The 144,179-nt window shown below is 38.6% G+C and overlaps 4 protein-coding genes and 1 long non-coding RNA gene across 8 annotated transcripts in view; 4 read left to right on the top strand and 1 right to left on the bottom strand.

Annotated features, from left to right (window-relative positions):
• The first annotated feature begins 11,187 nt into the window (after positions 1-11,187).
• On the top strand, positions 11,188-20,238 carry ZNF770 (zinc finger protein 770). Of its 3 annotated transcripts, XM_075754079.1 has the most exons (3): positions 11,189-11,279; positions 11,828-12,955; positions 16,255-20,238. In XM_075754079.1, exon 3 carries the CDS (start codon positions 16,397-16,399, stop codon positions 18,557-18,559), a length of 2,163 nt encoding a protein of 720 aa, XP_075610194.1. In that variant the 5' UTR covers positions 11,189-11,279; positions 11,828-12,955; positions 16,255-16,396; the 3' UTR covers positions 18,560-20,238. The 3 variants fall into 3 exon arrangements, with proteins under 3 accessions (XP_075610193.1, XP_075610194.1, XP_075610192.1); XM_075754078.1 differs by lacking the exon at positions 11,828-12,955 and having other exon boundaries at positions 11,188-11,279; XM_075754077.1 differs by lacking the exon at positions 11,828-12,955 and having other exon boundaries at positions 11,189-11,299.
• An 11,925-nt stretch (positions 20,239-32,163) lies between these two features.
• Positions 32,164-90,742, top strand: AQR (aquarius intron-binding spliceosomal factor). Its single transcript, XM_075754081.1, has 35 exons — positions 32,164-32,371; positions 33,239-33,295; positions 34,491-34,531; positions 35,522-35,557; positions 37,438-37,558; positions 38,861-39,001; positions 40,458-40,526; positions 41,029-41,129; positions 41,809-41,885; positions 43,147-43,211; positions 44,612-44,728; positions 45,692-45,805; positions 46,623-46,726; positions 48,660-48,762; positions 49,872-49,992; positions 53,011-53,152; positions 53,930-54,108; positions 55,984-56,151; positions 56,587-56,756; positions 62,603-62,844; positions 64,492-64,635; positions 65,180-65,249; positions 67,844-67,954; positions 69,553-69,662; positions 72,243-72,378; positions 74,083-74,292; positions 75,134-75,271; positions 76,157-76,228; positions 79,948-80,135; positions 81,723-81,894; positions 84,500-84,670; positions 84,844-84,929; positions 85,730-85,904; positions 87,045-87,158; positions 90,214-90,742. The coding sequence occupies exons 1-35, from the start codon at positions 32,288-32,290 to the stop codon at positions 90,460-90,462; spliced, it is 4,398 nt and encodes a 1,465-aa protein (XP_075610196.1). The 5' UTR covers positions 32,164-32,287; the 3' UTR covers positions 90,463-90,742.
• Positions 90,743-97,635: 6,893 nt separating this feature from the next.
• Positions 97,636-111,440, bottom strand: LOC142602034 (uncharacterized). 2 transcript variants are annotated; one of them, XR_012835665.1, is made up of 4 exons: positions 111,223-111,440; positions 107,584-107,646; positions 98,259-98,404; positions 97,636-97,807 (listed from the first exon to the last, which is right to left on the bottom strand). It is a non-coding gene; the product is annotated as an uncharacterized LOC142602034 (long non-coding RNA). The 2 variants fall into 2 exon arrangements; XR_012835664.1 differs by lacking the exon at positions 111,223-111,440 and having other exon boundaries at positions 98,259-98,454; positions 107,584-107,862.
• Positions 111,441-115,232: 3,792 nt separating this feature from the next.
• On the top strand, positions 115,233-120,676 carry ACTC1 (actin alpha cardiac muscle 1). The gene is made up of 7 exons (XM_075754076.1): positions 115,233-115,331; positions 115,976-116,124; positions 117,223-117,547; positions 118,201-118,362; positions 118,472-118,663; positions 119,809-119,990; positions 120,348-120,676. The coding sequence occupies exons 2-7, from the start codon at positions 115,996-115,998 to the stop codon at positions 120,489-120,491; spliced, it is 1,134 nt and encodes a 377-aa protein (XP_075610191.1). The 5' UTR covers positions 115,233-115,331; positions 115,976-115,995; the 3' UTR covers positions 120,492-120,676.
• Positions 120,677-139,915: 19,239 nt separating this feature from the next.
• Positions 139,916-144,179, top strand: part of GJD2 (gap junction protein delta 2) — a 4,330-nt gene continuing 66 nt past the window's right edge. Inside the window, exons 1-2 of the mRNA XM_075753068.1 lie at positions 139,916-140,123; positions 140,781-144,179. The exon at positions 140,781-144,179 is cut by the window's right edge and continues 66 nt beyond it. Coding sequence (XP_075609183.1) covers positions 140,053-140,123; positions 140,781-141,624 — 915 coding nt within the window. The 5' untranslated portion in view covers positions 139,916-140,052 and the 3' untranslated portion in view covers positions 141,625-144,179. The remainder of the gene's footprint in view (positions 140,124-140,780) is intronic.

Raw genomic sequence — 144,179 nt, 5'->3', positions numbered from 1 at the left:
TTTACATCCTTTCTTGTGGGGCATTAAATAAAGTCTGAGAAAACTCCTAAGGGATTCCTGGCATTTATAGGTTACTTTTATGAAAAGAAGGATTGATATTCATATTAAAAACACTAAAAATTGAACAGGGTGATGTGGCAAGCACGTGGACAGCTGTGACATGTCTAAAAAGTGAGTGACATGTTCACCAACTGTTTTCCTGGCTTCAATTATACCAGAGATATGAAAAGTGCCTTTAATTTCAAACTAATCTTTCATGTTCTCTATTGGAATATTAACCCCAAGTGGTTTCCTGAGTTCCCCATACTTGTCACTATATCTTCATTTGTAACTGAAGTACTTCTGCCAGAGGTTTTCAAAATTCTTAGGTCACTGTTTTCATCATACCTTTTAGTAGCTATATGTTGAAAGTGAGTTTGTATAGAGACTTGATATGTTTGTGCTGCTTTAAACTAACTGAAATCCAGTCTCGAGAAGACCGTATTTTAGGTACAGGGGAAGTTTGACTTCTTCATTACTAAAGGATCTGCCCTAAAGTTCAAACACACAATGAAAATGGACAGACAGTTTGATCTTCCTCACTTTCCTCCCACTTGAATTTCTGATCAAAACTGATAAACTGAACTAACATTTCTTTTAATTCTTTTTTCCATGGACAAGGTGGGTTAGCTAATTTATCCTATGGAGAAGGCTGGAAATATGGCCCAAAAAATTAGAAAAATAAGGTTTATGGATGGCTCCCCCTGAAAATGGAGGGAGAAAATGCAAAAATAAAGAGAATAAAATTAAGAAAAATGAGGTCTTCGATTTTGATCTTCCTCATCTCTCCCTATTTTCACATAACACACTGTCCTAGAAACCACGGTATCCTGGAACACCCATCTGCACTCTGGTCAGTCTCTATAGATAAGGGTTCACCTTACAGACAGAAATTCCAGATGCTTTACCTGAATCTTCCTCATTAACCATAAGGCAGCAGATTTGTCACTAAGACAACAAGCACATTCATCATCTACTTCATAGACAGAAACAAAATCACAGTATGTCTGGGCACAGCGCAAGACATGGCCCACTGACAAGTCTTGGCTTATATGCTTTCCATTTTGAGATGAGGAAGAGCTTTAATATATTTTAGATGTAAAATTTTCAAGCCAGTATTGTTGATGAATTCCCTGACAACTGATTTTTGATTGCAGCGTGTATGTTGAGCACATATTCAGACAATACAAGATTGCTGATGTATACTTTGAACTATTCGCATACACTGGCATCTAAATTTTCGTTGTTTTTTAAATGTTAATATATCGTCTCAATGACATTAAATCACCTCCCTGGTTTCTTAGATCTGACTCTATGCAGTGCACACCTGACGCAAGTCTGACCACTTCCAGAGTCAGCCTCTCTGCCACTTCACATTAGGTGTGATTATTTGTACCTGTGTAAACATGGCACAACATTTTGTGGGACTACAGTGCTTTAATTTGTACGGACAACAGCCGCTACGTGCATTTAGAACTGGGTAGATTTCAGGAAATCTCTGATTCTACAGTAAAGTAGGTTATCTCTGAGCTGCTTTTTTTTTTTAACCAGTAAAACAGCGACACTCAGCAGCCTCATGCCTCAGGCACACGTCACGTACTTACACAGGGGTTTAAATTCCAGTTTCACCAAATTCAGAGCAGAGATCTGAACTGGGATTCTCCACATCCCCTGTGAATGCCTTAGCTAGTTGTTTGTTCGGGAAGGGGGGCAGTCTCACCTTCCAGTTTCAGTCAGGAAAATACATACTTAACATGAGATAACTTCACCAAAAAAGGTTGCATTAAAACTGATAGGTGGCAGTTCTTGATCAGTTCCATTTATGTGAGCTTCGCATTAATTTTGGTGACATTATAATATGTAAGAAAATGAAGAATAAAGACCTTATATTACTAATTAAATTTATACAATAGTATTTCCTGATAGTATCATTATAATTTCATAATCCTTAGCATGCAAACTAATGCAGTACTTAACCTCTCCCTTTTTAAAAGGAATTTATGATTACATATCTGGGAATATGTAGCAATATATGAAGTTTCTTTTTAATTATTTTTTTCTTTTCAGTATGTAACTGGAATCTTCTTGGAGATAACGATACCTGAAAAGTTCCATCAGGCAAGTATGGAAGGAGATACAGAGGAAAAAAAAGATAGGTGGTTGTAAACAAAGGACCACTGGGCAGCCTTCGATCTAGGTACTAAAAATCTTTATTACTATGTTCCAATGTATGGAAATGCAGGTCAAATTATATTTTAATTATGCATAATTTAATTATTCCTTAGACAGCAATCTTGGGTAGCCAGACTAGGTCAGAAGCACATTTTTATGGTTGTGACATAAACCCTGGAAGTGCTAACACAACCTTAGTGCTTCAAGTGCAAAGGGTATAATCAAATTTAAAAACAATCGTATCTCATCCATTAAGGACAGCGTAACAAGTGGGCTGTACAACAAGGAAGTAGATGGCAACAACATGCAAGTAAAATAAATCAGGATTATCTGATGTTTGTTGTGTGTGTTTGGTAAGTTTTAAGAATAAAATACATTACACAGTTTTCAGTGTTGTATTTTTTTTATAAATGCTGCTGACAATGATGCTGAAGTAGTCCAGCAAGTTGTAATGCAGTACACATTTTCTTTGCACATCTCAGTTCTAGAAGTGAACCTAGCAAGAAGCTGCAACACCCAGACTGAAGAGAACAACATTTCATTCTTTGAGACAGTTCAGAAATGTGTCCTCTGCTTCACTTGCACGCGTCAAAGTAGTATCTTAACTTTTCAGTTTCAGCTTTTCTAGGGTTACATCCACATTTGAAAATCACCATTTTGTTTTTTCTTAGGATTAGACAATTTGCAACACCAGCTCCCACCCCACTATGCCATATATACATAGCTAAACATCTTTCCTTTGCGTTGTTGTGATTACACTGCACTACAGTCTTTTAAAAAAGGTGCTGAACACCGTGGTCATGCATTATACTGCTCTGCTGTGTACTGCATGTATCGCAGGATATATCACGTCATGCACTGTTGGATCCCTATCAGAAAGTCATACAGTTTCAGACTAGGATTGAAATTAAATAGATCCTGTAACTTCTCTTGGTTTATTCCATCTTTTTTTTTTCCCCCCAAACAGTTCCATTTTCAAAATACTGGTAGGTGGCATGGAGAAAACACTGCAGACCTGTTATTCTTTACTGTGCTTAATATACATAGGCTCCTGAAAAAAACATCCAAAGTTCTGCTATGACATTAAAACAAAGATTCTGAAGATACAAACGAAAACATGGCTCAGCAAACATTGAGCGGGACTGAGAGGAATCCTATGGTCCATTTAGACAAAAATACAGGATGGTGCAGGACCACGGTGAAAAGCAGTAAAGCTGTTATGAATTGGCCACCTCTGAATATTGCTGATTAGCAGGTAACTATGGCAATGTGTTCTCAGTTAATCATTCACTCATCTTGAAATGAAGATGTTTGTGACTACTGAGTGAATGCCTTTTCTCTAACTCATAAACCTGGGTAAAACATAAGAGGTTCTGTTGGTTTGTGGTCATCAGGCTCCCAAAATGTACTAAGGCAAGTAATGGGATATGTGGAACCGTCTTCCTTCTGCTCCAGTTGTCAGCATTCTATAACAGAAAGGAAATCTGCTCTATAGCTGGTGTTTTGGTTTCTGACCTTTCTATATTGGTCTTCTGTATTGGTCTCTGCCAGGTGACTCTTAAGTGCTGGGATTGTCTACTTCTTCATCTAGTCATTGGGTGAAGTTTCACCTTCAGCTTTTGACATACTGAAACAAGAGTTTGGATAGAAAGTTACTAAACTTAGACCACAGAGCCCAGGAAGTTTTTTCAGAATATGATTTGCTTTCTGACTAAGGGATAAAGCAAAAGAAGTTAAAAAGTAAGGAATGCATCAGAATTTCTGTGTAAAACCCATACATACCTGTACACCAGTGATCACACTACTGGGCAGAAGCAGTCTCAGTGTCAGTTTTGAAGCCAAACATGTCACTTATCCATACTGTTCAACTACTGGAAAGCTTTCAGGGCTAGCTCTGCGCAAGCCACTCAGTACTACTAGCAGCAAAGCTGCTTCTTATAGCTGACTCGAGGATGTATTTTATGTGAAGACAGGTCCTGGAACTTCATGCCTAAGCCTGGCAGCTTGCTTATGGCATCGATCTGCGCAGTGATGTCAGATGATTGATGTCAATCAAACAAGGTAGTTTGGACTTTGTCCTAGAAAAGCCCCAACATCCCCACTGGGGTGAGGTTTGACAGGGTTTGCGAACAGATGAAATTCAGATTGCCAAAGAAGGAAATGTGACTGCTTCCAGATTTTAAGAGGATCTTGGATCACACGGAGCTCTTAGGATTGACCAGACATCCAAGCTATATCCCTTTACTTAAAGGGCTTCAAGAATACTTACACCACAAAGAGAAAGCTGACAACTTCAATAACATATGGTAAAAGGTAGACAGTCTGTGGAAGGGAGGGATGGGACCCTAAAGAATCAGCATTTTCTAGCTCTCAAATGGAAAGGGTAGTAGACAGCTGCAGGCCAGTACTTACGTGGAAAGTAGTTATGCTCTCATGAAAATTCTGGAGTAGCAGAGGACACAGAAGTAAATGTATAGGCTGACATGAGTACCCATAATATTATGATAACTGGAGGACTTGGAGGGTGTGTAAAATTTATGAATTTTCTTTCTAACTATGTTTATTACTTACGTTAAGCAAAAGGGTGATTTTTTTTTAAAGTTAAAGCAATATGACTTTGACTGACATTAAGCACATTATTAAATTTCAACATCTCACTTGATTTATCAGAAATACTTAAGCTACTTGTAACGCTCTGTCAGACTCTTAGTTCCTGATTTTCAGAGTAGCTTTATGATGAAGATTCTTGCACCTGCAGAGAGCTCCACTAAATTTTAGAGGACTCTACACATGTGCAGGGGTCTGGCTGTGGGCAGGTGCTTGCAAGAATGAGTCTAGATTGTTACTCAACTCGGGATCTTAAAATTTAAAACACTTTACTATTATTTACCCAGGATAGATAATTATACCATCTGCATCCCACTGCATTTACATGTAGTGATGTGCCCATATTTTCTAAATTACAAGATCAAATCTAAATGAAAACATTTATATTACAAATCAAGATAATTTGATTTGTCAAGATTCTCTGTGGTGTAGAAAGAACTAATTGTATTGATGGATGGGAGGTTTTGTGCAAGTCAATACAGGAGCACTGGAGTTTAAGAATGGAAAGGATTTCTTGGCTCATGAAATCCAATTTCCTGCTGTCACAGGTGGTCACGTGTTTCGTATACTGCTCCCATTATACTTCTGGAAAAATAAACATACAGCTTTCCTAACTGACCCACATCAAGCTTTACAAGTTTTGCTGCTACTTCAGATTTTCAATCCCCCTTTCCTTTCATCTGTCTTGTGATCCATATTGAAAACTGAGGCAAAATATTCAAATACATTTTGAACCATACATAATTTATCCTCCATTGCTCCTTCATCTTCAGTGCACAGGGATCTCACTTACTGTTCTCTTAAGTTTACGTGGCTGAAGAACCTTCTGCTATACATTTTTTTAAGACTAATAACATTTGGCTTTTGGCAATTCTTATTTCACCACTATATTTCCCATCACTGAGGTTTAGCTTTCCTTGCTGACCGCTCTTTGATGTAATTAATTAATTCTTCTAATTTCTTGAAGTTCATCCTTCCTTTTGAAATCATGAAACCTAAAGATCAACTTCTATTAATCCTCTGGTTAATCTAAATGTCATCTATATGTGATCACTTAAAGGTTGGTTTATGACCAACTGTTCTTTAGTGCACTTACTACTTGCCAAAATCAAATGTAAACCAATTCTAAAATAGAATCTGCTGTAATTGATTCAGTAATCATTCAGTATTGTCTACTACATCCAGGAATAACTGGCTCCAAATATTATTATTGACACTTGTTTCCCAGGGAGTGGTACAGAAACTGGTCTGTCCATCAGTAATTTTGACTATTGTATTCCCAGCTCATTTATTTCTCCTTAACTCAAGCTGTGGTCCCACAGAACTATAAGCCAGTTTAATTGCTAGCTCCTTTGGTCTTTCAAGCCTCCATCTGCTTAAACTGTAGATTCTTTTCTTCTCCCTTGTACAAGTTCCAGAGCTCTTCAAACCTTTAACAAAACCACTCCAGAAAAACAAATTACGAATAAAAGGCTCTGCCCTGAAAAAATTATAAAAGTTAGTTACTGCCAATGCAGGAAAAGTCAAGTCCTTTGTACACTTAGATCAAGATTCTCAGTGAAACCATAGGCTTAAGCAGTTATAATATAATATAGCTGGATTCAGTGTCTTCCTCTTAAAGAGCAATATTAGTGGGTAGGTTGATGCTTCTTTGAGTACATAGGCCTCAGAAACCAACTACCTCTGAAGATAAGAACCTGCACACTTCATGACTAGAAAGCAGTTTTAAAAATGAAGTATTGCGACAAGTCTCTTACATGGTAAGCATGTTAACAATATCCATAGAATCACAGAAGGGCTGAGGGTGGAAGGCACCTCCGGAGATAATCTAGTCCGAGCCCCTATGCAAAGCAGGGTCAGCTAAAGCAGATGGCTCAGGGACGACGGGTTCAGCCAAGTCCTGAATATCTCCAAGGATGGAGACTCCACAACCTGTCTGGACAACTTCTTCCAGTGTTTTACCATTGTCAAAGTAAAAAAGGGTTTTTTCTCATGTTTAGATGAAATTTCCTATATTTCATTCTGTGCCTCTTGCCTCTTGTCCTTTCAGCGGCCACCACCAGGACAAATCTGGCTCCAACTTCTTTACTCCCTCCCATTATGTATTTATACACATTGATAAGATCACCACTAAGTCTTCTCTTCCTGAGGCTAAACAGTCCCAGCTCTCTCAGCCTCTCCTCATATAACATGCTCCTTAATCATCTTAGTGGCTCTTTGCTGGACTCATTCCAGTATGTCCATCTCTGCTTTTGTACCGTGAAGCCCAGTACTGGACACAGTACTGAGGAGATATTTTTCTCCAGCTCTGTTTTTGTTTATGTTCATTTTACTGCTTCCATGAAAGGAATTAATTTCCATTTTACTTAGAGTCATTTTCAGCCTCACTCCCGCATACATACATATACCTTGGCATGATATTGCAGAGTTTAATGTTTCAGTGTTGTAAGGAATGCTTTATCATTCAGAGGCCACCTAGGCTAGCAAATGGCATCGAATGTGCAAAGTCAGAAACAAAAGCTTACAGATTATACACAGCATGTGCAATTTTATATTGTATTTGAATTTTTCACTTCTGGATCATCAGAAATTCCATTTAAATTGAAACAAATGAATCTACAGGAAGGAGGCAAAGAGAAGGGGAACTTTCTATGGAGCATGTCAATCTGTAGATTAATTAATACATTGATTCCATTTGAGACCCTGCATGTACCTGTCTTCCCACTGAGATACCCACTGTGCAATCAGTGGTAATTTAAAAATCAATTGCTCTTCTGTAGTAATTAAATTTGTCCATTTAAACAGATATAATTGATAGAGCCTGCAACTAATTTCAAAGCAGGGATTCTTAAGGGATTCTAGACATGAAGGGCTGTGAGCCAGCAATTTGTGGGGTTTTTACTCAACAAATGAACATCTAAATAAATTGTTTTGTGTATTGGTTTTAAAATATGCTATACCAGATAGGAAATTTATCTTGAAATATGCTGTGCTAGACAAAGCAAAATATATTGCTAGACAAAGCCAAAAAGTTAATGGAAATGATTGTAGTTAGGCAGAACTATATCTTAAAGGTATTGAAATATAATTATTCTTACATTTCACAGAACTAAATGTGTTGCCTATAAAATTTCATCATATTCTCCCTTTTTTGATATGATGATCTACCTTTTTATAAGTCTGGTTGAATAAAGTTTATCTTTCTTCAAAATGTCATTAAAAGTTGCTCTTTTTTTGAGCATACAGAAAGAATTTATGGATCTGTTGCCACCGATAGTGCTTAACCAAATAAAATATGATGCTTGCATGTGTAGCATACATGTTTTTGAGATTCATTAAACAACTATCTCCTCTCTAGGCAATTCATTGTTATGCACCAGAGGGCTTTAAGATGGACTATTTAGGAAAAAAAAGGCAGAAAACAGAACAAGAGAAAAAGGGATAAACCTAGGACTAGCACAAAATGCATATTCACAGTTTTAAAAGTCTTTGCAATTTACTTCAGCCCTGAGGTGGCATTAATTGACACATTAGCAAGTTATATACTGTGTTATGTGCTTATTTAGCCTAGAATTCAATAAAAATAACACCAGGGAAATCGCTGTAACACATTGCATACACAGCACGTGTTTAAAGTACGGAACACCTCACAAAAGCAGACATTATAACAACATTATAACATGTTGCAGTTAACTCATAGACTGCCTCTGCAACTCCTGTAATTGAATTGCCAACTGTCGGTTTGCAGAAGCATCTTTACAATATTTCAAGGCAATATCTTGTAAATTCTAAAAATTAAAGATAATCAAAATTTATTTGAACAAGGTCTGGTCTTCCATATCACTATACTATAGCATATCCCCACAAAAAAGAGCAATCTCTCCTTTTTGGGTACCATTAACACTAAGATGCTAATACCTACTCCAAACAGTGTGCCTTCTATAAGAAGTGGAGTACTATGCATTTAGAATAGTAGGGTAAAAGAGTTACATAGCTTATGTTGTTGTAGCAAGTGGGAAATAAAGTTTTCTTTCACAAATGAAGGGGCAATTCAGCATTTCAGGATGTCAAAATTCAGTTCTAGCCAGTGAAACTATAGCATTGTCCATTTTTTCTTTAAGGAAAGTTTAGGAATTCTTTCATTGTTTATATTTTCTTCTTTCTTTGAAAAAAAAAATAATTAAAAAAAAGAATCTTACATGTGACACTTTGGCTATCACTACAGCCAGATCTGTTCAACCTCTCGAGTGTGAAGTCAGATAACAATCATGCACATAGTTTCAGTATGCCCCTCATTTATCTATTAAATATAACCTAATCTAGATAAATAAAACAGGGATAACAAGTATACCAAAACATGCACATTCTGCACATTCTCAGTATGTAGAGAATTGTTACAGAAATGTTAAGATTAGTACACATGGAGAATGAATAGCAATATCTGGGTGTGGAAGCATCAGAAGGAAAAACCATCTGGAGAACAGTTACAAGACTGGTATGTATTCATAGCTCCCAGATTAGCAGGTCATCAAGATCCCAGCACGAATCTACCTACAGCTTAGCAGGACACTCAGATGAGGAGGCAAAGGGCAGTGAGTAAATCCCAATGACCTGCCAAAGTGGGACAGGATGGTGAAAATAATCATGGTCAGGTTACAAAAAGGTATATCCAAAACCAAGATGTGGGAATAAGTTTAGATTTAAAATAAAAACATTTTCCACTCCTAGGAGGTCTTGCATTGTTGCTACAATGTTGCAACTTTATTTCCTACAAATGGTGCAGATTTTATTCTCTAGCATCATAAAAGCAAATAATCAATTCCCTGTGTTTGCAGGGTTTTCTACAAAAACATATTGATTGAATGCACCTGTTTTGTTATAATTGGCCTATAAGATTGAATTTAGTATTTTTCGATTACGCTCTCTGCTAACTCCCAGAACTATACCAGCAGATCCTCAGCTGGTATACATTGCTACAGCTTCTTTAAAACTCAAGAGAGCTACAGCAACCTACACCAGCTGTGGATCTGCTACATGAATTCGTTACTGGGCACAAGCTAAACTCGGCTGCTTGCATTCTTGCTTCAGACCAGACCAGAAATTCCATGAAGAACAGACAGCTAAGACCGGAGATACTTTAAAACGAAAGAGATGTTTTAAAAAGACATATAATTAAATGATTAATTAATTTTCTGAATAGCTTTATGAGGCTTGCCTGTGGCCATACAGTGCTTCCAAGCTTTCAGCCATAGGCTGTCCAATCCCCATTTTAACTACAAGACTTGGCCGTCTTTCAATGAGCTTAATAAATGACTGTATGCTATCGAAATGAAGATCAACACTACTGAAACTGATTCATTGAGCATTTATGCTTAACTGCAAATAAATTTTGTCCTGTAGTGTTAAAATTTGGCTTATAATTAGGTCAGATATTATTTAGATGAGACTGATTTGATTTCTAACACTGCTAAGCTAGGAGGTAGCAATTGTTCTATAGAGAGTTGTTTCTACATATCAAAAGATATCTGGAAGATACATCTCAAAGACAGTTCTGCAGACATACTGGGGCCTGCAAAATTATCTTATGCTTAGGCTTGTAGATGCTGCCAACTTCTCTTTCATTAACGTATACAAAATCCCTGGGTAAACAAGTTTGGTTTTTTTTTAATATAGCAACAGGGTATGTATCTGTATTCATCAACAGTGAGGGAGAGGCAGTTGGGTGTATCTTCTGTCCAAAGATAAAATTATGATTATCAAATTCTGTTTCGTTACTGTTTAATCAGCTGGCATCATACTGCAATGGCTTGTACTGTGTAAGCTGCACATCTGTGAAATACGACCGATTCCCAGGTAATTCGTTCTTTTCAAAAAGAGAGACATAAATTTTTAGTCTGATTCTGTCTTTCTCTTTTACCTTGCAATTAAGCAGGGTTCAGCCCCATGAGCGAGGAGCATAGGACTGGGCAAGGTGCAACCTAAGTGACGACTAGGGACCTACAGCCTGTAGGTCCCTAAAACAAAACAAAACCAAACAAAATATCCCGCCAAGAAGCCTGGGTGAAAGCTTTTCTCTGCATTACTGTTACTGACAAAATGCGGGCAGATCTTTGGTAACTATTTTGTGAGCAGCGGGGATTTAGATCGTGCACGTTGGAAAAGAAAGCTGAAACTTCATCTTGTAAGCTAATTGTGTTCCTCACTGCCACCGAATAATTCACTGCGACTAATAATGCACAGACGGGACTTTATGGGCCCGAACAGGAATAAAACCGGCGGGCACGTCCCCCCCGCCCTCGGCCCGGCCCCAGCCCCGGCCCGGCCCCAGCCCGGCGGCGGAAGGCGGGGCCGGATTGCGCGGGGGGAACGGAAAGCTCCGGCCCGGGTTTCCCGGCGTCCCGGTGCCATCCGGGGGGAAGCGTTTAGGCGGCAGCAACGCGGGAGGGCTGAGGATGGTGGAGGTGCGGTAGCTGCTTTTCAGGTTGCTCCCCTCTCCGCTCCTGGCTTCCGCTTGCCGCGGGCCGCCCTTCCTCTCGGCCGGCGGTCAGCGCCGCTGCGGGCTCCGCCGCAGCACCGGGGCGCTGGGCCGGCCCTGTCACGGCGCTACCGGCCGCCAGTGCAGCGCGTCGGGGCAGAGCCCCCGGGCGTCGCCGGTCGCGGGTGCCGGTGCCGGGCTATGCAGTGCCGCCCCGTCGGCGGGCGGGGGTGGCACTGGGCACCGAGAGAGCCGCGGCGGGAGCAGGCGGCCGCTGGCCGGGCCGGCGTGGCCCCAGCGCGGAGCCCGGTTTCCGCTGCGGGAATGGCGGCTGCGTGCCGGTCCGCGGTCTGCTTTCTGTAAGGGCCGCCTCAGTCGTCGATTTTAAGTTTTTAACTGGATCTAAGTCCAGCTGGGGGAAGAGGGGGTGTGAGGTGTCAGTCCAGGGGGTGTCGGGGCCCTTCAGCAGAATTTAGGTTTGATCTTAAACCAGCCCCGCTTCACCGTCATATATCTTTTTGGTTTTTGCTTCAGAAAATGTTTTGAAAAATACATGGAAAACGGGGGAATGAGATGTGTTAGCTTTGAGGAGCCGTGGTGCTTGATGCTGTCTTCTGTGTAACTACAGGCGAAGGTTACTTTTCTGGTGAAATTTGTTCCCCCATGGCAGCAATCTAATCTTTCCCCTGGAGAAAGCTGGGGAGGAAATCCCGCGTGCGGTGCGTTCGTCTCGGTGTTCAGATTCCTCTCTGTTGCGTGCTGTGTGTTTCCAAAGTCAGCAGCTAGATTTTCACTTGTCTGCTTTGTAGTTAACATTACAAGAGGCATCTTATGGTTCTTCACACCTTTACTGTAATTAATTTTCTTGTAATTGTGTCTGGACAGTTATAAACGTTAGCTTATCTCAAGGGTCTGATGTGCTAATAGTAATGATGTGGAAGAATCCTTCAGTGGCAAATTTGGAAATATATTGAATTTCATTTCTTGAGTGGTTCCTTTTGGATTATGTTAATGAGTCAAAGGAAAGCAAGCCAGAATATTTATCTTGTATAGAGTCAACTATATGGGCATGGGAATTTGAGAGATGTTTGTAAAACTTTCTTTGGAGACCTCTGGTGTCAGAGGCAGAGCAATCTCCCCACACAACTTCTTTGTATGCTTGTTAGGAAAAACTTTGCAACTGGAAGGACAATAACATACTTGAATCCTCTCTGCTGTAATTTGAATCCATTTCCAGTCACAACTATAAATTATTTGAGGAACAGTTTATTCCCGTTTTCTTTAAAACTGGCTCTTATGTTTGGTTTTGTTTTGGAGTTTTGTTCTTTTTAATCAGGTCTCCTCTAGTTTAACTTAAACATTCCCAGTTACCTTAATCTTTTCCTGTATATTATGCATTTAAGCTCTGATCATTCTTGATCTTCTTCTCTGGGCTGATTCCAATTACTTCATATATTTGACTCAATTTGAAGGGCAGTATTCAAAACTGGACAGAGTACTGCAGCTGAATTGCAAACAGTAGCGAGTAGTATGGACGACTTACATGCTGTCAAAGCATTACTTCTGTTTACACATCCTGGTATGGATGGCATGCTTGCTGCTGGCATATTCACATTATGTTCCAGCATAAGCTCCAGGTCTTTTCTGCACAACTATAACCTAGTAAGTTGATTATTCAACCCTTCCAGTTCGTTATTCCTGCTGAAGTAGAAAATCTTTCATTTCTTCTTATTAAAGTTCCCTTCCCGTTTTGGTGGGGTTTTTTGTTTGTGTGGGTTTTGTTTGTTTGTTTTTCAAAAAATACTTCTCTCATTAGTAACAACTGGATTAGAATTCAGAATTTTCTTCCATCATATTTTAATTTTGTTGCAGCTTGCTGTCATCTGTAATATTAATAAATATAATCTTTACTTAATCATTAAATAATAATAGACTAAGGAGAGTCCTCTGTGGACCTTGAATGGCCTACATTACTTCTTGACTCTATTTTTATGCATGACCTTGCAGCCAAGATGAAAAGTAATGTCAATTTAATATAAAATTGGACCTATGCCACAAACTAAATCCTTATCACATAGGGAAGTGCATTTTCTGATTCTAATTTGGACAGACCTGTGTATTTCCAAGACTGGCAGGAGACAAAATTCCAAGCTTGTCTTTTGTTCTTTGATCTTTAGCAGCAGCATGTTTATTCCTTAGATGTGCAAGGCACAGAGCACCCTGAAATAGATGTGCAGAAGTCTGTCTGTAGTAAATAGGATTTGAAAATATATTTGGGCCACACAGTAATGCCCATCTTGGCTCCTTTCTCCTTCCCTTGCATCCCCTAAATTTACCTCATCTGAACTTTTAGTCTTTGACAGGGCAAGACGACCACAGCAAGAAGCTATGCTCTGCTTTTGACACCTTGTACTACAGAGCATTTTCTTCATTCACTAGATAGCATCTTTAAAAAATTTATAAGGTAAATACAAAATCCCTTGTGTAATACGCCACAGCTGTCTCTTACTTCGGACTTTTTTTCTTTGCCTGTCATTATAGTGTTTGAGCACTTTCCTGATGTGTAAATTAGGTCTGTATGACAGTATGTTAACTAAAACTCATCAGTCTTTACAGTTTTTTCTCAGGAGATTTTCCTTCCCTTCTAATGGAGGCTGCCATGAGCTGTATAGAAACTTCCAGCATCGCAGAGAAGCTTTTTGCCTTTTCTCAGCCTACCTGTCTCTAGCTTCATGGTAGCACAAACTAGAAAGCATTTGGTGTCACACACTTACTCTCTCTAAACTCCCTGCCTTCGCATCATGTGACGACAACTGAGAGGAAAAAGGGGTCTCCTAAGAGTGTTGTGTTTTCTTGCTTCTTCAAAAGAAGACTGAAACTGAGTAGCTGTTAAAATTCTACAGGAAAAGAGAACAGGAAAGGAAAAGTTGACTTTCTCAACTGCTTCATAGCATTGATAAGTGCTAACCTGAACGATTTCAGTGAGATTAGGTAACTCCTCAGTGTAGTGACAACTGCATCTAAGGTGTACATCCAAACATTATTTAATAAGGCCCACAATTATATAGGAACATATCAATTAGAGGTGAAACAATCCTACCAGATGACCAGGTTTCTTTCCATGAAGCTTAAGAAAAATCTTGATTCACCAAGATATTTTCAGTCTTTTGTGCCTATGTCTTGAGTCTCGTAACTTGCTTTAAATTGCAGTAGGCTTTTATTCTTTGTGATGACTTTGAATGGACTTTTCAGATATTTCTGAATTTTTAAAAACTAGGGACATTAACTCTCTGTGAGGAGATGGGGCTTTTGGAGGCACCAAATAAATTCATTTTTATTCTGCTGGTATGTAGAAAGAATATAGAGCTTGTGAGTTGTAGTATCAAAATACCACAAATTAGAGTTAGAAATGTATTGTGTATCTCAGTTATTACAAGTCCTAACTATTATGCTGTTGCTTTAAAATTTGGTCCCTCCATCCCTTTTTTATAAGGACATTTAGGTAATACCGTAGAGGTATTTTTATTCTGTTTTTCTTACTAGTCCTGTGGACTGGAATACTCAATCTGTCTTAGATGCTGCAATTTAGGAAGGATGTGACCAATTGAAATTAGTCCAGAGAGGATTAAAAAGACCAATAAAGACCAATCAATACTTTTTTTTTTTTTGTGATCCTAAAAGCAATACTTAGAAAAAACAGAATTTGCCTAGTTAAAAAAAAATAAAAGAGAAAGGAGACTTTGAATACATAAAGTTGAGACAGAGAATGCTTTTTAGTTATTCTCCAGATTCACAGGAGAAAGGACAATGAAAATAGCTTTGTAGTAAAGAAAGGCTCAGCTGAATGCAAGGAAAAGCTTTGTGAGAGGGTGACGCGTTGGAGCTGGCGCCCTGCTGAGGTTAAGGAACTTCCTTCAGCGGAAGTTGAGGCCACTTTGGAGGCTGTCTAGATATGAGTTGGCTTTCAGAATTGGCTTGAACTAAATGGTTGCTTGAGGTCCTTTCTAGCTGTTCCTATGAATATTTTAATAACTTTTCATGCACTCAGGTACTCGCAAAGTTACTGTTTCTTGTTTGCAAGTCATTACACCTTAGCTGAGATGCGGTAGCTTGCCCAAGTGTGTTTTGTCTGTTGAAAATTTAAGGAAAATTGAATCTATTTCATGATTTTGGTTTAGACTAAAATACTCATTATGATGTATTATTATAATGACCTCTATGATGACTTCAGAGTATGCGCATGGTTAGGTATCACAGCTCTGATATTCTAGCTCTGCGATGAGATAGTGAACATAGCCTGTGTTCATCCTTGTTTTGGGCATTATCCTCATTCTGGTCATAGTTTATGGTTAGTGCTCTTGCTGACCGGTTCTGGTGTTTGCCATTCTGAGATAAAGCAAAAATGGTTACATTACTCTTTCTTCTGGATATAGTTGATAAGATGCAGAAATGTGAATAGTAACTTTGTACTTAGTTTCAATGTATTGTTAATTTTTATTTCTCACTAATACTGCATTCATTGAATTTTTATTTCTGATGCCCAAGAACCCCTAGTTCTTCTCTCTTTTTCTCACATTCATAAATATTATATCTGGGAGTTAGAAGTACTGCTGTAGGGGAGAAATTTATTACAGTATGTTTTGTGGATTTTTTTTAAGACTATACTTTATTTGTATATAACCTAAATATCATAATGTAGCTGAACTTTATATTAGTTTGAAGTAACATGCAGGACTAAACGGATGACTTAAACTTGTTTGTTTTTTCTGGAAAGTAGTCTAATTTTTCTGTATCATGTAACATAACGAATGATTACTCTGCTATGAGGGAAGCATTTTAAGCTAAGTTAAATCAGGAGTATTCCAATCTAGGTGCTTTTGGTCTCTTATGTAGAAAATGAGACAAATGTAGGCAATTATGTATTAATATAGGCTAAAATAATTCTCTCCCTCTTATTTTAGGGACCTGTGGGATTTAAGAATATCTCTCCTAAGAAAATTTGCTGCTTCTACAGCCTTCCATCTTAGTGTGCAATTGATGATTTCACTTGAAATACCTATCTGAAGAAACTAACAGTAAGCAAAGTGTAATTGCTTTTTAAAAATGTTAAAAGTTCAGCAGTGTGTAACAGCTGACAGGATACCCAAGAAAAAGCCATATACTTGTGACATTTGCTATAAACAGTTTGAAACTCCATCAAAATTAGCTAGGCATTATCTGATACATACAGGTCAAAAGCCATTTGAATGTCATGTATGCCATAAAACATTTAGGCAGCTAGTCCACCTGGAGAGGCATCAGTTAACCCATAATCTGCCTTTTAAGTGTATTGTTTGTCATAGAAACTTCAAAAACTTAATCACTTTCTTAAAGCATCAGCAGCTTCATAATGAAAATTATCAGAATGATACCAAGCAGGCAGAAAACTCTGTGGATTTTGAGCAAGACAGGGTCACTTATGGCATATTTCGATGTTCTGTGTGCTGGAAATCTTTTTCTACTGAAGAGAGGTGGATGCTGCATCAGTGCCTGAAGGCAAATCATCTACGTGGTGCCAGAAGGAGAAAGAAAACTCATGTTTGTGAATCATGTAACAAGACATTTCCATCAAGATCTAAGCTAGAAAGACACTTCCTTATTCACACTGGCCAGAAACCTTTTAAGTGTTCTTCATGCAGTAAATCTTTCAGACAGTCAACGCACTTGAAAATCCATCAGCTCACACACACAGAAGAAAGGCCTTTTCAGTGCTGCTTTTGTCAGAAGGGGTTTAAAATACAGAGCAAACTCATGAAGCACAAACAGCTCCATGCCAGAAATAAGACTTTCCACAATATTTTATACAAAGCAAAGACTCTTAAATATCCCAGAACACAGCACCTGTTGGAAGGAAGGAAGGATGGTTTTGAGAATGCTGACGCTTACGAGTCACGGGAGAATGAGTCACACGATGTTCACTCGATTTATATTGTACCCTTTCAGTGCCCAGCATGTGAGCAGTGTTTTGAAACGGAGCAGGTTCTAAATTTGCACAAATGTTGTTGTCTGAGAGATGGAAAAAGTTCAAATTATGGTACAACGGCATGCAGCCATGCTGTCAGCATGAAAAATAAGATCCTGATGAAGCTGAAGCGTACTGGAGGAAAGGCAACAGATTTTTCTCTGTCTGACAGAAGAAAAAAAAAATCAGGTCACTTTAAAAGTCCTGACCTGGTTGCAGCTAGAGATCAGCATTCTGATCAGCATGCTTCCGCTAAACCTTTCAAGGATTGCCGTAGCAAGCACAGGGCACGTAGTAATCGGATGAAAAGAACGTTTGCTGTGCCGTTACCTTGGCAAGAGCACCTGCAAACTCACAACTCTGGAATTAATTTAAAAGGTATGCTTACTGGTGAAAGCACGTTAAACTTCGATGATTCACTGCATAATAAAGATGATGCTTTTTATGGTTCATCGGATGATTTCTTTGATAATCCAGAAGTACTTCACTGTGCTTTTTCAGCTTCTGCTAAAAATATACGTAACAGACACAAAGTGTGTAAATGTGACAGATGTGAAAAAATCTTTCCGTCTTCATCCAAACTTCAAAGACACTATCTTATACACACGGGACAGAAGCCCTTTGGCTGTAATGTTTGTGGGAAGACATTTAGACAGTCAGCTCACTTAAAAAGACATCAGCTCACCCATACTGAAAAGAGACCCTATAAAAGCTCCGTTTGCCAGGTAGAATTTGAAAACTTGAACAAACTTTTCAATCATCAGGGAGATCACATTGAATTTAAGTCTTCTCAGCCTGTGGGTTATTCAGGTTATTCTCAAACACCTTCACAGGCATCTGGCTTTCAAGAATTGGAGCTGATTCAGTCAAACCAAGCAGCTGAAATCAAAGTTGAAGTTGACTCAGGGGACTTTGTTCTCAACACCAGCAGTAGAAACGCACAGCCATATTTGTGTAGTAAATTGCTGGAACCGGAGCAGAGCTGTTACAGCTATTGGCATGATTTTTCTGAAGGTACTGAAAAAAGCAAAGTTAACAGATTGTATCAATGCAGTATCTGCTTTAAAACTTTTAAATCACCTTCTAAGCTTGAAAGACATTACCTAATGCATGCTGGACAGAAACCATTTGAATGTTTAGTTTGTGGTAAAAACTTCAGACAGGCCCCGCATTTGAAAAGACATCACCTTATTCACTTTAAAGAGAGCCTAAAGCTGAGTTCCGCTGAGCAACAACCAGAGAATATATTGGTTTTATCAAAATGATAATGCCCTATGAAATTATACATAAACATTTTTGGTTGAGTAATTATTAAAAGGCTTATGTTAGACTAAACAATTGAATGAAGGGGATGATCTTTTTCTATTATGGAGATGACCTGCTGAAGAGTTAATTTACTGTCTTCAAAACTGTCTAATTGATATAATTTGTGATGAATATGAGAAGGTATTAAAAACTCATGCAGGAAGAAAGTCACTCTGCATTTCTTTTCCTAAATTAATTTATAAATACACATTCTTACTGTATTAATGGTGTTGCAACAATCCGCAGTGCTCTATGAATCAGAAGAGTTTTACCTTTTCCCGTATAGTGTTTTATAACATTATGCTGTCCAGTGGTAACTATCAGATAAAGATGAAAAGGTAATTTCCAGAATACAGAAAAACCAGTCCTTTTACTTTCTTCTTGCTTCCTATATGATGCAGACAAAGGACACTTGCTATATTTATTTCATACCTAAAAGAAATAATGGTTATTTTTAGGTAAAAGATGCAAAAAAGAAGAAAGTAGAAAAAGGGGGAAAATGTAATGAGAAAAATGTTGATGTGGCATTATGGAATAGTTAATAGAAAAAATTTAACTGCTTTGTAATGTGCTTGGCGATCTATGGATGAGGAATTAGATCCCTTCCATTTTTATGATAAAAGTAGACAATACTAAAATAGTGGGATTTATAATCAATTAATCCATTTCTTCACTTCATTATCTCCTCTTCTATGTATATCCCTTGCCTTTTCTAGCTTTTTTGGCCAATTCATACAATAGTGAACTATTTTTCTGCAAGAAAAGAGGACAAGGAATTTTCATTAACATTACAAACAGGCTTACTATCTGTTCCAGTCTCCTTTCCTGCTAGCATACATATTGCACCAGTAAAAGAAGCGTTCTCTAAGATGCGATAGTAACTCAGACGAGCAGTTTTGTCGGGAAGTCATGTTCTCATTACATTAAATATAAGAGATTGAAAATTACTTTTGGCTCAAATTAAGTAATTCTGATTTTGCATTAATAGGATCTGTAGTTCTACTTTCTGGTAAGTAGAGAGCTTTGCCTATTGTGCCTGTGGGGTTTGGCAAAAAGTGTAAGTGTGGTGGAGCTTTATGAACAAGAATGAAGTTTGTTTTGTTTTGGTTTTTTTCCTTCTGAAAAACTACCTTTTAGGGTATTTTTCTTTGTTATGCAACTTCTGAATATTTGAAACCTGAAGTTTTTAATCCTATTTCTAAATTAACATATCTGTAAGATACAGGGCATTCTTTTCACTATTTAAATAGATTCATATTTATTTAAGTAAAATGGTTTTGATTTTTTTTTTATTTTTGAAGTGATTTATCTAGGTTTTGCTGTGGCATGAGCTTTGTAGTATTTAGTATAAATGAAGAGTGAAGGGAGTTATTATTTTATTTTCATATATGTTATTCTTTCCCATTTTCAGAGAGAATAAAACCAGGAAAGATACTCAGAAACAGTCTGTAGTTACTATGATTTTTGTATGATGGATGAATTCAGTATGTTAATAATGACTATAGTTATATATTGAGATTTTTTTCTTCCTATGTGAATTGTTTCATATTGAAAGACAAAATACTGTATAAAATGTTTTGAAAGTGTATTGTAGAGCTCTTTTAAAATACTTGTAATAAACTATTTTATCTATATTGTACTTTTATTGTATACTTCATGTGCAAACCAGAGTTTTGAAACAATATAACGTTCAATATGCAGAAAAGTTTTAAGACTATGTATCAAAGTAACCAAGCATGTTACAACAATGGGGTTTGTTTCAAATATTTTTTGTTGTAGAAATAAAATAGAAATATGTTTAACAAGATCTTTCTTAAGGAGTCACAGTCATTTTAAAAAATGCTATGTTGGAGAGTAATGTTTAGAGAACATTAAACTTGCTATGTTTTGAAAATACCAATTTGAGTAAAAAGAGGGGAAGGTGATACAGAAAGCTACTTTTCAGGGGTGAGTAGACATGTGGGAACTGTTACTGTCTGATTAATTTGGAAACTAATGTAATCTTTGGGCTCCATGGGATTTCAGAAGGGCAGTAAGGGCCACTTTGTTTATCTGGCTCTCTACCCTTTTATGAAAAGTTTTGTGTCAGTATAAATTCACGATGTTAGGGGGATTATAGCATAAATTAGCTAGAAAGGGGAAAAGCAGTTTCTAAGAGTCAGATTAAAAAAAAAAAATCTAAGGTTGAACTCCTATCTCTTTTGAAGTTAACAGTCAAATTCTCCAAGCACCTTTGAGAATTTGAGCTAGAATGGTTTTCCCCGTTGTTAACAGTAACACTTTGTGGTGTTCATTAGTATGTTAGTCATTTTCCGTAACGCTTCAAGGCAAGTTCAAGCCATCAATCTTTGATGTATCTTTGGTGGCAGAGACATTGCCTGTGGTTTTGTTAGAATGAGCTGATAAGTTTAAGAGTAATAATCTCATAGTACTGAAGTAGTGGATTTTTTTTAAGACTGTAGCAGAACCAAAGTATATTGTAAACAGGAAAAGAATGGGTCCTCCTGTGTTAATACTAAGCTCCCCCCCCCAAAGAGAAGTTCTCAAACTGTGTGGATTCAGCTTTGAGGTTGTTCTATGTGAAATAAAAGAAAGGTCAAAACAAGTAGAAAAAGGTAAAAGGGACTTTTTAAAAGACAAATAAGTATGCAATAAATTGACTGGAACTGCAGTACTACCTGATCACATAGTCCATTTTCTATCTAGGAAATGTGGCTATGGATAACTTTAAAATGTTGATGATTTTGATTGCTGTGCTATCCTTGCAATGTTTGCAGAAAGTCAAAACTTGCAATATATGTATAAGTATTCCTATATATGTCTAGGGAAAAATTCAAAAAGGAAAAAAAGCCATCATAAGCCACAGAAAAACTGTTTAATCACTTTTGTAGCTGCTTCTCGCTGAGTGTTTGGTTTCTCAAACTTTTCTGTGATCTGCTCTCACTGCTATACCCAGAGCCAACAAGAAGAGTTAGTGAGGCAAATGGGAGATAGACACAAAAGAAAGTTAATTGAAGTTAATGAGACCTTAGGCTTCAAATTGAGATGCTGGATCTAATGTTTAGTTTTCCTGGCTGCCTTCTAGTATAGATGTAAAACTCTGAAAGTCATAATCTCGCAACAAGAGCTCACTCGAGTAACACTTAGATAAGTACAGTTGGATGACTCTTAAATCAATAAAGACTATGGATTTGGTCCTTCTAATGGCCTCTTCTAATAATGTTGAAAATGCCTAGATCTCCTAAATATAACGGGGTCACGGTTCATATTCCTCGCACAAGGTTTTGTGGATTCTTGAAGTGCAAGTTTTAACTTAATAGCCTAGTTTTATGGTCTGATGGCTATGGATGAAATGTGTCTAGAGGCAGTTATCATAAGGAAAATTGAAATTACAGAAGTGACTTTCTATGCTCTCATATACCTTATTTTCTCCAGGTTGAGCAAATTAATTGTACTTCTTCATAGAATGACTAGTTCTGTCAAGCAGCTTTTAAACAGCATCTTTTTTAGCATCTGTTAAAAAAGTGAATCTTCAGAGTCCATGAAAGCGAAGGAGAAATCAGCCTTATGCCAACAAAATCACTCACAAGTAGAACTGATCATTTCTTTGTTCAGAAACTGCCATTCTAACATGAAAGTGTCATTATGTCTGTCCTGAGTAATCACAAGTCCTTGAATGTTGTTTTACTTGTGTACTCTGCCATTCCAGTTCCAGTCTGCTTCCTGGATATGCTAATGCATAGCTTGATTCTGCTACACTCCTGACAGTTTGGATACGTGGCTAAAACTTTTCCTCTTCACTGGAATCCCTCCAGTGCCCCTGGTCCTAATTTGTATGGATCTGTGAAACCCCATCTGTGACTGACAGAGAGTCATGGAGCTGGTTGTTGCACGCGTGCTGCCGTGACATGCAAAATGGTGCTGAGGATGACAGAAGCTGCTCGGCTCTGATGTAGACCGTGGCCTGTCATTCTCCACTGAAAGTTGTCTGGATATGTAGGGTAATAAGAGCATATGGAAACAGTGGCCATCCAGCTCTGCCTACGGCTGCTTCAGTAGATGTGGCACTGGAACGTGCCTTGCTGACATCGTGAAGAAGGGGGATAGAGAGAATTATGTGGCAACTGCTATATAAGAAGTAAAGTTCTGTTCCTAAGCTGAAGAGACCAACTACACACGCTGTCTCCCATTTGTACTGCTAATGCACTGCACTCAATTTCTAGTGACATCAAGGAAAACACTGTCTTCCTGGTATGCAAATGTGCATTATTTTATTTGTGCATTTTTAAAAGAGTATAAATTTTAATGCTTAGTGTGTGTTTGCAAAAGTAGTTTGCTGAGCTACAGAAACTCAAACGATTTCCTCAATTTTCTACTTTATTTTGATTCTAAGAGGACACAAAGTACAGCTGAGCAGAGAGATTCCTGTTAGTGACAATGCAGTCCTACTAAACTAAGAAATCTGCTAAGCTATCTAGACACCTCAAGTGTCTCAGTCAATTTGAGGATAATTTTTAAGATCAAAACGTTAACGATTTTTCCATGACATTGAGAGCAACTTTGGATTAGTATCTTGGCAACCTTGTTTGCCATAGTGTGATCTATTTTGTATTTGATGCTCTGGGTCTTCTAATAGCAGGCACTTGGGTAGTGAGAATACTTTTGTAAGAATTCCCTCAGGCATCAAATAACATGTCTGATGCTAGTGCAATTAGCAGAGGAAAAAAGTCCATTTGCCAATAAGCTAAAATGATTTGTTGTGTAATATTTTAGTTTATATCACAGTAGGAGGCTTTTTTCAGTAAAAGAAATTATTGAAAGTTAATAAATTCTTTTTCAGTATTACACTAGTGTGAATTTTGCTGTTTTCAGTAGGTATGCTGTTTTATTGCCATATTATCCTCTCTTAAAATCCTTCCATGCTAATGAAAATGGCTCCCAAAGTTTAGAAAATAGGGAGAAAGGCAAGGATGAAAGCTTTAGGAGACTGGAGCTAGCTCTCAGCATCTTATAGTTGTTCTCTCTTAAGTTTTGTGTTTCATATTAGATATCCTTCTGTTGTGTTTGCAATCTGTATTTTTTTCTGCCTTGTGAGAAAGGATATGGGATTGAGAATCTACTTTTACAATTATTCTGCAAATAGACTCAACTTTCCATAGCATTTCAAGCTAGCACTAGCAGAAAGGAAATTCTTTGGCTTAGCATCTCATTTCAGTGATGAAGCCCGCATGTTCTTCCATCAAACAGATTTATTTCACATTATTTTTTTTTTCCTCATAGAAATTTTATCACAAGAGCTTCTCACAGGATTTCTAGCAAATATTTCTAGAGCTTTACTGGCCATTGGTCTCTTACGTTCTCACCACTCTTCTGCTCCAGTCGGTAGGGCCCTAGCTAAAAGTCTCTGAAGAGAATTCAAATAGCCCAGAGTCTGCTCTAACTTGAGCTGTTACCCAAATGTGTGCCCATCAACAGAAAGCTAAGAATGACGTAAATGCCCGTACTTCCCCACCTCCTTCACTAGAGGCACTGCTTGCTATTCTGGGATATAATAGCAGCTGGGTTGATGAATTAACCATATTTTTCTCTAGTCATGAGCTTAGAATTTCCATTGAAGTTACTGTAAGTTTTGCACAAAAATCAAGGGCAGTACATTGGCCAGAACGTGTGCTAAATAAATATTTATACACAAATCAGAATGCTACTGACGGCTTCTTTACACTTTAAAATTCTAAATATTTTAAGAAGCATCTGTTACTAAACTGAGGCATCATTTTTGAAAGTACCCATATTTACTGAGTGGAAGTACACATATTTACTGAGTACCCATATTTAATGAGATGAACACAGTGACAAACTCTTGGACTAGAAGAATGCACATAAATAAAATACTAAAAGCAATGTGATGTGATTGAATTAAAATTATAATGAACAGACTGAATGTTTAGTTTATGTGAATATTAACTACTATGAAGGATAAACTATAACGAACAGAATAACCCTTATCATTGTGCTTAAACTTTTTGCATGTTGAAACATTCCTCTGATATTTTTTGAGAAGCTTTTCCAAATTTTATTTACCTGAAAGCTGGTTAAATCAATGCTGCTTCTATCATTTCAACAGGTAAGACACACAGGAGGTTTCTGGTCATCTTTGAATAGTGTACAAATTATTCCATTTCCATACCATTCATCCCGTATCCCTTTCAAAAACTTATTTCATATACCGTTGCAAGTTTCAAAATACTGCATATTCATAGTCACTTTGGTCAGAAGAAAAGCTGTATGTGGAAGTTTGTACATACACATGATGAGAATGGAAATTCTCATGTTTGGAGAGAAATTCTCATGTTTCAGAGCTTTTCAGAGGGATGCCTCTTAAAAAACCCTTTTGTTCCTGTGTAAAAGTCAACCAGTTAGGGATAAAAGCTGATTTTAAAGAGATGCAGTCTCCTAAGCTTTACAGTCTTGCTTCATAGAAAGCCTACTCAACAACATATGGCTTAACATCACTGGGGCTGTGATTCATCTGCCTTAAGTTAAAGTATCCAGTTAGGTACTTCCCCAAAGCGAAGCTTATGCATGTAGTAAAATAGAATTTTATCAGACCAGAGAACAAATTCCCATATAGCAGTGAGATGCACCTCAGATATCTATTCCTCCATCCTGGTAAATGCAGTTCTATCAAAAATCACCTGGACCACTTCGATATTTTTAAGTCTTGAAGTTGGACACAGGGAAAGCACATTCAGCCATCTCCCTCTAGGACTTGGGTGTCTTTGACTTTCTGCATACAGATGAACTTGCTGTCAGAACAATCACAGCTCACTTTTGCCTTCCCTTTGCCTCTGAGTTATGAACCACATGGTCCAAGAAACAGTAAAGGTACTCAACATACACAGAAAAGAGTAAAAACTACTGTCATAAGCAGAAATACAGCCACATTCAGTGACTTTGGAAAGAACACGAGGCCCCTGTGTCTCCACTAAGAAGTAGTGCGGTCTCAACAGCCTTGATCATGCCCTGGAGCTTCAGGCCTAGCTTGAACTTGTACTGGTGGACCAGCAGGAAAACAATCCCTGTGTGGGAGAGTATGGAGCAGTGTGACAATACTGCCAGTGAGCTGCTTTTCTCTTTCATCAGAGCAGTCTTGGCTGCCAGTATGCCCTCAGCTATGAGGGAACAAAATCCCCATCAAGGTAAGAAGGTTTTGATATCTTCAATTCTGTCTTAGGGAATCTCTGTTGCCTCTGCTCCCCTGGTGATCGGGAGTTCGAGTGATTGCAGAGTTGTGATAGTAGCCATTGCATCGTTCCAGATCAAAGAGCTGGGAGAAATTACTGCCGTTCTACTGCCGTGACCAGGCTGCAGCACAAGGGGAATCATCTGTCCCTAACACAATGTTTGCTTGGAGAAGGAGACAGCTGTTGCCTGTTAATAATTTTGAAGGAACCTGATGACTAGGATGGGTAAGGTAATGACATTTTGCAACCTGAGAGCAGTGCTGGTCTTTGTTGCCTGCTCTGGAACAAAGTTTTCCCACCAGAGTATACATAGGTGCAACGTTATCCACACTGAGGCTGCATCTCTCAGTGCAGGGTTTATGTCTAAGAAGCTGAAAGATAAAAGATTCAAAAGATAAATCTCTCTATTTGTGTGAAATAAGTGAAACAACTTTTATATTAGAAGTACCTACCTGCTGAATCTAGTTTCACTGGTCATGTCTCACTGAAGATCCTAAAACAATAACAAAGCTTAAAATCAATTACTATTAGAAATCCTTATAGATTAATTCTTCAGAGTTGTCATTGCTAGAAACTAATAATTTCTGTGATTATAAAAACTAATCATTTCTGTGATTCTAGATAGAACTTAAAAAAAACCTAAAAGGTAGACAGGACAGAACATAGAATCAGCCCCTGCTAATTATCACTAGATGCTTCCTGACCCACTGATACTGTATTTGGGAGAGTATCATTGAGATAAAAGCAATGGTCAGCTTATTTATGACCTTGGCTTGTATAGTTTACAAGGAAGAGCAGAAAAGCATATTTTTCCTGGCTACGATAATATAGAAGGGCAAGCATCCAAAACAAGAAGAGCTAATTAAGCAAGAAAGCAGCATTGAATATAAATTGACCAGGACTGTATGCAGCCTAGAAATGAATAATAGTCTTGAAAACTGCATCTACTCAAATGTGTGACTTTTTAAATAATACATGTCTTCATGAATGAATTAACAGATTTTTGAAGAGAAAGAATATTTGATTTTCTTGACGTGTTAAGTCAATGAGTACAGAAAGATGGAGAACTTCACAGAAGGCTGCGGGGACAATGGGGTGCAGGGTTTTATTTTTTCCCTGACTACAAAGCAGTTTGGGGTGAAAAGTGACAGACGTGCCTCCACTCTGGGGGAAACTGCATGTAGCATTCAAGAGACCAGTCCTAATAGACAGCTGCGAGCTGGGGTGAGAGTCGCAGATGAGGACATAGGTACAACACTGGGTGTCATTATGCCTGGTCTCACCACAACTCCTCTTTAAAGGTTCGGCTGTTCTTGAGGCTTGAAAGCGATGTATTTTGCCAATGCACTAATTTATGCTTTTACTATTCATTTGTAGTCCTATTGTCACAGCACTCTGTAACTAAACAATAGCCCTTATCAAGAAATATTTACAGCATTATTTATAGGGAGAAAATCTTTATCACTTTATTTGATATTGCCACTGAGAGATGTAATCATAATATCTAACATTAGGCAGCTAATATTCATTTGCAGTATCAGAAGCTCCTTCAGAAAAAGAGTCAGAGCACTTAAATCCATTCTGATTTGCCCTCTGCTAGGACCTCCATCACCACATTGACTGCAGGGAGGTTTAACACAACTAACATCCTCATTGGGACACCCAAATGCCAAAAGTTTAGTAACAATGGATTCCTCCTAGAGTTTTCATAGTTTTAACGTCATATGGAAATTTGCGAGTTTTCACACATGACTGATGATCTATCATAAAACACAGGTCAGAAGGTTTATGTCAGCTTTGCAAACCTGTTCTAGAAAATTTACCAGCCCAAGTCCAAAATCTGTTTGCATACCTACTTTTAGGCATGGTAATAGTTCTGAAAAAATGTCACCTTGTGAGTGATACTTGAGCATGTGATTAGAAATCCAAGGTCATCAATTACTGTCACCTCTGATCCCAAGAAATTCTCCTAGGTGTCCCATGCTGTCTTAAACACAAGTAAAACTTTTGGCTCCCATCTGAAAGCCAATTTTAGAAGACTTCTTATTTTCAGCCTATATTTATAGGCAATGAACTGTGCTGGTTTTGGCTGGGATAGAGTTAATTTTCTTCATAGTAGCTAGTTTGGGGCTGTGTTTTGGATTTGTGCTGAAAACAGTTGTGTTGGTTTTGCATGGCAAGGTTTTGGTAGCGGGGGGGGGCTACAGGGGTGGCTTCTGTGAGAAGCTGCTAGAAGCTTCCCCTGTGTCTGATAGAGCCAATGCCAGCCGGCTCCAAGACGGACCCACCGCTGGCCAAGGCCAAGCCAATCAGCGCCTCTGTGATAACATATTTAAGAAAGACAAAAACAGTTAGGGAGAGCTTTTGCAGCCAGAGAGAGGAGTGAGAAGATGTAAGAACATCTGCAGACACCAAGGTCAGTGCAGAAGGAGGGGCAGGAGGTGCTCCAGGCGCCGGAGCAGAGATTCCCCTGCAGCCCCTGGTGAAGACCATGGTGAAGCAGGCTGTCCCCCTGCAGCCCATGGAGGGAGGATGAGGGGGTGTAGAGATTCCACCTGCAGCCCATGGAGGACCCCACGCCGGAGCAGGTGGAGACACCTGAAGGAGGCTGTGACCCCGTCGGAAGCCCGCGCTGGAGCAAGCTCCTGGCAGGACCTGTGGATCCGTGGAGAGAGGAGCCCACGCCAGAGCAGGTTTGCTGACGGGACTTGTGACCCCGTGGGGGACCCACGCTGGAGCAGTTTGCTCCTGAAGGTCTGCACCCCGTGGGAGAGACCTACGTTGGAGAAGGCCGTGAAGGACTGTCTCCCGTGAGAGGGACCCCACGCTGGAGTGGGGGAACAATGAGTCCTCCCCCTGAGGATGAAGAAGCGGCAGAAACAACGTGGGATGAACTGACCGTAACCCCCACTCCCCGTCCCCCTGTGCCGCTGGGGGGGGCGGAGGTTGAAGCCGGGAGTGAAGTTGAGCTCAGGAAGATGGGAGGGGTGGGGGGAGGTGTTTTTAAGATTTGGCTTTATTTCTCATTCCTCTACTCTGTTTTGCTTAGTAATAAAGAAGATGAATTCCCTCTCTAAGTTAGGTCTGTTTTGCTCGTGATGATAATTAGAGAATGATCTTTCCCCGTCCTTACCTCGACCCATAAGTTTTTTTTCGTTGTACTTTTTCTCCCCTGTCTAATGAAAGAGGGGAGTGATAGAGCGGCTCTGGTGGGCACCTGGCCCTCAGCCAGGGTCAACCCACCAGAGTCTTTTTTGGCGCCCAACGTGGGGCACGAGAAAATCGAGATAAGGATAGTAATTGGAAGAGGTAACGGGCAAAACATTGACTGAACGTAACTTGAGAGTGATATAGTGGTGAAGGGACTAGAGGTAGATTTTGTGTGTAGATTGTCCACTCTTGTTTGGTGTTGTGATAGTGTTGTTTTGATGTTGGTGTGGGGAATTCTTTTTTCTTTTCCTTTTTTGATGTGATTAGTGTTTGTGAAGTTTTGTGTTGAAGGTATATTTTAATGATAATTCTTAAATATGTGATTCACAGAGGCGAGGTGCCCACCAGAGCCGCTCTATCATTCGCCTCCTCAGCAAGGCAGGGAGGGGAGAAAGGAAGATGGAGAAAAAACAATCCCAAACTCGTGGGTCGAGATAAAGGCAGTTTAATGTAGCTAAAGCAAAAAGCCGCACGCGGAAGCAAAGCAAAAAGCAAAGATTATTCTCTACTTCCCATCAGCAGGCGATGTCCGGCCACTTCCTGGGAAGTAGGGCTTCAGTAAGCGTGCCCCTTACTCCGGAAGACAAACATTGTAAAAAAAAAAAACAACGAATGCCCCCGCCCTGTTCCTCCCCCTATTCTCAGTTTCTTACTGCTGAGCATGACGTCATATGGTATGGAATATCCCTTTGGTCAGTTTGGGTCAGCTGTCCTAGCTGTGTCCCCTCCCAAGATCTTGCCCACCCCCAGCCTGCTGCTGGGGAAAAAGAAATGTTGGAAAGCCTTGATGTGTGCTGGCACTGCTCAGTAGTAGCCAAAACACTGGTGTGTTATCAACAGTTTGCTAGCTACCAAAACGCAGCACAGCACTATGAGGGCTGCTGTGGGGAGAATTAACTCCATCTCAGCCAGACCCAATACAACAGTGTTGATAACACAGGGATGTTTCTGTGACTGCTGAGCAGTGCTTACACAGAGCCAAGGCCTTTGCTGCTCCTCACACCACCCCACCAGTGAGTAGGCTGGGGGTGCACGAGGACTTGAGAGGGGATGCAGCTGGGACAGCTGACCCGAACTGACCAAAGGGGTATTCCATACCATATGATGTCATGCTTGGTATGTAAAGCTGGGGGAAGAAGAAGGAAGTGGAACATGTTCAGAGTGATGTCATTTGTCTTCCCAAGTAACCGCTGTGTGTATTGGAGCCCTGCTTTCCACCAGATGGCTGAACACCTGCCTGCCCACGGGAAGTGGTGAATGGTTGGTTTGCTTTGCCTGCACGTGCAGCTTTTGCTTTACTTATTAAACTGCCTTTATCTCAGCTCATGAGTTTTCTCATTTTGACCCTTGCGATCGTCTCCCCATCCTGCTGGGGTGGGGTGGGGAGTGAGTGAGTGGCTGCACGATCCTTAGCTGCTGACTGGGGCAAAACCACAACATGAACTGGTATTCGTTTGTCCTTTTTCATTGCTGATTTGTAGCTTCAAGAGTTCCTTCCCTTCCTCCCACTTATCCACCTAGTCTACTCATGGGTAGTAAAAGTACTCTCTTCCTTTTTTGCCAAACTGACAAGCTGTTACATTTCTACTTGTTCTGATAGATGCAAATATAAGCTAGCTATATTGATTTCTGAGGTAGTCAACTACAGAACAAGCTAACTGTGGAAGACAATACTGCCTACAGTGTCCTCCCAAACTTACCAGCTAAGGTGCAGAAACATGCTACCATGGCTCACCCAGCCAGCTCAGGTAAATTTTACTCATATTTTCTATGCCTGCCCATGGATGCAAGTGCTAGCAGTTGTACCAAGTGATGGAGAAAGGGCAAATATAACTATCCCTTTTGGTGTCTGCATAGATTTCGAAAAGGCTAAGCCAATCATAAAGGTGTAACTTCTAGGTGAATTAAATTGAAGCATTCTAATTTTCTGGGTTTTATCACAAATTAAATGTCAAACGGGGTACATTGGTTTCAGTGTATTTTAATTGGTTTGTGTTTGCATATTTTCATCAAATAAGGATCTCTCTAAAGGCTCCAATCCCAAGAAAAGACAGTGCTCAATCCTTGTTATTTATAGAATTTGTTATCAGTACTTTTTGCAACTTTTTGATTTGACTAGTCTCTATACAGAAAGCTTAGATTTTCTGGATCTTTTAAAGCAAAGGCATGCAGTAGGCATATTTATCTGAATGTAGCCATTGTCTGATCCCATTCAAGGTACTGTCATTACTTTTTCCATTCCCATTGTACATTCTAATTCAACTTCAAAAAGAATATTTAGTTTAACCTCTGCTTGAAGAAATGAAATGGAGATCACCTTGATATCAAAACAAAGGAGGTCACATTCAAACAGACTTCAATGGTATCTGCCTGGAAGTTTAAAGTACTCAAGTGGCAGGTGCTGGATAATGAGCAGGGAAACAAAGCACTGTAACCTCTCTGGGGACTCTGTTAATTTCCTCCTTAATTAATCTGTTTACCAAATAGAAGTTAATTGCCAACCATTCTAAATCATTACCAAACTGCTGACTTCTGTGAGTGTAATTTTTCTCTCTTACCTTTGCCTTTTCTCCACATATTATAGGGACGTGCACCAGAGCAAGCACGCAGCTCTGCCCAGATCTCAGTGGCATTTCTTTGCTGTTAATAAGAGTGGGTCTTTTCCACATCAGATGGACAGAAACCTTTACTCTACAGGATAAATAAATAACAAAACAGGAGTCACCCCAAGTGTATTTACAGAGCGCAAAGCAACCAGGTGTGTTAACCGCCTCCCTCTTCTTTTATCACAGTCTTTCGGCTTTTACAGACTCCTGACCAGCTCGTTGAGGTGTTTCCTTGCAAAGGGCGGGAGCGCTGCTGGGGACGGCCGGGCCTAGCAGGCGGCCCGCCAGCGAGGCCGGCGCCGGCACAGGCCTTGACAGCGACCGCCAGAATGCGGCCCGGGCGCCGCTCAGGGCCCGGGGACAGGGGCAGCGCCTCCGCTCCGCGCTCGCCGGCTGCAGTGTCAGGGAGGGCGCGGCGGGTGGCGCAGCCGCCTCTCCTCCCCTCCCCGCGGCCGCTCTAGCGCCGCTCGCCTCGGAAGCGCTCCCCTCTTCGCTGCTCCATGCGCGGAGGTTACTTCCGCTCGGCCTCCGCACCGGCAGCGGTGCGTTGGGCCTGGCCCGGGCTGAGAGCGGCGGGGGGACAGCGGCACTGCCCGGTGTGTGCCAGGCGGCTTGGGCCCGCTTCACCATGGCGGCGCCAGCGTCCTCGGCCCCGCCGAAGAAGATCGTGGCGCCCACCGTGTCGCAGATTAACGCGGAGTACGTGACCCAGGTAGGGCTGGCGAGGAAGCGGCCCGCGGGGGTCTCCGGGCCGGCGGGGAGCGGCCGGAGCCAGGTGCTGGAAGGGCCGTTCCGGCAGCGACGGCGCCTCGGTGTTTCAGTAGTCTCTGCGGTGCGTGGGTGTTAGGGGGAGGGTCTGCTTTGTCCTGAGTGAGGAGAGATACGAACGGGTATACGGCCCCAGCGTCTCCAGGGTAGAGAGGTTTACAAGAGCAGCGCTGCAAAATAAATCAGGTTTGTTATAATACGTGAAAAGTTGCTGACACTTTAATGGGGCTGAGCATTTCAAGTGGTTTTATGCGAGTGATCATTTTCCTGTGTTGGAAATGCTGCTTTCCTTCCTCTTGTACAGTATAAAGAAGTTTGAATAAAGTTGGTTGGGATGCTCTTGTCACCAGAACTCACGAGTGTTGGTGCAGTGATGGCTACAACAAATAGCCTTAAAATATTAGTCCCTCCTATGCAGCCTGTGGTTCTTTGTGAAATTCCTCAATGAGAGTATAGTCATTTGCAGCCTGGGGTTTGCAGTCCCAGAAAGGTCATGGCATTTTTTTTTTTTTGCTAAAAATAGCTTAAGAAAAATAAATAATTGTTTATTGTATAGCAGTCTATGCATCTGAAGTTTTTTATGGAGAATCACACCTCTGTTGGAAAAGGTTTAGGCATAAAACCTTAAATAGTTGAAAAGCATTGTTAGTGGAAAACATGATTTTGTTGTCTTTAGTTACCATAAGCTGAAATTAAGAAAGATATTAGTGAAATAGTTTGGGGATGAGATGCATTATAGAATTACTGTATCACTACAACTGACGATGTATATATTTAACTTATTTAAAAAAATTATTTTTTCCTCATACAGTTAGCAAATAAATACTGGGCTCCACACGTGAAGAAAAAATTGTCTTTTGATTCAAAGGTAAATACTTCTACTGGAATTGTTTTGGAGTGTAAAGAATTAGTATCAAACTTTTTCTGATGTGCCAACCTCCAGTGGTGCTTATTATATATAGGAGTATAGGAAACTGCTTGGATACTCAACAGTTCCTTAACATACTGTAACTATAAATTGTTTGTCATGTATTTGTTGTTTATAACTGTAGGCACTGTTATGAAGGTGTGCTATACCAGTGCAGTTCTTCTGTGTGTTATTTGTTCAGTGTGTTTTGGCCAAGAACTTATGAGAGTAAAAGATTTTTGACCATCTCCTTTGAGGTTAAAAGATGTTTGAGGAGGGGCTACTCTTAGAAATCAAAGAAGGGTGAAAGATACAGGTATTACTGAGCTGTATACTTCTTTCTAAAAGCTTCTTCAGAGAGTTTTGCTCAGACAGCCTGAGTGCTGTTCTGGTGGACATGTGTGTTTTGAATGTTTAAAATTTGGCCTGATGTGTTTTGTTTTGTGCTGGTTTTCTGTGGTGCGGGATTCTTAAATGTTAGATTTCTTTCCCTTGTGGGCATTTGACTAAATCTCCCTTTCTAGTCTCAGTTTAATCACTGTCTTTGTAATATTCGTGATAGTATTTGTCTGTGATTGTTAGAACTAGGATGTACAGAAGAAGGTAAGTTGCATCTCTGAGTTACGTGATGTCAAAGTGTGCCTATTGCAACAGATAGTGCAGATTCTTTCATTCCTGCTGGAAAAACTAGATAAAAGTGTCTGGATTTGGTTAAATGTCAGTTAAAAAAACCAATGACAGCAGATGACTGAGTTGATGCAGACTTGACTCTTGAAGACTCTTCTTTAAATTTAACAGTAAGCCAAAGATTAAAAATGAAAAGGTTTGCGTATCTGTTTGACTTTTATAGAAGAGTCTTGGTGAGATGTAAGTTATTCCTTCAGAATAACTTGAATGAAGGTCCATTCAGTTCTCTATCATTGTATGCTTTCCCCTAAGTTGACTCACTTTCTTTGTGAGAATGTAGGTCTATGAAGGTTTTGGACTCTTCAGAGCTGAGACATAACTGTTACAACATTTTTGATCAAATAGTAGTAAGCAGAGAGTAACTAATTCAGAGTAACTTTGAGTGCATAAGATATCTTAATGCATTTTAATCACTTTATGAAATACATGAAATTCTTAACCTTTTTTTTGGAAATATTCTTTCTCACAGGTTATTGAAGATGTATATACAAAAGAAATTGTCAAGTCAAAGTAAGTACACTAGGCACTTTCACTTACAGACAAGCATTCCAACACTATCTGTATTGAAATGGTTTGTAATGTTTCATAGAATATTTTAAAATGCATTAACATGTAGAAAGCAGATGAAAACAACTCAAGCGCATTTGAGTCATGTAATCGTTATGGTATTTGAAAGTCTGAATGTGGAAAAAGAAAGTTCATGAGGTCATATTCCTTAAATGTGATGGTTGAACATAATGTTTGGTTCCTTGATCTGGTGGTCTGTTGTGTTTTATGTTGGTTTTGTTGTGATGGTTGTAGAAGGCTGGTCCCTTCTTTTGTCAGCAAGGTATGGAAAGAAAAAAAAAGTGTGCTGCCTCTAGCTTTTTGCTCTTTCCCTGGTTATTGTTACCAGGTTTATAAAGGGCGAGTCTCATTTCAGTGAATTGTAATGTTAGATGGAGGAGACAATTCAAGATAAACTGCATTCTACAACTCTGTGTACAGGAAAGAGTTGTAACCATAGCTGTTGGGAGCTCTTCAGGGGAAGTTTGAGCACTGGAGAGAATTCTCTTTGTAGTTTTTTTTATGAGAGTAATGTAAGAATTGCCGTACAGGATCAGAGCAAGCTTCCATTTCCAGTCACTAAGAAGAGATACCATTACCAACTGATTATATAGTTGTAGTTTTCCAGAAGATGCTCTCAGTTTCTAGCAGTTTGTCTTCAAGGCTGTTAGAAGCTGTGTCTTCGTATTTAAAAGATCTAGGTGGATTTTTTTAATGTGAATGTGATTGCTTAATGAACCTGCATGAACACTGGCTTCCACAATGTACAGCAGTTGCTTCTGCATTCAAGTGGTTGCTCTTGCATGGAAATGGAGGGGCAGAAATAATTCCTAGATGTTGGTACAGGTTTTGTTATATAACAAAATAAGGGAAAATACAACCATTTTCTGTGCAGCTAAGATGTTTATGGGAGGCTTTCTTTCCTGTGTTAATTGATTACTTTTTCCTTTTTAGGTTTGCTATTAGAAAGATAATGCTTCTTGAATTCAGGTAAGCTAATTGGAGTGAAATTTTAAGCTATTTTTTCATAGGAACCCGTAAAGATGAGAAGCAAATGCAGGGCAATAAGTGAGTTTGAAGGTAGTGTACTCATTTGTTCCTACTTATTAAAGCCTTGAATTGTGTAAGTAGGAAAATTAAGTGAGGAGAGCTCAATTTGAGGAGGAAATAATTTCATCAGCATGAATAATGTATCAGAGTATCTTGTTTTATGACTTGGAATTTCTACTGCAAGTGAAGCACCAAAGAAGAGAGTGTGGATGAAAGAGGTGAAAAACCTGGGTCTGTTATTTGGAATGTGTCACTAAGCCTTAAATCATAACTCACTGAAGTCAGAGAAAGTTTTTGAATTAAGTCATTACTGTGAGGGTAAAAATGAATTGTGTTGCAGCAGTATCACGAACGTCTTCTTCACTTGAAAAGAAATGGAGATCTGTTTAGAAAATTTTTACAGCTACTTCAGACTTTCTTGGAAGAGCTTATAAAGCATGTCTAAAATGATGTCAAATAAATATTTGCAGCATTTACATATTTAGAAACACAATATTTAGTGTTCTATTTGGTTCTGTTTTATCTTTCCAATCTTATGAGCAGGCAGAATGAGATGGTTTTTGGTTGAGAGAGATTCTTTCTTTGAAAAGGCTGAAATATGTGAGTAGTACCACTAACTAGAAAAGCAGGACAAATTTCCCTCTGTTCTGTCCTTCTTTATTAGAAAAGGTGGAAGAGAAAACACAAGCTACGGTTTGGGGTTTGACACTAACAAATGGCATGCTGGTAGCATGACTTCTGGAATTTGTATGCCAGCAATACAATGGAGTCAGAGGTTTTTAGCCTTTCTGTGAACAATCTTAGTGTTACCAGTCTGTAATGTAACTTTAGTACTTTCTGGTCTATAGCCCCATCTACTGCCATTTGTTCTGTAAGTCATTTTTTCTCTTTTCTTTCCCCCCACCTCCCCATCCATCTGTCACATTCTCCTGTCTTCACGCATATGAGTTTTTTCATGTCCTTCATTCTTGCTCACGTACATTTATCCTCGCTTGGGGGCATAATAGTATTTTTACTAAAACATATTGAAGTTTATTGGAATTCCTGGGTGAAATGAAGTATGGAGTTCTGTGGATTTGGTGGGGGTTTTCCCCCTTCCATTGGTAGATCCAAGCTCTTGGGAAGCTGCATGTATTTCATTTTGTATATGCCTGCGAAGTTATCTCAGCTCCATCTGAAGCTACGCATTCTGGCTGAGCTCCCAGGAAGCAGAATTCCCTGTCTGACCATTACCGAGCCTTTTGCTCCTGGTTACATAGAACTTCTCACTGCCTTTGTTCCCCCACTGTCTCTGGTACTTGTCTAATGTGAAATTATTGAAGTAGCTTACTGTAAGACATCAGAAAAGTAAGCTGTGGAAAAAAGTAAAAAGGCTTGTGGGGGGCCAAATGAACATTAGAGCTGACTTCAAGAGCTATACAGTAGTTGTCCTTCACATCTTATGCTAGGAAATGCAGCATGTGACATTCTTTAGATGAGTGAAGGTTTTTTCTTTTTTCTTTTTTCCCTCTTCTTGGAAAATCAACATGAATTCATATTCTGACTTTGTATTGAGCCGTGGCTATTTGTTACATTTGGAAACCCTCTGGTGAATGTGTCTTCCTGATAAGAAACTCATCTGTCTCTTGTAGCAGTTACTGAGTCTAACAAGTTTTGCTGCAGTGACCTAGATGAGAGGTAACTTCAGGAACTATTCACAAACTATAAAGATGGCTTTAAGGAGAAGGAGGAAGAAACCCCTGTGGATAACTGCTCTTTCAAATGAGTGACAGATTATGTGGGTGGCAGCAACTAATGAAATACTCTTTGTCTCTTCACAGCCAGTACCTTGAAAATTACCTATGGATGAATTATTCTCCAGAGGTGTCCAGTAAGGCATATTTAATGTCAATCTGCTGTATGGTGAATGAGAAGTTCAGAGAGAACGTCCCTGCGTGGGAGGTAACCAATTTCAGTTACAGCTAGAATTGACTTTGATCTATAAGTTGCAGCTTCTGTGGTGTGCTCGCTTACACTGACAGAAGGTAGCAAAGCTTGTAGTGTTAAAAGTAAATGGTACCTCAGCTGGAATGTCTCCTGGTGTTTTAAAGTGTGTGTTCTTTTCGGAGAAAGCAATGGACAGATGAAAAATCACCTGATTCCTTCTGGTGCACGAGTCCTTTGTTCTGCTGTGTGATGCCTTTATATCATCATCAGCATTTGCTTTTTTGGCATTTGACAAGTCAGGCATTTGCAGAGAGCCTCGTGCTCTGATATTGAAAGAAAAAAGGGATTTTTTATATCTACAGATATAAGAAGGCACCACTGGAAGTCTAACATTTTATCCAGTAGTGTCTTGCTTAAAACCTGTGAATATGGTTTTGTAGCTTTCCTACATGAAATTTTACACTCAAAAAATCTTATTCTGCTTCTATGTGTACTCATTTTTGTAGTAATAGGTTCAGAAATAATACAGTGTTTCTATGAACAGTCCAGTTCTCATAGGCCATCTCAACAACGTAAGCCTGGTTAGGAATTGTATGCAAGCATTATTTCAGAAGCATGCTTACTCGGATAATAGTGCCATTACTTCAATGCTGGCAAAGAAAAAGGATTAATAACTTGTGCATACGATGTCTGTGCCTTTTTTGTTCTGGCATAGGTAATAGAAGCAAAATGACAGGTGCATCTTGCTTTCCAAGCAGCTTAGTTAAATCTATTATTTGGTACGTGGCTGCCCTTGTAAAGAAGTTGTTTTATCTCCGTGATTATTGGGGTTATCTTTTTCTGGCTGAGATAGCTGAATGGGAGTTCCACAACTGTAGTCAATCTCTGGTGGTTTTTACCTACTCACTTTTTGCAGATCACTAAACAGCTGCCATAGTTTTCACCAAAATCTACCAATTCTCTTCTTACTTAACATCATTTTACAGTAATTGTGTGCAATCACCAGTTGAGCATCCCACAGCACAATCCGCTCCACTTGTGCTTCTTGTTCAGTTTGTCCTGCGCATCACCCGTGTTAGACCACGCAGAAGGCAGTAGTTCCATTAGAGCTCTCCCATAGTGTGAAGATCCCTGGTCAGGAGGATATTAGTCTGTTTTGTTTGTGCTGCCTTGTCAGAATAAATGAAAAAGAGAAAATCTAATCCTTCCTTTCATAGATTTAAGTGGATTTAGAGAACTTAAGCTATGTTACGTGAATGAAGATTGAAATGATTTGTATCAACCTGACTCAAAATCAACTTCCTCTTCTATTCCTAGACATTCAAAAAAAAGCCAGAACACTTTCCCTTCTTTTTCAAATGCATATTGGAAGCATCGCTGGTTGAAAATGACACTGAATACTCTCTGCATGAACAGACTGTCCTGCTGCTTTTCCTTGATCACTGCTTCAATAGTTTGGTATGTTAAAAGTAACTAATACTTCCAGTGTGTTTATGCTTTTCTGTGTTAAGAGTTATTTTGAGCAATTTTTTCTCATGAGACAGATGAAGCAAAATTCCCATTTAAGGAAGAAGACAGTACAGAGGGCTTTTACCCCTCTTTTTGATTCTTGCTTTATCTTTCTCTCATCATGTTTGTTTTTTTCTGATACAAGGTTATAAAAGAGACTCGAAATTGGAGGATTGGCACTTACTGCAATTTAAATGCATATATTCAAACTTATATTTAAAATGGTGATTAAAAATATGTGTTTATATTTGAAAAGGTGCTTTACACTTAAAAGCAGATTAGTTAGTACTGTGCGCTTTTTTTTTTTTTAGTTTAACTGGGCAATTGCACAAAATTAGTTCCATTAACTACTGAGAAAGACAGTAATTTCTTTACTTTTGAAATCAGGTTTAGATAATGTTTCTATCTGCACTTCTCTTGAGCTAGTTTTAAAAAAGCATTGAACCAAGTTTTGTTCTCAATCTATAGTAAAAACACAGTTATAGATCCTAATTAGCAAGTGTGGAGGGTAACTTACAATTATCTGTTACATAAAACAGTACTGTTACCTCTCTTGCTACTTGGCTTTTTCTTTACTTATATGGCACACAGGATGTATCCGTAAAAATCAGGGTCTGCACAATTAAAGAACAAAATTGTCTCACAGACAAAACAATTCAGAAAGTGTACGATTTGATTTTTGGAATTAGGAATGATTATGGGAGCCAGTAATTATTCTTAACCTTATGTGTATGGTTTATTGAGGTATTATTTCTCTATAGTGGCCGTGGTACAACGGGTCTTCATTTTAAAGGAGGGTTTTGATAGTGACTGTATGGAATCCTGCTTGCAGGGCATGTTTCTTGCATAACGTGATATATCTCCATAACGTGATACGGAAGCCAGTAAAAAAGTGCTTGTAAAAGCATACTGCTATTAGAAGCTGCAGTACTTTGTGAAATGCAGAACAGGATAGTCACTGTAGTGTTTTAAGTAAGGAGCATTGAAGTGTGACATTTCAGATTGCTGAGAACGGAGTATTTGTCTGTGAAGACATATTTAAGATAATGGAAGTATTTCAGTAGTTTAGGAAAGAAAGAAAACTTTGTGGATCCAGATGACAGGCAGAGTTGGAGAGAGAATACTTGAAACAACAGTTGAATTTACATTTACTTACACGGATGGGGCCTCTGCTGAAGTATTAAGAACTGACAGAATCCCTGAAAAGTACCTAAAACATGAAAGTCGTCACCAGTTTTAAGTGTTACTGGGTAGGCTATTGTACAGTTTCCTGTTAGAAAATTGTGAAATCTAATACAACAACTACTTATTTTTGTCAGATGGTACATTGATGTATTTTGTAAGACAAGCACATCAGAAAACAAGAATTTTAAAGAAACATTTTCTATCTGTAACTTTCTAACAGGAGGTGGATTTGATCAGAAGTCAGGTGCAGCAGCTCATTTCCTTACCAATGTGGATGGCTCTACAACCTGTAAGCATAACACTGTAAAGTGGCAAACCAATCCTCTAGGCATTATCCAGGTCCTATAAAGTGAATGTTTATGGAATGCTGTTATGGAAGTCTAATATTAAAATCTGCCTGCAGTGCTATGACATTATATTTGTGTGCTTGATAAAATTTTCTTTATTTGTTTGTTGCAAATTTCCATGTAATCATCGATTATGTAATTTTTCATAAAACTAAGCTTTGTTGCTTGTAGCTTCTTCAAGCTATAATTTATAGACAAGGCCATGAGATCACAGGGACTGGGGAATGGAGTTGACATCTAGCCATGGCTAGACTCTCTCTGCTATTGCAGGGGGAGAGTATTACATTCTTGTTTTACAGTGATACTTACTGAGATTAGTCTGAGATGGCTGTTTATTTCAATTTGTTATATATTTTTTCCTTTTTTAATAAGAAGACTGGATTGTATTTTATCTGTCTTGAAAACAAGGATTCTTGGTGACTGAACAACACTTTGACGTTTCAGAAACGGCTGGAACAAGAGCTGAAAAAAACACCAAAACTAAGAAAATTCTGGAATCTAATTAAGAAAAATGATGAGAAAATGGATGAGGAGACAAGAATGCGGTATGTTAAAGAAACCTTTTTTCCTGTTAAATCCAAAGCCCTTAATGCATTCATTGTGTTTCAGCTAAAATAAATTGTTTCAATAAAAGATGTGTTTTTTAAGAATGTGAAGGTGGCAGATAAGGATTGATCATATGTGATCTCCTGGAAACTGTTTTGTTTTCCAGTAGTCTTTATTTAAAATACTGTTATTGAACTCTAATATTTTATTTGGTCAGTGAATTTGTGATAACAAATCTTAGAGCTATAGGATGGAAGCCATAAGAGAATATTCGTGTAGTTACTTGTATTTTTCCATGACCTTTAGCAAATGTGTAGCTCCTAAGCAAATAGCTTATGCAAGTATTTGAATAAATTTGTGCGTACCCCACCAAAGTTACATGTTCCAGTACTTTTGTGTTGCAATGTGGTAGGTTGTAGGTGGTGACATACTTCTCTTTGACTCAGTAGAAGCATGGGTTGTTCTTCAGTTCTGTGCCTAAAAATGTAGACTCTGCTAATCTGTCTGCCTGTGTGCAGAGAGAAGAGTTACCATCTAAACAGTTTAGGTGTGTTTCAAAGCAACCTGCTACCATTATATAAATTTTAAAGCAGCTAACTTTGTATTAGTGAAAGATATGATGTACTTCTAGTCTGCATTTAAGGAATGTTAATGCTTTTGTTGTATGTCTGATTTTAGAGCATATCGGGAGAGAAGATTTCTTTCACAGCTAATTCAGAAATTCATTTCTGTGCTAAAATCAATACCCGTCTCAGGTAACGGTGGTTCTTCTGTTACTTTGTTATCTGGTAATCTGTCTTAAATTCTTTTCTGTTACTGAAGAAACTACTCTTTAGGCTACCAACTTGAGGTTGGAGATTTATCTGGGTGGGGCTTTAGTGAAATCCATGTCTATCTGCATGAATTTCATGTCAAAATTAGTATTCGATTTATTCAATTCAATAGTATATGCTTTAAAAATGAAATAGCGGAAAGCTACTTTAAACCTCCTTCTGTTTAGTATGGACTTAAAAAATATTTCTGTGTACTGATATTCTTTATTGTGTGCTTACAGCCTGCTTACAGCATTAAAGCATTTTGTACATACTTAGATGCCTTGTTAAACAGGTGGTATAAATGCATATCATAACACTGTATTCTGTCAGTACTGTTGATTTATGGTAAGAACAAAAGCCAAAGTGAAGTGAAATTCTGCAAGATTTGACTGCTCTTGATTTTTAAGGCATTGTGACAAGCAAAATTATATGCTTGCCTGATGTAGCAAGGAAAAGTGTTTGTACAAGAAGGTATTAGCCTTTTGACAAAAAAAGGCTTATTATGCTCTAAGTACAGCACAATTTGGGTGAAATCAGTTCCTGGAATGCTGCTTTTGCTCTTAAACTCTTTGCAAACCTCAGCTTTTAACTGGGCTGTAAGTGGAAATTCTGGGTATTGTGGCTTTCTCAGAAAGGATACCTATCCTCTCTGTTTTCCCAATTATTCAAACCTGTTTTAGGAAGATTTGCATTAACAGTTCTTTGGAGGCTTTAGGAAGTAGGTATTCATTAAAGCAGATTTAGCGTTGTATTTTGCTGTGATTCTGAAGGCTCCTTAGTAGTCACCACTGACTAGCTTGGAATATTGTGAAGGCCTTTTGCACACACCTTCACTGCAGCTTTTGAACAGGTATTTTTGAGTACCCAGAGTTAAAAGCTTTTAGGAAGCTCAGCAGGCCATTGGTATCTTGTAGAAGCATGCATTTTTGTGGGTCACATTTGTTGGGTTTTTTCAGAGTGGATAAAATAACTCCTAAAACTCTAGTTCCATTACTTACTTACATCCAAAAATTTTCTGGTTTGCCATGAAAGAAAGGATTCTTTCAGAAAAAGAGAAGAATATGCTAGTTAACTTTTGAATCTTGTTAAATGCTAATACTGATATATTAGTAGCATTTATTACATTTTTAAAGAATAGTTCAAGTACAAATATATTGTGATGTGGATCAATTGCAAAAAAAATAACTTATTTTCTATCTAGGTCCTATTTCTATGGATAAAGTTCATTATTGTGAGAGATTCATTGAACTCATGCTAGATCTTGAGGTAAGTTATTAAATTTTCAACCTATTTCTAGGTGTACTTTTCTAGGTTTTAAGTGCATAAAGTCATTATTACAGCCTTATTCCAATTAGCAGGCAGTTATGTCATAGTTGTGCATTTGGTTGCTTAATAGTGGTTTTCCATCTGTAAATAGGAGGTTGTAGCAGTGCATCCATATTGGGAACTGACTATTAATGTTTATAAATCAGATGAACTCTTAGAGAAAGCTGGGATCCTAAATTGCTCTGTGAAAAAGACTTTGTTAATTGGAGAAGTGGTAATAATTCTGGCAATTGATGAAAATGTGTGATGATTTCATCTGCTAGGAATAACCCAGAAGAGTCAGTTCTCACTAGGTATTACAGGAAGGTTAGAATTCAGACAGTTTGAAGCCTGTTTAAATGACTGGAACAAGCAAATGAGAAATTAGCTGTAAATTCAAGTCATCTTGCTTCGGTAGCATGTACTATGTTAACGGGCTTTTTTTACTTATGTCGAGGCCTTTTTCAGAATATTTGTTTCATGTTACAATATAGACCACCATCAAAACTTGGTGATTTGATAATTTGAAAGGAATGACTGACTCCATGAAAAAGTTCTTAGAGTTTTCTGAGTTTGCATTTTGTAATTATTGTGCACGGCAATTAACACTTTCTACGACATGTTCTTTTATTTTCTTCATCTTAATACTAAACACTGTGTTGATGCTTTTTGGCGTTCTAAATTCAGTCTGTAGATTCCCTTGAGAACAACTCATTTTTCTCTTGAATTGTTGAGGTGTACTACTGGATGCTGTTGAACAGTTGCTACATATAGCAGCTTAAGCTATTTACATTGAGAAGGAATGATCTCTGGGCTTTTTTTTACAAAAAAGCTTTTATAGGTTTTTAATTCAGATTTGAAAAATTCTTAGATCTAATTTGAGTATTTTACAAAGAACAGAAGATACCATATTTAGAAGAAACACAGTTAGCAGTCTTGAGAAAGACAAGCTTAAAATTAATGAAATGAGTATAGAAACCAAACATTGTTTTAAATGTTACAGCAGTTCGACATAGCTTTTGTAGCACACAGTCATTATGTAGACACTTACTAGTAGAACGATTGCTTTATTTAATTTGCTTTTATTACTGGCAGGATGCAGTCTCAATGGCAAGTTTGTGCTGTGCTCCCAGTCCTATAAAAGGCTGTGCGCATAGCAGCCTACTTGCATAAAACCAGTGTTTTGGCATACATAGATGCTGCTTGAACATGAGAACCTCTGTTAGGGTATTAGATATGTAAATAACTGTGCAGCAATCTATCTTGATATGGAATCTATCTTGAAATGGAAAATTATGAGAAACGAAGATTTTGTACATTTTGAATAATTTCTTGTACTAACGTGAGGTTGTTTACCACAGGCTTTGCTTCCCACACGGCGCTGGTTTAATACAGTGCTGGATGACTCCCATCTTGTTGTTCATTGTTACCTGTCCAGTCTTGCTAAAAGAGAGAAGGAGGGTCATCTCTTCTGCCAGGTGAGATACAAAGTTGTTGAAAATAATTTTTTCATTCTGATGTGGCACTGAATACCGCAATTGTTTTCTTTTATATTTATTTGTTAAGACAAGTTTTTCTGATGGGTGCAAACTACATGTTTATTTAAATCCCTCAGACAGTAGTTCTTTCTTACCTGCACCTATGTGCGTGACTGCTCTTGTGTTTCTGGCTCTGTTTTTGAACAATTCTTGAAAGTACAACCCAGAAAACAGTGCAGCTTCTGCCATGCTTTACCCCATGTATAGCAGAAGTTGTCACCATTGAGTTCCTCTGTGCTTTGTTTTGACCTCACTGTTCTACAGTGTAGCAGTTTTTCACTACTGTCCTTCAGTTTGCTCCGTCATAGACAGTATATTGTTTTTTGTGACAGGATCTGAAGATCTCTTCCCTTTCCTGCATCTCAGGTGCTTTTCCTGCTGCTTGCTGTCTCCATCTCTGGCATTTGTTCAGTTTCTCTAAGGGTCAGTATTGATGGAACACAAAGCCAGCAGCACATCAGAATAATTTTCTTCATCCGAGTTAAATAACGTCATTGAAAGGTAGGATGGATTCCAGAGCTGGCATCAGAGAGGGCAGGAGGGAGCAAGACCTCTTCTTTCTGGTAGCAGCAAGCCATAAGTTGGATTCAATGTCTCGGTGAACCTCTGGCAAGGTCATCCTAGTGCAATTAGTTTCAGTTTCAAGTCCTAGTATGTAAAAGAAACCCCACTGGTTGTGGGCTGTGCTATAGTTTCTATGGCTTGTAGATGAGGTACCCCAACAAAATTTTGTGCTTCAGTCAAGTATAAAGTTTTGGACCAGTCCTTCGTCCATTTTTTCAAGAACTTTGAGGAGCTCTTGTTTGTGCATGGTGCCTAGATTTGTCCTCTTAAATTGTGTTTTTGTTTGCGGTAGGGTGTCTCTTGTTCTTAATGCACTAATTTGTATGGATGATGTCTCAGCTTTTAGATATGCTTAAATTCTACACTGGCTTTGAAATCAATGATCAGACTGGAAATGCTTTGACAGAGAATGAGATGACAACAATTCACTATGACAGAATTACTTCTTTACAGGTAGGCAGATGGTGAAGTACTTACGGGAGGGAAAGGATTTGGTTTTGTTGTTTCAGTCTCATTTGTAGCTGGAATAAGCACGAAGTTATTTCCCAAAGCAAACCTCTTCTTTTTCCTATTGAGTTACAGGAATAGTTTTAAATTGACTTTCTAAACTGTATTGAAGACACTAACGCTCCAATGTTTTGTATGTGACCGTCACTAAATCATATGTTCTAGCAAAGCACCACCACTTTTGATTGATACTGTCACGATGAACTGCTCCTATTAAATCCATTCAGAAGGGAAAATTAAGTGCTGTAGGAACTTACCTTATGATTATGCAGTAGGTGGCACCATTTCTTCAAGAACAGTACACACATATGATAGCAATAGTGATGACTCATACATAAGAGACAAAAATTCACATTATTTGTAGATGTATAAACAGTTACACTTTTCAGAATTTTTCCCATCAGTTTTAACAAAAAAAAATCAAGGAAGCATGGTTTAAATTAAACTTGTTCCTTGTTTTTCTTTGTCATCTGCAAGGCTACAGGTCTGCCTCTGTGTGTTTCATTTCAATGACAGAACAAATCCTGATAGGAGCGTATATAAAAAAAGACACTGTGTTGGAAACACAGGAGTAACAAATAGGTGGTGCTAACTAAGAAAAATGGAGATTTCACCTGGTTTTTATTTCTATCCTGGTAATGTCCGCAGAGTGCTACGTGTTATGAATCAGAAGAAGCTATGCTTTTGTATAAATACTTAGCTTGCTATTAAATTGTTTCATTAATATGCTTACATTCAGTTTTTGGGCATGGGTCTTTTGTAGAGAGCAGCATTTGCCCATTTCCCGGAGTTATATGACTTTGCACTCTCAAACGTAGCTGCAGTAGATACTCGTGATTCACTGGTGAAGTTATTTGGACCCCTTAGGTAAGTTACCAAAATGAAATTTCAACATGAAATTGAAATTCTTTGTTCTCAGTATGTTTTGATTTAAGAAATTTCTAGACTTTTTTCTTTCTGACTTCTCCTGGGCCTTCTCATCTGACTTGTCAGTTCTTTCTGACTTGTCATGGTACCTTTACATCTTCTGAAATAGGGAGATGAGGAGAGTTTGCGTCCACTAGTAGGCAAGTACTAGAATTCCAGTATAAGAGGAATATCTTTGTTTTCCTTTTTTAATGAATGTGAGAAAGGACTAATTTTCTGGAAAATAGCTAGCTGCTTAAAGTAATTGTAGCAGTAATTAACTTACAGTAGTTGTGGTGGGTTGACCCTGGCTGAGGGCCAGGTGCCCACCAGAGCCGCTCTATCACTCCCCTCTTTCATTAGACAGGGGAGAAAAGGTACAATGAAAAAAAAACTTACGGGTCGAGATAAGGACAGGGAGAGATCATTCTCTAATTATCATCACGAGCAAAACAGACCGAACTTAGAGAGGGAATTCATCTTATTTATTACTAAGCAAAACAGAGTAGAGGAATGAGAAATAAATCTTAAAACACCTCCCCCCACCCCTCCCATCTTCCCGGGCTCAACTTCACTCCTGGCTTCAACCTCCGCCCCCCTCAGCAGCACAGGGGGACGGGGAATGGGGGTTACGGTCAGTTCATCACACGGTGTTTCTGCCGCTTCTTCATCCTCAGGGGGAGGACTCCTCTCATCGTTCCCCTGCTTCAGCGTGGGGTCCCTCTCACGGGAGACAGTCCTTCACGGCCTTCTCCAACGTGAGTCTCCTCCACGGGGTGCAGACCTTCAGGAGCAAACTGCTCCAGCGTGGGTCCCCCACGGGGTCACAAGTCCCGTCAGCAAACCTGCTCTGGCGTGGGCTCCTCTCTCCACGGATCCACAGGTCCTGCCAGGAGCTTGCTCCAGCGCGGGCTTCCGACGGGGTCACAGCCTCCTTCAGGTGTCTCCACCTGCTCCGGCGTGGGGTCCTCCACGGGCTGCAGGTGGAATCTCTACACCCCCTCATCCTCCCTCCATGGGCTGCAGGGGGACAGCCTGCTTCACCATGGTCTTCACCAGGGGCTGCAGGGGAATCTTGCTCCGGCGCCTGGAGCACCTCCTGCCCCTCCTTCTGCACTGACCTTGGTGTCTGCAGATGTTCTTACATCTTCTCACTCCTCTCTCTGGCTGCAAAAGCTCTCTCTAACTGTTTTTGTCTTTCTTAAATATGTTATCACAGAGGCGCTGATTGGCTTGGCCTTGGCCAGCGGCGGGTCCGTCTTGGAGCCGGCTGGCATTGGCTCTATCAGACACAGGGGAAGCTTCTAGCAGCTTCTCACAGAAGCCACCCCTGTAGCCCCCCCGCTACCAAAACCTTGCCACGCAAAACCAACACAGTAGTTAACCTCTTACTTTTTAAATTTAGGTTTTTTTACTCTGTTCTGTACAAAAACTACAACAGAAATCATAGAAGTATACTGCTATATTAACCGTACTGTATGGTAAATGCTGTGATTAAAAGAATAGCAGTCTATGTTGACAAAGGCAATGTGTGCTCTGTTGTTTGGTTCTGTTTTCAGGTCCATGTCTTGAAACAATAAAAAAATATTTGCATCTTGCTGTGTTTATTGCAGATGAGTGGTTCAGTTTACACACCTGTGGCTGACCACACTTCACCTATGGAAGTGCTCTAGAGCATTTGGTAACAATTACAAAAATAAATATTTTAAATATCTCAAGCTTCACTTAAAATACTGATCTGTAATTTTTGATTATTTTTGATAATTTTATGATGAATTTCATAGGTGGAAATTACTTTTTTTTTAAGGAGGAAAAAAAAAAAAAGCTGGGGTAAGTGCCCTCTCTCCGGTTCAGTGTGAGTGATGCAACTTGTGGTTTTCCTTCCGTTGTGCAGCAAGAACGTTCTCCACCAGGTGGCGTCATACCTCTGCCTCCTACCGCCCCTGCCCGAGGGGGAGGACTCGAGCCATGAGAAGGAGTTTCTGCTGGAATTGCTGGTAAAACCAGAATTAATATTGCTTGTATTTCTTCATTGCAAACTCAGGAGATAGCTACATCTAGCAACTACGCTGTAGGAAAGTAGCTGTTTAGGACCTTTTGTTAAACCACCTGTGAACCATGGCAGTGTTAGAGCAGTTAACTGCATACTAAGGTGGGGTTTAAAACCAGAAAACTTGAAATATTTGAAAATGTTTATTTATAAATGTAGTTTTCCTGAGAAACTAGAATGTATGTGTTCAGGGTAATTGTAAAGGTCAGTAAGCAGAGTCTCAGCAGCAGTTTTGAATTCTTCTGGAAAAGTTTTGCTGTTTATGTAGTAACCTGTTTGTCCCCTTTAAAAACAAACAAACAAAAAATCTGCTAAAGTAGATCTAGATATTCAGTACTACTTTGGTTCCTCCAGCCCATTTGGAATACAGTTTGATGCATGTAATGTTTTTTTGAATATTCAGTGTATAACAATATTACTGGAGGCTTCTAATCTGATACTAGTATTAGAATAGCATAGCTGTTTTTTTAAAGCTTTTTCATAGGTTTATTTTGTGTTGATTTCTTTAAAAATAATTTATGTAATTTCCTAAGGTGTAGATGGTAGTAACATGATGCTTATGGATGCCGTGGAGAGATATTTGTTCAGGTGACATATTGTAGTACTGGATGGATTTTTTTTTATTTTTTTTTTTTCTCCCAAGGAGGGAATGAAGATTAGCTGTTTCTGAATGACCAGTGGTAGTTAGCTATTGACCGTGTGTTTAATGGAAAGCAAAATAAATTTCATTTGAAGTTGATTCTCTCCTAAGCCTTGACTGAATATTTTCAGTTCTGTTGTGCCATTTTTGGTCAACTGAGTAGCCAACTGATTGTTTGACTCTAGCGCTATGACCAATAGTTTGACTATGTGCTTGTTCATCTTCTGATGTTACTGTGTGCATTTGACTTTGTTTTGCTGGGGTTTTTAAATTAAATATAACTAAACCAAAGCTTATTAAAAGAAAGAAAATAGCAAATGACCATCAGCAGTCTTACGGCTTAGTGTGTTTGTTCCGAAGATAGCTTTATTGTCCCTTTATGACTTATGGAATTCTAAAATGCATCCTTTCTTTAGGTTTCCCGTCATGAGCGACGAATATCTCAAATTCAGCAACTCAACCAGATGCCTCTCTATCCCACAGAGAAGATTATTTGGGATGAAAATATTGTTCCAACGGAATATTATTCTGGAGAAGGTATGATTAGTGGTTCAGTAAATGCTGAACAGGACAGTAAATATTCAGGAAAAAAAAGCAGTTCTGATGTCTATGTTTATTCTGTTTTGGGAGCTTATATGCAGTCCTTTGACATCTTCTAGTATCTTAGCGTAAGGTCAGGTTTTTTTGAGTTGTGAATCAGGAACTCTGAGATGAAATTGATAGCAAATTTGTAGTGGATTTAAAGAAAAATCCGAAGGCCTGTGTTTACACAAAAACATTTATTTGCTTCTAATCCGGGTAACAGATGTTCTATACCACCAGCTGTGGCACAGGTAGTTACTGTAAGGTGAAACAGGTTGTAGACATGCATCAGAAAAGCTGTTATCTTTGCTCTGTTCTTAAGTATGTTCAAGAAGGCATTTTCAAAAGGAAGAAAAAGGGTGGTGATGGGAGGAAATTAACACTAATTATCTTATTCTTTGATTTCAAGATAGAAGTGTACACATAGTCACTGAAAGGTGGTGTATGCACTCTAAATTCAGAACCTAGTGTTCTTTCTCGATGTGCTCATGAGCAAGGAAGCAAACTTGCCAGAATTGTAAACAAGGAAATATGTAATTTTAGGCTTTGCAGTAAACAGCACGTGTGTTTTTGTCTAGCTACTTTAAAAAATGTGTGCTTCTTAAAATCTCGTGCTGAAAATTTTAATGTGGATCATGAGAATTTGCATTGGGAATGTGAAAATCGTAATTTGGAACATGGAAATTCCAAATAACAACATACGTTTTCAAAGACTAGTCTATAAAGTATGTTTCTGGTTTGAGTAGTGAGTATTCTGTACTCTCCTCCATGTAGTTTTGATTCAGATTTTTCTTTTTTGGTGTAGATATAAGCCTTAAGTTCATCTGCTTAGCATAAACTAGTTTTGTTGGGATAGATTCTCTGTGAAGAAGTATTAAAGAGAAGAAAAAGATTTTTGAAATTTAACCCTTTTAGATAAGGCAGGGTTATAGGCAACAAAGGATCTTTTTCCAAACAGATAAGATACAAATGCCATCTAGAGATCTGTCCAAGAAGAGATAAAGTACTTAAGTTTGGTATGATGCAAGAGGTTGAAAGCTGTTTCAGATTCTTCTGAATAATAAGTCTCCTGATGGGGGTTGTTCTTTAAAAAAAAAAGTCAAACTAAAACAAAAAAATGACCAAAAAACCCTTGATCCAAACCAACAAAAAACTGACCAAAAAAACCCCAACAGCAAAAACAAAACCAAAAGAAACCAAAGCAAAAAACCCCACAAAAAGAATCAAAACACGGTGATTGCTGTAATTTCTAGGAAATTAATATATAAACCAAGATTTTTTTGAATTTTATCTTTCACTCCAGTAAACATCACGTAGGTTGTTCTAATGCTCTGGAACATTAGGGTTCTAAATACAAGTCAAGGTAGCTTTACTGTCATACAGACTGTATTGGAAGGCTGACTTACACATACAGTGCACGTACAAATTATTTTGTGTTTTATTAGCCAAATATATTAATCACAATGTATGTGTTGTGGGGGTGGAGAAAGAGCCGCTCATCACACCTCTTCTTGTGCTGGTTTGTGACTTTTTATTAATGGTGAAATGTAACTTTGGCAAGTAACAGTGATTGCCAGTGGAAACATTTCCTCTGTCTGAGGTGAACTCTTTTGCTATTATTATCCATATATTGATAGCACTGTTGTGAAGAATTTCTGTTGCTGTCAGACAAGTATTTTTCTGTTTTGCTTTTCTTAGTTTCAGTTTACAGTCTCTTGTTTTCCTCTTTAATCTCCATCTATTCTCCAGCCCTGACTTTGAACAAGACACTTTTGGTTTTTGTGGTCTTGTTGGGGTTTTTTTGTGTTCTTAAAAGTAGCTAAATTCTTTTGGTCTGAAATGTAATTAAGAGTAATTTAGCCCAAGAAAGGAGTATTGTTTCTATTTTCTTTAAAACAAAAACAATAAAAAAGGGAAGAAGAATATCTGTCTGATAAATGCTTTGCAGCCTTAAAGAAGCGTTGCTTTAGGTTCTGCCCTTTGTGCTTATAACTAGCTTTACAGGACAGGGTTTGTTACTTGGTGTTGGGAAATGTGTTAAAGTGTTTTATCACCATGAGGCTTTCCAGAATAGAAATTACTGTGTTCTATCGCCTTTCTTCACCGCCATTGTATCTCAGTGCATGTGAAAGCCAATATGTAGTGCATATACCAGTGAAAGGTTTCAAGGATAATATTGCAAGTTACAAATGCCTGATGCTTTCACAGGTCTTAAGCATCGGTGTCAAACTGGAACGTTACTCCAGTAACGTTAAATGAGTAACATGTAAGAATTTTTATTGTGGAAAATTTGCATCTAAGACTACCCTAAAACTATGTAACCTTTAGGACGTGTCTAGGCGTTTTGATACTTCTTGTTTAGCTTGAAAAACATGGGAAGATTAGATCTTTCTCATTTAAAAAAAAAAAAAATAATCACTAACAGAAACTTCTGAGGAAAGTTGTGTATTAAAATTTGATTTCTTGGCTTAAAATTTTTTTCTGTATTGAAGGTTTTTGTGGCCTCATAAATGTAAAGGATTGGAACTGGGGAAATGTTGGATAATGCTTTTTTTAATTTATTTTATTAATGAGCCTTTCATCATTACTTAATGCTGGCTTAATTGTTGAATTCCCAAAGTACCATTCTTTGCCCTGCATTTGGTTTTTATAAAATCAGTTTTGTTGTAGTCTGAATACAGGGAAGGATTCAGTCTTTAAATAGTTCACTGTATTACTGCCAGAAGGATGAAGATTCCTTTAATCTTGTGCAGGTTCATTTAGAGAAAACCTGAAAATTTGGGGAAAGGAGGGAGGAAAATGTGTGTTTTTTAATGGCGTATTATTTACAAGAGAAGTAGTTTTTAGAATCTTCCAGGATAACAACTATGGCAGTTGTATGTGTGTTTGTATTTATGAAGGTGTAGAACCAATATATTAATCTTTTTTGTTTATCCATCAAATCCCTCTTCCCTTCCACCCTCACCCCCTTAGGCTGTCTTGCACTTCCCAAATTGAATCTACAGTTTCTGACTCTTCATGACTACCTGCTGAGGAACTTCAATCTGTTCCGCTTAGAGTCTACCTACGAGATCAGACAGGACATTGAAGATAGTGTCAGTAGGATGAAACCATGGTAATACTTACTAACTGATGCAAACCAGTCAGTTCAACTTCAGTTGTAATAAAAGTGCATTTGAGAATGAATAACTGATATTATCTATATACTAAATATATAGTAACAAATGTATATTAAATTGTTACATAGATACTATGTTTTATACTGATTTCTTCCATAAGGTATTGCCATCCTGTGGGATGATTTTGTAAGGGCGTGTTGCTATGTATCCCTGTAGATGTGTTAAGACAGTATGTTGGATGCTAACAACCAGCCTTCGTTGTGTTAAGATGAATGAGTTAGTTTTCGAGAAGTCCTAAGCCTTGGCTGAGACTACAAAATCTGGAAACTTTACCACCAGCTCTTATGGTTTGTGAGAGGCGTTACTGAGTATTCTTGAATTGACATCTGCCACATTTTTATCCTCTAGATTTCAGGGGATCATTTGGTTGACATGATATCTCTTATACTCAGTAGTTGCTTTTTGTTATCTTCCCTTCTTCTCTCTCCATGAGTTTGTGGGTTTTTTTTTTGTTTATAATGCCTTTTGCATCTTGAAATACAAGAATGAGTCACTTCGTGTTATGCTTCAGTTCTAAAATGCAGGGTTATACGAATCTACTTCAGTAGCATGTAAAATTAAGACTTCTACTTTTGTCTTAACGCTGACTGTGAGGTAAATTGTTTCATAGTTTAAAAAAAACCAAACTGAATCTGTTATCAGACAATGACTAACAAAACTTTGGTGTTTGGGGTTTTTTTGTTTTTGGGTTGTGGGTTTTTTTTTTTTTTTAGGTTATCGGAATATGGAGGTGTGGTCTTTGGTGGATGGGCTAGGATGGCACAACCCATTGTCTCTTTCACAGTGGTGGAGGTGGCAAAGCCCAATATTGGTGAAAACTGGCCCATGCGAGTACGAGCAGATGTTACAATTAATTTGAATGTCCGAGATAACATCAAAGATGAATGGGAAGGTACTTACATTCTTTGAAATAAGGTCCTTCAAAATAAGTGCTCATCAAAATACACTTTGATGTACTCTTATTTGTAAGAAAGTTGGGGGGGGTATTTTTTTTATCTGTGCTACAGATTTGCCAATCTTAATACACTGTTTAAAAGTCAGTTATTTCCAAGTCGAAGAATTTTATACTTTCCTAAAATGAAGATTGGAATTAAAGTATTTACATGTCCATTGGGAGTGGAATGTTTACTGTTTCAGACCGATGTCACTCGGTTTGTAACTGTAAAATTCTGCCCTTTATAGGGAATGTGGAAAAGTAACTTAGCATTTTAAATTAATATGGATGCTAATAATGTCATATTGGGAAAAGTAGTGGGGAACGTAGATACCTGTCTCATACACAAGTGGAGAGGACAGATTTTAGTTAATTCAAACCAGTACATTTTAGTAGTTTTCAGTATATTGGAATGTTGTTAGGAAGTGCTGACTCTTACGAGTATCCACAGGCGACACTTCTTTTGCTTGGAAGATTGAACTTTAGGTGACCGTGTTGGCAAGTGGTGTAGAAGCATGTATGTGCACTTGGATTATCAGGAAATGTCACTCCCTCCTCTTTTGTTAGAGAACCCTGTTAAATGTGCTGGAGCTACCCACCTGTGCTACAATTACAGGTCACATAGCACAAATGCCAAAGCTCGAGCATGTGATAAATAAGCAGATAAAAGTTTGGGAATGGAGATTTCTATTAAAGTAGAAAAGCTAGGAGGGTGGCATAGACTTCACTATACTGAAGGTAGCTATATAGTGGTGCACCTAGCTTTTTAAAGACTGTAAGAGCCGATGTGATTTCAAAAGCAGTAATGCTTTAACTTAATCAAAACTGACATGAAGAATTTGTTGAATCATTGCCTGACATAACAAGATCTTGATGAAACTGCTTTAGGTTTGATAATATCTGGTGAGTAGTGAGAAATTATTTGTTTCGTGTGAAAAATGCAGCATGTGTTTACTAAATTTTGAAGGTGTCTTGGAACTGTGAGAATCTCTAGGTATACTGGAGAAAAGGATTAGTGTTCAAAATTACATTAGTGGATTGGTAGGGTGTAATTCAACAAGGACGAATATCAAGATATTAAACTTAAGCAAGAGCAAGTCACTGCACAAATGCATGTTGGAACTTGTTAGGCAGTAACTCTGCAAAATGAAGAGTCAGAGGTCATCATCGCTCAAAAGCAAATGTGACTCCACGACAATATGTTACTGCTGAGGGAAAAGGAAAAATGCTCAACCAAGTCATATCAGGATTTATAAACTGGAATGTAATATGGAAAACAAGTAACTTGGTTAAGTGACCTTTTACCCTATTAAGTAGATAAAATCCTAAACAAAGTTACTTTAGTTATGCCCAGTTCTAGACACTCCACTGAAATTGTTGTAAAAAAAAATTTAAAAAATTGGAGGTTAGTCTACAAGAAAGCAATGAGAATAAGAGATTAATGACACTCTACTTTTGAGATAAGACTGAAAATATCTAGGTTGTGTAACCTAAGTAAGATTATTGGCAGAAGAATAATCTTGAAGTAGTAAGCTTGTTGTCATGAAAGAAGCAGTCAATTTTGCCTTTTCATATCTGAAGTCCTAGCAGATATTGGTGTGCAAGAGTAGTGGAAAAGGTGACAATATTGTGTAGCGGAAAAGGTGACAATATTGTGTAGCTCTGTATCCTCCAAGTTAAAGGCATATTTTGAAACAGAACACGTTATTCTCTTAAACAGGTGGGGGTTTATTTAATAGTAATTTTCATGTATTCTATTGTGTGTATATATTAAGGAATGGAAAAGGAAAATGGCATTCATTCAAGTCACTGAATGTTTCTTTTTGGAATCAGGTCTGCGTAAACATGATGTCTGCTTCTTGATTACGGTACGTCCCACACAACCTTATGGCACCAAGTTTGACCGACGACGACCTTTTGTTGAGCAAACTGGCCTGGTGTATGTCAGAGGCTGTGAAATCCAGGGCATGTTGGATGAAAAAGGACGTGTTATTGAAGAAGGTATGATACCAAAACTTGTTTGAATTATTACTCTTTTTTTTTTTTTTTTTTTTAGTAACAGCCTAATCATTTACTTGCTTCTCTTTTAAGGAATGCTTATTGAATTAATTGCCTATTTGAAAAAACAAATCCATTCCATAAGCAGTCCTGAGAAAGGTCAACTAATTTCCTCTGGTAAAATCAGATGTAATTAGATTAATTAAGTAAATCCAGTCCACTTTGGTTTTAGGAATAAAATAGCTTATATTCAAAAACTTTATTAGAAATGGGGTGAAAACATGAAATAAGAGTATTTGTAATGCCAAGCAGAAATTGGTTTCATCATATGAATTTGTCTAAATTTAATTTCAGGACCGATTATGGATCACTTATTTGAATGATAATCTGCTTTTTGCACTACTTCAAATCCTAATCTTACTGTTTAATTACGGACAGGACCTGAACCCAAACCAAGGCTTAAAGGGGATTGCAGAACATACAGAGTATTTCTGGACCCAAATCAGTATCAACAAGACATGACCAATACAATCCAAAATGGAGCAGAAGATGTTTATGAGACATTTAATATAATAATGAGAAGAAAACCAAAAGAGAACAATTTCAAGGTAAGGCACTGCTCATTGACCCTTAGGGTAAGGGTTTGTCTGAATATGCCGGTGGTACTGAGAAGTGTTCATTTTAGATGCGTGTAATTAGGCTTTTTAAGTGGCGCTGGATGACTTCAGGAAGTTAAAGCCTGTGAGCTGGTGATAACTTCCCCCTACAACTAAGTGTTGAAGTAAGTGAAAATCAGAACAATCCTGTTTCACTTGAGTATATAATAAAAAATAAATTTATAATTTCAGTCTTTTAACAGGTAGCCTACAGATCAGTTGTATTTGGCCTTTTGGCTCAAAGGAGTATGTGGACCATTTTTGCTACCTGATGTAATAGTGGACTGTACGAAAAGGAAGAGTAACAAATCAAAAGTTGGAATCAGAAAAACCCATTAGCTATTGGGAGCATCACTGGACCAGTATCTTATTAGGTTTTGGAGGGTGTCAGACAAGATTTTTAGCACTGATATATTTGATAGTTCTTATAGAGATTGTATGCTAACTGGAGCTTTGTAGATTGAATGGCGTGCTTTTTTTTTTTTCCTGTCCCGATAGTCTTCACGCAGTTGCAGTGCGTAATTCTTCGGCATTTTACTTCCTTGGGTATTCATTGTCAAGAGATCCTTCAGAGAATTTGGTCAGAGTTCAAAATAAACCTGTTGCTAATGCATTACGATACTGTTTATTGTCTATAAGCAAGATGAAAATTATGTGCAGAACTTCAATTCAGTTTTGTATATAGATTCAGGAAATGTTATTTTTCAGTAAGCTTATCAGTAACAGCTTTCCTACCCTCTGTTAAAAGCCAGAAAAGAAAGTTTTCCAACAAAGTCGAAATGTGCATTTGAGTTTTTCTAGAATTGTGAATTGACGTAAGTTTAACTTTGACCAAGTGGTCTGTGTTGGCTCTAGTAAACTTTTTTGATCAGGTGGCATGACTACAGAATCATTTAGGTTGCAAGGCAACTCTGGAAATTATCTAGTCCAAGCCCCCTGCTCAGGCAGGGTCACCTGCAGCAGGCTGTCCAGGACCATGTCTAGTTGGGTTTTGAATATCTTTAACAATTAAGAAACCGGAACTTGTCTGGGCAACCTCTTCTAGTGCTGAATTGTCCTCGCAATAAAAAAAGTGTTTTCTTGTGTTCAGATGGAATTTAACGTGTTTTAATTTGTGCCCATTGTCTCCTGTCCTGTCACGGGACACTATTGAGAAGAGTCTGGCTCCCTCATCTTCATTTCCTCTTATCAGGTATTTATAACATTGATATGATACCTCCTAAGCACTCTCTTTTCCAGGCTGAACAGTCCCAGCTCTCTCAGCTTCTCCTCGTGTGAAAGATGCTCCAGTCCCTTAATCATCTTTGTGGCCCTGCACTGGACACGGTCCAATAACTCCATGTCTCTTTTTTTCACTGAGGACCCCAGAACTGAGTGCAGCGCTCCAGATTCAGGGAAGGGATGCCACTCAGAGGGACCTGGAGAAGCTCAAGAAGTGGGCCCATGTGAACCTCATGAGGGTCAACAAGGCCAAGTGCAAAGTCCTGCACTGGGTTGGGACAACCTCTGGTATCAATACCAGCTGGGGGATGAAGGGATTGAGAGCAGCCCAGAGGAGAAGGACTTGGGGCTACTGATGGATGAAAAGCTGGACGTGAGCTAGCAACGTGCGCTCCCAGCCCAGAAAGCCAACCATATCTTGGGCCGCATCAAAAGAAGCATGGCCAGCAGGTCGAGGGAGGTGATTCTGCACCTCTTCTCTGCTCTTGTGGGACCTCACCTGGAGTATTGCATCCAGCTCTGGGGTCCCTGACATAAGAAGGACATGGAGCTGTTGGAGTGAGTCCAGAGGAGGGCCACAAAGATGATCAGGGGGCTGGAGCACCTCTCCTATGAAGACAGACTGAGAGAGTTGGGGTTTTTCAGCCTGGAGAAGAGAAGGCGCCAGGGAGACCTTATTGTGGCCTTTCAATACTTCAAGCGGGCTTTTAAGGAAGATGGGAACACAATTTTTAGCAGGGCCTGTTGCAATTGGACAAAGGGTAATAGTTTTAAAATAAAAGAGGTTAAATTCAGACTAGATACAAAAAAAGAAATTTTTCACATTGAGGGCAGTGAGACACTGGAACGGGTTGCCTAGAGAGGTGGTAGATGCCCCATCCCTGGAAACATTCAAGGTCAGGTTGGACAGGGCTCTGAGCAACCTGATCTGGTTGAAGATGTCCCTGCTTATTGCAGGGGGGTGGGACTAGATGACCTTTAAAGGTCCTTTCTAACCCAAACTATTCTATGATTCAGCCTCAACAGTGCTGAGCAGAGAGGAAGGAGCACCTCCGTTCACCTGTTGGCAACTTCCTAATGCAGCACAAGATACCGTTGGCCTTTTTTGCTATGAGGGTGCATAATCTTGCGTTCCTGAGAATATTTCTTGTATGCATGTTCAATTCCTTTGCTGTTAGATTGTTTAGACCTTTGAATCTTTAATGTTCCTTGAGTTTTCCATTCTGAAAAAGCAACATTAACAAAAAACTGCCTTTCTTCTGGTGCCTTAAAATCTTCCATTGCGTAATCGAAGTGATTTTCATTTTAAAGGATTCTGCAGTAAGTTCTGTGCAGATGGATAAAGAGGGAGGCAGGAAGACTTTGACTTTTTCTTTTCTTGTATCTGGAAAGATGCCTCTGGAGTGAAACAGTAGTTTGTGGTCTGCACAGAGCATTCTGGTGCCATCCAGCTGTGGATTGGTATACTGGAAATACTTCATAGAGAGTCCTTTATAACTTTATATTAAAAAAAAAAAACAAACGAACAAAAAAACTACCCAGAACTGATTGTTAATGTTGTGTGTCTGTGGCAGGTTCATTTTAAGCACAAGTGCTCTCTGCCAAAGCCTGTTGGTGTGCTGGCACTATAGGCTTGTTTTTTATTAGTATATGTATTTGCTTTTGTGTAGTCAGGAGGAAAGGGCTGCAGTGAATACTTAAGTTTGCTCTGAATTGCTCTTAGGTGTGAGTGTGTCTTTCAAATTTGTACTGTGTACTTGCAGATAATTTACAGGCAAGTCACAATGCAAACCATTCTATGCTTTTTTTTAATTAGGTCTCATACACTGATTTGTCAAGACAAACTAAGGTATTTCCAGATTTATCACATCACTACCAGTTTGGGTGCAAGCATTCCATGTGATCTGCAAACCTTTCTAATTTCAGCTGGATAGAAGAAAACAAAGCATCACTGTGATTAGTGTTGATAGTGTATTGAGCAGATAGAAGATGGCTTAAAGTTTTAAGCTGAGCTTGTAAGAGAGAAGACAAGAGAACACTTGTGCAGTCTTAGTAAATTAAGCCGATGTGACAGCAGTGGAAGTGCAAATACAATGTGTTTGCTGGAGGTGGCACTGCTACATCATTACAACTGGTCAGCAGTGTTAGTTCTTAAAAGAACTAATCTTACTATTTTTACATGTAAAGAAGTTACTTTTGAAAAGCTGAAGCAAAGTTTTTGTGATGTAAAAACAGCACATTAGCTGTGAGGGACATATTTCTTAAACTTTCTCTGAGAAATTGGTCATCTAAATTTAGAAATACTACCTGCAATAGCCACGTTTTCTGATTTTGTGCTTTGCTTAGCACAAATGTATTATGCTATGCTTAATATACGTTTAAGCCAGAAACACTTTTTTTATATTTATAACAAAAATATAAATATTCTTAGTTAATGTGGGACTCATCCATCAGTATATCTTGGGCTTCTGAAGTAATTGGAGGACCTTCAGGTATCAGAAGTTAAGTGCAGGACCTCTCTGGTGCTGCAGGTCACATACTAAAATGTTCGTAAGACCAAGAGCAAAAATAAATACTGGAGTGGTTTGTAGGTATCAGGTAAGTTTCTTTGAGCCATCTCCTTTATTATAAAATGAGGCTGTCCAAGCGTTCAGTTACCCATACAGTAAAACCTTTTTCATCTATTTCAGTGGAGTTTCCTGTACCTCAATTTGTGTCCATTGCCTCTTATCCTTTTGCAGGGTACTACTGAGAGGAGCCTGGTTCCATTGTCCTTACTTCCTCCCTTCTTTTTTTTTCTTCTTTTTTTCTTTTTTCTTTTTTCTTTTTTTCTTTTTTTTTCTTTTTTTTTTTTTTTTTTCCCATACAAACCAATAAAATTCACCACCACCCCTTGAGTCTTCTCTTCTTGAGGTCAAACAATCCCAGCTCCTTCAGACTCTCATATAACAGATACTCCAATCCCTTAATCATCTTAGTGGCCCTTTGCTGGACTCTCTCCACTATGTCTGTCTCTCTTGTGCTGAGGAGCCCAGTACTGGACACAGCACTCCAGATATGGTCTCACCCATGCTGAGTAGAGGGGAAGAATCAGAACCTTTATGGAGGTTGACTGTTTAAGAAGGAATGATGACTAGATTACTTTCATTCCTTGAATGATATGACATAAGCAGGAGAAGGGCAGAGATTCCTACCCTTTGGAGTTGGATCTGTAAATTTAGACTAGTAGAATAAAATTCCATACTTTACAAGATTGGCATTTGAAAGGTCTGTACAATATCCTGATGTGGACTGCTGATGCAGTATGTTTGCCATCTGTTTGTGTCCATATTTGATGGTATGGTAAGTTGGGGGATTTGGAAATCAGCGCAGGTCTCATATCCTGTGTTTCTTCTGCTGAGGAGCAGATGCATGATGTCCTAATACTGTTTCAAGTACTGTGGCTGTCAAAGACTTACCACTAAAGTAGCCCTTTAACAGGAAGACTAAAGTTCAGCTACCTCTTAGTTTAAAATGCACACCCTCTGTACAAGTCCAGTGTTTGGAGCATTGGTGTTTTCATGGAAGGGGGAAGAGAGAGAAAATACTGAGGTAACCACAGATGAGTAGAGAGATTAATTTGAGGGTGAAGAGCAAGCTTTTGGAGGGAAACTTTAGCTGGCTGCAGGGATGAAATTTATATGGTTAAAGGAGAAACCTTAAGCTGCATGAGGGTGTTCTTGAATTTATTAGATTTCTAGTAAGAACTTTTAGGGTAGCTGAGGCATTCATTTGCCATACAATTGTGCATTACCTTAAATATGATTTTTGTGCTAGTCAAAGTAAGGAGCAATTGTTTTAAAATGCCCTGTGTCTGTAGTCTTCGAAAAACCTGACATAAGACTTTACCATTGGTTGCTTCCAGACATTGATAGCTCAAACAGTATCCGCAGAACTGAAATTTTTTAGAATACGTATATGGAAACATGTTGGGGACTCTGGAGTCATCAGTTGCCTTGCTGAATTAATGAATTTATGTGGGGAAAGAAAGGGTTGAGAAGCAAGGATGGTGCGCTCCAGGATTGTACATAGAAACCCAGTGTGTGCCAGGACTATGGTTAACCATGCAGAAGTTTTAATGTGTTTTTGGTGTAAACAGTATGACCTTATGAAAGTCCTGGAGAAGAACCTCCAGCAGAAATATGTGTAGCTATTGATAAAACATGAATTTGTTCGCTTACTGTAAAACCAGGATGCTAAGCTAGGGCGATAGCATGCATTTTGTCTTGTTTATAGATTATTTTGAACTGTGCCTTCTTTTTTTCTTCTCTGAGTGTTCTGGAATGAAAACTTTACTGATAATTATGGGCTTCTTTACTAACAGGATAGCTTAAGAATTACATGGTTTGACACTGGTGTTTTGTTGCATATGTATACACAGTATATATATTGACCCAATCTAACTGAACACCTGTCAATTAAAGACTGTTACATGCTAGCATCTTAGAATAGACTTGATTAGTCTTCAGTATGTCATATTTTCTTGGTTAAAAAGTCAATCTTCACAATCATATTTTTTCTGTTTTTCTAATTTTCAGGCTGTTCTGGAGACTATTAGAAATTTGATGAACACAGACTGTGTGGTTCCTGACTGGCTGCATGACATCATTCTCGGATATGGAGACCCAAGTAGTGCACACTATTCAAAAATGCCAAATCAGATTGCAACTCTGGATTTTAATGATACTTTTCTGTCCATTGACCACTTAAAGGCTAGCTTTCCTGGATACAATATTAAAGTGACTGTTGACAATCCAGTTCTGCAAATACCCCCCTTCAGGTGATCTCAAAACTTCAAGTACTCCTGGTGTGGTATTCTTGCTGAAATATGTTGTTAGGTGGAGTTGAGTTCAGTGGTTGAAGGGAGGTGCTCTTTCCTTTAAGAAAAGATGTTAATATATTAATATAAAGATTTAGATAGGTATATAACAGAGGTGACTATACTACAGTTAGGCTCAGGACCAGCTTCTGCTCTACTCTGTACAAAAATGCATCAGAACATTGCTTGTAGATCAGCCTATTGAATATATGGGAAAAGCAACAGTATGAGATAGAATTAAGACACATAGTATTCACTTCTGCATTATGGTGTTTAACCTCCTTTAAGTTCAGCCTAAAGGTTTTTAATTACATAGTTTCCTTACATATCTCATCAAAGCAAGCAAAGAACAGCAATTTCAGCATCAGTTAGAATTTGAGCTTTTAGAAACACTATTCAATCAAAATAAAGAATTAAGTCTGAAATCACATATTGCTTATTTTAGAAATAGTTTCTGAAATAGGATGCCTACCTTTCTGACTGCTAAATGTTTTGTTTCAGTGGTGCTGTTCAGCATTTTTAGACTTGACAGTTCTGTCCTTCCTGTTGGACCTCCTTGGACTTTGGCAGCTGAGTTTCACAGTGCATAGTGTTGAAGAATAGTTTCTTCTTTTTTTCCTTTTAAGTTAATGAGAATTGAACTATGTTTCATGTTGAAGGAATGGATTTGACTGGGGAGGGAAAGTATGGCTTTCCCCCCTCACCAGTCAGCTCTTATCATGGCTAAACTGAATCTTGAAAAGCAGGGAGGTAATCTTCCATGCTTTTTTTGAAACACTGCATGTAGAATATGTATGGAGAAGGCACTAACGCTATGTAATGATATGAAAATAGTCTGAAGGTACCAAGACAAGATACCACACACAATTTCCTTCAATGAACTAGTGTTCATCTTCAGTTCATAGATTAAAATACAGATATTCCTCTTTATGAAGAGCTATTGCTCTTCCTGCTGCTGCATTCATCCTGTAAAGAGGCTAAGAGATTGTTGCTGTTAAAGATGTCTGCATTGTTGTCTCAAGATAGTTGGATAGCCATTGGAATTCCTTCACCATGATTTGTTTCTGAATTAGAGAAGCTTGCTAATACATTATACAGAGGACTGTAGAAAAAAAAAGTGGAAATTTGAGGATAAAAGGTTTCATGTGTTGGAGCAGTTTAGAACACTGACATATCTTGGGGAAGGAAAAAAAAAGTGTGTATCAGTTCTAGAACAAAATCAAGTTATTACTGCTGAACAGACAGTGCTGGTGGCTTTCTATTATAGCTTTACTCCTGTCCTTTCCATTTTCATTTATGAACTGTTTGCCTTCAGTGTTTTTCCAGCTGGCACTCAGGACTGCTTCTGGCTTTTCAAGCTATGTAGAGAGCACTTTTGACATACTTTTTGTCAAATGTGCTTTTTTTTTTCTTTTTTTTTTTTAAATCAGCTTCATCAATTTGGTTGTAATTCCTTTTCCTTATCCTCATTAATACTTTGTTGTCTGCAACTCTTGTTTCCCCATTGTGTAAAAGTTTGTCTTAATGGTGACAAAAAGATCTTTATAAACTTCTAAGACAGTCTGGTATCATAGTGAATATGTTGAAGTCTTAAATTATATATTACAGGATAACTTTCCCAATAAAGGGAGGTAAAGGAAAGAAAAGAAAAGAGGATGGGAATGAAGAAAAACCTGAAGAAGCTAAAACACTGATTGTAGAGCCTCATGTCATTCCAAACAGGGGACCGTATCCATATAATCAACCAAAACGGTAATAAATGTATGAGAACTTATTTACAAATGATAACAATTGCATACCAGTTTATCTTCAGAAATACTTCAAAATAATATTGCTAATTATAAATGAAATGTCATTTTGATTTCATTACCAAAAGAAGATTTGAATATGAGACTGTTTTGTTTTATATTTAAATCAAACTATTCTATTATCCTCTCTCTATTAAAAAATTCCCTTGAAGAACAATGGGAAATACTATCTGTTAGTATTATGTCAGGACTTTGAATATTAGGAGAATCATACTTAAATAGTTTTACAGCATTCTCAGCAAATAATAACTAAAGTCCGATGATGTTTAGATGGGATGATTTTTGTCACGTGGACAGCATGCTTTTCTGTCTCAGAAATTGCAAGATTGTCATGTCTATAATGAACACTTATGTAAATTAAATAAGTTTGCAAGCATATAGTTCTGGAGAAACATGTAGCCAATTAATTTAAATCAAACCTGTTAATTGCTTTTATCAAAACTTGGCAAAATCTATCCACACTCTGATCTTCTTCTGCTTTGTTACAGCAATACTATTCAATTTACCCATACTCAGATTGAAGCTATACGTGCGGGGATGCAGCCTGGGCTAACTATGGTAAGAATATTTTTAAGGATTTTATGCTCTTAATTATTTTATTTGATTCTGGCTTTAGGTACATTCAGTAAAAAACCAATAATGCCCATTTCTGTAGCCTTGCTGAGATCACTTCTATTAATAGTTTAAAAATACAAAAAACTAACATACAAAGGTTCAACATCTTCCTATCTTCACAAAATCACACAGAAACACATTTGATCTCTGTATAACTGTATCATGTGTTTCAGTGACTGAAGACTTTCCACAACAACTGAATTTACTTTTTCAGTGGTTGGATTGCTAGTTTTAGACTGCAAAGCTGTTGCCATGTCTGTCATTTTTGGCTGTCTTAAATCACTTGCATCATTTTTAGTTTGATCTAACTCCATGAAAGGAAATGAAAATCAGTCATTTGTCTTCAGGGAGCTTTTTTTTGCAGTCTTGTGAAATGTAATGTGCAGTCCTCTTTATCCTGCTGACTTCTAGAACTAAGAAGTTACAAACCAAACCAAAGCTGTAGATTTGTTATGAAAATAATTTTTAATCAGTGAATTTCTGCAAATGTCTTTAAGGTTTACCACTCTCAATTAGATTTTGACTACAAGTACCTGTCTCCCAATGAAGTACAGTCTATCTTGGTAGTTACTTGGAATATTTGAATTACTTTTCTCTGGTACTCTTAATTTCTTTGTAGTCTGTATAGGCAATAATGCTAATTTTTAGGGGTTTTGTATTGGTATTCATGAGTTCTGTACTCTACTCCCCTTCTTCCTTATGTTACCACTCCCTACACACTCTGTAGCTAGCACAGAAAAGATGTATGGCAAAGGAAAAAATAAACTTCCATGGAATTGTATGCCTTTTGTCTCTGCCTGACTAGGTGTGCTGAAATTACTGGTGTCATAAATGTGTATAGAAGTTACTCAAATTCTTGGCAGTGTTTTTGAATATGGTATGTTTTCTGGTGGAACACAGCAGAACTTTCTGGGTGTTGATAGAATATCAACTCTAAGGTCTATTTAGAAATTAAAGCTCTTTTTTTTGAATGATGTGTAAATGTCACAGTGACAAATGCTTTAAATTTTGTTATTAAACGGTGTTGGAAGAGTTTTTTTGGAATAATTTAAACTGCTGGGTTTTACCTAATTAGAGTGTTTGTCTAAGAATACCCACACCAGTGTACAGAAGTATTGTTTTCTATCAGTAGTATTGTCAATAGGAAAGAAAACTGGGAAATTAAAATCTTTATTACCATTTTGTAGTATATAATTAACACACAACATACTGGAGAGGAGGTCTCTAAGTCACTTTTTATTTTTGTCTTATTTTTTTAAATAGTGTTGTATACTGTTTACTAGTATTATTTAATATTTGTTGAACTTTTAACGACCTTCAAATGCAAGTGTATAATGCATTATAAACTACCATCTACCTTGCTTTTGGAGGGCTTTAAAAAAGAAAAGTAACTTCCTATGCCTGGTACTCCATCAGCTTTCATAAATACTTAAGATGATGATCATTATATAATTTGAACTTTTCTACTAAAACTGCATTTGCTGATTTTTTTATTTTTTTTTAAGAAGTTAGAGAATGAGATTCTGTTACATGAAAAACAATGACAAAGTCAGCTTTTTGGTTTTGAAGATGCTTTTTTTTTTTTTTTTTTGTACATCGTCCAGTTTTTTTGTAGAGAGAGGAGGCAGACAGAGAAAACACTGATGTAATATAGGCCTGTGTTTTTTCTGTCACTATGTCAAGTCATGTATTTCTGTCAAGTATTTTTGAGACGTACAATCCTACTTGCTTTTGAATCCAGTGATTGGTGACATTCTTTAAATAAAGCAAGTGTAATTTCATAGCAACTTGTAATTTTATGTGTAGATACATATGAAACCTGCTATTCTGTGCTGCTTAATGCTGAACAAATTACTTTGAGATGCTTTATAATACTTGGATACTTTATAATGTCTCAGATGTTAATTTTTCAATGTTGTTGGTATAATTGAGCCTATAAAAACATTAACTGTTGGTATTACTTCTATATCATCAGTTGTAGATTTTTGAGTAAATAAAAAGAATGGACTCGTTTTCTTGGCCTCACCGTATTCTTTTTCAATGACGTGTTTTGATGCTTTTTTCACCATTTCCCCTTTTTAGCCTGTTCTGAGGCTAAACAGCCTTTTTTTCTCTGAGGAGGTCTGTTTTTTTAAGGGTTATGAAACAGAATAGTATTTCATATGCTGGATTCTCATATTCCTTTTAGACAGGAATCTGCTTAACTAATCTGAATTAGTCTTTCATGATATATTGTATTTGGTTTTGAAGTTTACAAAAACCAGCAAGTATTTGCTCGATTACCGTATTCCTCTTAGGCAGGAATCTGCCTTAACATTGGACTAGATGTTTCATGATGTATGTACATGTTCTTGAAGCTCACAGAAGCCAGCATGCAATTGTAAATGAAACAGAAGGGGTTTTTGCTGTTAATGTATGATGTCAGTGTCTTGTGAGATTGTTCTGGGTTTTTTCCAACTGGCTATATTTTTGTATTGTGCAATATTCTGATAAATTGTTGATTTTTTTTGTTTGTTTTTATTTTGTTTTGGTTTTAGGTAGTGGGACCACCTGGTACTGGAAAAACTGATGTAGCAGTCCAGATAATATCCAATCTTTATCATAATTTCCCAGAACAACGAACTCTTATAGTTACCCACTCTAATCAGGTAAAGTGTTAGTCATGAATGAAATTTTCCTGTATTTAAAATCAAAAACAACAGCAGGTTTGGAGATAAGGAGGTTTGGGATTGCAGTTGTCTCTTAACAATGAAAACTTGAGTTGGCTTCTGTGCAATTCTGCCAGTTTCATAATGTGAAATTAAATTTTTGAATTTCAGGTTCGTAGTTCTGAGCTATTTATCAGAAGTTTTCAATATATTTAACTGGTTGGGGATAGAATTTAGGAAGGATTTTGAAAAAGCGTCTGCGCAGTTTTTACAGTTGCACATTCACTGCATGCCTGCCAGGTTTTTGCTAACTAGCTTTCTCAGGCACTGGTTGCTCTGTGCTTCGTGCTTCTAAGGGAAGGCGTGAAAGGTATCATGGCCTCTTCAGCTGAATGCTTGCTTCCCATTGATAAGTGATGGTGTCTAGCTGCTAATTCTCAAGCATATATGAAATAAGAATAATAATGATAAAAGTCTTAAAGATTCTTAGTCTAAATCTGCATCTGGTTTGGAAAGATTTGTTTGGAAACCTGGGTCATCTATTTCCTGGTCTCCCTAATTAGCCTATCCTATCTCAATTATGAGCTATTTTAACTGAACATACCACAAAAACATTTAATCTTTTTCCATCAAATCAAGATCAGGCACTTACGGTATTGATCAAAGAATGGTGGAATGGAATTCATTTTGGTGAGGAGTTGCAATCTGGAATAATACAGGCCGTTGTACAATGGGTTGTGGGAGAGTAACAGGTAGTGGAGTTGAGAGAAGGTGTTGAGAGCGTGTTGGTTGGGGAGAAAAGGAAGGAAATAATTTGAGGCAGGTGGGAGACTCTTCTTACCAGACAAGACTTATAGGAGAACATGAACTTGAAATTGTATTTCAGGAAGTAAATGATGCCTCAGCAGGGTTCGTTCCCTGTGCCTTGACACTGTACATGAACATGTTTGCATGACTTCCAACTGACTTGAAGTACAAGTGGTGCTTGCTTATGTTCGTTCTTAGTTTCATAACTTGATGATCCAGTGCTTACAAACTTACTCCTTTGAAATACACTGAATTGGATAGTCGATATTAAGCTGTTAGAGAAATGAAGAGCTTAAGGCAGGAGATGTAGCAGATCTTCAAGTTTAGTTCAGCAGAATTTATTTGTCCATATGGAATAGAGTCACAGCACCTGCCAGGTAGAACGAGATTACACTCTTCTAATGTACAGTAAAAGTTAAATGGTTTAAAGTCATCTAATAAAATCAGTGTTTTCAAAGCATGCTTCTTGAGACAGTTTTATAAACTGATAGCTTTATCAACTGAATTAACTAGGTGATAGAATCAAATTTTAAAATTGTTTTAAAATTGTAAAATCAAATGTAATTTCTCTATAAAGTATGGAAATACAAGAGTTTTAGTAGGCTCATTGCCCTGTTGTCCAGATTAAGAGCTCTAATTTCAGGATTAACTTCATGTTTGCTTTGGCTTCCATTTATACCAAAGTAGGCATAATTTCCTAACTGGCTTACCAGTAATTCTTCGATTTTCCTTTGTAAGAGCCTCTGAACTTCTAAAAACTACCTTTTCTCCTGTTCTTGTCAATCTTTTAGGCCTTGAACCAGCTGTTTGAAAAAATCATGGCTCTAGACATTGATGAGCGTCACCTCCTGCGTCTGGGTCATGGAGAAGAGGAATTAGAGACAGAGAAAGACTTCAGCAGGTGAGAAAGGAGGTGCTAATGATAAACTCGCTTGCATATACATTGTAGTAAGATGTATGTGTTGAATCCATTCTACCTCCCTTTCTCACATTATTGAATTCCGGGAATGCAGAGTGCACTTGTTTCCAATACGGGGTTAAGTAGCTTTGGTTCTTATTAAGTAGAGAAACTGTGTTCTCTTGAGAATCCAAAGGCAGAATCAGCCAGTTGCTTGTGCAGACTCAACTGCTTGAATAAAAGTAGTTAATTCTGTTCTGGGCCTATATATATTTTATAGAATCAGTCTGTTTTGTGAGAGAAAGTTGAATAATAAAGGTAGGTTTTTGCAGTTATAATTTTTTTTTTTATGTAAATATGATGTCACTTCTACTGGCATGGTGAATATTGCATTAATAAATATAAACATGAAATCAAATTTTCTGCTTTTAATTCTTCAGAATATGGCTTAGTTACATAGTTGCTTATTTCATTGGTAAATAACATTGAAGAACGTATGCATAAGGAAAGCTATCGAGTCTGTATCAGTACAAAGACTTAAGAATCTGTTCTTGTAAATATTTGTACATTTGTTACGTGTTAGTCTAATTGACGTCAGTAGGATTACACACATTCATAAATGTAAGCAGGGCTATAAGGGTTGTGTGCTGGAAATAACTGAACTGTCCAGTACTGGATTATTATAGCAATACTTTGACTTCAAAAGCTGTAGTAAAAATAATATATAGTCAGGAGAAGCTATCCACATATGCATAGTTGAGTTTCATTTAGCAAACAAATGCCTTGTGATTTATTCTTTTTTAATTTTTAATGCTTTGATGTAGTCAAATTATTCAAGAAATTTGATGGCATCATTTCACTAAGATTTTGGCTATGACAGATATTTACTTAGTAATATCTATGGTTTAGTATATTCCTTGAACATTAGTGCTGGTCATTAAAATGAGTTTTCTTGCAGACACTCTACATTGTCTATTTTAATTCTTTTTTCAAGGTAATTCCAGACCTATGGGAAATTACTGCAAGTCCTATGAGCTCAGGCAGTTTGGGAGGGAGGGAGGGATAAGGGTTGAGGAATATATTTGAAAGTGGGCAGCACTACTCTGAGAAGAGAAGCTTATTTCCCATATATCTTTTGTTTGGTTTTATGTTGCTTCTGAGTTTGTGGTTTTTTTCTTTGTCAGGCTGCTTTAGAGGGCACAGTACTGCTTATGGAGTTTCTACTGCTTGCAAGCTTAGTGTTCCTTTTTTGCTCCCTCTTCAGGCACAGCAAAGCGGGGCAGGGAATATAAGAACATAAGGTGGAGATGAGCTGATTAAACTGGTACTGCCACTTAAACACAAAGGGAATCAGAGCTAAATAAATTTTTTCTAGCAGTGAAGGAATATATAAAAGAGGACATATGACTTGAATTGTGAGAAATAAGAGGACGTTGGAAGTACGAGGGGAAAAAAAAACAACTGGTTGCAGTCACTTGTAATTATAATGGATTAGTTTTGTTGCAGAAGAAGAAACTGTTTAGTATTCCAAGGATCTTAACTGTCATAGTTCCTGATCAACTTGTTTTTTTCCAGTTGTGAAGAATATCATATTCAGTTGTGTCTTAGCAATTCAAATCTCCAGCTTTAACTACTCTCACCCTTCTAAATAAGACAATAGAACCCATTGTGATTACCAGGGATTGTTTTGGGTTGTTTTCTTTGCAGAAAGCATATTTTATGAATACAAAGTTTAATAAGAACTTGAAAGTTAGCCTTTATTCACATTTGAGCTTTTAACTATGTATGTATTTTTAAAAGACAGTCTCCTGTTCCTCTCACTTCTTTTAATTCCACCCATTTAAAAGCATTTTAAAACCTGTTTTCTTTTTTAGAAAATATGATATTTTTTTTTTCTTTCTTGTACTGCTTCTGAGGGGGAAGGAGTGTATGGAATAAGGAGGTTGATTTATAAAGGAAAAAAATTGGGCTTGAATTGTGTAAGAGGAGGAAGAATGGAAGGAGTAGGTTACAAACTAATCATAAAAATCAAAAGTTATTTAACAGGCAGCTCTGAGTACAGGACCTCCTATGTTTGGATGCAGACCTGCCTGTTATGGTGGGCTAAGCATTATTGCAAAACATTTCCTATATTGCCAAAGGAAGTCAGCCTTATCGTACTGAAACTTTGGGTGTAGGTTCTATTTATGATGGCCCATAAACAACATATAACTTGTGTTTGCGTAATGTGTAGTGTACCATAGTTCCTACACACTACATTGGAAGTAATGCTTTTCTGCTTTATGGGTACATCATGAGGATGTTTTACTAACACTTATGAAGCTTTTGTTAAAGTGATAGGATAAAAGGAGCTTTTTCTACAGTAATGACTCTTGCATGGCTTTGTAAATTATTAGGGCTCAACTGATAGAAATAGTTGGCATGTAGCAAATTCTCAGTTTTTGGAACCTGGTAGTAGTTGTGACCTTTTTTGGGGGAGGGTGTTTGGCTTCTTTCGTGATCGCTCTTTTGATACTTAAATAAAACAGTTTTGAATTAAATACATTTAAATACAAATTATGTTACATTTAATCCATTTTGTAGGTATGGAAGAGTTAATTATGTGCTGGCTCGAAGACTTGAACTTCTACGAGAAGTTGGGCGATTGCAAGAGAGTCTTGGAGTTCCAGGAGATGTTTCTTACACTTGTGAAACAGCTGGCCATTTTTTCTTATACCAAGTAAGGACTGAATACTTCTACAGAGACTGTATGACCTCAGTATGTTATGAAATACTTTTTAAAAATTGGAGTGAATTTTTCAGAATTGAGTCTAAAAAAAAAAACCCCACGCATTTTCTTTGGTGGTTCAAAATACAATAACAGCTAAAGCTGTAATTGCAACAGTACTTACTTGTATTGCTATTGTTTTAAATCCTGCCTTATGACTTGCCAATTCAAAGGCTAGCATCGCTGTTCTTCATGACTGCTGGCAAAGATTCTAACCTGAAGTTTCTCCTGTAGATAGCAAAATCTGTGGGCTGCTTTACATTTTGGACAAACATTAGAGCAGCTACTTGATGGACCTGCTAGAAAGCTTTTATGGTGTTAAATGTCAGTGTGAAATCAGATGCATGTTACATAGATCGGTGATTTTCTGCATATTGTATATCCCTTATTTCCCTTCCATATATTTTTCAGTGACATGGTCTACATTAGCAATTAGCGTGGCTTAAGCAGGCTTGTAGAGTGGTACTTGGGATCAAATACATATACTGTATATGTTTTTATAGAAGTTACTCTGGGCTAGCTGTAGTGTGGGCCTAAACATTAATGGACATTAGATAGTGGAGAGTGCTAGGAGCACTGCTAGGGCTCATCTTCTGGTTCAGTTTAATCCCAAAGGAATCCCATTTGGTATTTAAACCAAAGTACTGTAAGTGGAGATAATAAAGAGATTTGTTTCTGATTGGGTTCATATGGTGAGGTTTTGCTAGCAGGGGTTGTAGAGGTGCCTTCTGAGGTCAGGGGCTGCCCTGTGCTGGATGCAGCCAGCTCCAAGGGACCCACCACTGGTCAAAGCTGAGCCCTCTGGTGGCGCCTCTGTGAAAATATCTTTGAGAAAAGGTCAAAAACCATTTCACAGCAGCTGAGGGCAGAGAGGTGAGAAACAACCCCACACACCAAGGTCAGAATGAAAAGGAGGGGTAGGATGTGCTCCAGGCACCGGAGCAGAGATTACCCCATAGCTCATGGACAAGGACCATGGTGAAGCAGGTTGGCCTCCTGCAGCCAATGGAGGACTGTGTCAGAGCGGATATCCACATTGCAGCCCATGGAGGACCCCATGCTAGAGCAGATGGATGGATATGCCCTGAAGGAAGGTACAGTCTGTGGAGAGCCCATGCTGGAGCAAGGGAGAAGTGTAATGAGGAAGGAGTGGCAGAGACATGGTGGTATGAGCTTGAATGACAAGCCCCGTTCCTCCTGCACTGCTCAGGGTGGGGAGGAGGTAGAAGAGTTGGGAATGAAGGAGTGAAATTGAACCTGGGAAGAAGGAGGGGGTGGAGAAGAAAAGTGGTTTTGGTTTTGTCTTTATTTCTCACCATCCTACTCTATTAATATAGGCAATAAATGAAATTAATTTTCCCTAATACAAGTCTGGTTTGCCTGTGATGATCTCCCTGTCTTTATCTCAATCCCTAAGCTTTTCTATCTTACTTTCTCCCCCTGTCCTGTTGAGGAGGGGGAGTGAGAGATGGGAGCTTGGCAGATCAACCCACTACAGCTTCAACAATGTCATCCTGATATGCGGTCAAATGCTAATTTAGACATATCTTTCTTTTGTGATAATTTTTTATTTTAATACTATGTCTGTAAGACTACACTTTGCCAATGACTTTATGATATAAAACGATGCCAGAACGACACTTTTGTTTGCCATAGGTAATGTCTCGTTGGGAGGAGTACATCAGCAAAGTTAAAGTTAAAGGTGGAAAATTGCCAGACGTTACGGATGTCTCCAGTTTCTTTCCTTTTCACCAGTATTTTGCAAATGCTCCTCAACCAATTTTCAAAGGCAAATCCTATGAAGAAGATATGGAAATTGCTGAAGGGTGTTTTAGACATGTTAAGAAAATATTCACTCAGCTTGAGGTAAGACATAAAACTATTAAATGTAAGTGGATCTGGCTAATCCCATAAAAAAAGCTTTACACAGTTCCAAAATTCTCCTTTACCCTACATCCTAAAAGGAGTATATACCTCTAGGAAGCTTCATTAGCTTGCAAGGCATTCAGGTGAGAATTTCCACCTTTGAGTAATATAGGCATGTTTCACAATAGGGACAAGGGTCTGATCTGTTTTATTTTGATCTTAGGAAGCAGCCATTCTGCGTGTTCCGCTTTCACTGATTACGTTACTAGGGTTGGTGCACCTATTGCTGCTCCTCTGATCCTCACAAAGTCTTTGTATTTACAGTGAATTGCCTTTAATCAGATAATCTAGAAGTAACTTAAACAGATTATCTCCTGGTTTTCCCAGAATTGCTTGAGAGGCTCTGTAATGTTAGGGTAAAGGTGATCTGGGTATCATTTGGTTATATTAACTGTACTGGTCTTCCTAATACTGAATTTGATGTGATGTGATGCAGTAAAGGAGGAAACAGGAAGATGTAAAACAAAGTTTTGGGGGATTCTGAGAGGGTTCCTCAGGATTAATTGAATAATTTTCTGCAAATTTATATATGCACACAGGTTGCAGAATTCTTTGATGTGTTTTTAAAAAGATTATTTTTTGAAATATTATTGTTTCCAGGTTTAGCATTTTAAAAAAAAAAAAAAAATCCAGATGGGATTGGTAACAGTAGACACTGTCATAACTTTCTTGCCGAATTATATGAAGAAGGTGGCCAGATAGTTTGAGTGAGTACATTTTACAAGCAATAATTTTTTGGATTCTGACTTTCAAGTTTGTTGGTTTTTTTTCTCTTGCCTAGGAATTCAGAGCATTTGAACTTCTCCGCAGTGGCCTGGATAGATCCAAATACCTGTTGGTGAAAGAAGCAAAAATCATTGCCATGACTTGTACTCATGCTGCTCTGAAACGACATGACCTGGTTGAATTAGGTTTCAAAGTAATGATTATACTGGTGTTACTACACTGGGTTTTGGGTTTGTTCCCCCCACCCCTCCCTTGTATAAACCTTTTTATTTGTCCTAAATCTAGGCAACTAGATTATTTGGAGTTGCATTTTTTTACCAGTATGTTTCAAATTGTAATTTTACTGAAGAAAAATTTAACTTCTGTGGGTAAAAGATGAGATCACTTTTAAGTTATTGTATATACAAAAATGCTTAATAGTGCATGTCTATTAAAAAAAAGTTTGTTTTGCCATATTAGATGATGAACTGCAGTGATATGATTGAGTAATAAAATAAAGGAGGAATTGGGGAAAAAAATTGGCCTTTATTACTTTGGCTAAAAAATGAACAATTTGAGGAAAAATAACTATGATGCAATGCTGTTCTTACTCTGCAGTGTCAACCATAGGTATTAATTTAGTACAGACTTCCATCTGACGAAACCAAAACAAAAGCCACCACCAATGACTCTTTCAGTATTATTTTTCTCAGGTAATGCACTGTATTGGGTCACAGAGGTGCTCCTTTTCTACTTCAGTGCAAAGATACCAAATTAGTCTGCTCCACTGCAGAAAGCTTTTCTCTTGTGGATGAGTTATGGCATATGGGAAGCATGTCATGTAGGACAGTCATAGATTCCTTCCAGATGTAAGCCCTGATTGGTACAGATAGATCTGTCATTGATGTAGTAGGATTTCACGCTCTGCCATTGATTTTTGGTAATACAGGGATTTTTGCCTGTAAGGTAAAATGCTGCTGTAACTGTCCCACCTGTTGAAAACCGAATGAGTAATTGATGCTTTCTTTTGGTAGACTGAGTAACAGCATTAATTTGTATTGTTTGGTTGATGGACATCTCTTTTCTTTTTCTTTCTCAGTATGACAACATCTTAATGGAAGAGTCTGCTCAGATTCTGGAGATAGAAACCTTTATACCTCTCCTGTTGCAGGTTAGACCTGGATTATAAAACATATTATAAAAAATGATAAATGAATGTCTGTGTTCTTGAACAGTATAGAATATTAAAAGGAAAATATCTTGTGCAGAAAATAACCTAGAACTGATATTTGCAATTTGAGTAGACAGAAAGAACTTTCATAATTTTCTAACTTAGTTGTTTATCCTTGGTTTTTAATACTATGGAGTAAGCTAATAGGTTCTAAATATATTGCTTTTATTGACCAAATAGTAGGATTAGCAGGCTTTCGTTTTGAAAATAAAAAAGTGATGATATTTATGTAAACTAGGTCCTGGCTTTGTTAGTTTTATTCTTTCTCATTTAATAGTGATTATTGCTAATTTTAAAAGTTGTTAAGACTATTACTTCTTATTAAGTAGTGGTTTTATTTCCCAAGAACATAATGCATACATAATCGCTCTGCGTCATCCTGTCTGCTTATGGTGTTTGGTCAGTTCAGTTAAGATTAACAGAGAAAGAGAGATACCAAGCACTTACAACTTTCAGGAAAACTGGAGCCAAGTAGAAAGGAAACATTCTAATTGATGTTACAACTCCACAGAAAGAAAAGAAATGGTTACTGGTTACACTTTTGCCTAATAATTATTCACCTTTTGTCTCGCTAACTGTTTAACTTGGAATCAACTGCAGCTTGCACTGTGTTTGGCAAACGAGCAATTGGTAGATAAGGGAATGCAGATGTGATACAGTTGAATGGAAGTCTTGCAGCTGGAAGGCTATTGCTAATGCAGGGAAGGAAAGAAGGAAACTGAAGCTAGTGTGGCACTGGGATATTTATAGCACAGTCTTTAGGAAGCCAGGTAGCAATAAATCTGTAACATAAGGGATTGTTTTAATAGAGGGCCAACACTGCTACTTTTAGGGAAGGATACTCAAGTTCAAAAATGTTTACTCTTATCATTCTAAACACATTCATTGAGACTGTCTTGAAATTTTTTGTGTCTCCAGTGAAGGTTATGTGTGGTTGCTTTTAGCAGCCTGAGCTTGAGAGGCATCACTTTCCTTTTTTGAGAGCTAGAGGATTTCATAAGTAAGCGAAATGTGCTTCTTGCACATCTGTGATTCTGTTATCTCTGTAATGTCAGATTATCATGAGAGAAAATTTCACCTCTGGAAGTGAAGTATGGGCTCCCTCAGGAACTCTGTGCAACCTCTTTAGCTGCAAATTAGAAGCCAATGTGTGGGAAGTCAGTAAAACTGAAGACAGTCTGTACGGTTGATTTGATTCTTACTCTAGTGACTTTCTGAAAAATACACAATCTGCATTTGGTCACATTCTAAAATTGTTTGCTTTCAGAATTTTTGCCTGGAGCAGATATTTTTGTTGAAAAGCAATAATTTTAAGTCTTCTGGAAAACCACATCCAAGCTTTTGGATTTTCATTCCAAAAGAAAATTAATCTCAATTGAAAAAGGCGTGATAGAAACTCCATGAAATATTTGCTATATTTGTAATGGCAGCTCATAATTTGTCACTTTGTTCCTAAACAATGGAGAGCAGAATACAATTACAGGAAAGTAACTCAATATGGGCCTAGTGCACAAAAGAATGTGCATGTCCAATTAATGATACTGCTATTAAAGCCCAAGTCCTGTTACCAGTTGCTGTTTAACTCTGCAGGTTTTTAAGTTTTAGGGATATTAATGCAGTTCTTTAACTCCTTGATGTGTTAAAGACTGCTGGGTTTTGATAATTTTGAGCAGGCAGGCAACTAAGTCACCCTCTAAACCCCAAATACTGCCCTGAACTCTGAACAGGAGCACATATTTTGCCATCTTGTTTGGCATATTTGGAGAGCAAACCTCTGCTGGGTGAGACTTCTCACAAATCATACAACAGTGACAGTCAAGCTCTCTTTCCCTTGCGCTTATTAGATCAGCAATTATACTAATATAATGAAATAGACTTGGTTCCTTTCTGTCCTGCAGGCTTAATGAGTCCTCATGCTAGTTTCTAGATCAACATCCAAATTAGTTAAACCTGAAATACAAGATTTCTTCCTTGTGATTAGTTAGATGCCCCTTTCAGAAAGGTATGGAGGCCTAAGTTGTCATTTAGGTGGCTTCTCCTGCAGTTGGGTATTTAAATTTCTGTGCTTAAAGACATGTATAATATTTTAGGCTGTTGTTTTTGTTTTTTGGCAGTCTTGAATTTCATGCTACAACATTGTACTGCAGTGCTGTGTAATGAATAAATCCTGCGTGGCTTTTACCATGGTATTCATTGATGATGAAATTATTACATTTAGTGAAATAAGCATCTTGCAGTGTTTTTCAAATGTTTGAATGAGCATTGAATAACCAGATGCATCAGGCTGGTGAGGGGAAATAAGTGTATATGGGCAGTGCAGAAGCTGAAGTGTTGTATAATTAAAGTAGGCCTTTTCACCATAGAGCCATATTCTGGGGGATATTCCATGACCATTCTTACAGGAGCCATCCAAATAGTCCTTGAAAATCGAGTTGGTTTTTGTTTGCTGTTAGGCTTACAGAGTAGTAGTACTTGATTTCTTGCAGTTGCAATTCAGAGTAAGAAATTTTTTAAAAGTTCTTTGGAGGGCTCTGTCCAAGATTTGAAATTGCTGATAAGAGCAGAATGATTATATAGAATACTTGGTCTTTTCGAAATTAGTAACTTTTTGGGAGGGGGGGAAGAAAATCTTTTTCAGTGCTACTGAAAATAATTTCCATCCTCTTCCTTTCTTACTAAGGCATCTTCAGGCTTGATGAGCTGGACAGTCCAGAGTTCAGTTTTCCTTCCTTGCTCTCTGATCAGAGAGGGCTTCAGAGCTCTTCCACTTCAAGTAGAAAGAAAAGGGGCTTTAGGCTTTGTCTTGAGTGCTTCTGTGGGGAAAGGGCAGTATCACAGGAATGTGTAAGAAGTGAGGATCTGAATTGTAAAACTGGCAGGTGAAAATCTTCAGGATTCTGATATCTGGATGTTACCTACACATCTGTTCCTTTCTTGTCCCTATGTTACAACGTTCCTTCGTGAGCTCTGTTGATATGTAACATAGGTACACAAAGGATGATGAGGAACTAAACATACTGAAGAGCATTCAGGCCAAGAGCCAGGGTGAGGATTAATTAGAGGCACATCCTGGTCATGGAAGAGGCTGTGCGGGAATTCCAGAGGTAATCAGGTGAAGCACATGAACTGCAGGGGCAGCTGAAAGGCAGGCGCTCCGATTGTGCCTTAGACATGTGAGCACTAAAATTTTCAGATGCTTCAAGCGCTTCATATTCACATTCTTAGAATCCAAAAAATAAAGTTTAAAAGACTGTTCTAGGGTAACAGTACTGTGTAGAAATAAGTTTTTTGGGTTTTTTTGCTACTGTAACGTCTTAATTGTGGTTCTTCCTTTTTGTCCTCTGATAATATGTCCCTTTTGCCTTTAAAATAATGTAATATAATATTTATCCTAATGTTTCTCTGCTGATTTTAACAGATAAACTTACCTGTTGTTTTGTAAGAAACAAGACTATTTGAAATACTATTCCCTTTTTCTGGTAGTAGATTGGAAGGAAGCTAGTAGTTGTCTTTAACATGACTGTAGCTCAGTGTAGCTTAAGAACAAATGTTGAAATTTAGGGCTTAGACTGAGACCACCAGTTTGACTATTAATGTGTTATAATTGAGTGCCTCAATTATATTATAATCATTATAATTGTGTAATTGTTTAATTCTAGAACCCCCAGGATGGATTCAGTCGTTTGAAGCGGTGGATTATGATTGGTGACCATCATCAGTTGCCACCAGTCATTAAGAACATGGCTTTTCAAAAATACTCCAACATGGAGCAGTCCCTTTTTACACGGTTTGTTCGTGTTGGAGTGCCAACTGTTGATTTGGATGCACAAGGAAGAGCAAGAGCAAGGTGAGACAGAGAAAATGGCATGTCTAGCTTGTAAGAAAATACCAGGTTAAAAATTGGAAAAGCACACCTATAATTTTGAAAAGCGTATTTTAGTTGCTAGGAGTTTGCAAAACTGTAATTTAGTTGTTTGGTTCCATTTGCTTCAACTTAGACTAGGAAGGCAGATTTTACTTTGCTGAAATGCAGTCCGATTTACTGTCTTTTTTTTTTTATCTAGTAGTACTCTGCTATTGTATGAGTACTTTAATGAAAATTATATTTAAAGGAATTTTAATAGTCTTAAGTGTTAAATAAAGATTTGATTTATTTAGCCTTGAATAGATAATATTTCCCTTAAGGTCTGCAAAAGGGGGCTTTTATTACAGTGTTTCAGTTTTGATTTGTGTGGATAACCTGGTTGTCCACACAAGAGCATAATGCCTTTTTGTCACAAGAGATACTGTGTCCCTGTAGTAAGATAACTTTTTTTCTATTTTATCCATGTATTTGTCATTTCATGGTGGTAATGTAGATGTCAAATTTAATTATTTTGTAAAGTGCATATTTGTGGTGTCAAATTAACAAGGAAAAATAAAACCAAAGTAGAGAAAATTATATAAAATCTTACTACTTTAGTTTTAAATCCTGATTTTTTAGACATAAAATGGAATGAACAATGTGAAGGAGAACTTTTTTTTTTCTTCATGTAGGAAATGTTGGGGGTGGTAGAATATTATTTCCTATTCATATGAACAACAATTCAATATGATTTAAAAATGCAAATTATATCTGAGTGTGATGAAAATAAAGCTGATTTTGTCATCTACTATTTTGCAACATCTCAGCGAATTTCTTGCAGATAAGAGAGCAGAAGAATTCCTTCACTTTGGAAGCAATTTCTCGATTGAGGATTTTTTCCATAGCTTTCTACACTTTGTCTTTTCTGATCATAGGTAGCTTCCCCATGAACTATCTACTAGTTTATCTTCTGGATATTGTTGTGCATTTGTGAATGGGGTGTTTTGGTTATACTACTGTCCCTATAAATACCAGAGATGATTCAGAATTGTGTAGATTTTGGCTGCTTCCCTTCACGTCTCATGTTAATACATGGCAATACATAAAATAAGAAAACAAATTTGTTTTTGCAGTAAGAAGCTTTACAACTGATAATGCAGAAAATCCTTTTCCCCTACTCCCTCCTTTTTGTAAAGAAGCATTAATATTCCTTAATTTTTGTTTTCCATGGAAATTCCTACTAGATTTCTTTGCAAGACTTGTACTCTGCAATGTAAAGCTGATCAACTGGAGCAGGCTTAAGGCTGATTGTGCTGCACTGAGCTTTCTAAAAAGAAGTGAAATGTGAAGTTTTCTGTGAGAGGGAACCAAACAGAATCAAAACTTAGAAAATAATATTGGTGGATAGCTTGTACAGATACGTTCATTTACGTAGGTACAGGCTGTCCAGCAATATTGTTTTTTTTCATTGAAAACCTGCAGAGGCATTAATCTTGAAAGTGGGGGGTTGTGTGCATCTGAACTAGTTTGAATGAGTTCAAGAACCCACTTTAAGTATTTGAGGTTTGTCTCTGTGTGTTTTTTGGACAGTTTATGTAACCTCTACAACTGGCGTTACAAGAACCTGGGTAACCTGCCTCATGTGCAGCTTCTGCCGGAATTCAGAACAGCCAATGCTGGATTTTTGTACGACTTCCAGCTTATAAACGTAGAAGATTTCAATGGTGTGGGAGAGTCTGAACCTAATCCTTATTTCTATCAGGTAAGAGAAATACGACATGTGTACTTTATTTAATCTGAATATGGCTTATTAAATCTGCAATGAAGACAGACTATCAAATTACAGTAAACTGATGTTTCATTCATGTTCTCAGACAGTTGAGTCATGCGTATGCATGATTTTTTTTTCTCCTTTTAATCAGTTTTGAATGTTGAGAATGATAACATATTATGTTGTGCTTTTTGCTCCAAGTGAGTGACTTTGCTTGATATCCATGTTTTCTCAATGTTATGAGAGGGGTGAGATTTGGTGTATAATTCATTATGAAACATTGTTTTGGCCTATGGCAAATTAAAGTCCATTGTAATTCAGCTGTACTGCCATGATAGTGAAATAAACAGTAGCATTTCCCCTGTACGTGAAGGATCAAAGTTGGCTCTGTGGCACATATTTGAGCTTTAAGAGTCACTGTTTTGATTTGATCTTTATGTAAGAATGCTAAAAAGCCCATTCATAAAAGAATGAAACAGTACTGCAAGAAATACACCTAAGAGGCAGAGAGACATTGAGGCTGAAGTAAATTGCCAAAGAAACCTTAGCCTTGGAATTTATCAACTAAATGTTCAAATTAGGCCAGCAACAACAGCCTCCATCTATTTCTGTTAAATATAGGAAAAACTTTTACACTTGTAATGGGATGCTTATATTTTCAGTCCTCTTATTTTTCTTGTTTTAAAAACAGTGATGAAAACAAACTCTGGTGCCTAAATTACCAGTTTGGGTTTTGGCAAAGTCAGAGGCTGGAGCTGTGTGGAAGTTAATGAATTTAATTCAAACATGGAATTAACACTTTATATTTTGTTTAATATTATGGAAAGCAAACAATATACTTTAAGATTATACTATTTGTGGTCACTTTTTCGCTGTGAAGATTATTGAGACTTACGTTATCTATATTTTAAAAGGTATGAAAGCTATTCACAGTTTATGCTTGAGTTCCTCTCACTTTTTTTTGAGATACAAACTAGCATGCTGTTAATGAACAAAGCCATGGTGAGCCATAATCCACTATATCTCATTTCTAGTTTGAGGACAGGGTTATTTGGAGGGGTGAGTTTCTTACGATTTTGTTTTTTAAGCTGTAACGCTGTATTGTAAAAGTAGTAAAAAGTTGTTCTGCGGAACAGCTGAAATTAGTGCCTTAAGAACACGATTCTGATAACTGAGAATCTGAGCACTGCTTTAGTCTGCTCCTGGGCCAAAGAAGACTCAAGCAAGGACACAGAACATCTTTATCATTACAACAGTGCTTTCCTGAGCAAACTCTTATAATATGTCATACAGTTTTGGGGTTTTTTTCATGATCTTAAAGATGGAGAGATAATAGCAGATCATGTTGGTGGCACTGTGTGGTTTTTCATGAGATAACAAATTCCTGCCGTGTATTATTTTTCTCTTTGTGAATTTGAACATTTCAGACTTAAAGGGGATTAAGATTTGTAGAATAGCTTTACACCCACAGGTGTTTGGTATGTGTAGCAACTGCATTTTCCAAGTAATGCAGAGCCCACTTAAGAAGAAGAAATAAAGGAGGCTGGTATGTCCAGCCTAGTAAAACACATTCCCAGTATAAATAGAGCAGGAATAAATGTCAGCAATTGAGAATAACTTTTTAGCCTGAAACATATTTTTTTTGATGGAAAAGGGATTTAAACAGGCTATGAATAACTTCAGTCTGGAAAAACTTCCTACAGCTGGAACAGTGATGCTTTGGGACAGACATTTGTTAGTAATGGCACAGGGAAAAATCTTACGAAATGCAAAATAACAGCTGGTCGTTTGAAATTGAATAGGTATGGCCTCAGTAGAAATAACTGGATTTGATAATCCAGATGTCTGTCTCCTAATTAACAGTTGAAAGGAGTTTAGTTGTTCTAGTTCCACTAGTTCTTATTTTCAGCTTACTAGAGAGTGAGTCATTGCACCTTTTTTCCGTGCTTATTTGGAACCATGTTAAATTGGTGCTAAGTGTTTTTTAAACCCTTGTATTTAAATACAGGTATCTGTAGGCTATCAGTTTGCAATACTTTTTAACAAATAAAAATTTCACAGTTTTTCGTAACAGATTTTTTTTTTTATATATGTGAACTTTAGAAGGAAAAATGAAATACTGTATTGGTTGTGTTCTGTAATAATACGGTTAAGGTGCCAGTTCTGTTAGGCAGATAGCTATAAGCGTATAAATGCATTTATATTCAAATGTGTAAATATTTAATAGCTCATAAATATCATTTAAATGGACTTAAATATTTAGAGTTTAATCTTGTATTAAAATAAAACTAGGAGCTTCTGAGTAGATATTGGAAAGAGTCAATTGATGACTAACAATAATATTGATGTAAAGATTTTCAGCAATTCTCTGAAGAAGCAGCAGAATGAAGTTATTAAACCTACTTGTGGTTCTTTTTCAAAATGACTTTTAAGTGAGCAAAGAAAGATCAGATCTATAGAAGTTTCTCGGCACTGAGATTTTTGTCTAAATACATGATAATGTCACAGATGTTATTCTTTCCAACCTTACAAGTTGAATAACTCCTTTTTTTTTTTTTTTTTTTTTTCCCCTTTCCCTCTCTTCTTTAAACTTAAGAATCTTGGTGAAGCAGAGTATGTTGTAGCACTCTTCATGTATATGTGCCTGCTTGGTTATCCTGCAGACAGGATAAGTATCCTGACAACATACAATGGACAGAAACACCTGATCCGTGATGTCATTAATCAGCGGTGTGGAAATAATCCACTGATTGGACGGCCAAACAAGGTGACTTTGAAAATATATCAGTCATTGGAGTGGTTCTGGTTTGTTTGGTTTTAAATTGTCATATTACAGAACAGTTTCAATCTGAAGTTGACATTAGAATTTTAGTGTCACATTTTAATTGAAATGGCAAAGATTAACCTATGGAAGTTTTTTCTGGGTTTTTGATTCTCTAGGTAACAACTGTGGACAGATTTCAAGGTCAACAAAATGATTATATTCTCCTTTCACTAGTGCGTACCAAAGCTGTAGGCCACCTTAGGTATGTAAGAAGATATTCCTGTAGTGTCATTAAACTACATGTTTTCTGTATCAGAAAGATGTTTATAGTACATTATACAAAAGTGTTCAATTATTTAAGTATGTAGTAGAAATTAAGTTTAATGCTATGTATTGAAAGAAGTTCAGACATACTTCCTTTTATAACTGTCTGGTACCCTCTTCACAACCACTTTATCCCCTAGTAATGACTCTTATACTATAATTAGTTTATATTACTGCAGATAGGCTGAACTTGGTTTCACCCTAGTAGAACGATAGGAATGTAATGCTTGTTGAACAAATGCAGGCTTAAATTTTCTCATAGATTCTTTCCTGTAAGTGAGCTTTTTATTTGTTTTGTATCAGAAGCGTTCGATCACTGCTTAAGTTGCATTATGATGTGTAGTTTAAAATGTTTGCACTGTAGGGGTGGGGTAGAGGAAGACATGTCTGTTCAGCAGTAGTTAGATGAGGTATCAAACTCATATTTACTCATTCAGGGATACAGAAATGCTATTGTGATTTGTTCTCAATTTTAAATCTTTGAAGTCTGGGAAAATAGCAAAGGGTGATTTTTCCTATCATTATCGGTACAGTGAACCCTCTTCTATGTAGTGGTTCTAGGATTTGGTAGTTATTGAAATAGTATGTAGGGGGAAAAAAAAAGACAAAGTTGTATTTTAGCAGGTGACTTTATATTTCCTTTAATTAAGACTTCTGTATATGTCTAGTTATTTTTATTGCAACTGTCATCAGTGAAAAGAACACAATTGATTATTTTTCTTGTTTTGTTTTCTGAAGGGATGTGCGACGATTAGTTGTAGCCATGTCAAGAGCCAGGCTTGGGCTTTATATCTTTGCAAGGGTATCGTTGTTTCAGAACTGTTTTGAGCTAACTCCAGCTTTTAGCCAACTCACAGCTCGACCACTTCACCTCCATATCGTTCCCACCGAATGTTTTCCAACAGCAAGACAGGTAGGAATAGCTGCTCTGAATTTCGCTATTTGTAATGGGGATGTGTGTTTGCCCACTTTTTTTGAGTGGGCTGTAAGAGGTGGGACCGTCTTCTCTGCTAAACCAGTGCCTCTTGGATAATTATGTCCCTAGAATTAGCTTTTTATCATGATACACACTAGCTGTTTTTAATTGATTTTTCCACAAAACATAGTTGTCAGTGTTAACTCTGTTCTGCCTGCTTTTTCCTAAGTTCTGCCTGTGTAAGTGATTCAATATTTTTCTTTTATGATAAATAGGTAAGGTTTTACTGTGTTACATATTTTTGATCTTGTTATGAAATAAAAAAATGTTATTTCTCAAAGAAAAAAGCCACACAAAGCTAATTGCTTCTTATTAAAAGAGGTAAAATTACATTTGACTAATTCATGATAACCAATTAACTTTTCCTTTTTTTTTTTTTTTTAAATTGAGTCCAGAATCACAAAAGAGTTTTGTTGCTGAGCTAGGTTCTTAAGTACGAAAACTTAATTTGTAATACTGCGCTAGATCTTTAGGGAAAGGTTTGTATTAAGCATCTAAGCACAGGACACACAGGATAGGATGGTAAATGAAGAAATGCAGGAGCATATCTGCTTTGCTTCTTGAATCTTTGAGAAGGAGTGCCTATGTGAACTTAAAATTCAGTTACAGATCTTTCCATGGTCTTAAGTGCTGTCAACAAATTTGGGAGGCAGTCCTTCAGTTGAAACTTTCAGATCCACTGTGCAACAAAGAATGCAGTGTGCACGGTCAGCAAATGTGAGCCAGGAGGAGCTGGACAGTGGTGGACAAGTAGGCAAAGTCCTGGTCTGATCCTACACTATTTGTGCCTTTAATATGTTAAATGACTCAAGCCCAAAACGTACTTTAATGGAGTAAGCATCAGAACACAGCCTTTCCTTTTGAAATTTCTTCATTGGGCTGCAGTGTCATGATTAATCCAGCTCCCCAAAGCATAAGACCTACATTTCCTATCTTTCCCAATAATTTAGCTATTTTTTATTTAAAAAGCATTATTTAATTTCTTGGGATGTATGTTTTCTAATATAGTTAAATAACCTTTGAGTAATGGTTGTTTTGCTTTCTTTGCTGAATGTCTACTTTTTTCCCCTTCCTTAGAATGGAGAAAGACCAGCTCACCAAATACATGTTATTAAGAATATGCCTCAAATGGCTAATTTTGTGTACAATATGTATATGCACATGATACAGAGTACACGCCACTATCAACAGGTAAGGACCTTCTAACTTTTGGAAGGCGTGCATTTAAAACAAAATTGATTTTCAGTAAGTGACATGAGATGCTGTTGAGGTTTGAGACTGTTCCTGCTATGTTTAAAATTCAAGAAAGTTTTATGACTCAGAGTGAGAATATTGAGGTCTTTAAAGTCTTGCAGTAGCAAGAGCTGTATCTTTTAGTAATTTAAGGCCCCAAAACCAGCAGTAATTGATGCCAAGTGCTAGATATGGCTCTGTCTGGGCCCAAAAATTCCCCATTAATACTAAAGAACTATCCTGCCCAGTATTTACTTGAAGTAAACGTGTGTGTTATGTTTCAGGTAAGTGCAGCTGGTGGTATTATAGGATCACTGCTGGTGCAATAATGTTTTGTAATAGAGGTTTGCATGGCAAGCCTGCAGTGTATAGAAAGACCAGATCATGTCTTGGAACCATTGTAACCACGTTATTTCACTGCGTTATCCAGGCTGGTTGGCAGCTGTAGCATTTTTATTCTGGAACAATTTTTTTCAGCAGTCGTTCAGCACCAAGCGAAGTAGCATGGGGTTAGAAGCAGTTGTAGATGCTTTCTCACTTCTGTACCTAATTTTGTCAGTGTTTAATCCCTGAAGCAAAATTCAGAACCCAACAGAAACCCCTTGTCTTACATATATGAGCAGAGCTTTAAGGTAATTTAAGTAGAATACTGAGCAGAAAGCTGCCTTTCCTCAGCATACTTCGATCTGTAGAGGTCTGGAGGTAGTTGATAGCGAACAGAAAGGGAAAGGTCTTAAATGCTACCCCTCAGCTGTGTCAGCTTTCACTTAATGTCTGCAGTATAGTGTGACTGTATTACCTCTAACTTACTCTTTCATGGTACTCTGAAGTTTCCTTGTTGGTTTTTGAAGGATTCCAATCCTTCCTTCTTTCTGAAGGATTTCCAAAAGTGGAAAAAATTGATGTAAACAGACACTACTCTGTATTAGCTGGCTGTGGGAAGAGAGTGTGAGCATGGCTCTGTATCCTTTAACTGAATGTCAGACTTTCAGATAGAAAATTTCTTTTCCTCTGCAGTTCTTATCCTGTGAATCTTGGATTGTGGTGGTGTTTTTTTTTTTTTAATTCTGGGAGGCATAGCTTCAGCCAAATTTGAAGCATTTTTCCCCTCAGAAAAAGCCTTTTTCCAGGTGGACAAGCTGCTTTCTCACTATTTTGGGGTAGTGCTCTAATTACCTGTCTGCTGTAGAGAAAAAGGGTTAGAGAAAGAGGAGTGACACTACTAAAATATCTTATTGTAACGGTATTTATTTTTTAAGTAGTGAAAGCTCACGCTCTTTTGTTAGAAAGCCAGGCGTATAGGCACATCACAAGACACGTTTTGGAGCCAGTTTGTCTAATATAGTTGGAGATCTCTCAACCGTGAAGATCAGTGTGTGATGAAAACTCAGTGGACTGTGCAGTTGGTCATTTTCAGATGCAAATGAATAGCCCTGTCAAAACGAGAAGTGTATACATGTCCTGAAAAGCAGATGGTAGCACCTAAATTTTACCAAAAGATGGGTTTGCTTGACACCTTAATCAAATATGGACACAATCCTCCTGTTAATACCAGTTATTCTTTTTAGCATCCTAATCTTATTCATTGCTAGCTAAAATTAGTTACAAAACTGTTGGTTTCCTACTGTGGCAATGAATCACATTCTCCTTGCAGGAGAAGCCAAAAAGTGAACTACAAAAAAAAAAAAAAAGGATAAAAAAAAAAGGCGGGGGGGAAGCAGGCATTAAATTTTTGTTTTAGAATTTTCTATTTAGTACTACATGATATTTTTCCTTTTCTTTTACACTAGTCTTAACAGTAGTAGTCATGAAGCACAACATGCATCTAACTAAATCACAGAAGAAGTCTGAGTTTGTCTCATGCATCAGTAATGTGTCTTTGTAATTAAAGTATCTCTGAAATACACTTTTTCCATGAACAGATGGATTATGGGGACCAATATGATAACTTCAAAGTCTACCAAAAATGCTTTTCATATCTCTGGTAGTCATAATTGCTTCATAGATTTGCCTATGCTTGTCAGAAATTTGTAGTATTAGTGTCACCTAATTGAAGATAAGACTTCACTGTAATTAAACACTTAATTTGTCATGTGAAGCCAAGTTGCCTTTAAGCAAAACAAAACTAAACAATCATCCATGAGAGATTTATCGTGCTTTCATTTCATTAAAATGCTTCATAATATTCCAGGGAAATATCCATCATGTCATTAAATAATGTCAGGCTGCAAGAAGTATGAGTGTTTCTGTACAACCTGGAGTTGTATAGCATTCGTCCATACTCTTCAGCTCACTGTATTTGTGGTATTTTTTTCCCAAGGTCTATAATATGGCTACCATCACTGCTTAGGTTTTACAAACTACTTTTTTAGTTGGAAGCAAAACACTTTGAATATACTAAATTACTTTCCCAGAAGTATTATGTGAGAAATATCTAAGTATTGCTTTCACGGTTACTGGAACTTAACGGTGTTCTACACTTACAGCTGTGGGTGAAACTTGTTATGTGAACATTTTCTGCACTTACACGTTTTATAAGACATTTCAAGGGGAAATTACTGGAATGAGTTGTTAAAGACCTCAAAAAGCAACTTAAACATATTTAGGAGTTTGAAATGGTAATAGATGAGGTTACGGTAGGAATGTACTTGTTGCTCCAAGTAGGGATTTACTGTAGCCCTATTACTTGTCTGGCTGTTTGGGATAACAAAATGTATTTGATATCCTTGAATTGGAAGTACTGAGTTTTTAATGCCCTCTTTTCAAGCAAAAAATGTGTCTAATATTAAAGACCATTTTGTGAGCCAAGATTATTCTTGATTTTTTTTTTTTATATAGGACTTAAACGCCTACAAACAATTAGGGCTTCTAAATTTTAAGTCTTTGTTGTTAACTCGTTATCTAATGCAAAATCCTAAATATAAGTTGAACAGTTCAAGCTAAAATAGGAATAAATGCCCAAATAAATGTATTTGTTGTAAAAACTGAAAATCCTTTCTTTTTAATCATCTAGCGTTTACTGCCCCCGCCTGCCATGATTGAAGAACCAGAAACTACTCAAACTCAAGAGACTGAAGTAGACGGTGAAGTGCAAGGCATGCAGGAAGATGCTGAAGAAGAAGAAAATAAGGTGGGGGAAGAAATGATGAAGGAAGGAGAATTGAAAGTGGCCGAAGTGCATGAACATCGAACAATGCCAGAACACCCTGGAAGAGACAGTGATAGTGGAGACAGTGAACCTGAGAATGAGACTGAAAAGTGATCCACGGGATATTTGTCATCTACATGTTTTGGAAAACAGACAGGGGAAAAAAGCAATTAGAAATATAATTGCTATTTTTACAGTGACTTTTTAAAATGGTTGCTTGTGTAATGTGGCCCATTGGGTATATTTTTCACTGACTACTTTGTGGACAAGCAAAATGTTTGGCAAACATTTTACTGAGTTCTTGTTAGTATCAGTAATGTAATTTGTTTAATGGTCTCAAATGATACACAGTTTCCTTTTCCTAAGTTGTTCAGTAAAGATACTTTTGATACTAGTTTTGAATATTTGACTTTTAATTCAGTCATGTGAGTTGTCCATTCAACCTCACTGATTAAGTATATTCAATATTGATCAGACACTCTTCATAGTTTCCTTAATATTTTGCAATGGAGAATTCCTGATGCAGAGCTGTGCTCGTATACACTGAGATAGTATTTTAGGCTTAGGCTGAAGTTCAGAAAGATACTTAATTGTATGTCTGAGAAATGTGAATTATCATGAGAGTTTGAAATATTTAAAAGCTTTATTGAATTGGGATCTTGGCAGGTTCTCAGAGTTTTGTACAGCCCAGGTACTTGTAGCAATTTCTTATTGTTGACTTCTGATGCTGTTTTTAATTGAGCATTATTTACAGAAGTAAGGATGCAGCTTTTCAACAGCACTGGTTTTTAAATTAGTGTTTTGTAATAAATTTCTTTTGCTTGAAAAGGACACAGTAATTACCCCGGATAAAGCCGCATTTGGAAGAAAAATGAAGATAGTTCCCTGAATGCAGGATTTTCAAAATATACAATATTGATATTAATGACACAATGGTTGAGTGGGTTTTCTAGGGTAACTTCCAAGTGTACATCTTTCATAAAGTGATCAGAGAAAGGTTTTTCCCTGGTTCACTAGGAATACCTGCCAACTTGGCAAATTATTCAGTGGTTCAATGAGACTTAGGAATTTCCAAGTAGATTTTCAAACAAAGCAGTAGCCATAGGATCACCTTTTATTGCTGGCAAAGGGAAACTACTTGGGTTTCAGAAGTTGCAGTTGTGAAGCTGCCCGAAGGGCTTCCTCACTAAATGGACTAGAGAATAATTAACTTACAAGCTTTTATCAATACCATTGAAGTTCTTTATTTTTTTAAATATTTTTGTAGTATAACAGGGGAAAAAGAAATAGTATAAAGGTGAACGTAAGCTGAGCTCCGTGAAACACCTCTATTGCATACTTGTGTGTCCATGCTGAGATCTCATCTGCCTCTCTCCCTGAAATCATTCTTCCCCATGAGGTTTGCTCAGGAGTAACAAATCCTTATACTTGCTTTTGGTACACAGTGTTCTCTTAACTTCAGCAAGTGAAAAACATTTCTCAAACAAGAAAACTAATCATTGGAGCAGAATGTGTGTTTTCATTGGGTGTTTTTTTTTTTTTTTTATTGGAAGGGAGCGTACCGTTTATTACCAAATTGCCTGCCTTGGAAGAACAAATATTAGTGTTGAACATGTGGGTGCTAAGCTTCATACAGTAACATTCACTTGTTCATGCAGGGTTGAATAATACAGGGCCTTCAGGCCACAAGAGACTAGCTCAGCTGAGGGTTGTCATCTTCGTTTTCCAGCCTATTTTCTGTAAGTATTTGAGTCTCACAATCATTTATTGTACTTTAGTATTTTAGGAATTGGAAAAATATTCTGCAGGTTGGTTTATTTCTAAAATGGATAATTTAACTAACAGAGAGTCTATCAATAACTAGGACAGAATGACTATTAGCAAGCACCTAAAGCTGAAAGGAGCTGTGAAGACCTTTTTGAGTTGTGTGCAGTTTGGATGAAATCTTGCTGTTGGCCGGTGACCCACCTGCCTGTGTGGTGCTCGGATCCATGTGCAAGTCCCAGGTGCACGTTGGTCACTTCTGGCTCAGTCCTTGTGGGTCAACAGCCAAGCAGAGTCATCCTAGACTTCAGTGTCCCCCACTCACCATTTTAGGGTTTATAATGAAGGTTGTTTCTGGCTGAAATTGTTTGAACTGCACAAAATTGCAAAAGCTTGAGTAGCCTTAATATGCAGTTTTCTGAGAGACCACACACCACCTGCAAAAGAGATGGAAGGTTTTGTTGAGTTGACTTGAGCTGAGCAAGTGGTTCGTTATCCTTGTTGCCATCTTCATTATGTTGAACTTTACTTTTTTCAGCAACCTGATAGCACTGGGAGAACGCATTTTCAAAAGTCTGGAAAATCATGTTTTTCTTGTAGCAGTGGTTGGAAAGTTCTTGAGGCTTTGATTTGGAGTATGAGGTTTGGGGTTCTGCCCCCCCCCCCCCCTTCCCCCAAGCTTTTCAGTTCTGTTTTTCCTTTTTGGTAAAGGATGAACTTTTGTCTTTTCCACCAAAATAGTTTTTATGTTCTGGTTACATTTACTTATAAGAAAGCGTATGTGGGAGAAGTGAACCCGTCTAAAACTCTGGTTTTTGATCTGCATGGTTTGTTTTCCAGTGGCAATATTTACTTGGGCTTTAGCATCCCCTTCTGATGTCCCTATCTTTATTCTAGTGAACAACAAGATCTAGTTAAACTAAATGTATTGAAATTAAGAAAAAAAAGACAGATACAAATTTAATTATTTTTAAAAGACAGAATTTGTAAGTAAGTGAACAAAACTATTGTTAAAATAGTGTTTAAAAATTCTATTCAAGCATTATTGCAAAGAATTATACCACTGCATGAAAACCTAGCAAACAAAATCTTTGTGAAGACAAGATACTTTAAGGGTATAAACTGGAGGAAAAGATATAAAATTATTTTATTATTCCAAAGACATGTAATAAAAAACAAACACCAAAACAAACAAAAAAACCCCCACAAACCAAAACACTAAGGACTTTTTGAGTGAAACTAAAGAAGTATTAGTGGTTTATCTTCACATTTGTTTAGCTAACACTTTCTGAATTGCTTAATTTTCCTCTGTTACACTGAGCCTGTAAAACAACTTAGGCATTACTTTCCAGATTTATTTAAATAGAGACTGGTTTAGAAAAGTCTCAAGCCTTGGACTTTAATATTGTGCTGATATAAAAATGATACTGTAATTCAATCTACTCTCCATTTCTGTAATAACCAGAAAAGTAAGGGCAAAGAGCAATTTACTTAAGGTTCTGTCATCCATACATAGCTGATATAGTACTGTAAAAATACAGGCCCCTTTCCATCTGTGACTCTGAAATAATGCAGGAAGTGCAAGTTTGGGTATGATCAAAGAAAATGCCTCAGTAACACTCTCAGAGCATGACTTGCTTTTGATTTAGTCTGTGTGGGACTTTGAAACAGCTTGGCAATGTGGCAAAGGCAGTGGATAAGTTAATTCTAAAAAGTTCAGGACAAAGTTTGCTAAGGGGAAAGAAGAGAGGAGCTGGAGATGTCAATAAACAGTTTACAATAAGGAACAGGTTCATAAACTCCTAAGGATAAGGGCGTTACTGTTTCCTAGCATACCTTGCAGCTGCTTTAATGGTGGATACCAAATACTGCTCTACGCGTTGGATAAGGTAGGTTCTAACTTGCTTCAAAAGGGGAAGCAAACACCTGGCCCCTGCTCCTCCCTCTTGCAATGGATCTCTGCGGTTTCCTGGGACGTAAAAGGGTATGAATCCTGAAGAAAAGCATTCTCATGAGGAGTAGAAGCGAAGTTTTCCTGACAGAATGGCTTTGCTGACAGTACAAGAGACACCAGTTTTATTCTCTGAAATCACAGAATTCTTTTAAAATAAGACGGCCTAGAGGCAATGTTGATCACATACTGGATAAACACGCTGACGTACAATTCTACTGAAACAAGAATTAGGTAACACTTGAAATCTTGTAGAGCAAGTAGACAAAAGCGAACGTCCTAGCCAACAAATGAATCACAACCCACAGCAGTCAAGAAGCTGTGAATGCTATTAAGACATATGGCAGTGTAATTTCCTTTGCCAAACATGGTAATCTTCCCTGTAGAAGCAATCAATAGAAAATGAATGTTTTCGGGGGAGTTTTGGAAGCTGTTTTCATGGCCCCTAGTGCTTCCTTTGCTATGTGGTTTCTCAACTGTAGTTCTCTTAACAATCCTTTTTCTCAGAGGATGGGTTGCTTAGATACCTGTCAAAAAAAGCCCAATAACTCTGTAACGTTTATGTGCTATAATACTGATAAATGCATTTTTAAAAAATGCTGTTCCCTTTGCAAATTGAAAAAGAACTTTCTTAAAAGACTTTCAGCTAACCATCATCTGTCAGTCCATGTATTTTCCTAACTTTTGGAAGGTTTCCAGAAAAGTACAGTACTCGGACTTCCAAAAATAAAATTCCTCCTTGCCAACACAGGCATCTACAAAATTACCAGAGTGAAGAGAGCCCAAGGAAAGAGGGACAAGCAATACCTGCAATACTACTCCCTCCCGGTTTGTAAGTGGTAGTATTTCAGGAGACTAAATAATACTGTTGTAATGAGAAAGTGATCTTTTCCCATGCCTATGGTAGGTAACAAGGACAGATTATTTCTCTGGGCCTTGCTCTTGAAGGGCTTTAATCAGCTTAATCCAGCCCGTATCAGGGATAATGTAATATGTTGCTGTTAAGAAAAATCGTACGTTTCATTTGGCTACCATTATGATTTTCACTCACCTTGAAAAAAAAGAGCAAGGACATGGGTTTCTGAATCAAGTAATAGCATGAAGTATAATGCAGAGAAGCCCGTTGCTGTACTGTTATATCTGGAAAACAAAAATAAAAAACTGAAGAAGAGTTATTTCAGCTACAGGTAAGAAACTTTCCAGAGTTCAGGCATTATCTCTCTGCTTGAGAAACACTATCAGAGCAAACAGGGTATGTTTCTGTATGAATGTCTTTTAAGAAAATACAGACCCAAGCAAAAAGCTGAGCTAGCTGCTGTCAATGCATAGTTCATCTATAGATGTCAGTGAAAAAGCATATACAGCTACAGTGCATGCTTGCCTAATGAAACATTAGGATTTTATGATTCCAGAGAACAACATAAAAGAATAAGCTAGAGACCCAAATAAGGGTCAGGAATATATCAGTCCTGGCACCGTTTGCAAGAGATAAAAAGAAGCCGCCCTTATTGCATTTATCAAGTGTGAATTCCTAAATTGCTGCAACCCAGTGTAAGAGAAGCCCTGCTACGCATCTAGAGACGCTTCAGCATCCTGCTGTGCTAGCCTGACATCTCTTGTGTGTCAAGAGCACTTATTTTTAGATGGGACAGTCATTGGGGACATAACGTATCTTAACTACTGTAAAGGAAGTAGTTCAGGGGCAGCAGAAGTGGATAGGGAGAAGCTCAGTACAGAGGCACTAAGATTCTGTTTCTGACCTTAATCCACAGCAGTATAGACTTGACCTATTTTTTCAGAGTGATTTTTGACAGCAGCAGTCATGTCCTATTGGGCAATACCGTGTTTTCTAAAATGAGACATACCACATGTTTTGCGTGCTGAGTCAGAGAGGGGAGAAAGCGCCTCACCAGCAATCAATCCTCCTGTGCTGGGGACACACGCGAGAACACTGGAACAAGACTAACTGGGAAAAGGAGAAGCCCAGTTGCGGAAGAGTTGTCCTGCTCTCACTGACCACCTCTGGAAACATGAACAGAGTGTTCGTGTTGCTGTATTGCAATGTATGTAAATATGACCTAAGTTTGAACAGAACTCGTGCTTATCCAAATATTGCCTCTGTATGGCTCTGAATTAAAAGCTAATAATGTGTAAAGCTGAATATCCATCACTCTTTTTGTTACCGAACTGCTCTCCTCAGAGTTTTGTCACATGTATCTTCTTTATTTTGCCTGCCAGAAATATTCAAGAAGCTTCAAGTCTGTCTTCCCTTCCTTATGCTGGCTGTTTGCCCAAGTTTCATCTTATTCTTCTGTTTGTATCAGTTCTTCTTTATATATACATACGCATATATGGCGCTGTGTGTGTGTAAAATCTCTAGCTGTAAACATTGCCTCAGTTTCATTTAAGTCTTTTTAAATGAAATTTTTAAACAACAACTGAAGAGAGAATGGTTTTGCTTATTGGATAGCTATAGTGAAAATTATATTCTTTGATGGATGGAAATCTTTACTGAAACTAAAGTCTCTATTAGCAGTTTTGTGGTTTCATACAGATCCTAGAGGAGAACATGACATACTCACCTTCTAGAAAATGTTGAGTTCTAATTTTGCAGACTGGCTTTCACTGATACCCTACCGTGTATTGGTCTGGATTTTCTCATCTATGTCAGTATATAGTAGTGAAAAATGATGTGGAGTGGAAGGCCAGAATGCATGGCATCCTGCTCAATTCTGTAATAAATACAATGTTTTATCATCTAAACTGTTGTAATGAATGTGAATTACGTAAACCAAACGTGATAAACTAGGACAGAAAACATGGTAGGGAATTAGGAAACTTTTGTGGGATGTTGTTTTAGGAAATAATGCAATTGCAGAGTTGATGACAGTTTTCCAAAAGCAATACTTTTCCCAAAATGTTAGTTACATGTTATACTTTGGTATCATATTTAAAAACAAACAAACAAAACCTGTTCAAACATTTGGCTTTAGTAATGCACTTTTTGCTTATGTGAATCATAAGTTATTAGAAAGTCAAGTGATAAAACAGCAAGTAAAAGATATAATATTCCCCATTAAAAAAAAAAGCAAACAAAAACACAGCCAAAAAAACACCAAAACCTTTCAGAGTGTTTAAAAATTCTGATATTTTTGGTTCAATTAGCACTGAAAGGAATTTTTAAAATTTGGAATTTCACACAAAATGAAAACTTGAAACTGGCCAGCTCTGATGGAATATGTTTGAATGTTGAGCCCCTCCAGCCATACCACTTGAGTTCCAGTTTTGAAAGCTGACCCACCTGGACACAGAAGTGGAAGATTCATTATAATCTTAATAAAAGTCAAGCTATAAAGATCGTCTTCAACGCCCTGCTTTCCTACCATGGTACGTGAGGTAGCAACATACCTTTGCTCTCCTTGTTCAAACTGCCCGTGTTTCAGGCACCCACTAGTTTTACTCAGAGCTAAGAAATGCTCCTGAGCAGCTCGTTATTTTTACAGGCTCTGTTCTTTATCTCATTTGATCTCTAATGTACTATGAACTCATCTTTCTCCTGCATACATGGATACTTCAGTGATGGGGCAGTTGTCCCAGATTGCTCCCTGCTCCTGCAATGTTCACCCACCGGCGTTCCGTCAGGCTGAGCTGCGTAATGAGATGAGGCGCTGAGGATGATGAGGACAGCAGCTGCTCCTGACTCATCTCAGTGCTCAGTCCTGTGCGCGGTACCTTTCTGCAGCTCTAAAATGAAACAATTATCGTTATAAACTCAAAAGAAAATTAAAAAGAAAAACTTACCAAACATGGCAGTTTTAATGTTTTAAATTGCATTTATTGAAACACAAATATCAGTGGAAATACACATGCACATCTTGTGTAGCTGTAAATTTATGTAGAGAAGGTTGATTCCTAATGAAAAATGTGATATGCTTCATTGTGTCAGTATGAAACCTGATCTTCTACTTAATAAAATACAACGCCTATTTTGTATACTACTAGTTTAAACCAGGACTTAAAATGTTTTTTATATTATTACAATATACAGAACTCTGAATGAATATATACCCGTGCTCTATGGGAAAAGTCTTTCAATTCAAACAATGTAATGCCCTTTTAAGTGGTGTTTTGTCCTCTCATCAAACAAAAAGATGGAAAAGACAAAATGAAGGAAATTGGAGGATTTGAGGAATACCTGACGTGCTCATGTAACTGAATCAAACAGAAACCTTCCCGTAGGAATTTTGGGACACATGTTTTCTCCCTGTTGTTTGGTTCTTCGCTGTTTCCATTGCACGTGTGTTGCAGAATGGACTCTTCTGCTGGGCACAGTGGAGTTTTCTGTAAAAGACGGCTGCAAAACTTTTTTAGCCATCCTTATTTCTCTGTCCCTGTCATGGAAGGCAGGGGGAGACACATTTCTAATATGTCTAGGATATGCCAGGTTTCTCCTCCAAACATTTTCACTAATCAAAACATGGCATGCACAGGTATTAGTGTCTATCTGTACTTTCCCTACCTCATGCTTTTTGTGGTCGAGATCAGAAGACACTTAGTGTATCAACTAAAACGCAGCTGCCTAACCCACGGCTAAGGCTGGAAGCTGCATCTTCGGCTCTGTGGCAGAGGTGACGTACCACGGTTTTAACTGGGCAGCCGGCAGTTCCCCTTGGGATGTGCGGGCTCTGGCTGATGTTGGTGACTTCAACACACCTCTGTCCTGGCCCAGCAGCTCCAGCCGCCCTGCTGGGATTACATGAGCCGCGCAAAGATAGTTTCTCCCAAGGTTGCAGGTTTACGGGTGTGAATGTCAGGGAACGGCCAGGCTCAGAGGTGCCTCAGTTCCTGAGAGAGGTTTGCTGTTTGCAGCGATCCCTCCGTTCCTTGTAGCCCCCCCCAAGACCTAAGCCACCTGCTGAGGCCACGTCTGTTGCTGTGGGAACGTCCGTGTTTTGGTACAGTGCGGTTGGTTGCATGCAGGAGACAAAAGAGGAGACAGGGGCTTTTGTCAAACAACATATCTACCTGTCTTCCTGCTTGGGTGAATGTTGGCAGAGAAAATCTGATTATTTAAAAAGTCATAGAGTTGTGTTGTAAAGGTAACACTGTTTTCCGTATATTTTTCTGCTTTTATTGATAATTGAGAAACTTTTCAGTACGATATCATAAAGCAGCATAAATTGAGCTAATAAATCCACACCATCCTTTTCCTGAGCCTTGCTATCATCTCTTTTTCTAAACACTAACAGTGCAAGCAGAGTTAGTATGAAATACTAGTGTGATTGGTATGAAATCAGTCCATGAGCAGGTCTATCTATGTAGAGTTATGTTATTCAAGAAAGCATTCTTTCTGGTCGCATTTTAAATGTTTTTGTAAACAGAACTTGACTAAAGAAATGAAACTGTTTAGGCTACCCATAGATCCAGAGCTACCGTTATTTTTCAAGACATCGTTTACTCTGTCATGATTTCAAGCAGTGCCTGCTACCGTGTTGTTCATGTATTTTAGTAGCGTCTGAATCAGAGCAACCTGTTTAACTCAATAATACTGTGCCACCCGCAGTGATCCCTCCTTAGGCTGAGTAATACTGCTCTTTACCACCATAACTTTTGCTTCTGTTTCTCCCTCCTTGATGTTTAACCACTTCATCACCTTATATGTATGGCTGGTTAACAGCAGTCCTTTGATAACCAAGGTGCACATAGTAAATGCTTGAGTTTTAATTTTAAAAGAATTTCCTAAGCAATTTGTATTTTTACCATTAAATCTGAATGAACCTCTCTTATAAATTATTAAAAATTAACCACTGAGAAATGTTCTAGTGTTTTAGGTACGATCGGTTTATTTTTCCATTGTTTGATTTTTCTGGACATCTCACAAGACTAGCAGAAAATACCAGGTTGTGGTTTGGATTGTGTGGCATTTTCATATATATAAATATATCTGCAATTTTCCAGACTGCCGAAAGAATGAACAAGGCAGAAATAAAATGCTCTGACAGCTCACAACACATCTCAGTCATTGGGGAGATAACTGTTAATAGTCTTGGTGGATAATAGGCTTGATGGATCTGTTAAATAAAGCACATAGTCTCAAAGCTCAGCACGGTGAGTAGGTGATAATGAAAAGGACCAGCAGATATGTAAACTCAATTAACCTGGTACTAGCTCTGTGCAGCCTGTTTCTCATTAAGCCACAGAATAAGCAATGGGAGGTATCCTCCTCAGGTTGCCTGCTGACAACCTGAGAAGTTCTGCAACTTTACGCTCCAGCCATAGTCTGAACTTTGGGATCTTCTTGATGTGTTGCAGTATATGCTAAACATTAATTGTGTTCTTCATCTATGGTCATATTTTCTCATGTGTTGAAGGAACATTGCAATTTATCTCTGTAGAGCTACATTAAAAATTTGCATCCAAGTCATTCTAGTCTAGAAGACTACTCATTAAAGTGAATCTGATAGTTCCCTTTCCTCCTCAGGAAGTTTCCCAGGAGGCATGTGTGACTTGGTATTTGTTACATAATACTTCTGTTAAATATAGGAAACAGATTTGTCTTGTTTGAAAATATCTTTTTTTCCCCCAAAAAAATAAGATTTGCAAACAAAAGAGAGTTCTATCTATCTATCTATGTCTATATACGTTTGCAGTCATAGTTAATCCTTCTCTTCCGTGTCACTGGGTTTCAGATGGCGGACTGCAACTGCTTAGTGTGGGGATTCTTTTGGCTCATTGTGCTGGTGTTTCTTGGCTGGCCCATAGGCGTAGCCTTGTGTGCCCTCTATGGATTCCATTCCCCTCTCGCTACTTTAATAGGACTAGATGAATTAGGTGAGGTGTTGCTGAAGGGCGCCTGTTTGGGGAGGCTCAGAACGTGCACAATGGCAAAGCCCTTCTGTTAAGCACTGAAGACAGCCCTGTGTCGGACAGACGTTCAACTGTGTGCTGCTGGATTTCATCGTTTGCTCTGTTAATCTTAATTTTTCCATTCTAAACAAACTTTTCTTCTTTTTTAGCTGTGTACATTTCTCTAGAGGGTGTCTAAGAAATCTTACCAATCCAGAGGTTTGTCTTCTAAAATGTACGATAAAAGTTGCAGCTATTGTTTTGAAAATGAGTAACGATAGCAACGTACTTGGAGAAGGTAGCTATGTACGCATCTCTCAGGTTTTGAGCTCAGCGTCAAAAATCTAATTAAATAGTTAAAAATAGCTGCCTAAGGGGTCGAATTCACTTACTGGTTCTGATTAAGGCTCTTGAGAAGAGTGGATTCGGAATTGGAAATTTATTTTTGTGAATATTTTAATCTACAGTCTACATTGCTCAGTAATAAGAAAAGCGAAATTCTGATCTGATGTCTTTACAGGGTGTATTGTTTCATATATACATTTCAGTGCCCGTTTTGTTTAGTTCCTTTGCAATAGACATTAGAAATCTTGTGCCTTACCATCTCATTTTGTGTTAATTTCCTGTGAAGAGCAGTTTTTTAGTGGAACAGCTTTGCTTATGTGGGTTCACTGCAATGATTTCAAGTATATTAAATTAATAAACAATTTCTGTAAACACTCGCATTGAAATGTCTCCTACTTTGTCCTTTGTTTGATGCATTTTCTATTTTTATGATCCATTGAACACTAAGCATTGTCCAACCATTTACTTGTAATACTTTGGATTTCTAAGAATTTTAGTAGGTCTCTAAGGAAAATATTTTTGTTTTTTTATGACTTGTGTTTGCTGGTTCTGTCATCTCATATTTTTATTATAGGGAGTAATTATATGAAAAATAAGATTGGTTTTCTTAAAGTTTCTTTTCTTGCTTAAAAAACACTGAATAGCTTATAGCGACCAGCTGGCAGAGTGACAGTAACTACAATTTCCTGTGTATTTCCAGAAATGTTTTAGAAATTAGCAAGTCTAGAAGGCAGTTTGAAGAGGTTTCATTGATCTAGAGGAGGCTATGATTAGATGAAACAGTGTTTCAATGCCATGTCAATGCACCAAGAAAAGAGAGAAGTCGCCCTCTGGAAATCAGAAAACCTTCAAAGAGGTCTATAGGTGGCTGCTTAGGAAGTTCAGGGTTATAGCCAATGATACAAGTGAACTCGCTGAGGACAGAGAAGACTTACTTGCCGTTGTTCGTCATTTTCAGTTGTTTAGTGCTTCATCCAGTTTCTCAGTGAAAGAATGTATTTTGGCTAAAAAATAAATGAAACTTTCCCCCAATTCAGCTGTGAGAGACTAGATCAGACTTAAGACAGTGGGATCAAATGTTTTTGAGTAGGACTTTCTTTGCTCCATGGAAGGGGTAAGTAACGTGGCATGGTCTCTGTGGTAGCTGGAGATTGGACTTAATAGTTTGAGGCATCCTCTATCTTGTCAAAACGGTAACCATTTCATCAGAAAAATTTCATGTAAAAAGTCTACCTCAGGTTGGATATTTCAGAAAGTTTGACCCAAGGTTACTTAGCCATTTTTGAAAGCAAAGCTAGGGGAAAGCATGTATACATTATGTAAAAATAAAAAAGTACAGCCGTTTTGATGAGAGGTTCTAATCACCCCAGTATTTAGACATTTGAAATTTGACAGAGGGAAGTGTAAGAGTGATGGATGACATTTTTTGCTATTTTGGGGAAAATCTGCTGAAATTCAACTGCTTCATAAGCTCTTAGAAAAGCCAAGTGTATGTGTTGAGCAGCTGAAATCTCTGAAGAGTTTGTCTTCTCTGCCTATATTTGGCTGTGCTCATCTGTCACACGAGACTGGGCTCTGTCCGCACCATTCCTATAGGCAAGGTGAGCATGCGGTGTGTGCCTGTTCATGCACAGGAAACTCAGCCATTTTCCTTGCAACTGTGGGCTGAGGTGGGGTCAGACATCAGAACTCAGAAGAGGGAGATTTTTTTCTCTTTGTTTGCAGTAGTCTTCCCAACATGAATAAAGAAGGTTCTTGACTGCAGAAGGGAAAACTGAGTGAAATTGAGACTAGGAATGAAAATGTTCGGGTTTAGAGATGGGGCAAGTGGGGTTGGTCACTATTTTCAGCAGAGTCATAGATTTCTGGAAGAGGATTGAAACTGGGAGACTAGAGAAGCCAGACAAGATTATGTCGAGGAGCTGGACTTAAATGTGAGTGGGTACGAATGACGTTGTGGGGGTGAAGAGATGTTGTTGGAAGAGCTGGAGGAAAATAACACACCCAGGAACACAAGAGGATTGCATATGTCATTGTAAACTACTTGCAATTAAAAAGCCATTGTAAAATAAAGTTGGCCACAACTGAAGTATTTTTTGTTCCTTTCAATGAGAATAGCAAGAGGCTTGTGCCCTTAGAAAGAGGTTTCGAGGTGTGAATCTAGACTGGTAAGAAAGAGCATCTAAGCTAAGATAAATGGTATTTCAGAAAGACCCCCATTTAGCCTCAACCGTCAAGCATCATCTTATGCTGAGTTAGGTGATGATACATAGGAGAAGTTTAATGTTGTAGAGGATAGGATCAGAGAAAACACAGTGCTGACTGAGGTGATTCGCTGGGTTTTTTTCACTGATTTTGTTCTCTGAAACATTTAACTCCCCCTGTGTACCAACTGACCTCAGGAGCTGTGAATTCTGCTAGGGCAGAGCAGACAGCTAAAACTTAGGCATTAAACATTCATCTAACATGCATGTTAATATAAAAGGTGGAAAAATGAGATTTACATTGACCACAACATGTGTTCTGGATATGGAAAATGAGAGTAACAAATGCACACAAACTCAAACCCTAAAACTAGTATGTGGTCCATGTGATGGACTCCCTGTAGTTAATTCCCATTTTTCTTGCACTTGGATACTTGGAACTCACTGCGATATTCTAGGTGCAACAGTTTACTTCTTACAGCAGCCATTTAGATAATTTTTACTTGAGTTGTCATAGGGTCTTCACTGGGAACCAGCTGGACCATCAATGACAGAAAAAGGGAACAGTGCAGATGAGTCCTACAGAAGATAAAGTATTTCTTTTCAGTGCCCAAAAGCCTTGACACAATTCAAGTTTCATGAGAGATTCTGTATTAAAAGCCTTTACCTTTAAAATGGTAAGTGTGTTGAAAGCACCATGGATTTTAATTGCTGCTTTCAAAAAATATATGTAGCATGCTAAATGTAAGGAAGATGGAGGTGCCGCAGTACCTAATTCTTAGTGGCCTGTCCCTTCTAGAGAATTGACGTAGATGTGTAGGTTCCACCTAAAATACATGAAATGATTTAGGCACTGGAACATGCCAGAAAAAGCTAAAGTAATGGTAAGACATTTAGAGCTAATATATTGAAAACACTAAATCCTGGGATGTAGCTGAAACACCCTTCCTTTACGGAGTTAGTGTGCTTGAACTGGAGAAGCTAGCAAATAGATACCCTGCTCACTTGGGAGCCAGAACCTGAAATCCTTGTAGAAATTGTCAGCATCTTTTCTTCCTGAGAATCTAAACAGGACTTATTTTTTATTGTTTCTTGTGTTGGCTGCTTTTTTAAGTGCCATCTGGGCGTGGAAAAAGAGGTGGAGGTAGAGAGGAGTCTATTCCTTCTCACTTCCATTACAGATTAGAGGTCAGAGTACTCTGCTGGGATGTGAGATACAAATTTAACACTCTTTTCAGCTCTTAGGTTAGCATCCTAAACACCATAATGTATTTGAAGCTTAACAGATAAAATTCTGCCTTATTCTATTTCATGTGGTCCTCTGGATATGAAAAAGCAAAGGGAGAGAAAACAAGAGATGAAACATGACTCTGTAGTCTACTAGCTATACTTGGCTGGAGGTGTCCTGGCTATCTGCTTTTTTGTTTTTTAACCCAATGTCTATGTAAAGCCTCTGTGAATGGTGGTGAGCAGAGCAGAGGCAAGTAATATATTGGCTAGAAAAGCTGAGCGGTGACATGGCTAGCAGAGAGCAACAACAAATGGGTGGTGCAGCCAATAAGATCAGTACCAGAGCTTTTGGCGTGGTCTCTCAACATCAGATGGGGGATCCTGTGGGGGATAACACAGGCAGGCAGGGCACGGCAGGGCAGGGGTCCCACCACCTGGGTCCCAGTCCCAAGGCAAGCAGGGCAGGCCTGGAGATGGCAGCCAGGTCCGAGCAAGAGTCCAGATCATAAGGCATCATGGTGATGAGGCAGGTCTGAGGTCAAGCCAGGAAATCAATCTACAGGACAGGGTTCAAATCCACTGGTGGCTAGCAGGTCCATAGCAACAAGGCTGGGCTGAGAGGTCAAGGTTCAGATGGGGATCAAGAACAGGGCTGGTGAGGGGAAACAGGCTCAGACATGGCCCCATGATGGCTGAGCAGGGCCATGGGGATGGGGATGGCTCTCCTGTGGTGAGCTGGAGACCGGCCCTGCTTCAGCGTCACTGGGGCAGGGGCTGATGGCCCGAGAGGGAGCCGACACGGGGTCCTGGGCCATGGGCAGGGTCAGGGGAGCTCCATGGGGCTGACATGGGGTCCTGGGCCCTGGGCAGGGTGGGGGAGCCCCGGTGGAGGCTGAGCAGGGACAGTCAAGGCTGTGGGTGCCCTCAGGATCATGGCAGATACAGTTTCCAAATGTCATGTGGTTGAACAAAGTTAAACAAACATGATTTTTTTCCTTTACTCTGTCAGTCAGCCTGAATATAGTCTGAATCCTTAGAAACCTCGGTCCTCACTATTTCTATTGGAGGATAATGTCAATGCCAACCCGTCTGTGTGCCCCTGTTCTCTGTAGAGTATGGCTGAATCAAAACTTGGTGACCTCAGTAAGTAACTTTTCTTTTTTACTGATTTTTACTGAGTTCCTTTTCTTAGAGCCATTTTTTCTCATTTCGAAGGGCAGTATGCTATATTTGAATTTTTCTGCATGTCAAGCTTTGTCAAATGTCTATCCAATACCTTGGCCTATTGAAGATATTTTTGCACTGGGAAACAATTGCTCATCATAAGAGTTATTCCTCTGAGGGCCACCACATGGCCTGGTAGTTTTGATATTGTTTTGCAAAGTAGGAAAACACCTAGATTTTCTTTGTGGTGACTGCCTTTGGTTGTGTTTTGTGTATTATTTTAGAAGATATTTTATGGGAAAATAATTGCTTTATGAACCATCAGATTGACCTTTTTTTTCCCCCAAAACATCTACTATGCTGAAGGCAACAGATTAAAACTGTATTTTCAGCCACATTTTCCCCAGTTGACTTAAATGATGAACTTTTGCCAATGAGATTTTACTGATGCCATCTGGTACTTCCTCTGATCTTGAATCACTGAGATTTTAGGTAGATTACCTGTTCCTTAAATATGCATTTAAACCTTTCAAATTTTTACCTTCTTTTTCAGAAGTTTTCCAGGTTTTTGTAACCTGCGATGGGTCATTGTTATCAAGTTCAGGACGGTTTCTCTCTGGCCATTCTTTACAGGAAGAATGACAATAAACAGAAATTTTAGCTATGCCTTAGAGATATTTTAAATGGAAGAGTACATTGCTGTTGTCCACAACCCTTTATTTATCTGGAGGACATGTGGTTTATACAAAACGCTAGTTTAAATTTCACTTTTAAACATCTTTGTATCAAGCATAAATAATTACTAAGTTGGCTGAGCCAATAACAGGTCTTCCTATGTTAAGAATGACAGGAACTAGAATAAAGTATTCCAATACATTAGAGATGAAGCATTCTGTTCTATAGGTAACTCAGAAATGCCCCATGACATTTTTCTGTGATATTAATGAAGCATGTTAAGTGAAGTCTGAAATGCAGTGGTTATTTACAAAATATGTACAGAAGAGACAGTACAAACTTCTTACTAAAGCCTTGGTAAATACTTACTCTTGTCTAAAACAGAGCCTTTTTACAAGAAAAGGGAAGTAGACCCTGATTTATTTTTTTCTGTAGTTAGGACTTTGGATAAATAAGTGACAAAACAAGTACTGGCAGAAAACATTCCCTGCTGTCATTCTAGAATACTATTTAGAAAATTATTAAACCTTAGCAGTAATCCCCTTTTAGTTCCCTGAAATTTTTTCCATCACCAAGCATTCTAGAATGGTTCAAAATGTGGTTTTGCTATTTTTATTTCAGCTGAACTCTGTTTCTTTGCTGTGGTATTTTTTTACCTTGTATGTACATAATAGGAGTAGCTTAGTAAACATTCTCTGAGATCTGAAAAATCTGTCAGTACTGTTATTGTGTTACACATATATTTTATTGTCAAAATGCAAAATGTCGATCTGGTATGGCTTCTTTTGACTTGCACTGAACATATTATGGGAATGCTGGATTGAAATGAAGACTACATTACTGAAGATAGCTCATTGTAGGATATTGATTTTGGAAATAATTGAATATTCTTTGTAAAACACACTATACAATTAACTATTCATAAAAGCTAGTAAAAATCATATCTAGGCCATACCTGCACAAAAAATGTACTCATATTATGAATGTGCAATTAAAATAAAATGTATTGTCCAGTTGCTGACTGAAAATCCAGAAAATTGAACCCATATTACATACCTATTGTCTTCATTGGAAGGTCTAGATTTTCAAATGATGCTTTATCTCTCTGCTCAGTTCCAACTGGACATACGGAGAAATGAATAGCAAAAAGTGGATAAAATCTGCATTTGCAACATGGTATGTAGTCAGAATATATCTACTGCACTTGTACTATGTTTTTTATATTATGTAAAGTCTCTTTATAAGGTAGGTTTGTGGAAGCTTCTGTAATCTTCTAGCTAATTGCTTAATATTAAAGGGATTCAAATGGTCAGCAAGATTCCAGGGAAACTTTATTTTGATTATCAAAGTTTTAGGTTTGATTAATAAATTGTTATGTTTGAAGTATTTTTTCCATCTTTTGAAAAAGGTGAGATAAAAATATTTTTATACTGAATTTGGCTATGAGGTAAAAATCTTGAGAATACTCAGAAACAAAATTTGGAAAAAAAATTCATTTTGGTAAGTTAAAATATTTTGTTTGCAATTCAGATATTGCTTTTCTGCAAAATAAATCTGTAGGTTTGCAGATTTTTTTTAACCTATAAGAAAATGAAATGAGCCTACTTGAGAGCATTCTTTGAAAAACAGAGTAGAAAACTTCTGGGATAAAATGTGTTTTGAAGAATCTCTGGGGTTTAGCAAGAGAAATTATTTTGGCAGAAAGTTCTGAGCCACTCTCAGCATCCTCCAGTTCTGTTCTTGAATACACTTACTGCAATGTTTTCTCCATATGTCATGGTCCAGCTACATCTTTTGTTAATAACTGAGATGTTTTTATCTAAATTATCTTACAACTTTGCAAAATTGGAGGTTGGAATCATCATTTTTATGACACTCATCAAATATCTTTGTGTTCCTAATAGCAGCAGTAGAATCCAGCGGTCTTGTAAAACAATATTTCTTGGGAAGGATATCTATCAATTGTGGCAAAGCAAACAGTTTCTGTGTACACCACAGATTCAGGGAGCCTTACGTACTCATATTTGAGAACAATGGCATGCTTATTATTCAATAGCTGGAACTGGTGTTCAGGAGTAGGATTCAATTCTTACATAAACTGCTAATTTCAGTGTGACTTCAGTAAAGTCACATCATCCTGCTGAACCTTATCTTCTCACCTCTAAAGCACTACTTCCTTCTCTCCTTAGTCTATACAGGTTAAGAAATGTAGGACCTCCCTCTTTAACACACAGTACAAGAGAATGCAGGTAGAGATGTTAACAGAAAAGCCAGCATTTGATGCTTTCCTTTATTAAAAGCTAATTCCTGAGCTAGAATGCAATTAGAATAGACTGCTTCATTGTTGCTTTACTTGTACTTACAGGACATCTGTCTTTGATTCTGAAAAATAAAAGGCAGCTGAGAAACAATGTGGAAATTCACACAGTGCTTTGCAGTAGCTGGTAGATTCAGATTCCTTTTGTTTCAGGTTATTGAACCCTACTCGTTGCAATGGACTTCAAATCTGCTCATGCGGATCAGTGAGAACAAAGTAATTTGTTGGGTTATAATTAAGAAGACCAGTCTATGTGATATGTCAGTAAAGACAAGATACACATATTAGATTTCATCTTCCTGCAACTGCATGCTAGCTGGGGAAGAAAATGGGTATGTTTCTTGTTTCTCTGGAAAACTTTTCCTTGCAAATTGAATCCTCTTTTATCTTCACAGGGTTGGTGTCTGCTCATTTTGCATATATGTGGCTGCACACAACAATCTATGCATACTGGAGAGCATAGAACTGGAAAATTTACAGATATATAGTGAGGAAAACAAAGATGGAAATGACAAGAGAAGGAAAGTGAGGATAGTGGGAAAGTGATAAAAAACAGATAAAAGGGAACTTGATGAAGAGGGGGACATTAGAAGCAGTGAAGAAGGGAAAAGATCAGTTCCTAGCATGAAACATTCTGAACAGTTCTTAGAAACTGCCTTTGATGTGAATTATCACAGGTGGTTGTGACTCAGAGACCTTGCAGAGTGACTTACAGTAAAGAACTAGACTAAATTGCAAGGTTACGGCCATGTGCTAGAAACACTGCCATTGGTAGTAGATTTGCATCTGCTCATGGCATTGGTCTGGTAGCAGTTGTGATGCTAAATTTGAAAAGCAATACTTAGATAGGCTATGAAGTCCTGATCACTTTCTATAGAACATGACAGGTGCAGAATCTATGGCAAAGAAATGAGCACAGTGAGCTTGGAGGAGACTGAAGGTGGAGTGAGACATAAATCAGGGTAGGGAAGTGCCTTTGGCTGCAAATTTCTCAGTCCATGTCTTGCTTTCTCTCTCTTTCACTGTTCTCCTTTGTCATTTTTAAGTATCTAGGTATTAATCTACATAATTTATATACTAATGAAACATCTGCTAAGGTGCCCTGTAATTTCATTACATTTCCTGGGTGACCATTCTGCAAGTCTGAGCTTTTTACCATCACATATAAGAAGGAATTATTATTTAAATAAAACTAATCACAGATTTTATTTAGCTGAGCAGAATTTAGCCTTAAGCATTGGCGTTTTTTTGAAATATTCCTAATATAAGATGTTGTCAAAGCATCTTCGGTACATTTAGCAATTACCCATTGCCTTTGGAATTGTTATTTATTGATATGGTACTAGCAGCCAGAGACTCATCAAGTCTGAAATGAGGATTGTATGATACCTAACAGGCATGCACAAAGATTTTTTCCATGTTCCACCTGTTCTGGTGTTTAGGTCAGATGTGTTTTCTAAGTGGGAAAAAAACCCAAGAGCTGAAATGAGACTTAGAACTACTGATAGAAGTACTGTCCATCAGCTTTCTAATGTAGGGCAGGTATCTCTCAGAGACATTGCACAGGACTGGCTACCGAGACACATGCTGGCAACAGCTGAAGTGTTCAGGACATATTTCTGTCCTCTTGAACCACTCCATGTCCCTCAGTGCATAAGACAGCCTGAGGAGCCTAAATTGTAGCAGTTTCCCTGGGTTGCATTTTGTTTCAGAGCAGCCTGCAGTCTCCACAGTACGAAATGCTGGAGCCCTACCCTGTCGTGCCTGTCGTGCTCTGGCTTGCGAGAGAAGCACATCACTTCTGGAAGCAAGACATTCCTCCTGTGCAGGCACAGTGCTTTTAGGCTCTGCCAGCACTCTCTGAGCCCTCTTCCCACTGCAAAGTGGGTGTAATGGGAGTGCGAGTCCTGGCGTTTCTAAGTGACGTGTGGCAAATAAGGATTCTGGAGGGTCAGAGACTCAGAAGCACAAATTCCTTTCACTGCCACTCGCCTCCACTGACATTGCCCGTGCCTAATTCTCTCAGCTTCATAACAAGATGTTTTAGCTGCATCTCTAACTCCCAGTGCCCACCTCATTATTCTGTCATTTCAGCGCACACTTAAGACGGTTTAGGTTAATTATAGATGTGCAGCAGTACATGAGTGAGTGAGAGAAAGAGACACAGAGAGATGATAACAGCCTGCAACTATGCAAAGGGTTTAAATGCTGAGAAGACAGGGAATGTATTAAGTATGAAACATGGGCTATTACTAGGGTGAATGAGACATGACTAAGAAAGGGAAATACCCAGTGAATTCTCTGGAGAAGTTTGCCTGACAGTGTGATTATTAAATTGGAATGCTCTCCTCTAGCAGAACAGAAGAAAGGTTTCTCACTAGGGAGCTTCAAAATCTGACTGAAAAAGTGTAATAGACCTTTTCATAGGGAACAACTTCAGCTGGTGGTGACTGCAGAGTTGTCTTTTCTGGCTTCTCTTTGTATGTCTGCATACACACAGAGACAGGTTCATCACTATACAGACGTAGATAACCATGCATGACTCCATCACGACAGTGATTCATTCATGACAGCAATACTCATCATATATTGTATGTTTGGCATTCTCATCTCATCAGGACTCCTGCCCATCAGCAAGACTCTGCTGCGATGCTTCTTATATTTCTAAAGCATGTGTAGCTCCAAACAGCTGTCATGGGACAAAAGAAAACCTGTCAGAGAGGCATTTGCTTCTTATTCTTGAAAAAAGTGAAATTTCTTCCAAAGATTACAGTGGCCTGAGGCTTAAGAGAGGTAACATTTGGCTCTGTGCTAGGACAGATTTTATATGTCATCATCCATTGGATTTAGAAATAGCAGATTTTAAGTGAGGAGAGAAGTCATCTGCTCTAAGACCTGCTAGGTCAGGGTATGCTGTACATGCAATGGTTTGGTGTATTATGAAAAGTTTATTGTCTTTTTTGGAACATGTACAGATAATAAATAATCTGAATGACTGAAAAAAAAAAAGAGGGCTTGATCCTACACATTTTCAATTTCTGAATGCAATGTTAACTACTGTAAATAATCTGAAGTCTGTGGCAATAAGTGCTCTATGCTTTAAAGTTTTTGAAGAATCAAGGCTTTATTTTTAAGCTAAATGTTTTTTTCATTCAAAAGCTGAATAGCAGTTGTGAGGATTTCTGGGCACCATAAGATCACAGCGCGATTTTTTAGTACGTGTTTTTACCACGCAGTGGTAAGAACTCATGGTCTGATTTAGGCTGCAGTCACAACAGTGTCTTGTTGGTAAAATAATACATCAGGTTTTTTCCATGTGTATGTGTCATATAGATATAATTTTGCTACCCCATTAATATTGTTTACACATTGAGGCTTCATGCTCCTGTCTGTTCAGGCTGTTTTAGAGTATATGCAAATCATGTCCACTGCAGATCTGTCTGCTTTCCCAATGCTCCACACTGCCAGTGTTTCCTTTGTCTCTGGGGTCACTCCCAATAGCGAAGTCATGAGAAATGTACACAGTATGTGGGGACCCTGGTCAGTCAGATGCTATTTTTCCTCTAGACGGCGTCGTGTAACACATTTCAGTAGGTTTTTGCCTTTTTGTTTGCTTGTATTTGAGGCTGTAATATCACTTTATTGCAGAAAGCAGAATGGTTTTGGCCGAAGGAATAAGTTTAGCTGAGTACTTTTCAAATGGCTACGAGGAAGCAGATGCGATTTTTGGATTTATGTACATTGTGTGGTGCCCTTTTCATTTGACCTTGCAATATATGGGTGTGGGGGATTGATGAGCTCTCAAGTGCATCAAGATCCTAGATGTGAGTCTTGCTGGATTAGAAATTTAAAACTTGGGGAAAGGGTAGAGAAAGCCAATATTTGGTTATAAAGGAAATAATAAAATACAGACCGTTTCATGTAGATTTTTGCTGGGAGAGCTGGCTCTGTCTCAGTTTCAGCGGAGTCTCTCCTCTCTAGCCAAAGGGAATGTAGGATGGGACAGGGAGGGTCTGACTGGGGAGGAATTCAACGCAGCTATCAGCAGCCGGCTTCTATGTAAATACTGTAACACCTCAGAGCAGAGGAACAGCTGAGATAACACTGTAAACTAATCTCTAGTGCCAGAGAAGCTGGCCAATCCCTTACATTATACGGTTTCTGTAGAAAAGATGTGCTAGGGAAAAAAAGAAGCAGATTTAAATTATATATGGCAATTTACTATGGAATTAAATATGCTGATTTTTTTTTTTTTAAATTAAAGCAGCATACAGTAAAGTATTTTTTCTTTGAAATGGTTATCTTTGCCAGGTGCCAGGGTGTGTATGCCTATACATTCTGGCATATATATGAATTCTTATATAAACAGGCATCACTATCACCAAAATATTTTCAACTCTGTTACCTGTGCCTAATTGATTTAGATAAATATGTACTCACTTGGGGTCCTTGTCCCACCAGTATTGATTTTGGTTGATTTTTCATCAATACCAGGAAAACTAAGAGCCAAAGTTTGTCCAGAGGCACTGAAGCACAGTCTGTCCCTGCTTTGACCTTTTAAGGTCACTGTATTTCACAGTCCTACACCTTCCTTTCTTAGGTAGCTAAGAAAAAAAAAAAAAGTAATATATACATATGTATACATACACAGATACAAACATGCATATATATGAGCATATGTATTTATATATACACATATATTCAATAGACAGACACACAACTTTATACTCAAATGGTGTCTCACCTGAAACAGGTTGTCTCTCCTCAAGGCATTTAAAGAAAAGAAAAGCAGGAGCTATCAATGACCAAGAAGTTTCTTGCTACATCTGCATTAGAGTTGTGCTCATAATTGGGCACAACCCCAAGATAAACTGGGGCTGGGGTGGAGCTAACCACCTCATTAATTGTGCTAGAAATGAGGAAACTGATTCCACTATCTCCGGTTTCAGAAGAAATTAAAGTTGAAGCGTCTCTGATGCCCCCTTTGGATACAGTTTAGAAATGAGTAGTCAGCGATTTCCAGTTCTCGCACCCTTTGTCAGAGCCAAACCCACAGTGCAAAGATAGCTCTTACACCAACACCCCCCAAAGCCCCCAAACTGCAGGTTGGGATGCATTCACAAGCTCTTTTCTTCCACCTCATTTAAGATGTATACAGCCATGTGATGACTGTCAGCCCTTGTATGGCATCTAATAAACTGGACCTGTGTTTAAGCGGTTGATCCTGTTTACTGAGTGTTCCCCTCTTGACCTTTACATCCCATCCTCCCTTTCTGTCCTGAACCTCAATTCTTTTTTCCCCCCCGTTGTGTCTTTACAGAGGTAGGCATTGGGCAGTTTATAAGCTGAGCTCCCAAAGGACACTGTACTTTGTATTATAATACAGGTCCTCTGGGACACACGTTGACAAACTCTGCCTTCACATACCAGGCCAAACCCACTCAAGGGATGCCTCTCCAGTCTTTCTATTTTTAACTAAAAAAAAAAAAAAAAAAAAAAAAAGTCCTGAAGATACATGGATTTTCTAGGTTCCACCGCTGGAACAAATTATCAATGTGGATGGTTCAACAACTGAACAGGAAAACAACTGTCACATTACATTAATACCATAGCTGGTTTTTGTCCAAGCTATTCCCATCTCTCATCCTCTGCCCTGTACATATCACCATGCGTTGCTGATCTGGTGCGTATTAAAAGAGCAAAAATGAGGAGTTTAAGTATATGCATATTAATGTAAATAAGCAGATCCCATTTTGTGCTATAGATGTCAGCCAAAAGCAGAGAGAAACACGACTTTTGCTGCGTGTGCTCATCAAAGTTTAAAAGAAATTGAGTGTGCACTGCTCCTTCCTAAGGCAATACGGGCAGCAGATGCTGCCTCCATGCAGTAGAAGAGCCCCAGTTGTTGGCACCAAAGTAATCTCATGGGTCGTCGATTAAATAGAAGCTCGACTGGCTTTTTTTCAGTGGAAAAATGAAAAGCCGGCGGAGAAAACACCCGCGCAGGTTCCCCCGCACCCTCCGCCCCGGCCGAGCATCTCAAGTTTCCGGGCCCACCTGGGCCGGCACCCGGCGGGTGTCGACACCTCGGGGTGCCGCCGGCGGCCGGAGCCGATCGGGGCTCCGGGCGTGCCCCTGGGAGGCGGCCCGGGCAGGCACCTTTCCACCCAGCTCCCTGGGAGCGCTGGCCCCCGAGGGGCTGCTCGGGGCTCCCTATTTGGCCATGCGGCGGGCCGGGGGCGCGCTGTCCCGCGCCTGCCTTACATGGGCCGGGCGGCCGGGCTGCGCCGGGGCTGGCCGGGCTCCATTCATGGCTGCGCGGCCGCTCAATGGCGCGGAGCCGACCAAATAAGGAGAAGGTGGCTGCCCCGTCCCGCGGCGGCCCTGGACGACGCTGCCCCTCGGGGGGGGTATAAATTGGGGCGTCTCCGCCGAGCCGGCACCCAGGCTCTCCTCCGCAGCCCCCCCCGCCGCCGGTGCTGGTCTGGTGAGTACCGCGGCGGCGCCCGCAGCCCCTCGGGGCGGGCAGGGAGGGAGGGAAGGATGGGACGGGACGGGACGGGATGGGATGGGAGGGACGGGTGGGAGACACCGGCGGGCGGCGGATGCCGGTCGTGCAGGTACAGCCGCTGCTCTGCCTGCGCACCTCCCGGCTTGGCGTTATCTCTGCCGGGGACACCGCTCCGTCCCCGGCCGCCCCCCGCACAGCGCCAGCCGCCGCGGCCCGACGGGGCGCGACGCCCCGCCGCCGGGGAAGTGCTCGGGGCAGGGCCGATCTCTCCGATTTCAAACGCTTTCCCTCCCGTTTCAATCTGCGGCCTGAGAGTACCGCTAACGATGCCCTAATGAGCGTCCTGCGAGCCGGGGCGCCTTTTGAAGCGCGGAGAAGAGCGCGGCTGATGGATCCTATTTAAAGCCCTGCCCACGAACGTGGCTGAGCCATCGAGCATCCTCCCGGGACGAGTCAAACTTCCCGCTCCCGCCGCCAGCTGTCGGTGTGCCGCCGCCGCCCGTGCCCTCGGGGATGGCGGGCGGGAGGGCGCGGAGGGGCCGCCCGGGGGCTCGGCGGGGCCCGGCGGCAGCGCCGCGCTGTCCGCGGGGGTCTGAACGAGCCGCCGCGCTGTTTTGCAGGTCCGTGCCTCCCTCCGAAGATGTGTGACGACGAGGAGACCACCGCACTGGTGTGCGACAACGGCTCGGGGCTGGTCAAGGCGGGCTTTGCCGGAGACGATGCCCCCAGGGCCGTTTTCCCGTCCATCGTCGGCCGCCCGCGGCACCAGGTAAATACGGAGGGCAGGACTGGGCCAGGACAGAGCCTTCCCTCCCTCTCCAGAAGTCGCCTTCACTCCCCCCTTCCCTCCTTAGTTCTGTCCGGTCCCAAATACCCTGCCCTTCCCTCTGCTCACTGCTTGCGGTGGTACGAGTGATGCATTTCCAGTTCTCTCCAGTGCTTCCCTCAGCTCCCCTGTTGGGCCGTCCTGATCTCCTTTCTATCACTGCCTCCCTTTCTCCCAGCTATTTCTAATTCACCAACTTTCCTCTTGACTCTCCCTGCTCTCTCCTCTAATGAGCCCAAACCCAGCTTCCTACAAAGCTGCTGCCCACTCCATCCCCAAGGCCAGACCTGGTGCTAGTTCAAAGGCATCTCCATTGGCTGAATTTGCACACGATGCAGTTTGGTTAAGTCCCTTCCCACTCATCCTGTCCGATGTTTCCATTTGCTCTGCTTTGTCTGTCTCTGATCTTACCTTCTCACTGCTCTCTAAGCCAACTTTTCTCTGTTCCTGTTTCATTCTCCCTCTCTTTTGACACAGTTAGATCAGCATATAGAGAATACAGTACTTTTTCTCCTACAATTTCCTTGGTAAAAAGTTTGTAATGCTTTTTTTTTTTTTTTTTTTTACAAAAAAAACCCCACCCTAAAACATTTGCAATTTGTACTCTGTTATTGTGAATAAATTACTGCTGAGGCTCCATAGTAATAGAGTATCTTCCTGCACTAGAAGGCTCATTTCCCTCTGTATCTTCTTGTTTATAGACTCTCTATGTCTCTGTATCTTCTCCTGCTCATGATATTCTGCAGTTTACTTTCAGTCAAACTTTTGGACCAGAAAGAAGTAATTGAAAATAAGAGGTGCATTAAAAAAGGGAAAAAAACCCTTCCATTTCTGATTAAAGAAAAAAGGATTTTATGAGAAAACTTCAAATTCTGTTGACTTAATATTTTAATAATGCTAATTTCTTTTCCTAAACAACCTTTTAGTGGTGTGACTGCTTGTACCTTTCTTCAAAATATCATAGTTGACTGTGATGTAATTGTTTGGGCTCTGTGATGTTGTCTTCCTCAAATAATGCTCTTCTGTATTTTCTTCTCTTAGGGTGTTATGGTTGGTATGGGTCAAAAAGATTCCTATGTGGGTGATGAAGCTCAGAGCAAAAGAGGTATCCTTACTTTGAAATATCCCATCGAACATGGCATCATCACCAACTGGGATGATATGGAGAAGATCTGGCACCACACTTTCTACAATGAACTCCGTGTGGCCCCTGAGGAACACCCTACCTTGCTCACAGAAGCCCCCTTGAACCCTAAAGCTAATCGTGAAAAGATGACCCAGATAATGTTTGAGACCTTCAACGTACCTGCTATGTATGTGGCGATCCAGGCTGTCCTGTCCCTGTATGCCTCTGGTCGTACAACAGGTAAAATAAAAAAAATAAACAGTATTTAGATTTTTCCTTTTGGGAACCCTCCTTCCTTCTCACTCCAAATAGGGAAAAAACCCCTCATAACTCATTCAAATTTACAAAAAAAAAAAAGAAAGGCATTTTTCACTTATAGCAATTGATGATAACAGTAGCAGAAAAGCCAGTACCAAATAGTCTGTGGACAGAACAATGTGGACCTGTCTGCATTGCTTTCTGAGAGGCACTGTGGAACTAATTCTCATGCCACTTGTGATGACACAAGCGAGGAGACATTCCTGTGAAGATACTGCAGTTACACAAGTATTACACCAGTTTAAGGCTTTAAAATGCCCATTGTTGGACCAAACCCAATCACTATTGCAAATAACTTACTGCTCAGTGTAGTAGCAGTGGAAGGCTGTTCGTATGGATTAGCTTAAAACATGTAAGGGCCAGCTGTTTTATGGGAAAGTTCACAGCAAACAGGAATTTCCAGGCAAGAAAAGGCAGAAGGAATGGGCAAGATCTTTATGGCTAAAATAGAATGATGCTACTTTATAGTGCCTGAAAAATCCTATATTTGGTTGTGTTTGTTGCTGCTCACTGTGCCTAAGGGCTCTAAGTGTTTGCTAGGTGATCCCAACTGCTCTCTGACATTTCTCTCCCAGGGATTGTTCTTGATTCTGGCGATGGCGTCACCCACAATGTACCTATTTATGAAGGTTATGCTTTGCCTCATGCTATCATGCGTCTGGATCTGGCTGGTAGGGATCTGACTGACTACCTCATGAAGATCCTCACGGAGCGTGGCTATTCCTTTGTGACAACAGGTCAGTCCTTCAGCTTTGTCCTCCTCTGAAAATCCTGTCTCTCTTGGTCCATCTTCTTCCTCTATATTTTGCTTGTCCAAACCTTGATTTGATTCCTGTATATCTGCAGCTGAACGTGAGATTGTTCGTGATATCAAAGAGAAGTTGTGCTATGTTGCACTGGACTTTGAGAATGAAATGGCCACTGCTGCCTCTTCCTCCTCTCTGGAAAAGAGCTATGAACTGCCTGATGGTCAAGTGATCACAATCGGTAACGAACGTTTCCGCTGCCCTGAAACCTTATTCCAGCCATCCTTTATTGGTAAGTGTTCCCAGGAAATTCTCCTTTCAGTAGCAGGTATGAATGAATCAGAAGATCTAGAAGGTGTCCCACTCCTCTTCCTGCTTATCTAAATTTGGCACAAAATCAAACACAAATAATGAGTTAGATTGTCTGGTCCCTGTAAGCTGTGCTTAATGTGAGCTCAGCTGGGTCTTCTTGTAAGTTTTAGACCAGGTTTTAGGGTCACAATTTTTCATGATAAAATGCAGTTAGAATATCATCATGTTACAATGGAAATAATAGCTTCCAGTGCTGTATTTGTAAAGCTTACACTTGAACAGTATCCGACTGCAAGAAGAAGTAAAGTGTCTGGGAGGGGTAAAAAAATGGCATGAAGGTGTGTGTATATTTATATGCACTGCAATTGAACATTGCCGTGGTCAAGATGGCAAGCTTTGCTGTTTGTGAGTGCAGCTGACAGATATAGCAAATGCTTATGCTCTAAGTCCTGAGCAATAAATGCAGTTGTTCATCAGCTGACATCTTACTGTGGATCTAGTGTCAGCCCTTTCAGGAAGCACCTGTTAAAATTAATAAATTGGAATGCAGCCTACAAACATTTGCTTCTGGTTTCTTTTTCCCTACCACCAAGTGCTAATATCTTGGTCCATATCTTGCTTATGTCTTGCCTTGATGTTTATAAATAGACTGTGTTTTGAGTAGGCTGAAAAAGAAATGAAGTAACTATTGTCTTCTTTAGCTCTACTTCCACTGCTTTCATTGTCTTTATTGTTGTCTTTTCTATAGTCAACTAATGCTTTTTGTGAGACTCTGACATAACCTGGTACTCATGTTTTCTATTCCATATAACTGTCTCCCACTGCCATATACTAAATGAGTTTATGTTGTGTGTCTACCTCTTCTCTTACTATATATTTTGAGTATTTTTCCTTTGCACAGGCATTGTGATTCTTACCCTTTCTCACAAATAATTTTTGTTTTCTTAGCTGGTTCTGCAATTCTTTTTTTTTCTATGTTTTTCTATTATGTTGAATAATCAGTAAGTAATTTTACAACAAAAAGATCATAGCAGTACATATTAATGATGACGAGAAACGCTGAGAGTTCTCGTCATGAAGACCTCTTGTATAATTTACTGATCTACTGTCTTCTTTCTTCCTAAGGTATGGAATCCGCTGGTATTCACGAGACTACCTACAACAGTATCATGAAGTGTGATATTGATATTCGTAAGGACCTGTATGCTAACAACGTCCTCTCAGGTGGAACGACAATGTACCCTGGCATTGCTGATCGTATGCAGAAGGAAATCACTGCACTTGCTCCTAGCACTATGAAGATCAAGGTGAGGAATTTCACTCTGTACTCTAAAATGTGGGTAAGGATGAGGAAAATGTCCATATCACTAAGCTGGGATATAGGAACAACTCAAAAGTGAGATCAACAGCTGATGGACAAATGAGAAGAAATTCCATTTAATCAGCATAATTATATTGCAAGTGTTAGAAAAGAAGAAAATATGGTTATAGATTTTCTTAAGGAGTATTACATGTATTGTACCAGCTGCTGAAGATCAATACTGTTATTATAGAAAAGTTCTTTATTAAGGAAATATCTAGAGGTTTGTTACATTGGTGATGTGCGTTAGTTGTTCAGAAATGTAACTGTTCAATGAGGATTCTGTTGCTTTTCTTTATCTTAGATCATTGCCCCACCTGAGCGCAAGTACTCTGTCTGGATTGGTGGCTCCATTCTGGCATCCCTGTCCACCTTCCAGCAAATGTGGATCAGTAAACAAGAGTATGATGAAGCTGGTCCATCCATTGTCCACCGCAAGTGCTTCTAAGCGCTTTTCCCCTCAATTTACTTCCCACTCAGGATGACGACAATATGCTTCTTGGAGTCTTCTGGCAACCCTTCCTGAACTCTTCAGTCATTGTACAGTTTGTTTACACACCCGTGCAATTTATTTGTGCTTCTAATATTTATTGCTTTATAAATAAACAAGATCTGGGACTTGCAACCTACAAATGATTGTCTTTTGTTTTATTATAAGTATTCTTTGGTTAAAAAAATGAGACTAAACACCCTGGGATTTGGAAACTCCCTTCAAACATATCAATGCCTTCACTGCATGCATGTCCTTCTAAGTGATGTAGGCGTGTTAAGTCATGGTTTTCTATTAGTAAGAATTTATGCTTTATAGTTTTAATTTTGAAATGTGAAACAAAAGAAGCATCATATATCAAGGCTTACAAAAAGAGAGCCTTGAGGGTAGACGTAGTAAGTGGAACAAGTGGAAGGAAACCTCTCATGTTCACTCACTGGACTGAGAAATGTTTCTTCTGTTGCATTTATTATAACCCAAGTATTTTAATATTAATTTATTGAAAGCCAAAGCTTCTGCAAAACAATTATGTTAACACATTTAGAATGCAATCTATAACTAATTAGCTCAATCCTAAAGAATCGCACAATTGTTTTCTGTGGGCTATAAATATTTATGACAAAATATTAATTCCAGCTGACAGTTTACTCATCTTCCCCCATCTCTTCAAACCCAGAGATAAAGTGAAGCCTTTATTGCACTAATGCACAAGAATAAAACTTTTTCTATATAAACATACAATTGTTATAATCAGGATTATTTTCACATCATCGTACATATATTGCAGGCAATTTTTAATCCTTAATCTTTCCTATTCTTTGTTGCTATTTGACCCAGATACTACAATCATAAATTTCTTACTCTCTGTGAGCTTTTGTGTTCCTCACCATGACTTCTTATAACTGTGCTCTTTGGGGTTTTTTTAAAAGTAGTATCTAAAATTGATCTGGGACATTTCCCTTAAAATAATGGAACCAGTCAGTGTCATAGTTTGGACTATGCACAGACTGGAGTTCACCTAAACTTGATTTAGGAAATCAGTTAAAGGATTTATCAAGCTGTGCATGTGGTTAGTTAGGCATGTTCTCAGCTGACAGCCATTACAGATGTTTGAAAAGAATAGATTTCATGCTAATTTTATACTCAAAAATACACAACACAATAATAATAGGCAGTTTACACAGTTGCAGGGAAACTTTTTCTGTTTCTCCTCCCTATTATTTCCTGGAAAGACATTAAAACTGGCTGTTAGATGTGTTAGTTCTATTAAGCAGAACTGATTTTACTCTTTGAATATATGAAGACATATTTAGTATCTGTCTTCAGTTTGCCTGTCATTAGAAGACATTTCACTAAGATGCAATTGTAATTGCCTGCCATCGGCTTGCAATTGAAGTATTCAACTATTTCTAGATATTTTTGCTTTTGGACAAAGAAGGTGGATGGAGTTGTTAAATATAAATAAAATTTAAACATGAATATGAAAATTTACATCTTTTTAGAATTTAAACACAAATTTAAGAATTTTAAATGAACATAAAATTTAAATTTTAACAAAAATATGAAAACTTAAGCATAAATATGAAATACTTATCCTCACACTGCACAAAATATTAGTGAAATGCTGCTACAAATAGGCCTTTTCACAATACAATACAAATTAACCTGTGAATCTATTAAGGCAAAGCCAAAAACTTCCCCCATTCTTAAGAAGGTTTCCAGAGTGGGGAATCACTCTGAAGTTCGCCCCATGGAGAAATTTTGTACATTTTGAAAACATGGCAACTTTTCCAGATTTCTGACCAACACAAATTTAATTACTGCATGATGTTGTTCAGAAGCATTGTAATTTGCTAATTTGAAAGATTCGGCTGGTTCAGAAAGGTCACCTCAGGTATTAGTGCGAATTAATAGGGTGATAGTGGACATAAATTGCAACTAATTGGAGCTTAAAATGTTAGGCAAGCATGCAAAGGGTATGCTAAGTCAGATCCAGTGGATTCCTGACTGACTGGCGCTGACTGGCGGGTCAGGCGTACAGCTGGCACCACGGTCTCGGCCGTGAGCACGTGGGCATGAGGAGGGAACTGAAGGAAGCCGCTGCTTGCATGGCTGATGGAAAAATTCCTTCCACAGGCATTTTGGGGCTTGTAATTCACAGTTTATGGAAATGGATATGAACAGCAAGGATTGTGCAAAAGAGTGATATGCTTGCATATATGGAGGATATGACTAAAAAGTAGCAATGCCTTACCCTTTTTCTCTTCTTATAGCATGTTTCCAGATGTATTGAGTTTTAATGTAATACTCTCATATTTTGCCATTGAAAAAATATGTATTCACACTCAGTGCAGTGAAAACTTTAATAATTCAATGGGATGGGGATTATGATAACTATTTATTGAAGCAAAACAAGATCTTTTAAATATGGATAATACAACTGATCAATTTGATTGAGAGGGATTTGAGTGTTAGGTCACATAAACTAGGATTCCAAACACCAATAAGAGATGCCACTGTTAAAGTTTACCCTCCATTTACATCTTACAAGCCTTAATTACAGTGGTGTACATTTTGTATGGCAAATGAAGATGGTGGAATGGGCTGCAGAAATTAACTGGAGAGCACTTATGTGATAACCAGTAAAACTATTGTAGATAGTTCCTTGAAAAAGGCAAATTAAAGAAGAGCTGTACACAAACCTGGCTATGGTCATCAATCTTCACCTCTGAAACATCTCAGCTAATGAAGACATTGACATAAGTTTTGAGACTAAAGGATCACAGCTAACCTTCATTGCTCTTCCTTCTTTGGATGGAAGAAGGAAACGATGTTTAGCCAAATATATAGACTCAACACACGGAATTTGAAAAGCAGTGTGGACACATGGCAAAAACGTCTGTCTGCCACACTAAAGTGTGTCCTGTTATCTGACTTTGCAGCTGCTTGTTACTCTTTATGTAAAATGGTGTGGAAGTCATTCTGTGGAAGTCAGTCTGGTGTAATCTGTAAGCTACATGAAGAGGCTTTATTCAGTAATAAGGGCTAAAAGGTGTTAAGAAATACTAACACACATCACTAACATCTGGGACAAAATCTTACGGCCTGTTCTGGCAGCCAGAACAGCACAACTTCTGCTTTTGACTGAAGGGTATCGGGGTTTTGCCACTGTTGCCTGACCCACAGACCTTACAGAAAACTTGTAGATCGAGGAGCATGTTGGCACTTAAGGAGTATTGAGGGATAGGATTTTTGATCAGAACAGAAAGCTTGTAACATCTCTATGAAGTATGTACTAAGAATCCGAAAATCCTGAGATTCTGCTTTAAAAGACGGATTTTTTGAAAGGAAATAAGGAGATGTTTCAGAACTCACTTGTTAGTGCTTCAAGGCTCTTTCAAAAAAATTGGTAGCACAGCCATTATAAATTTGATAGAGTTGTCTACTTTGTGCTAATCTTCTCTAAAAAGGCTGGTTTAGCTAAAGCTTTAAAAAAGTCAGCCTGCGGCAAAGCACTAATATGAAAATTTTTAGCTTGAATAATTGAATTCTGTAGAGCGATAATTTTTTAATGTAGAATAAGAGGGTTTGAGACTTAAAAACATTAGGTGAGTCTAAATATATGTGACAGTCAGATTAATCTACAATAATAACACAACAATAGAAAAAAAAAACAGAGAAAACCCTCTTCTCTGCTGGTTGCATAAACTGAATACAAGGCCCAGGCAGAGACTGTTGCTTTCTTCCAGTAAGAGCTGAACCCAGTCCCACCCTGAAGCATCCTGTGACAGAAGCCTCTGTCATTATCAGGACACAAATCATTTATAAAATTGAGTGATTAATAACTCTCACTCATTACACTCAAGAAAGAAGCAATTCAGGCAGTTAGCATGCCACCAGTTACCTTTGCTTTTTCTCCTGAGGATGACTACGATTGCTGAAACTTGCACACTCAGCATATAGAAATGTTAATTACTGGAAAAATTTTATTATGTTGATATGTAATTAAAAGATGGATTTAATTTGTGATTAAGCTGTCCTGTGTGAATAATGTTGGATGAATAGAATTTAGCAAACATCAGCAAAAGTTAATATACCTGGTGGCAATCTTATTTTTCATCAGAAAGTAATAATTCACAAAATATCTGAGTTCTCCAAAATACAGGTCAGTATGCTCTCTTAGAGGAGAGGAATTGTATTTCAAGGACATTTTTTCACCATTTTCTGTCAGATGATACATATATGCAGGGGGAAAAGTGAATGTGGAATAGCATAAAGCTTTATTGACATAGATTTATGTTACACATAAACAATATAGTAAGCCTGGGAAGGTACCCGGTAAAATCCAGGTAGCAAAGCAGTAAGAAAGAGCTTAGTTTTGAGTCTGTAATCCCTCAGGTTTAGATCACCAGAAAGGCTACTGTCAGTGGCAACAAGGCCTACACGAGCTTTCATTCCAAAGGGTCCCAAATGCCTTATGTGCTGCATTGTGGCTTCCAGACATGCTTTTGCAAAAAGGCAATGCCCAAAGGGAAACTGGGGAGCTCCTGGGTGCTAGAGAGGGTCTGCAACTCCAGCTCTTCCAGGGAGAGCGGAAATCGGTGCAACTCCTGCCACGTATTCCTCCCTCTCCCCCAGCTCGCCGTCGCTGGCTGTGTCTGCCTCAGCTGAGACGGGAAAGCAAGCAGGTGAAAAATCTGGTTCATTTTGTTTTGGGGAGGAAGGGGTCTGGGCAGCACATATTGCTGGGCCAGTCGGGGTGGGGAGATCTTCCACAGCATCCAGAAGCACAAGGATTTTACAGTAGTTGCTATCAAGGAAAAAAAGATAAGTTTAGGGAATTCAAAACATATCCTCATGTTTATGTAATAGATGGGTTTTGACACTAAATTTCATGTTAATTCTTCTTTATTTTTTATTTTGATTATATAAATAATTTTCAGGACACAGGCTTCTGCCTTCAAAAGCTGTCTCTATTTTATAAAAAAACCCGCAAAAACCCCTCAAACCAAACCCAGAGTAAGGAACATTTATCTTAAGCAAGAAAAAGTTGACCACCTTGGTTATTTATTTTTTTAATTTTAACTTTTGGTTATTAAAAGTGTTTTAAAGTTAAGTGTGTGTGTGTGTGTGTGTGTGTGCACACATATGCACGTGTGCTCTGATTCTCTGGTAAGCCAGAGGGAAGAATTCTTGCAGAAATTGAAATCTCAGCAGAATTTAAAGACACATCATTGAAGAAGTCATAAAAAAAAAAAGAGCACTTCACTCCTTACTTCCCTAGCATGAGTTATGTCTTGAATTTAGCACCTAAACTGGGAGATCCTTCCTTGACAAGGAACACCACCTACAAGAAAACTTTGTTTTCCACCGGTTAAATCAAGGCCATTTCCATGGCTGTAACTTTACTTCAGGTAAAAGTTTAAAGGGAATCCTCTCCTACTCAGTCTCCTATTATAGACTAAACAGAAAACACCTTTCTTGTGCTAAACTTCTAACTTCATTATCTGATGTATTAGTTTGACAATTTGAGTGACTGATTATTGAAATTAATATCATTAACTGAGTTACTAATTCAGCATTGGTTGTGAATTCGACTTTATTAGCATACTGTTTCATTCATAATTAAAACACTGAACTCATAGCTGACAGCCTGTTTGTATATGTAGAAATGTGAGTTGTGAAAAATACAATCTGTGGTTTTAGTCTTATAAATGTTTAATGATTTCTTTGATCCGTATTTAAAAAGCCATATATATATATCTGCAGGAATGGATATATAGGAGGTATTTAATGTATATTATGGCTTACCAAATGTTGCAATCCATTACAAGATACTACAAAATGCCCAGATATACTTTCAAATTTTAATGTAGGGTATTGTAAAAACCAAAACCTTTAATGTGTGACAAAACCTTTAATATGTGATGAAGAGGTTTACAAAAATGGTCTTAGGCCTTACTAGTCTTACTGGTGTGGAATTCTTTTTAGATTTATTTTTAATTGAATTGGAGCTCTCTTGTGCAGGTCAGCGCTGTATTGCAACTGGACAAACTGCAGTAATGCAGTAGCTTTTGATCTTTTACCCATATATTTTGGCACCTAAATTGAATGGACTTTGAAAGAGACTTACATGGAACTGATATCTTCACTTGACATAGGAAAATGAGTGATGATGTTGTTGCTGGTGATAGTCACTCTTGCATTTGGTTCTGGGTTCTCCAAAGTGTTCGCTGTAAGAATATATATATATATATATTTATATATAATTATACATATGTGTGTATATACATATATATGCATACAAATATTTTCCCTAAGTCTTCTCTTTAAAGTTGCAATGGAAGAGCATCCCTGACTTGGCAACAAGTTTCAGAGACCACATCTGTATGACACAGAATATGACTATCCCCCCTAGAAAATTAGAATAGTTGCATTTGGAAGGGCAAATATTTCATGTCAGAAATATCACAGAGATATTTCACTAAGACAAAACTGTGGATATTTTGTAGTCTGGTTTCTAAGACAGAAGTTAATTTCTGATTTAGTCTTCTGCTCAAGGGAAAACCTCAGAACTTTGGAATTTTGAGAAAAGATCAGAACTGAAGTGTTTTTAGAGATAACGTGAAATACTCTTTCCTTCTTACAACCTACAGACAAAGTGCCACAGAGGTATGTTCTTCAGACGTAGCCTGAATACATCACGTACTGCTGAAAGTGTAAAAACTGCCCAAAGTCATGTAGACAATAAGTTTGCAATGTTTGATGTAACATCTATAACAATAGTTTTGTAGACTTTTCCTTTCTGATCAAACATAACATCAGCTGTTGTCACCAACTGGGGGGGGACAAATTTGCTTCTGCCTTTCTAGAGACTATGAATTCTGCCCACTGTACTGGCACCTAACAGAAATAGGAAACTAGCCTCTGACTTTATTTTGTAAATAAACAGCATATGAAATTGTTGGGAATAGTATCTTCCTTCTGCCAAAAGGCATACAAGGTTTCCTTTGCCCATTCTGTCCATATATATATATATATATTATACAAAGCAAACATATTGTCATTTAAAATGCTAAAAAGACTGTTTCTTTTATAAGTAATAATACAGAGATGGTGATTGTGCAATCTCCAAATAGGGTCGTGTGGTGACAGAGAGACAGTGGGTGCTATTAAAAGCTTGACATTTATCATTCACAGTGGTTAAATTTGTCATGGTATTTGTGGCATTTGCCAATCTAAGTATAGAGAATGCCACAAATGCCACAGAACAGATAAATACTGCCGTGCAAAAACCAGCAAACTGCTGGTGCTGTTTTGCTAAACCTATAGTGCTCTGTGTTCTGGAAATGCATTGCAGGTGCTGTTGGCTAGGATTTTCTGAGTATGGAAAAGAAAAAAAAAGTTTGTTATGCTTTTCTTTTCCTTTATCTTGCCTATTAGAAATCAAAAAGTCTTTTTGTATAGGAAATATTTCTTCATGTCCATCTGTAGCAATGGAGACCCTATCAGAGTTTGAGTGTCCTAAAGGTAATAAAAACCAGACCATAGCACATCGTTCACACAGACAAAATGGAGCCTGTCCAGTACATGAAGGTTAGGGAATGTTCCACTGGAAAACATGCCATGTATCTTGTGATAAACAACCCACTGTGCAAGTCCTGTTGGAAGAAATGGCTTTTCAAGCAGAAAGTTGTTCTCTAGGACATAATTTAAGAACTCTAGAACTCTGTTTAAATCCTGAAGGACAGAATAGACATAATCAATCACATTGTACGCTTACTCTGAGACACACAGAAAAATCATCATTACTTTCTTTGCAATAGCTGCAGAAAAGTCATTAAGATAACAAAGGGCATAATGGAACTGTTTTTTTCTTCACTTAAACCAACTTGAATGGTGGTAGAGGAGATAAAGGCTTTGCCATTGCTTTACAGTGTTGGGTTTTTGGAGTCTAGGCACCCAAATCCTATTTGTACCTTGGAAAAATATTGTTTCTTGACTTCTTTTCACCAGGTTCATAGGGTGAGCATGAAATGGACAGCTGCCCTCAAGTCTCACCTGCAGGCGCAGTTCTGTCCCTGCTTGACTGGAGAAGGTGCTGTGGTGTTAGAGCACCCATTCTCATAGGTGTTAAATTGTGTAAAGTGTCTTTTGCTACAGCTTAAGAAAGCGTAGCAAAAAGTTGAAAGAATGTGGCCATTGTTGTGACCGAGTTATTCATCTTTGGCAATGATGTGCACTTGATCCCTTAATGGGATTCTACCCTTGTAGGACAGACCTAAGACTAGAGTTAGATAATTTCCCTGTCATGGAGATGTTGAGATTGGCTATTCGATTATCTCTTAAGTTTTTGAATGCATCTGATTACAGCAGATGGCACTGAAGAGTATATAAAGAAATTCCTGGGCTATGGACAAAATGTGAGTGTTACAAGTCAGTCCTGCTGTCAGTCTTCACATTCATTTGGCATACGTTCTGCCCCAAATCCCCTGCTCTTTCCACAAACACAGTTTGCCTGGTGAAAGTAATGGAGGGAAGTACGCTAGGGAAACAGGGTATTGCATCCAACTTCAGTCATTTCTGTAATCATTTAAAATTTACCCAAATCATAGGTAAGTTGACCTCTTTAAAAAGCTCTTGAAGAGTGGAATGTATTTTGCTTCAATGAGTATCATTTCTGAAGATTAGAACTTCAGATATAACTTAAATGTAGAACAAAAATGCTGCACTATATTCTTAGGGCCATTAAAAAACATAAATAAAATAATTAAGGGTCAAATTCTCAGCTCAGATAAATCAGAACACTACTCTTGTTTTGAAGCCAGTGATACTAGTAGGAATGTCTAAAGTACATGAGGGTATTGCTATTTTCCTAAATAGATTTTTCTTTTTTTTTCCTTCCCATGCTATAAATCTCCCATGTGTACTTCTAATTAAATATTGAATATAGTGGCTGAAAAGACTCAAGTGGAGACATTTAGGTTTGTCTTTGTGAAAGGGCACTTAGTGTGGGTTTTAAAAATTGTGCATCTTGGGTTAGATTCTAGTGCAACTTGCTGCAGGTGCTGAGAGTTAACTTAAATGCTGGTGTGTGCAGCTTTTGAATTGTTTATTATGCCTCCCAAAATGCTGGAGGTTTTATGTCTTAAAAGCAGCTGTATATCTGTGAATGAATTAAAAAAATCTTTTATTAATTCTTTCGATATATTCATTTGATATTTTTCTCTGACCAACCCTCCCAGTGATTGGGAAGGGCCACTTTATTGGGAAGGGCTAATCAGAAGAGGAGAGACCTTACAAAAGGGGAAACTCAGTCCTTGTTCTCTGCTTGAGGATGTTTCTGTCATCAAAGCACAGGTAGGAGGCTTGCCACCCAATTTAATCTAGCTTGTTGGCCACACTATCTTTCACAGTGAAACATGCTGTATTAAGTGTATTTTCCATTCAACAGGAGCTCTGCCCGCACGGTGTGTATGACTCATCCACCTGTCTAGTTGGTGTTCATTGGATTAATTGATCTATCTTTGAGCTCGTGTTTTCTCTCATGCCTTGTTTGCCTTTGTGGCAGTCATATTTGGATTTCACACATTCATTTTTGCTGTACGTACCACCTTCAAGCCCAAGGAACAGTTTGCACTGACATCTCAGGTAGCGTGACACTGGACTTTGATACCTAACTAGTTGGTGTAATTAAGCTAAATATGCTTCACAAATATTAATTAAAGCCCTATGGGGACTTGGCTGTCATTTCTTTTCTCTCCCTCACTGCACTAGCTTTCCTGTAAGTCTTTTCTCTTTATAATACAATTTCTGCCCCAAAGCAGATCCTTCACTCCAAGGAAATATATGAAATAATGAAATTATTTCAAACAGCACTAATAAAACAAATCAGACCAGTAACGTATCCATATCTTTTTGACATACTACTTATTGACATAGTTTTTAAACAGGTCAAGTCTTTAAGTGCTTATCAGCAAATATTTCAAGTCACTTGCCTGTTTTTTGTCTACTGAGACTATAGGATGGATATACCTATATGGTGAAATCAGGGCTGGAAATCTACTGATTTCTGTTCCTCAACATCAGAAGAGGTCTGGTTTTGAGAAAACACTGGATAGCTGCGTCTCAATGCGAGGCCTTGAAATTCCTGTCTGAAAATGCTCTGTGCACGTGTGTGTAATTTTCATCTATTTTACCCATGCCCAAATCTTTATTAAATCTGAAGCTTAGGGTCCTGGTCCTTCTGTTTTGTGGATTCACTGTAACCCATCTTTTCTTTGTAGGCAGAGTGAAGCCTCTGAAATGAGCCAAGTTCTCCACAGACTCGTTCTTAGAAGTCTTCACAAGAAAACCTGTGTTTCATCGTGGCTCTGTGCTGAAGAAGGAAAATGAGAGATCCTTAACAACCTGAAAAACAGAAAATGTAGATAAAACCTGATGTATTTGCAGTAAATCTTATGAATTGACACAAAATAATAGTTGATAAAATTGTACACATAAAATATTTACCCACTTGCATGTAAGCGTAAATATATGACACTGTTCTCACTCTGATGTAGCCTTTGAAGTTCCATTGACAGACATTTTAAATGACAAATTCTACAGTTCATGGTCTGTATTAGGTGTTCAGCCAGGCAGGAGGTGGGTAATGGAGCCTCTCGGTTTCCCTTTGATCCCCAGCTAGGTGGGGAGCTGGGCAAGCACCAGCGGGAAAGGTATCCAGGGGCGACCCAAACAGCTGCCCGGCGCTGTCGTTGGTGTGACACCAGGCCCCCAGACCGCCTTGGAACGTCCTAAAGGAGATGTGGATCGGATGAAGGCAGATACATCTTTCCACGCTGTTTCCCACTCAGTTGGACAGACACAGCTTTAGATTAGAGGAAATCATGGAGTAAGGTACCATGAAAATTTTGTTTCTTTCTTTTTTTTTTTTTCCCCCTCTTTTTTTTCTGTAAATCATTGATAGTTTGGTTATGTTTCTCACAGGAAAACAGTCCCCACTTTCTTACAGGAAAGTGTGAAAGAGGTTGCAAACAGCTACAAAGCAGTGTTTCTAAATCTAAAATACAAAGTAAATATCTGGTTAAAATGAGGACAGATTTGCATAGGATGTGTGCAAATCAATGCCGCCCTTGAGCAACTCTGACCTATGTGAGAAATTATGTGGGTTTCACTGTTATCTAGAAAAATAAACTGCAACTTCCAGTACCATAGCAACATTACACATAATGCTGGTTTGTCTCTTTCTTAAGAGCACAGAAATAAATCATGTACAACTGTAGGTGTTCTACAATGTTTTATGAATGATTGACTGTATCTTTTTCTCTTGCTGTGTCACAAATTATTTCCTGCAGCATGGTAAAAAATACATTATCTGTAATAGATTCTGGAAAATGTAGTTATGAATTGAGTATTTCACAACATGAAATTTTTTGCAAAATTTATAGGTAACCACTTCAATTTTCTGTGGGATAAAAGAAATTGAGTTCTGTAATCACAGCTTTAAAAAACTCAGGGCTTTTGATTCATAAAAAATTTTTATATTCCAAATTTGATTTCCCTCCATTTTGGAACAGAAACATTACAAAAATTTAATTAAATGTTCATCCTGGAAAACTTTTTGTTTAGGAAAGAGTAACAAATGGTGTTCTGAAAACAAAGGATGCTCTGCAGCATCTGAGCAGATGTTGTTTGTTACTAACAGTTGTGGAACTCACAAAAATGCCAGTTTAAATCACCACCTGTGAAACTCCAGATGTGCATGATTGGGATGGGTCTGGGAAACTATTCTGGGTCTATGAATCAGTATTTTCCAGTGCAAGTGTGTAGATCTAGACTAGACTAAAGATTCTAAACAAAAAAATTGACACTCTTGAATGTTTATAAAACTTAAATTCACTTGCAGATTATTTTTTTTTACTATTCTACAAAATATGTCAGATTCTTCTCTCAAACCCATTACTGTATATTCTTGATCCACATGTACTAATGTGACTGGAAAGATAACTCCATAGTTTTTACCTAGGGCCTTACCTGGGACAAAGTCTAAAATCACATTTAAATTTAAATATATTCTCCCCATATATGCCCTTTAATAATCTCATAAAATAGGATTCCTACAGAATAGGAGTTCCTATGGAATTCTTTATTAAATATTATTTCATATTTCTTTTTGAAGTCTGTAAACAAGTAGACATTAATTATAAAACACATACATAAATACATGCACTTGCACACACATGCCTCTGTGTGTGTATGTATTTATACCTTATATATCTGTAATGGATTTCATATCAAATATATTTCACACATTTTTATTGTAACTGTAGAATCTTTGAATCACAGGAGGATAAAAAACCGCTCTGCATTTCTTACTGAGCTTCCGCTTTTCACTCCCATTCACTGACATAGTTTACTTTCAAATCAATCACTTGACTGCCCTAGTTATTTCAAGGGATTGTTTCAGCCTGGCCTCTGAAGGGATGCTTTAATGTAATGTGAATTCCCTTCTGAGACGGGTGAGATGGGGAGGGAGACGAGGAGAGTGAGGGGCACCAGGAATACTGAAGACATATGGTGGTGTAACAATCAAAACAAAGGAAAGCAACTCTGCCGTAAATCACGTCACTGAACTGAAAGCAGCTGGGAGTACAGGGATTCAGCGTTTGGATGAAGACAAATGTGGACAAGGCAAAGCAAACCAGTACGTCTGAAAAAAATGCTTGATGTAATGCATTCATACTGAAATACTGAAGCATGTTTTCTCATAATTTTTTTTTTTTTTTTTTTGCTATGGAATACAAGAAGCATCAAAATGCTGCTTAGAGTTCCAATATAGAAGACTCTCTTCTTATTATTTAGTCTTATTTTTTGCAGTTCTTGGTATTCTGAAGCACTCACTAACTTTCTCATCATTACTATTCTGCTATTAGAGATTTAAAAATGTTCTGGTGTAAATAAGGTCCTAAGAGTTTTTGAATTCTGGCTCCACTAAAGTCAGTGGGAATTGCTATTAGTACCATAAAAATTGACTACCATTGGATGGACATGTTATGATATAAATTAAAAATAAATTTATTTTATATTTTTTTAAAAAATATATTATTATCATTAAGTTTAACTGTTTCTTCCAATTGCAAGTTATAACTCCTTTTGCTTTGTAAAGAAAAGAAGAAAGTAAGGTTTGTCAAACTGAGTCTCACCAATATTCTGTATTGGTTCTGGCATAGTGGCTGCATAAATGTCTGGTATTTTACCATAATGGACTAATCAGTTATACAGGGGTGCATATCTTCTGGAATACATATCTTTGAAAGAATAGGCTCTAGGAAAAAAAGGCAAGTTTTAATCAATGAAAGATGATTTTCATTCCCATATTGAGTTTATTGTTGTCTTAGTATGTGGATAGTTCTTTGCATGTCTACAATGCATATTGAGGTACTAAATCTGATTGTATGGAATTCTTCATACTCTTCCTTGTCCAAGGTATTTTTGAAAGGCTCTTTCTGTAGTGGGTATGGAACCTTAAAGTAGAGTATAATGGGGATCCACATAAGATTTGCTCACAAATTTACACTTAAGCAATCATACTCCACGAAGCTGCATTAATGGATGCTTTAGCAGAATGTGAGTGGTCTTTTGAGACTGGTGAAAGCCTGAAGGGAAGATGAAGAGACTGGCAGCAGATGATCTGGTCCCTGGAATATTTTACTACTTTTGTACTTCTTTCCAGAGCCTGTCAATTCATAAGGATTTGATTCAATGATTTTTTCATTCTTCTAGCAGCCTGTCTGCAAATAAATTATAGTTTACTCTCCGGAGTTTGCAAGAAGTGCATGCCCTGCTGCACTGGGAGCTGTACATATGCCAGAAATATATGCAACTGTTTTCCAATGTATATGTCCAAATTATTTCCAAGGAAATCGATTTGAGCTGTTAATTTGTACATGAGAAGGTCCTTGTGGACAGCTACAAGACCCCCATGAAACATTAGTGATTTTGTCTGTCAGGGAATAAAATAATGTGTAACTAGAAAAGTACGATAGTTAAAATTTGTTTTCTAGTTAAAGCATTTACATTTAGATATTTTAAATTCTCTTAGTTCAAAATGTTGTGGAATATTTACTTAATACCTGCCCCCCTCATGAATATTTCTTATACTACCACCCAGGCAAGAACAGTTATGGAAATTCAACATGACTTACAAGCCCTCAGTTAAAAAGCTAATGAATCTTCATAGATTTACTCCTTCTTTACTGATAACTTTCATTAATTTGCCAAAGAACTTTCCATTTATAGTAATCTTCAGTTGCAGATATGAACCCATGATGCATAATAGTGTCTTAATATTAGGATAACAGTATTTTGTCTGTTTTTGCGCTACTGAAAGACCTGAATTGGGTGCACTCGACACCTTGCTATTCTCAAGCATGAAGTGTGTGAGTGCGGGCTGTATTCCATCCTCACAAGAAGGAGCACAAGCGCTTGCCCTGCCGTTGACAGTTTTGACACAAACACTGTTGACTAGATCTGAAGAGTGTGCTACCTATTTCTTGGCAGCAAAATGACACTGTTCTTGAAATGTTGCTTTCTCTTGTGAAGGGCTGAGGTCATTAGTACATCCAGATCTCGTACCTTTTGGGAAGTCTTTACTTTTCAAACTGTAGGAAAAATGCACTTTCTGTGGTGTGAAACACTAGAGTTGTCTTTTGAAGGAATTTCATTTAAGAAAAAAAAAACACAGGGAGGGATTTCTTATTAAGATGCACATAGCAACTGACTGCAGCTGGGATTGTACTCATACAGTGGGGGGAGAAAGTAGGCACAAATGCTCATTTTAATGAGAGAGAAAGTGTAGGTGGGAGCAGATGACCTAGATGATTTTATGAATAAAAGATATAATCTGATGTAATCATTTCATTAATACACACATGGCACCAAATGAAAACAGAGCATAGCAGATGGCTATGAGAGGTCTTTAAAAGGCATTTTCTGTTTAGTAGCTAATGACTTAGATTTCATGGACTACACCACATACTATCAAACAGGAAGCACTCATCGTGTCAGTCTTCCAAAGAAAGTTCTACGGCTTTATGAAAGCAATGCTGATAAATATCTTTTTTGTGACACTAGCTAGAAAATGCAGTCACAAAGCAGATATGGGGCAACATGTTTCACAAAAACTTCTAAAAGAAAAACCCATTATTTTCTTTAGCTTACGATTTTTAATTAAAAGCTCTTTCTTTGCTCCCAGTTTACTACAAGTGGTGGAAACAGTGGTTTGCAATATAATAATGAAATACAGTCATTTGTCATGCAGTTTTGGAATCTAAATATGACATTTATTTATTTTTCTGTTATTATGGATCCACTGAGAGCAACTAAAAAAAATAATCAAGGAAAATTGTTGGTATGGTAGTAAAAATATGTAGATTAATTTTAAAATAAAATCCTTGGAATAAATTTAGGGTTAATATATATCCTTAAGAGGAGGTAGTATGGGGGGAAGGCTTGTAAGATCTGGATTTTTTTTTACACTAGTTCACCTCAGCATAGAAAATAAGGAAGCAGGGGAATACCGTGGTTTAGCACACTCTCCGACGGTGGGTATGGCACTAACCGTGGGGCTTCTTCATCATGCCATCCAGTCATGCCATCCACGTCCAGGCTGCGGGGGCTCTGACAGGAGAGCCAAATATGTCAGCTCTGCTCCCAGTGTGATCCACTCCCTACTTGAGGAATGTGCAGCCTGCGAGATTTGACTGCTCTCCAGACCCTTTACAAAACCTGATCAGGGCAAAAGGGCTGGATTTCTTAGAGAGAATCTGGCCTACGGCTTCTTAGAGACAGATTAACCTCAGTTTGGCATCAAACTGAGGACACATACAGGCTCGTTCTTCAGACCTAATCCAAGATCAACTCAGTCTATATTATTTTATCACAAATTAATGTTGCGGCAGTGGCATCTTTGAGCAGATGCAGACTCTGAAGTTTTCTTTCTGCAAAGCTTGTTTGAACTCACACTAGGAACAACAGAGTTTATTCTGAATTTTGTCTGTGGAGGAATACTCAACCTCTTCAAATGCAAAGCAAAACAAACAAAAATACATCCTCCCACCCAAAAGCCTATGTGTGGAGTGGGAAGCTGATTTTTTTTCCTTTGTATGCAACTGATAAAAAATATTGAACAGGACAAGCCTGGCCCTGCTGCAAACTGGTATTGCTGCTTCATTAGGAAATGGTTCTTTGTAAGCTGGGAGAAATAAAGCTTTGTTAATCCTGAATGCTTGTGAATGAAATGTAGCATGGTTTTCTAATGTGAATACCATACACCGTGCAATATACACCCACAGCATACTTGGCAGATTGCTGCTCTGCGAATCCTGGCTTTACCACAGACTGAAGCATTCAGGGGAATGGTGTAAAACCTAAGATGAACCTTTAGAAGCTGAAAATCTTCTTATGTCTACAACTCTCTGTTACAATCATGACTATACATAGTCTGAGCACTTTGTGATTTAGACAATTTGTCAGGTAAGTCCACAGGTTGCTGCTATACACGATAATGGAAATGCAAAAATTACATTCTTCATGCACCTTTCACTGTTGCACTAAACACTCAGAGAACATCATGTTGCTTCTTATTACTCCTATTTTGACAAGTCAGGGCTCAGGTTAAGGACATCAATTCATAGTTCTAGAAATTGTACATGTAAGTTTGAGAGGTATCAAACTCCTTTGAGTTTTCCAGTCACTTAAAATATGTTAGCATCATGAAAGAGACTCTTGTGCTGAAATATTTTTTTTTCCTAAACTCACTAAGACCTGAAGCTCAGTGAACTTTCTCAAGACTAAGGCCTTGTATCCTGCATGTGAATATGGTTTGGGGGGGGGGGGGGGGGGGGGGGCATATGAGGTTACTGTTAAAAAGGAGTGGTCAGATATTTTGGAATGAGAAGCAAATCCTGTAAGAGCAGGCCTGAAAATGTTTAACTTTAAACCATATTTAAATCAAAAGCAATTTCATAACAGTGCTTACATGTTTGTAGCATTCATTTATGGTATTTGCTCTCCATGTCTCCACAGCTGGGCTGTCAGCAGTGACTAGAACTCATCACACACAGCAAACACTGACTAACTATTCATTAATAGGCCTGTGTTTGATACGATCAGAATTTAATTCCCTTTTATTTACTGATTCTAAAAGCTCAGATAAGTGGGTTTTCTATCCCAGTGCCAGAGAACAGCTTTCCTTTGTAGAAATTCTTATATTTGTCTATGAATCAAAATCTCTCCTCTTCTCAGTAATTTCAATCACAAGCTTTCCCTCTCTGTTTGGCTTGCTAAATAGGATTATAATCATTAGCTTCTTAGCATATTCCCTGCCCTCTCTCCTTCTATACGTGCATTACTGCTGCCTTTACTGCTTTGATTTCTCTCATTTTCTGATCCATCTCCAAACAGATACTTTGTGGTCCATAAGAGACACTCAGTTGTCAGGGCAGTTGGATAGATACCTCAGTCCTCTTAACAGAAAAAACAACCTCTTCTTTTTAGTTATGGTGTTGCTGCAGCAGCAGGTTTTATGAACTACAGATAAAAAAAAAAACCAAATGCAGGAATTGTGAGAACCAGCTTTCAAGAAGAATGCAGTCAGATTTTAAGGAAAAACAGTAATTATTTGGTCTTCCCAGTAATTCCCAACAGTGTGGGAAGGAAACAATCCCGATTATTGAATGCTTCTTCACAGACTCTTGATTGGGAGAGAAGAAAAATCTACCAACTTCTGTGCAGAGGTATTCATTGATCTCCTCTTTTTTGATACTTTCCTAATTCAAAGCTTTGGGGATCCAGTCAGGCAACTGACCCAATATCATGTGAATCAGAGACCATCTGTGCACTCCAAATGAAAAGACAACAAACCTTGGGGTGTCTAAAATACACAGATGTCCTCTGCACAGATGAAGCATGGTCCCGTCTATTCAGAAAACACTTAACATCATTAATATAACATGGAATGGGTTCATGAGAGAGCTGCAAAGAAAACAAAGGACTACACTGTTTACAATGGCCTGAGCAGTTCTGCTTTTGAAAGAGACTGATTTTACTGAGTTTGGCAGTCGGAGTATTATGATCAGACACACTAGGGTTTTTCTTATGTTGCTTTTTAAGAAGATTAGCTGAGCAAAAAGGACAGCAGGTATGAAGCTATACTTGATCTTTACGGAAATATACAGAATACATTTTATGCTTCTCCACCAGAGAACAGTCAATTCCAATTGGTGCCAATGTTTTGTGTGGAATTATTTGGTGGTGCCTCAGGTACAGTTTCTAAGGGTATCTGTAAAATAAAAAAATATTTTAAACACAGAATAGTAGTTCATGGGAATAAAATATATGGACTGTTTATAATGTAAGGATTTATTCAATATATTTTATTCTTGTGCTGTTTAGAGGTGCTTTGTGTGAAGGTTTGGTGTGTTTCCTAGCATAAATCCAATCTCAGCTTCAGAATTCTCTGAAATGGATATATATACGTCTCACTTCTCCTTAGTGATTCTTATATCTGTAATCAAGGGAGAATAAAGACGCAAAAGTCCAGTACCTTCCAAGGGTAAGCGGTTCGAACAAGTAAGGTTATTGCTGTATGACACCGCTGTTTTGTGAGTGGCAGAAAACCCAGTCAAGCTCTGGGAGAAAAGCGAAGCCTAGCAACCCCGGGGAATCCCCCCCGGCAGCCAGGCGTTCGTGGCTGGAGGGGTCACGGTGTCACAGTCAAAGCAGCAGCCGAAGGGCAGCGCCCGTCCCTGGCGGGGCCGCTCCCCGGAGCGCCGGGCTGTGCGCTGGCGGGCGGGGGCCGCGGGGGGCAGCGGGTGCCCGGCCGGGGTGCTCCGGCAAGGAGGCACTCGTTTGCACAACGAGCGTCGTGCAGGCTGGGGCAGCTCTTCCTCCGCCCTCCCCCCTCCTCCTCCTCCTCCTCTTCCTCCTCCTCCTCCTTTATTTATTTCATTTATTTTATTGCATTTATTTATTTATATTCACCGGAATAATAAAAATGAGAAAATCCGAGCGCTGCTTTTGGCTGCTCTCCACCAACCTGTCAGTGACGCAAGCGGAGACTACTTAAAGGCAGATTAGAGGCAGCAAGACATTAAAAGCCAACCTTCCTCCCTCCACGCCGCGGGTCCGCCGCGCCACGAGCCGAGCGGGCCGGGCCGGCCGCCGCGGGGCCCCGAGCTGAGCCCAGACCGGTCGAGCCCAGCCGAGCCGAGCCCAGCCGAGCCGAGCCCAGCCGAGCCGAGCCGGGAGTCCTCGGCTGGGCTGCCCCCTCCAGCCGCCTTTCTGTCACCGGACTGCAGGCGGTAGAGAGTGGTTGCTCTTTTGTTTTTCCTGCCCCTAAAAAAAAAAAAAAAAAAAAAAAAAAAAAAGAAAGGAGGGGGGAAGGAAGGAAGGAAGGAAGGAAGAAGTGAAGAGATTCCCTCCGCTTGCCAAAGTCTTTGTCTCCGAATGAACAGCGATGGGGGAATGGACTATTCTAGAGAGGCTACTGGAAGCTGCCGTGCAGCAGCATTCTACTATGATAGGGAGGTAAGGGCTACCGGGAGGTACGGAGGGGGCGGGGGGGGATCCCCTTCTGTCCGAGCGGGCCGGCCAGCGGGTCGGTGGCACACGCCGGGTCCCGGCCGTGCGGGGCATCCTTCGCGCGGGGCTCTTGCGGTGTGCGCCTTGAGTGCGTGTGTGTGCGCGTGTGAGTGCGCGTGTGTGTGCGTGTGTGCACCGCACAGGTCGCCGAGGCGCGGGGACGCGGCAAACGCCGCCGTCCTTGTCCCCGAGGAGTCACGGGGCAGCGGGCGGCCATCGGGGAGACCCCGCCGCCATCGGGGTCCCGCGGCCGGAGCCACCCCGTGTGGCGCCCTCCGGCGCGTTGCGGGGCTCTAACGGCCCGCGTGATTGCCTCTTCTCCAGCGGGAGGCTGGGGCGGGGGGCAGCGCTGACCGCCGCCGGAGATTTTTTTTTGACAGCGGCGGATTCTCCCGGCCGCACCTGGACGCGCCGAGGCGATGCCGCGCAGGCTGCGCGCCTCCTGCGCGGGAGCGGGGCTGCCGCCGCCGGTCGCTGGTGCCGGGCCGCCGCCGGCGCTGGCGGGAGCCGGGCTGGGGAGGCCGCGGCCCGGGGGCCCGGTCAGCACCGGACAGCTCCCGGCCGCGCGGCGGCGGCGCGCACTGACGGGCTTCTCTGTTCCAGGATCCTGCTGACCGTGGTGGTGATCTTCAGGATACTCATTGTGGCCATTGTAGGGGAGACGGTGTACGATGACGAGCAAACCATGTTTGTCTGTAACACGCTGCAGCCAGGCTGCAACCAGGCTTGTTACGACCAGGCTTTCCCCATTTCTCATATAAGGTACTGGGTGTTCCAGATCATCATGGTGTGCACTCCCAGCCTTTGCTTCATAACGTACTCCGTTCACCAGTCTGCTAAGCAGAGGGAACGGAGGTACTCCACTGTCTTCCTCACCTTGGAGAGGGACCAGGATTCAATGAAGCGTGAGGACAGTAAGAAAATCAAGAACACGATTGTCAATGGGGTACTGCAGAACACTGAGAACTCCACCAAAGAGGCAGAACCCGACTGCTTAGAAGTGAAGGAAATCCCCAATCCTGCTATCAGAACTACAAAGTCAAAGATGAGGAGGCAAGAAGGCATTTCTCGATTTTATATCATCCAAGTGGTCTTTCGAAATGCCCTAGAGATCGGATTCTTAGTGGGACAGTATTTTCTGTACGGATTCAATGTCCCTTCCATGTACGAATGTGACAGATACCCTTGCATTAAAGAAGTAGAGTGCTATGTCTCTAGACCCACTGAGAAGACTGTATTCTTGGTATTCATGTTTGCTGTCAGTGGGATTTGTGTGGTGCTCAATTTGGCAGAACTGAACCACCTGGGCTGGAGAAAGATCAAAATGGCAGTGAGAGGAGTCCAGGCAAAAAGGAAATCCATATACGAAATCAGAAATAAGGACCTGCCAAGAATGAGCATGCCTAACTTTGGCAGGACTCAGTCAAGTGACTCAGCTTATGTGTGAGGCTGTGACAGAACTGAAACACTGTGCCAGGTGGAACAGACCCAGACGCCATTAGAGAAAGGTACATTGCTTAGGCAAGCATTTTATCAAACCACCAAGAAAGCCATTAAGGTATTGGATCTGCACTTACTGAACTAGCTGCAAAATGCAGTGCTATGTAAAAGACTGAAAAAACAGCTATAAAACCATGCTTGATCTAGCCTTACAGCACAGCTACTATTATTCCTACTTTTCTTTCTAATGATTGGGTGTTATCTGTCTGTGGAGCGGCTTTTTGGTCGTCATTAGGATAAGTTTACAGTTTGGACTGTCTGATTAATTGTTGTAAACGTGTAGAATGTTCGTATTAAAAATCTGCAAGGATACTCTATATTGGGGGGGGGGGGCGGGATGGGAGGGCGAAACTGTTGCAATATGCAGATGTAAGCATGTTTTAAAAGGAGGGTAATTGCACTGTAAGGAACCTGACCACAGCTCAATCAGGATATCTGCGTTCACCTATCTCACAGATGTCTTATATTATTTTGCTTGTCTAAATCACTGAGTTTATTCCTGGTGTGTAATACTAGCTATTTTCTATCATAGTTTGTGCGTCAATTAGTTATGCTAAACAATAAATGCTGAATATAATTTTGCCATTTTTTTGTTTGCCTGTCCACACACACACACACCACACACCTTAATCATCTTACGTTAATTGTGATCTGCAAAATATATCAGTATATTTCAGTTCATTCCCCAATATGTGCATGAAAAAGACGGAGTTGTTTCATGCCAGCCAAGTTATGTGTTTATCTACAATTACCTATGATGACACACATACCAAAGGAACAGAGTTCATTGCTTTTAACTGTGAATATATCACCTTCTCTCTGCTCTTATTCATATAAGTGCCATACTTGAAACATCTAACTCTGTACTTAGTCAAAAGGTTGTCTTGGGATACCAGCTGGAATAAAGTGATTTTATACTCTCCCTTGTTTATTTTATGCTATTTGTTTAGTCATTGCAATGGTGTAAAAAGCAGCTAAAATCTCTATTGATAAATAAAATACTTGCCTTTTTTTTTGTAAGCCAGAGAGATTCTTCTTTATTATTGTATACAATTGTAGAAACACACAGGGTCAAAATAATTGACTTACAACAATGGTTCTTCAGGGTTTAAATTGTCTTGTTGGTATTCTAAACTCTAAGTGACAAAACCTGGGAAATCAGGACTATTCGTTATGTCTGTTTTCCTCCTTAAGCAAGCTTTCTCTGTCTTTAAAGCCTGATCCAAAGCCCACTGACACCAACAGCCTTCTTTCTGCTGACACGAAGGGCAACAGAGTTGGCTGCCAAGGTCACTCTGGGAATAGCCAGAATGCATTTACCTATAAATGAAACAATTGCAGCTTTTCATCAGGGAATCCAAACAGTAACCTCAGCTTTTCTGCCTTACAGCTGGTTCAAGAAATACACTGTTTATGTCCCATCAACTTACTGGTAAGCCACCAGGGCAGTCACAAATAAATCTGTGTTAACAGCAACCATTTTAATACAGGATACTAAGTTTTTTTTAAGGACCTTATTTAATTCCCACTGAATTCAACAGAAAATATCCCACTGGCAACAGTAGGAGTTGGATCAGGACTGAAAAACCATACAAGTGCATTCCTAACTAAATATCATCGGGCCTTTAAAGAAAAGGGCCAAAATGGTGCTGGGAAATTTGAGGGTAGTTTATAACATAAGAAGGAGACAGGGGCTCAAAGTCACAAACAGCCTTTTGATTGTATTTTATTTCAAGCCTAAAAATGGATTTTATTGTATTTTGGCTTGGAGATAATGCATATAAATCTTTTCCTCTTGGCTTACAGTAAATACCTTAACGTTTTATTCTTGTGGTTTGCCAGCATTGTCACTTAAAAAACATGTCGATTAATTCTTAGATAGTGTATTCATTATCACTTCCATCTGTGGTCTTTTTTTCTTCCACTGTGAAACATAAAAAGACTTTGAGATGTGTCATGTTTTTAAAGATTTTAAAAATATTTTCCCTTATGTATAAAATGAACAGGTTTTCCAATTTGATTGTAGAAACCTATAAAGATGGATTTCTCAAATGATTCCTTGCGATATAAATGCACACTGATATTGCTAGTCGACTGCATGCTCACTGGAAAACTGCATGTTATTTTTAGAAGGACAACATGGCAGCTAAAATCTCCATCTGCAATATAACAAGCTTCTGAAGATTATTATTTGACACAGAATTCCAAGTCTGATTTTCATTTTGCAGAGGCCTGGGATGGTTATGCAAAAATCTCCTTTTGAATAGATATTGAAGGGAAAAATGTTGTTTGACAGTCATAAGCATTGCTTTAATGTTGAAGAAATGGGAGATTGTGTGCAAAGGGCTTGACCCAGTGCCAATTAAAGTTGAAGGAAAAAACTCGTACGGAATTCGCTGGGCTTTGGTTCAGGTTCAGCATAACTTCCTGTTAGGCAGAAGCCCTAAATGCAAGTTATTTCCACTGGCTGCATAGCAGTGTTTAGTCAAACTCTAGTGAAGG

Source organism: Balearica regulorum, chromosome 5 (genome assembly GCF_011004875.1).
Source record: "Balearica regulorum gibbericeps isolate bBalReg1 chromosome 5, bBalReg1.pri, whole genome shotgun sequence".
Classification (NCBI taxonomy): domain Eukaryota; kingdom Metazoa; phylum Chordata; class Aves; order Gruiformes; family Gruidae; genus Balearica; species Balearica regulorum.
Note: the sequence above shows the minus strand (reverse complement) of the source record. Positions and strands in the feature narration are given on the sequence as shown.

Excerpts from the sequence above, each read along its gene's own strand:
- ZNF770 (XM_075754078.1), top strand. The coding sequence starts at position 16,397 with ATGTTAAAAGTTCAGCAGTGTGTAACAGCTGACAGGATACCCAAGAAA.
- ACTC1 (XM_075754076.1), top strand. The coding sequence starts at position 115,996 with ATGTGTGACGACGAGGAGACCACCGCACTGGTGTGCGACAACGGCTCG. Across the intron at positions 116,125-117,222 it reads TCGGCCGCCCGCGGCACCAG|GGTGTTATGGTTGGTATGGG; the intron begins GTAAATACGGAG and ends TTCTTCTCTTAG. Across the intron at positions 117,548-118,200 it reads TGCCTCTGGTCGTACAACAG|GGATTGTTCTTGATTCTGGC; the intron begins GTAAAATAAAAA and ends TTTCTCTCCCAG.
- AQR (XM_075754081.1), top strand. The coding sequence starts at position 32,288 with ATGGCGGCGCCAGCGTCCTCGGCCCCGCCGAAGAAGATCGTGGCGCCC. Across the intron at positions 34,532-35,521 it reads AAAGAAATTGTCAAGTCAAA|GTTTGCTATTAGAAAGATAA; the intron begins GTAAGTACACTA and ends TTTCCTTTTTAG. Across the intron at positions 81,895-84,499 it reads CTAATCCTTATTTCTATCAG|AATCTTGGTGAAGCAGAGTA; the intron begins GTAAGAGAAATA and ends TTTAAACTTAAG.